Here is a 143,103-nt window from a genome sequence, read left to right on the forward strand (position 1 = left end):
CAGGCAGGCACATTTGTAACAGAACAATTATAGCTTTGTTCTTTGTTCTTTTGTGTATAAAAAAGTACATATCAGTGATTGTACTTTTTTTCTTTAGAGAGGTTACTCATGTCAATAAATAGTGTACATTCTGAATATGTTTAAGTTATTGCCATAACTGAGCAATTGATATTGTATATCCCGATGAATTCGATGTCCAAGATTTCTTTACAATGAAATAAATCGGACAAATCTAAAGTTGTTTCTTTTTTGTGGTTAGTGAGTAGGGAGGACAATTGACTAAGCCTGGAATCTATTTCACGACATATGACCTACTGCTTGTATTACTCAAGTTTCCTCTTTTCTGTCATCATACACTGCAGAAATTGAGAAACTTCCCTTTTTAGGTGTTTTAAAGAATTTCCAAATTGCTGGAGTCACTGTGATGCAATGTTTGTTTGTGTTATTGAATCATTCATATTTTGCCATTTTTGGTCACAACATATACAATGTTCCTGTTTCGAGAGCACGTTTAATGACAACATACTTTCCACACAACGAAATCGATTAATTGTTCTGTTGTCTTAATTTAAATTACCAGTGGTGTGAAACAATAGCTGAAAACCACCAATCATTCACACAGGTCCCATCAATGAGCCACGGTTGTCTTTTTTATGTCTCATTGTCCACAGTTGTCACCAAACATTACTTGGACTTGGATTTAGTGAAAGGTTCCTAGGTTCCTAGGTTCCTAGGTTCTTAGATTCCTAGATTCCTATGTCTATTGAGTATTGGTATTGAGCTTGATTTTACGTCAATCACTTAATAAATGGGGTTAGGGATAGGAGCAACAAACTGTACAACCAGTGCTCTTATCCATGTTGCAATGGTTTCACCCTCACGCGCTATAAAGAGAGAACTAGCCCATATAGCATAAACAAAAGTACAAAGTAGCAAGGCAGAGATTGGAAAGGTCGTCCTATGTTACTGAACCAGAACCACCCAGACCAAAGCTTATCTGCGAGTCACAGCAAACTTGTAAGACAATATTCTGTGCAAAACATTTAAGGACAAACCACATATTTGGATTAAAGTAATTCATATTTTAATATACTCTTTTAAAGAATCAGCATTACTCTAAAATGGATCACTATTAGATGGGATTAGGTTTTCATTTTACATTGTGTAATTTTCAACGAGTTCATTTGAAATGGAGATCTGTTGAGCTTTGGGTTGCTGTGTCTCATACACAAAAACACTCCCAACATCACTTCCATGTTACTAGAACGTAATCTCTGATTGGTTGCTGTGCCGTGTTTGCCCCAAAAAATCGCCGCAGGACGCTCGCGCCGGGTTTGAGGGATGGTTCATTTTCCCCCGATATCAAAACAGATGGCGGGCCATTTTGATTCATCATGCTGGGACGGCGGGGGGACCATCCCTGAATGTAGGTAGCGAGACCCTTGAACATCTTCATAAACCCAAAAAAATATATTAGAGTTCTATGTTATTAAAATACTGCCTGTATTTCTAACTAACGTCTAATCATTGGAAATGTGAACAGAGCCTTAGCTACAAACATCTGAACATTTCTTTGCAGAACCTGCAAACATCCCAGATTCCCACACAGGTTTATTCAGCATGGTTCGAGGCTGTGTTGTCCTCAGAACTCATTCGTAGACCTCTAAAATAAGCTGCTGGTTCTAAAAGCACAGATTGGAGAACTGAGCATGGCCTCTAAACACAGCCACAGACTGAGCAGCTGTGGGAAAAGCACCACTGAGCCTCTCCAATTTGCATGCAGGAAGAACAGGGAGGTTGATGATACTCTTGTTGATACACCAGGACGCATCTAGGAGAGTCTTTGTTGACTTCTCCAGTGCCTTTAACACCTCAGTAGCCAGAAGCCGCAAATGTTGAATGTAAATCCCCATTTCATTCTGTGGTTGCTCTCTTTCTAAGCAGGAGGTGAGAGTTAATGGTTACCTTCAGTCAGAACCATTGCAACAGAAAGTCCTCAAGGTTGAGTAGTCTCTCCAAACCTCCTGACCTGTCCAAAAAATGTTCACAGTGGGCTGCATTTTGAAACTTATAAGGAGAAGAGGGTCACAGACATCCCGACAAGGTCCAATTTGTCAAATGACAAAGTGAACTATGCAAAATTAGGATTTGACATTGTTTGGATGCACCTCCACACCTTTAATAAGACTTGGAACATCAATATTAGGTTATATAACAAATTTTACTTTTTGTTGTTGTTTGGACCAACTTAGCAGGAAGCCAGAGGGCCAACAAAAATTGGTCTGAGGCCCACATTTGGCCCCCGGGCCCGTAGTTTGGACATGCCTTGTATACACAAATGATTATTACTTACATTATTTGAAATTAGCTGATTCAGGTAGTACCATTCCTTTATTTCATGGTAATAAATCCAAACCTGCATGAAGCATCATTTGAGACCTTCATTGTGTCTGGATTTCCTTTGCATTTATTGGGCTTTTTCTTTTCGTTTTCTTTTTTTGCAATAAGTAAATAACCTCTAAGACTAATCATTGATGCTAACTTAGTACTAAAGTGTTTAAAGGCGGTATGGACGATTTTTCGGCGATTTGAGAACGCAGGCGGAAGTGCGCATGCGCACTCCCCCGTATGATACAACAAACACGTGTGTTTGTTTATTAGCGCAACAGAGCGCATCACATCGCTCGTCTCCCGTAGATTTCTGTCCACTTCTGCGTCAGCTCGAACTGTCTTTCTCCGTCTTCATTTTGCCCCGTACACTGAGGGAACTATATTATGATAGATCCATGCGCTTAGGCACGCGGAAACGTGGGGACGAGCCTGACGCGGCTGTAGGTGAGCGATAGGTGCGTTTTATGATTGATACGTGGCAGGACTAATGATTTATCCACGCCACGAGGAAATATGTAAAATTTGCTGAAAAAAATCGTCCATACCACCTTTAATACTGCTTATTATTCATCCATTGCAGCTCAAGATGTTTTACTGGGATTGTTCTGCTTCAAAGTTATTGTATCAGTGGAATACAGTGGAAAACAGTTTCAATATTATCGTTTATTGTGATATTTGTCTGTAGCACTATATCACGCTTGTCTACTACAGTGACAGGCCAACCATGAAGAATAATCAGCTGTACTGCATTTCTTCAAAATGATTGTGCCGATACAGGTTTGTTTATTCCCGCATGAACTGAACTTGTGTTGTTGACTGAGGTTCCTGTAAAGCACACCTCTAACACTGCCTTTAATCTCAACCTGTAAATCTTCCCGGGATTTCCAGCCGTCTGCTCCCGTCAGCTTCTGTCTGCAGCACTTATTTGTGGTAAGTTTAGTTCGCCCTGTGGAAGAGGCGTCTGGGGAGTGGGAGGGTGGCACACACAAGTAAAAGGACAGTCAAAGGGCTCCTGGATATGAATAAAGCTATAGAAAATGGCATAATGCAGTCAAAATCAGAATTGGAGATGTGAAAGTATCACCTGCCAAAATAAGATGTAGAGTTCATCCCACAAATCCATTCTTTCATTGTGACCTTTCTATTGTACTTTTAAACTTTTAAAAATATATCATCAATCAAATAAGGGTTTATGACTAAAGGCTACTAGATAAAGAATATTTACAAATAAACTGAACAGTGGAATAATGTATCTACATATAACATTATAATGATTTATATTTTGATTAATTATTCAATATATAATCCACAAGACTTGACACAGAAAGTGCAAAGAGTTTATTATCATTATCATTATCGACGACGACAACGACGACGTCATTTTATTATTATTTTGTATTATTATCATTATTATTATTATCATCATTATTATTATTATCATTATTATATTATTATTAAAAGTGCACAACGCAGAGGAAAGTGCACAAATGCTCTGCCACTTGAGGACAGGCGCATTGGGGACAGATAGAGGGATTCTGAGGCCTGACTCTGGTGCATCAGTCTAAGTCATATCCATGCATTTGAGGTGGTTTGTCATATTACCCATAACAGCGTTTCACTGTAAACTCCAAAAAGTCTAAATGTAGCAATTTTTGTCTTTCTTTGGTGCTTTTATTTTTTATTCACAGGCGGAAGCAGGATTTCTCACCTTATTTCCTTTAACCAGAAGAGAATTCATGAAAATGAAAAGGAGCCCATTTTTCGTCCCCGTCTATCTGTAATTTACGACGGCGTATAAGGGTCAACTAAGGGGAAAAAAATGCGGGGCACTACGAGAATAAAGTCATTAATTAATGAGAAAAAAGACGTTAATTAATGAGAAAAAAGTCATTAATTAATGACTTTATTCTCGTAGTGCCCCGCATTTTTGTTGTTGTTGTTGTTGTTGTTGTTTTATGGCGGTTGGCATCCGAGTGTTGCATTACCGCCAGACTTTATTCCTCAGACGTTTCGTAGTCCTCAGACTCTGTCGTAGTCCGTAAAAGTACTCCTCCCATCGCTTTGGTTGGCCCTTATACTCCGTCGTATTACGTGGTTTTGAATGTTTTAGGTGTGGAAAGCGTGAAACAACCGTGCTATAATACAGTCCATTCAAGTGCAAGACACAACATATTTAAAATCTAAAAGTACAATTTGTCAAAAGTTAAACATTTACTCAATTACAGTCAATTACTCTATTTTATTGCCCTGCGGTCAATAAAATAGTACCTGAGTGTGGCGCACTGATACATATGTTAACCGTCAAAGGTGTCGTCACATCCGTCTTTACAGACAGATATTTGTCTCCCCGGCATTTTATAATTATGCTGCTGTGACTGTTTAGTTTTATTCGTGTAATTTACTGCCTGGTTTGACTTTATTTCAAACGCTTGGACCCAATTTTAGCTGCGCCATGCCGGGATTTTCAGACCGAGACCGCGGCAGAGAAAGAGGGTAAGCTGAGGCCTCTTCACTGCGGGAGATGCACCTTGTGCTGCCGCGCTGTCAAACCACTGACATGTTGTTATTGTCTCTAAAAAACAAGACGAAATGCAGCTGCAATGGCCTATACAGCATATTTGCAATATATTCTGTTTATCATTCCTTGTAAACAAAAGCCAGATGGTTGTCAGCTTTTTTTCTGTGTGTGAAGCCGTTGATTTATTCAGCACCTTTCCTCCTGTGACGCAGCAGCAGTGCTTTCATTTGTGCCGATAATATTTATGATATTTTATCATAAATGTGCGTCCACTAAATCTGTATTCAACACCCGAAACTCTTAGATCCATTGAATATCTGTTGTAATTTTACATTGAGCATGTGATTGTGTACCACAACAATGAACTTTTTAGTTTCATGTCACAAGTGAAGAGTATTGTTGTTGTTGTTGTTGTTTAGGTATGGTGGAGGCCCTCCTCGTTTTGGTGGTGGTGCAGGTGGAAACAGGGGGGGGGGCCCAATGGGAAAATTTGGCAACCCCGGAGAGAGGCTGCGAAAGAAACACTGGAACATGGATGAGCTTCCAAAGTTTCAGAAGAACTTTTACCAGGAGCATCCAGATGTCACATGCAGACCTTTAGTAAGGATCTAACTTGTATTAAGCTTTAATGTGGAATGGAAGCACTAAAGTTCTGCCTGATTACAGCTTGATATTGAGCAGTATAGAAGAAGCAAAGAAGTTACAGTTAAAGGCAGAGATTGCCCCAAACCAATAATGAAATTCAATGAAGCGACATATCCAAGTGAGTAAAAATATTGCATATTTATTGACTTGCCTGGCCAACCTTTGCCTGGCCAACCTTTACTCTTCTATAGACATTTTTCTAGAGCACAGGGTTTGGTTTACAGTGAATCGGATTTTAAAAGAAAACGTTGGAGGGGCATGCAGACTAACGGAAACTATCAAATTGTTGAGAAATTCAAACCTTTTATTTGAGCTGGCTGGTTTGGCAACATCATCATCATCAGTATTAAAAATGACCCAAAAGTGACTTTTTTTTCACAGGTTATGTCATGGACATAATTGTCAAACAAAACTGGATTGAACCAACTCCAATTCAGTCTCAAGGTTGGCCCGTTGCCCTTAGTGGCAAAGACATGGTTGGGATTGCTCAAACTGGTTCTGGAAAAACACTTGCAGTGAGTATTTTTTATAGCTCCACTTGTCAGCATATTTCATAACCATTATTATTTAAATATGACGGTGATTATTACTTGTTATCCCCCAGTATCTTCTTCCAGCCATTGTGCACATCCAACATCAACCATTTCTGGAGCATGGTGATGGGCCAATAGTAAGTTGTTGATACAATAGCCTCCACACAGGTTTTTCCCCTATTATATACTTAATTAAATAGTTCAACACCTAACGTTTCATTCCTGTCTTTAGTGTTTAGTGCTGGCCCCCACTCGTGAACTGGCTCAGCAGGTGCAGCAGGTGGCAGCAGAGTATGGCCAAGCATCCCGTCTGAGGAGTACCTGCATCTATGGAGGAGCGCCCAAAGGTCCACAAATTAGAGACCTTGAAAGAGGTAGGTGTTTTCAAAAATGAAGAACCAAAGTTGTAAATACCTGTAAATATTTTTGTTTCCAGGTGTAGAGATTTGTATTGCTACGCCGGGTCGGCTTATAGATTTTCTGGAGTGTAGCAAAACCAATCTTCGCCGTTGCACATATCTGGTGCTTGATGAAGCTGACCGCATGCTGGATATGGGATTTGAGCCTCAAATTCGCAAGATAGTGGAGCAGATCCGAGTCAGTTTATTGCTCTCTTGATTATTAGGTGGCAGCGTAGATATATGCTGGTGTAATTATGTTTTTTGTTAACTTTCCTCTATACCCTTTTATTATCTGATGTAGCCAGACCGCCAGACTCTGATGTGGAGTGCCACCTGGCCTAAAGAAGTCAGACAGCTTGCTGAAGATTTCCTTAAAGACCATGTTCAGATCAACATAGGAGCTCTCCAGCTCAGTGCAAATCACAACATCCTACAAATAGTAGATGTATGCAATGACATGGAAAAGGAGGACAAGTGAGTTTTACATTTTAAATATTAGATTAAATTAAGACACAAAAATGTATGTCTTTATTTTTGTTGTATTAGACTGCTTCGTTTACTTGAAGAGATCATGAGTGAAAAGGAGAACAAGACTATTATTTTTGTGGAGACCAAACGGCGATGCGATGAGCTTACCAGGCGGATGAGAAGAGATGGGTGAGAATATTTACTCTAGGACATCTGTTAGTAGGACACTACTTTTTATCTGTTTTTTGTTTTTTTACTAAGTTGGCCAGCAATGGGAATTCATGGAGATAAAAGTCAGCAGGAACGGGACTGGGTCCTCAATGGTAATATTTAATTTATTCATTTCTTCAGCTCGTGGTCCCTAAGACGAGGAAAAGGCTAGTCTTTCTTCTCTGATATACATACCGTAAATATATTTATTTTCAAAAGCCTTTTACAGTTTTCTGTCTTCGTGCAGCACCTTCAAAACTCCTTGTTCATAAAATGTGCTATATAAATGTGTATTTGGATTTATAACTTTTTTCAAATGGGTATGCATTTACAAAATGACAATTAATTAACTGGATATTCATGGTTTACTTTGCACATGCCTTATGCCTTTTGACTGAATACAGATGTTCTGCTCCCTTTTCAGAGTTCAGATTTGGCAAAGCTCCAATCCTCATTGCTACCGATGTAGCTTCCCGAGGCTTAGGTCAGTAAAGATTACTAGTTGCAACAAACACTTATCTGTGTTACTCTATATTTAAAGAAAGTGTTTTACTTTCTTTAACTTATCTATGCATTTTCTGAGTTTTTCTCACCTTAAGGTGGAGTCTTTGTGGCAGGCGCTAGGCATGACAGTCCCAGGCCTCGAGAGGGAAAAGGATGACATATTGGAAGTGCTCAACTGGCTTGCCACCCAGTGGGCCTAGAGAGGTGAAAACTCTGTGTGCCAGTGATCATCAAAGGCTGTGTGGCTAAGCCTTTGTCTCCGATATGTTGACAAAATAAACTCACATCTGTTCTGTCCATGGATTTCACCCTACAAATGCCATCCAGCTGTTCCCAACTCAAACCTAAAAGACAGATGCTTGATGCCGTTACTTTTGCCTTGCATGCTCTTAGAGAGTGTCAGAGGTAGAGTTTGAGATTTGGAACATTCCCATTGGAGTTCATATTACTGCATGAGAGCTGGTGAGCTTGCTCAACTCTTCAGTTGTTTTTTGTTGACAAAGTGCTGGATTTGTAAAAATGGAGAGCAGTCTGGAAATTTAGGAGACCTGGCACATACATGTTAGGGGATGGTGGGAAACAGAGACAGAGGAGAAAGAGTAAGACGGCAAAAACTAAAGTTCCTCCCTCGCCTGTGTTTTTTAGTCATGTCGAGACCTGCCAATGAGAGACATTTTCTCAAGTGAATACTAGCTTCTTGGAAAATCTTGCCTTGATAAGACTGATGGCAGGATAGTGTTTTTGCTCACTCAGAAGTTTCTCAAAGCTTGGTGCATGGGCATTTTTAAACAGCTCCTGTCTAAATATAGTTCTTGGTCTATTTTGTCTTGGCAAGACATGCAGTGTGGCCCTTTTATAGTTACGCTCTCTACGGAAGTGTACTGGGAAAATCGGACCTGGAAAAAAAAAGGTGCGACACAAAGATCCCATATTGGCACTAGAGGCCCCAGTGCATATTGTGGCCCAACTGCATAGAAGCTCCTGGATGTCACTTGACAATTTGTGAGGGATTTCGCTGCATTGGGAATGGATTAGTGAATGCATACTCCGTAATGGTAAGATTTTAATTTATATTTTCTCTCTTTGTAACAAGAGGGAGTGGATGTCTTTTAGCATTTTTATGATGGTAAGAAATTGGAGTGTGCATTGTTTCTCTCTTCCCACAGTAGTATTCCCATGGAGTAAATATGCTGTCTTGTTTTAATGCTTTTCTTTTTCAGCTCGGTGATCATTTCCATCTCTGGATCTGACCGTTGCTAACCTTTTCCTTTGATCTGGCTGTTGTGGTGTGCAAAATTTTGTGTGGCGACATTATGTTTTGCCACACTGCAACACTTTCACAGATGTGGAGGATGTGAAATTTGTCATCAATTATGACTATCCCAACTCCTCTGAGGATTATATTCATCGCATTGGACGCACAGCCCGCAGTCAAAGAACGGGTACTGCGTACACATTCTTCACCCCCAACAACATGAAACAAGCTAGTGACCTCGTCTCTGTGCTCCGTGAAGCTAACCAGGCCATCAACCCCAAACTGATTCAGATGGCAGAAGACAGAGGAGGTACAAGCTAAATTATTGAATGTTGATTGGTTAAAACGTGTTTGGTGAATTTTAAATGACTCTTCTTGTGCCATTTTTTTGCAGGTAGAGGAAGAGGGGGTAGAGGTGGCTACAAGGATGACCGACGGGATAGGTATTCTGTGGGCGGGAGAAACAGTTATGGGAGGAGTACCTTTAGAGATAGCGATAGAGGGTTTGATAATGGGCCCAAGAGTGCCTTTGGTGGGAACAAGGCTCAAAATGGTGGCAACTTTGGGGGAAACGGTGGTAACTCTGGTAGTTTTGGAAACAGCAATTACAGTAATGGACACAGTAATTTTGGGGCACCACCAAACCAAGCTGGCTCCTTTGGTAACCAAAACTTTCAGGGGCCTCCGCAGTTCGGAGCCATGCAGAGGCCTTCTCAGAACGGCATGAATCACCCGCCGTTCCCTTTTCCCGCTCAAGCCCCACAGCCACCACCACCAATGGCGCCCTATCCCATGCAACCACCCTTTCCACAGTAAAATAAGGAATCAATGTTTTTCCTTTGTCTTGATTTTTAACTTTTTTTTTTTTTTTTTTTTTTTTACAGTGTATTATCTTTTGTGACCTTTAACTATTGTTTGCTTACAGCAGGTTTGGTATTCAGTAAAACCAGCTCATTTAACGGGTTAGGGGTGTAATAGTGCTTCGGACTATAATGCATCGCGATTCCGTTAAGTCATATGCATTGTGTCTCAATGCAAAATTGACAGATGCGCACTGAAAAACAATACAGCATTGCAGCCACGTCCTGACAGTCCGCTGAGCACGTCTTGTATCTGCGCAGCTTCCACCCTGCATTTCCGCACTAATGCCGCCTGGACACATACAAGCATGAAATACCGATCTCCTCTCAAGCATACTTGTGTCCACGCAACGTGCACCATGCCGAGTCAGAAGCTATTCTCCATGCTTCAAACTTCCTCGATGTTTGTGAGAGAGGCCACTGCAAGCTGTGACAAGGGGCACCGAGCAACAGACACAGACAGAGGGACAACATTCACTGACATACTATTTTAAACATGTAAATCTGGCATAACATTTCACCAATCGGCTCTAAAGACGCAGAAACAAGAAGTTTAGCTCATGTTGCCTAAATGCAACTAAAATATAAAGCCCTATATGAAATACACACAAATGGCATAAACTAGATTACAGTTGTCCAATTTAAATGTATTATTATTATCATACCAATAATTAGAAAAAGATAACATTATTGATTTTATCTTCTCACCAATAATGACCAGAAAATTTTAATTATTGTAAGAATCGTGATGAATCAAATCATAAGTCTTAATTTGAGAATCGAACTGAAGTGTGAGATTCCTGAATAGTTACACCCCTGCCCCTTGTGCATCTATACTGCTGCACTTCGTGGACAGTTTTGTGTTCCATTCCTCAGTTATTTATTTTTACTTGGTAATGCAATGCTATCAGTTTGTGGTATGTTTTAATCCTGTTAACACTATAAAAGGTGCACGTTGCCCTTTAAAAAATAAATAATAAACCCATCTCTGTGTTTTGTGTTATTTTCAGAATCTGTTTGCAATAGTTCATGAATAATTCACAAACTAAAAACTTGCTGTAGCACCAAGGTGCCACATAAAACATAGTAAAAAAGTACAGACCGCTAAATATACAGAACAGTATTTACATTCATTAGTGTGACAGGTGTTAAGGTGCTATGAAGTGTTCATGAGTCAAATGGCAGAAAGAAACTTCTTATGGCGGAAGGTTCTGGTCCGGATGGACCGTAGCCTGAGGGGAGTTGTTCAATAGTCCGTGTCCAGGGTGAGAAGTGTCGGCTGTGATCCAACCTGCACGTCCCAGAACCCTGGAGACGTACAGGTCCTGCAGATATGGAAGTCTGCAGCCGATGACCTCAGCAGAGCGCACAATGCGTTGTAGTCTCTGTTTGTCCCTGGCTGTGGCTCCAGCGTACCACACGGTGATGGAGGAGGCGAGGATGGACTCAATGATGGCTGTGTAGAACTGCACCATCATCTGCACTGGCAGCTTGGCTTTCCTCAGCTGCTGCAGGAAGTACATCCTCTGCTGGGCCTTCTTGATGAGGGAGCTGATGGTGGAAGTCTTGGTTGATGGTGGTGCCGGGGTCAGAAATGTTGAGCTCCAAGTTGTTACCACTGCACAAAGACCAGTCGGTCCACCTCCCTCCTGTAGGTCAACTCATCCCCGTCCGAGATGAGCCCGATGAGGGTGGTGTCATCCGCAAACGTGATCAGTTTTACAGAGTCGTGGCTGAAGGTGCAGCAGTTTGTGTACAGGGACAAGAGCAGAGGACAAAGTACACAGCCCTGTGGAGCTCCTGTGCTGATAGTCCAAGTGTCTGAGACATTCTTCCCCAGCCGCACTCACTGTCTCCGATCCATCAGGAAGTCAGTGATCCACCTGCAGGTGGAGTCAGGCACGTTGAGCTGGGAGAGCTTGTTCTGGTGCAGAGCAGGGAAAATGGTGTTGGGTTGGCGGAAGTATCCATGGTTGGGGAGCCCTCTCCGCACAGAGCTTCTGCTGCTCCAGACGTGTATTGTACTGTGATCTAGCTCTCGTCCTCTCGTCTGCCACCAACCCTGTGCGTTGCCTCCTTCTGCCGTCTCAGCGGCCTCAGTTTTGATGTGAAACAGGGCTTGACTGTTATATCTCTCCCTGGTGCGTATATTGTTGTTGTGTTACTTTTAATGGTGGTTGGCAGCCAAATGAAAAGGTCTCCACCTATTGTCGTTGAACGTCTTCAAAGCATGTGTTTTATGCTATACTGTTAAAAAACAAGAGTGAGAAAGAGGCCCAAAGTCACTTGGATAGGCTCCAGTCACCTGCAACCCCTAACAGGAACAAGCGGTAGAAAATGAATGAAAGAATGAATGAATGAATGAGAGTATTCTAGGTATAATGCTGGTATAATGCTATCTTCACCAAATCTAGTGTCCAACTCACTCTTTTGGCCAAAAAAGAGCTTCAACTGCAGCTGATACTCCAAAAAAACAAGGACTATATCTGTAGGAGTGGTTGATAGACATTCAATATGCATCATAATGTAGTTGGTCTGCACAATATGCATTACAAGCAATGTAATACAGTCGTGTTTATTGTGTAACAAATGTAGTTGGTAATTTTTATTTTATTAATTACGGAGCTATTATAATATAATAGATCCCTGAGCTCACCAAGAAACGTTATATATATATATATTTTATAACGTAAGCAGTGTAACCCGGAAGTGTGGGTGAGTGGATTTCCGGTTCACAAACTTGGCACACTTTTTGGACATGCTTTTTGACAGCTGCAGTCATGTTGACATACACAATCAGGAGTGCACTGTCCAGACGCCTCAACCTTTTCAAAGCCTCACACGTGCGTTCTGCCGTGTTCCCGCAACTGGACCGCGGACGGTGCGACACGTCCGTGGAGCACACAGAGCAGGTCGAGGCGGTGCTGCAGCTGCTCGCGCTCAGGGGCTACGTTTGTCAGCCCGACCTGGAGCTGTGGAGACGCGGCGTGAGCTGCAGACACGGGCCCCTGGGCGCGGAGCTGAAGAGGAACCTGCTGGAGACATGGTGGGACTCCGTGGTGAGCTCCAGGGCGCTCGTGTTCGGCATAAACAGTCTGAGTTGCTCCCTGGACAGAGACACGAGGACTGGACTTGACCACGTTAAAGAGGTCGATGCGAAGAAGATGACGCACATCTTGGCGCAGAAAGAGCTGAGCAGAGAACAGACAATAGATCAACTGAATTCTCTTCTGCACATGTCGCCATCACTAAGAACAAACTTTTTCCAAGGTGTGGTCTGAAAATATTTGCAATAAATGTACTGGTCCTGAGTCAAAGGTGCACTGTGTAACGTTTCTGGTGTGGTCCGTTACTGCATAGGATGTTCCACAGTATGGCATTAAACGAATTGTCTTGTATTCATTCAATTACAGGTTTTATTGCCCAAAAAAAAACAACTAATACAAATGCTTTCCTACTATGAACCGTTTGGCTCCTTGTAGCATCACCTGCTTGTCTGTCTCCATGGAGAAGTGGCAACTCCATGGAGATGAGCAGGTGTCCAACCCTCCACCAGAAAAGTTACGTAATGGACCTTTTAAATATGATTGGGTGAAGTTTTAACTTGTCTGCTGAGACGTCACATTTTACCGTCAGGTGCTTTGGAGCAGTTTGTGCCTTCTCTAGAGCTGGTCAGTAGAAAGCTGCCCTTTGGCCTGGCTGAAACTGGGATGTGTTTCAGAGTACATTCATGTGGTCGGTGAGTTTAAAAAAATATATTAAAAATGTATATCGTCAGTAAGATTATACACATTTTTGCCTCTGTTTAATTGAAAACTAAACCTTTAAACAATAGTAGTTATTCATTAAAGGATCTTGATTACAGTGGCATTCTATGTTCATGAAATAACGCACGTTTGTTCTTTTCCCAGGCCTGGTGCCGTCACCCAGACTTCTCTAGTATGGTTCTGTTCTCCTCGTACTTCGTCACAGTGGTTGGATTTCTGGGCACGACAAAGGCTCCAGTGGTGGAAAAAAGTTGGTTTTGTTGCTAATTTAGCATGTTTTATGAAGTTTAATGGGGTAGAGGGTAAGGTTCTTGTTTGACAAACCCGTCTATCTTTTGCAGTTTGCGCTTTGTCCGTCAGATTTCAGCATAAGTGATGTTCCAGAGCAAGATTTGGATCCACCTGCATCACGTGGGGTCCATATATTTTATAATTTCCCATGGGGTCCAGAGCCACTGGAAACATTGTGGAGCAGAGGAGACAATGAACTACTGCAAGCACACAATGGGGTCCGCTCTAAACTTCAGGTAATTAGACAAGATTATTTTTGTTTCAGAAAGTGATTACGTTACATTCTGAGTGAGTGTACATCAAGGACATTTATAATCAAAATGGTACCGTCTCTTTTCATATTATTTATGTGCATTTTATAAAGTAATAAACATTGCAGTAAAAATGACAGAGCATTACTTTTAGTTTTGACCAAAATTACTGTCATTCAATAGAAAAAAAGTGAATCAGTACAATGAACTGAAGAGGGCTTTTCTTCGGGGGCACTGCTGTTGCAAACTGCACTGTAAAATGTGTTTTTAATATATATATTTTTTTTCCTTTGTTCAGTGTCGAGAGGGGCGCAAGTCAGTACCTCATGTTGTCACGGCAACTGCAAACATGGACCAAGGTGTCATGGCTCTTCTGTTCAACTCACTACAACACCAGAAGAGCGAAGACAGCAAGAGGAAGTTACGTCAAAGGAAGGTGATGCATGTATTAAGTTAAAAACCTCAACACATAATATTTTCAAATATTTTTTAAATTGTAGTTTACTGATCATTTAGGTGCTTAAGTTGCATCCCGTCTTGGCTCCATTCAAACTGGCTTTGGACATAGGCAAGGGGTCCACAATGGAGCTGCGGCAGGTACGTTCTTCATTCAATAAAGTAGTTATAAAATACAATACAATACAGTATCTGCTTACTGAATGCTAAATGCTATTAAATTATTAGATTTATCATTAAGAGTTGAGTGGCGTTTTTCAGGTTTGTGAAGGCCTACTCCAAGAATTGCTTGACTCGAAGATCTCAGCATGGCCTGGGTATCTTGAAACTATGCCAAAATCACTTGAGCAGCTCAATGCCAGGTAATGTATTGCTAATGTTTAATATGCAAACTTTGTATATTGTTTAGATTTTTTTTGTAACTTGGCTTGTGTCATTTATTTTACCAGGTATGATGAGATGGGGGTGTTATTCACCACTGTGATCAATGAAAACACTCTAGAAAATGGTCTTCTTCAAGTCCGCAATAGAGATACGACTGTCAGAGAGACCATGCATATTTCAGAGATCAAGAGTTTCTTATCCAGCTTTGTTTCTGCCGCTCAACACATCTGAATTTTTTTTTTTTTTTTTTAAATGTCTTTAAAAATGTTGAATATTTATCAGCAATAATAAAGCAACTCTCACCAATATTACCACTGGAAATGTAATACATACAATTCCAATACTCAATACAAGGATTTCATACAATGCAATAATTATGGTCACAAGATTTAAGATTACAGGATGACATTTGTCTCCCTTACTGTAAGAGTTTGCCCTCTGGTATGTAATAAGTATTTTGAAATATTTGAATATTTAAGATGTATTAATCTATAATCATAATCACTTTCATCAATAACGGAGTGATTGTGTTATCGCGAGAGCGGCAGCTCTGCGCTGCTCGGTCATTGGTCGGTTCTTTCGGGATTGCTCCGAGCATGTGATCTGTGCAAAGTGTGTGGAGCTTAGCATAGCATTCAGAGATGGCCGCAGAAAAGACAAACGAAGCCAAAGTTTCATCATCGGATGAAAACAAAGAAAATCTGTCAGAAGCCGGCCTGGGTTTGGAAAGTATCCTTTGCAAAAAGAAATGCCGTGTTGTAATTTTTCTTCTGTTTGAGTAGTGCCTGAGCAGGAAGCTACAGTTAGCTACAAGCTAATGCTAGTCCATGGTTAAGGGGCGCTGTAAGGCGACGTGTCACACTGAAGCTTTGCTTTATCTGGTACAAAAGACCATCAAAAGAAAGACCAGTGTAAAATGTTTGAATTACCAATGCTTGACAAACGCAATATGTGAACTTTGCTAATCATTGCCAATATGTTATATTCACAGAAACTATTGTTTCTATCTGTATTTATAGTTGTGTCCATCTATTGTGTACTCGTGTATGCTCGGCGTTTGAACACAACATATCACAAGAATGTACACCTTTTTGCCTTTAACTGATTAACACAGTCCTGCAAATTATTAAGGAGTCTCAACAGCAGCATGGCCTCAGACATGGAGACTACCAGAGATACAGGTGAGATGTGGCCCAGCAAGCCATTCACAATCATGACGAATGAAGGTTAAGTGGCACCGTCTATTGAGAGGACATAATAGATATAGACTTTGACCACATGTGGGTGCATCTCTAGATACATGGGGCCCTAGGCAATAATAGTGAGTCTAGGGTCTCTTCCTATATCTCATATTAAAAAAAACATATCAAACCAGGTAATTTGTGCGTTATTTTTTCATCTATGAAACATGCCTTATCATGACAGCTGTTACATCAAGCCTGTTTGTTATATTTTATGGGGCCCCAGACATTTGCCTGCTTTGCCTATTTCTTTCCGACGGCTCTTCATCGATGCAAAATAAATGAAAGGCATAGGAAAGTAATTATTTTTTTTTTTTTTTTTAGAGGATACTGTTCTCGAAGGCTCCGTAGATTACGCAAAACACTGGGATTCAAGAGTGGAAATCGCCATAAGTTTGTGGGAAAGAAAATTACAGTTGAAATGGTCTCTGACAACAGGTGAGTTTTGTATTTTATTAATAACCAAGTACTGTTCATGGTATACTATGACACAAGTCCTCTACAGATGAAGGTTTATGGTAATTATTAATAATTATAATTATGGTATTTTTTTTCCAGGTACCTTTTGATAGTTCTGATGGAAGCTGAGCGGGCATGGAGTTACGCCATGCAGTTGAAACAAGAGGCTAATACAGAGCCAAGAAAGCGTTTCCATCTGCTGGCAAGGTTACGCAAAGCTGCCAAGCACAGTGAGAGACTGGAGAAGCTGTGTGAAAGCCCACGTGTTGATGCAAAGACTAAACTTGAGGCACAAGTAGGTTTATACATGCCTTATAATTTAACACTCTAATATGTAATTCGCCTAATTGCTATAAATACACTATTTATCTATTACCTCAGGCCTACACGGCATACCTCTCAGGAATGGTTGAATTTGAGTTGCAAGAGTGGAAGAGTGCCATGGAGGCTTTCAATAAATGCAAGTATGTTAATATTGTTACGTACTTAAATTGGTTTATTCTATTTTCTGCCTCACTTATGCTGCTTGTTTCATGTATATTGAATTTACATACCCTGTTTTTTGTCAGGACAATCTATGAGAAGCTTGCCAGTGCTTTCACAGAGGAGCTGGCTGTGTTGTATCGTCAGCGTGTGGATGAAATCTCTCCCAACATTCGATACTGTGCTTATAACATTGGTAAGCGGCATAATAGTTGTGTGTGAACAGAGTTTATGTGTTAGTTTTCCCATCTGTCACATCTTTGATTGCAGGGGACCAGAACGCAATCAATGACTTGATGCAGATGAGACTGACAGGAGGTGGTGGAGGCATGATGGCTGAGAAACTAGAGGTGTCCTTATTTTAAATGTAGAGGTGTCTGTTTAAAATTAAATCTGTATCTTACACACAGGTTCTCTTTTATAGGCTCTCATTACTCAGGCAAGGACTAAGCAAGCAGCCACCATGAGTGAAGTAGAGTGGCGAGGACGAACGGTCCCGGTTAAGATTGACAAGGCCCGTATCTTTCTGCTGGGTCTAGCAGACAACGAGGCAGCCATTGCTCAGGTCAGTGTTAAGTTTTGTTAGTGATGTCACTTTGTGACGCGTTTCTGTTTTTGAAAAGACTAATTAGGATTCAGTTGATGTTATCTAGTCACAACTCAATGTACTTTTTGCTGTTTCCAAGTTCTATGATTGTATAGTATAATATAGTATTCAATTAAACCTATTTTGTTACACCCAAAATCCCAACAGAAGTTGCCTCTTAAGTGCGACTGTGAGAACAGATTAAACAATGTCCCAAGGTCCCCTTTTCTTAGACCCTCCTCCTCGGCCAGGAAAACTACCAAACCTCTTTAGAAAAAAGTAGAAACGTCAAGGAGTTCTACAGTGAAGGAGGGGTCCGACGCCTTCAGACGGACAGACGGACAGACGGACACGCTTCAATTTTCAGATAGACAGTGGAGCTGGAACCACTCAGGAGGAGAACCAGTTCAAGGGAGATGAAGAACCGTTCATATGAAGTAGAGACTGTTTCTCCAGGCAGATGAGGAGCATCTGGATCCACAGGTCATCGATGTGCCTGTTCCACTCCCGGCGGGCAAGTGAAAGAAGAAGATGTGAACACCAATGAACAGATTACAAGTGAAATTAAATATGAAATTGTTGATAGGAAAAGTAGTCAGAAGCAGAGGATAGTGCTCAAGCTGCCATACTTCCCCAGCATTGTTGCTTTTAGGACAGCGTAGCTGAAACTGTAGGTTTATATTTCTGTTCCTAACTCGCCTGACCATAAACTATTTCAAAGGAGTGTTTAAGCCTGGTTTTAAATTAATAGACTGTCGGCCTCTTTAAAGCCATAGCACCTGCCAGCCCGCGCAAGGGCTAAAACCGGATTTTAGACGTACTATTTTATCATCGCTCTTATTTTCATTGTCAATACCAGCAAGCCATACATAATTTTAAAGATTATTTTCTCAACAAAAAAATGTCAATGATTTGCATCACAAAATATGCCCCACTAACCAGTAGCTCAACTTGTCATTACACATTTCTAACCTTTATTCCAGTTCTGACTGACTCGACACGGTTCAATACATCTGTAGCTGTACTCATTCTGTCTGTAATAATCCACAGAAAAACGATATGCACTTGGGTTAGGGTTTAAGTATTGAAGTATCCATTTGGAGAAATAGTCCAGTAAACAAAACAGCGTTTTCTTCTGTGAAAAAGTCACAATTAAAGCGTGTCTTCTACTCTCCTTCCATCACAAACGCGCGGCAATATTTTGACTGTTTTGTTTTTCCTCACACTTGTTGAAGGGTATGTTTGTTTTTCCTCACACTTTCAGCTACAGAATGAGACCATCTACAAGTTTTTCTGTCCACGGGTTCGTCTGGCACTGCCCTTTAGTTAAACCAACCATCCCCTTGGTGATGCATGTGCGCTAATAGTCCATTTAGGAGCAAAAATTGTAGTAAAACAGTTTGGCACATATTTGGATAACTTGTTCCAAATATACTTTTTGATACAAAATGCCTATTCCTAGAGCTCTGAAACTACGTCATGATTTCAGCAGCCCGACTCACTCCTGTTTAACATGGAGAATTATTTTTTTATTCTACTTTGAAAATGTGTGTACCAATTTGCTCAATTCTAACTAGGATTGAAACTAGATGCTCCTTTAAGCAAGTATCAACCAAAAAAAAAAATTAAATTAACAAGACAATATTTTACCTTTCCTGAAAGAAAATAAAACATTCTTGAACAAAACAATCAAAAAATCTCATAATAATAAAGAAGGTTCTGATATTTTCACATGTCTGAATATTTAAATAACATTTAAAGGAATATGTTCTAAACAGCACAGCTTTGTAACTTAAAAACAATTTTTATTTTGAATAGAAAACACTTGGATTAGCAACTGTTGGTTATTTGTGAACATTATTCCCATGAATAGATGCTACTCTGTTGTTAACAAGATAAACTGCAAGTACAGTACATAGCATAAGCACACAATGAAGTATGTTTTGCTTAGGACAAATTGACTATATTCAGGCTAGACCAAAATATATATATTTGATGTTTGGCTTTCTGTATAAGTCGGTGTGACTACAACTGAAGCTTTTTCTACTATGCTTTCTGTATAAGTTTTGAAGCCCTGACACTGTTCATATGCAGAAACTAGAAGGCCTTAGCTTTATAATAAGATAAGATAATCCTTTATTGTCCCACAATAATGTATCACTCTTAGCATGTGGGCTGTAAGATCTTCTTTTAATAAACAATGTCATGGGCAAAATGGGCGACTGGTATGCTAATGTGGACAAGAGCTGATTCCATAACACAGGAGCTTGGTAGCTAAACGCTCTACCTCCTACTGTGCTTTTAGACTCTTGGGACCACCAGAAGGCCAGCATTTTGAGAGCAAAGAGCTTTGTTTGGTAAATTGTAAATTTGATTCTAAACTCGACAGGAGCCAGTGAAGGGACTTGAGCACCGGCTCTTTAGTTCCTGTTAGTAATCCTGCTGCTGCGTTTTGAACCAATTGAAAGACTTATGGATCTTTTAGGACACGCTGCGAGCAGGGAGTTACAGTAGTCTAATTTAGATATGTTTGTTTTTAGCAGAACTAATTCATCCCATATTGTTGAACATATTGTTGAATTCAGTCTTCTAAATACTCACTAGGTGGCATGCTTGAGTTTCTTTCACATAAAAGGAAGTACACTCTGCAGAGCTTACACTAGCACACCCAAATGCTACTCAGATCTGTGGCATGTCGCCAGCTTCATGGCACGACTGCATTCTAAGCATTTCACCCAACACAAATAAAAGCCTACACACCCTGCTGGGCTCCTGGGCTATCTATTACTCACTCCAATTTGATTAAAATAATTAAAAAAATATATATGTACTCTGAATTTAAAATTGTTTATCAATTGGTGTTGTGAAAATATTTGTATGGATTTCCTTTTTACTAGCACTTTTGTTTCAAACTATTTTATTCTCACAAAAACATTTCCTCCACAATTGCTAATATTTTTTATATAATGGCAATATAAATAGTGAATTCAAGTTTCTTAGACACAATGGTCATTAATATGAGGTACTAGATTATACTAAGTGATGGAAAGAATACTTAAATACTTAACTGAAAATGTAATTATGGAATATTGAATACCTACATTAAAATGTATTTTGTACTGTATTCTGAATACTTTGGATCCTTTCACATTGAGTTACATTATATTATAGTGTAACATATCTTATAACATTGGATTAAACATGGCTATTTGAAGCCCAACTTGTGATCAAAACCCTGATATATTCTTTACGGAGTTCTGAATACCACCAAATGAAAGGGGAACTGCATCAGAATACAGTTACTCTGAACTATGGTTCTGAATATGTATTTTCAGTATATCTATTTTCCGGTAGTTACTTCCCAAAACTGGTCATACTCCCTTTCCTCAGTTAATGCGTGGCCCTTGCTCCTTAACTACAGAACATGCTTAACCGGTCCAGCTGGTTGTTCTAGGTGTTACCATGGAGCTGGCAATAGAGTACAGCACAAAATAACATCAGCCCTCTGGGCGGATGTTGGCAGCGCTGTGACCCATCTCTCAGCTATTACTATGAGGAATTTTACCGTAGCATTCCTTCCGCCTGAAAAGGACCAGATACAGAGTTCTGAGCCACAACCACACACCCCTCCACCCCCACACCCCCCTGCTGGACCACATTCCAGAGTTAGAGTTAATTAGTCTTCCCTTTTCGCTACAGTCGCATTCCTGTACAAAAGCTTGTATTTCTGTATCTGACTTCTAAAACGCACTTGGAGATGTTTTAAAAACATTTTAAATCATTGAGTGAAACTTCTGGGCTCATGACATATTTACAAGGACAGTGAAGAAATAATTATATAATTTGAACTTTATTTTTTATTGTGACTCATTGTATTTTTAGGCTTCTAATGAGGATACCAAAGAGCATCTCTATGAAACCTTGTTGGCTGAGTGCAGAGACACCATCCAGGCTGTAAGAGAAGAATTGAAGGCCGATGCGGTATGTCATCTCGGGTACATTTTATGAAGGGTTTATAACCTACTCGATGTAATAATCTTTTATGTCTACACAGAAGCAGCGAGAAAGAGGTTCTGAGGTTGAAAGTGGAAAGGTGTCCAACATGCAATTTTTGCATAGGTAATTGTATTTTTATATTATATACGAATATGATGAATATATGAAACTTTGCCTTTGCAAACCATCACTCCGTCTTACCCTCCATGTACTCAGTTATCTGACCTATATCAAGCTGTGCACTTTGGTAAAGAGGAATGAAAGCATGGCCCATACACTGCAGGCCAAACTAAAGGAGCCTCAGACGGACGAGAAGAGAGGCCCTCGTCCACAGGACCTTATTCGCCTCTATGACATCATCCTGCAGGTACAGATTTTTTCTCAAACCTTGGTGCGGGTATCATTGGTGGTACATGAGCTCCGTCTGGTGATCTAAGGTTTGTTCAAAGGAGTCAATTGTATTCCTTTATGATATTTTTGACAAAATTTAGACATCGTATAGTGCATCATAGTCGCTGTGAAAAGAGATGATATGAAAGTACAAAGGTTGGTGTTGTTTTTGGGCTGTCAACAGTAAAGGAGTGTACCTCAGCTTGACAGTCTCTCTTAGTTTAGTCTTAAAGTGTTACAATTAGAATCCCCTTTCTCTTGCAGAGTTTGGCAGAGCTTTCAACACTGCAGGGTTTGGAGGATGACCACACTTTTCAAAAGGAGGTGTCTCTGAAAACGCTGGTTTACAAGGCTTACAGGTCTGTCATGTCTAGAAGTAAATATATTGTATTTCTGTGCAAACCTTATTAACCATTACTCTTTATTTATGCTCCGATAGGTGTTTTTTTATTGCCCAGTCTTATGTGCTGGTGAAAAAGTGGAGCGAGGCACTGGTTCTGTATGAGAGGGTGCTAAAATATGCCAAGGAGGTCCAGTCAAAGGCTAAAGGCTTTAACAACAGTCTTAAGGTTAGTTTTCATGCAAACATTTGACTTTAACACAACTTCAGAAATTGCGTAAACTCTGAATCACCAATTTAATTATTTCATTAAATTTTGTGCAGGATTTACCTGATGTCCAGGAACTTATTGCTGAGGTCAATGCTGAAAAATACTCTCTCCAAGCTGCTGCCATTTTAGGTGTGTTTTACCGTTTGCCGTTATTTTCCCTGTGGTTAATGTAAAGGCAAAGCACGTTTATTTGTACAATTTGTATACAAGGCAATTCAAAGTGCTTCACACAACAGGAAAAAACTAAATCAAAAAACGCATTAAGATGTAATGTAAATATTGAGGTGGCAGTGGCTCAGTGGTTAGAGCTCTCATCCACCAACCTGAAGGTCAGAGGCTCCTTACTCAGAGTTCTGTCATTGTGTCCTTAGACTAGACACTTCACCTCGCCCAGTATGAATGTGGTGTGTGAGTGATAGTGGTGGACTGAGGGCTGATAGCCTCGGTTCTGTCAGTCTGCCCCAGGGCAGCTGTGGGTACAGAAGTAGCTTACTACCACTGAGTGAATGAATAATGCCTTCAGTGTAGAGCTTTGAGTAGAGCTGGGTTTCGATTCAAATTTCAAGAATCGATTCGATTCCGATTTTTACGTTTCAAAATCGTTTTTTTCCGATTTCTCAGATCCCATCCGATTCTTTCCGATTCGATCCGGGGGTTAATGTTATTAAAAATGAAAAATGTATTTGAACCGTTTCCTTCACTTCATGACTGTGTAGAGAAGCAACATATTAAAACTAGTATTATATCAATATTAAACAGCGAATCTTACGTATCTTAAGTATTGGTAGTTACTGATGGCTGGAAGACTGATGAAAAGGTTAAGGGTCAATCTACCTTCAAGAAAGATAATCCAGGAGTCCTGAATTATCTTTCTTGAAGGTAGATTGAAGTTTACTGAGGGAAATGTAGAAAATAATTTTAATTAAAAATAAATATATATATATATATATATCGATCTTTGGACGTACGAATCGATAATCGGTCCAAAAAGTCTGTAAAGCATGTTACAAGTGTTAACGGCCATTTCCATTTTCTCTTTTAGATACAGATGAAAATGTAGATGTTCCAACTCAGCCACAGGTTAAGGACATTACGGTAAGACATTGGTATTTTCAACAAAATCATAAAGACATGTCTTTAACTGGCATATGCTCTAGGTGAGTACTTAAGTGATTTTATTTTGCAGCCCCTGTGTGATCGCCTGGACTCATTCCGCCTGGACACTTCTCTAGTTGGAAAACAGCCCAATCTGGTGCATTTCCCGCCTGGCTTCCAGCCAATCCCATGCAAGCCTCTGTTTTTCGATCTCGCCCTCAATCATGTGGCCTTCCCGCCGCTGGACGACAAAGTAGAGCAGAAGGGCAAGGGCGGCCTGACGGGATACTTCAAGAATATCTTTGGCTTTGGCAGCTAAATCCAACTTAATACTTAATACACATCATGGGCTTAAGATGAGCTTGCTTGGTACAGCTATGTCAATTTTTAATCATTTATTTTATTGCCTCAATATTTGGGTGCTAATGCCAATTAGAATAAAGTCAAATGAGTTTAATTTTATGTATAGATAAAGAATAGTTTTAGTATTTCAGAATGTCTTGCCTTTTGCCACATGCGGCAAAACTTTCATCATAAGACAGAGTTCCTGTCTTAAATGCCCTACAGCCCAAATGTCTGACATTTGTCAGTATAAGCTCCTCCGAAAATATGTGCTGCCTCAAAAAGTACATACAAATATTTTGGCTCATATACTGCCCTTAATATTTATGTTTCCATGTCTTTTTATAAATTGGTATAGCTTTACAAACGCTCCAACTTAAATTCAGCCTAATGCAATTGCAGAAAAAACATTTTGCAGCATGCTTTTCTCTTGATACAGTAGAGTTTAATTTTATGAGGATTTGTAATTAACAGAATATGCTTCCTAATATGCGGAGAAAATTAAAAAAAATCAAACAATTTTTTAAAGGGTCCAACTAAAGTTTAGTGACCACACCTTTGATATCTGGGATGGTTTGTTGAATGGAATACATTTATTGTGGCTTATACTGTTAATTTATTTGTTGAATTGATTTATAAGCAGTAAGCACCCATACAAGGATTTCTTTAGAGGTGAAACCAATGAAATTATACTGTTTTCGTTGTAGCCCTTATTAAAATAGTTTACCAAGCAACAATTTTCCGTATTCATTTCCTAAAAAGTGGCACAAGTGAAGCGGCTGCACCTTTTGTTGTGGGGTGTGGATAATAAATGCCTTAAAAGGGTGTGCGTGTGTTTAGATCTACTGTGTATCAAAAGTATGAATGGTTAGAGTATGTGTTTCACTGGTGTCAATACCAATTGTTCTTACACGGTACGCATGACTCACCTCAAATCTTACTTGCATTGATACCCCAGTTCATTGTATATTTTCAGTTATAAATGTTACACTCATAACTTCTCATATCTGATGGTTGGTGCCCCCTGTGACTTAAGGATTTTGTACTTGAAAATCAAATATATGAAATATAGATTATTTACATAAACCAGGTATTGTCAATTAAAACTGGTTTACTGAGTATACACAAAGTGTGGAAAGCTATGCAGATAACCAAGGGTTGAATGAAGCGATAAATTCCCTTGTTCCTCTGGTCACTCAGCTGCACTCAGCTTGAAGCCTGGCAACATTCCTGCCTTAGTAGTTCCTGTCACTGATAAGCTCCAGAAAGAGTCTCTGAATGACTTAAATTGCACAAATCATCAAAGAAGTCTCTTTAAGGTGCCTTTTTGGCACTATCATGGGCCCACCAGGAGCAAGGTCCTGGCCATTGTTGACTATACATTGTATGTCTGTATTTGTAACAGTGATAATCTGAGGGCCTGTGTACTGTGAAGTCACCACAAAACAGAATTACATTATTGTAATAGTTTTTAATAAAATATGATCCAATAGAAATCATTATAAAAATGTTTTGCAGACTACAGCAGCAATTCTATAATGACATAAAATAGCTTAAAAAAAAAAAAATAAAAAAATATATATATATATATATATATATATATATACACAAACCAATCTCCAGATAAATGTAATGTGTTTTCTTTAAAGTGCACCAGCTTATCTTTTTATTTATTGACCAGACCATGTTTCTCCTCATGTCTGGGTGGATTTGCTCCAGGCACTTTGGTTTACCCCATCACCCCAAAACATGCACATTAGGTAAAATCTTCCAGCTACGGAAATCCTGACCAAGCCTAGCACAAAGATATGAAAACTTTGCTCGCTTCTTGTCTCCTAGAGCTCAGATTGCCTCACCTCTTAAAGCTCTTGACACATATAGTTCAGAGTTTTGGTACCGGAGCACTCATTTCTATTTCCAAGTTTAGGAAGACAAGGCCACACAGGTTTATTTGTAGAGCACACTGTACACAAAGTAGTTCAAAGTGCTTTACACATAATCGGAAAATATGCTTTAAAATCACAATACACACACACACACAGCACTTTGGAAATGTTTTAAACGTCTGTTTATAAAATGTGCTATAGAAATAAAGTGGAGTGGATTGGACAATACAAACAGATAAAATCATACATAATCATTATAAATATGCATTGTTAAATTGGAGACAAATGCATGGATGAGTCTTTCCAAACTTGGATTTTGGCATTGCTTCTTTTGTTTTTGTTTTGATGTTACAATGTTAAAGCTCAAGTCTGAGTCCATTATTATCCTCAGATCTCAAACTTGATTTGTAGGTTTTAGAGTGAGAGAATGGAGGGGACAGTGTGGAATGTTACGTACATAGTACTTTTGTACACAAGCTTTACTGTATAAATAAGACTCCTGACCTGTTGGCCTGGCCACATGAACATAGAAAAGTTAAATGCAATATGTGAAACATTATATGCAATGCAATAAAATCTCAATGGAGACAAGACAAGAAGGTTGTATCAATTTTATACATTTTTCAGATGGTGAGATACAATGAAATAGAGATTAAACAATCTCCACAGGCATAACTTCCAACATCCTGTTCCAACTGTTCCGACATACCTCTTTCTCAGCTAAGAACAACAACAAAAAATGCTGTGGGAAAAGTAGAAACCTCTGGGAGAACCACAGTGAAGGAGAGATCCTACTCGCACAGACAGACTGCAGATGTTCATTTGCTCCTCCTCCAGGCAGACGAGGAGCATCCTGGTCAACAGGTCAGAGTTGTGAGACGTGGCATCTAAGGTCCAATCGTCATTGGAGCAGCATCAGCAGTGTCTGAAACAGACAAAACAAAAGAAGGAGAAACACAAGTGAACAGCAATGAACAGACACAGGTGAACTAAAATATAAAATGTTGTTCAAGTGCTCAAGCTGCCACACTTACCCCAGCATAGTTGCTCCCAGCGTAGCTATGATACTGTAGGTTTTTATTTTTGTTCCTAACTAGCTTGACCATAAACTATTTTAAAGAGGAGTGTTTTCTAAGCCTGGTCTTAAATGAAGAGACTGCCGGCCTCTTTAACATGGACAGGAGCTGATTCCATAACACAGGAGCTTGGTAGCTTAACGCTCGACCTCCTACTGTGCTTTTAGAGACTTTGGACCATCAGAAAGCCGGCATTTTGAGAGCAAAGAGCTCTGTTTGGATGATATGGTTCTATAGCATCTTTGAGGTAGAATGGGGCCATATCATTTATGCCTTTATTAGTCAAGAGGAGAATTCTTAATTTGATCCTAACAGCGTCCTTTTTATGTTCCTGTTAAAATATTAATATTGCTTTGGGACGTATGCTTTACACTGCATTATTCATTCAGTCAATGACTGGTGATAGTTGTCTGCTTCTGTATCCATGGCTGACCAGGGAAAGACTGACAGAAGCAAAGATGTCATTCAGGCACACACATACAGGGTTTGTGTGTGGTGTGTGTGTGTTACAATGACAGTTTGCACTGGTCTGAGTTGGGATCAAACCACCAATCTGTGTCACTCAGTCGATCACAAATGACCAAAGAGGTGCTCTGTAAAGCAGCCTATAGAAATAGTTTGAATGAAAGATTTTTTATTTTTTTTCTTTCAATGTATCAATAGTGATTGTTATTTCACAGCACTTTATATCATTTATTTTCTGTTAACGCAAATATTATACTGTATGAGTAACATCAACATAAACCGCACAAAATATCAGAATCTTGCCAGCTCCCATCTCAAACGAACACTATATAGCCTATGTGCCGTTAACGTTGATAAATGTTGCTGTACTTCGCATGCCTTCATATGTCCACAGTGGTTCCGGGGCCGGTCCTCGGCTGGAGTCCCTTGGAACAGGTGAGAGTGGAGGGAACAGGTTGGGCCGGTCCTGTGGATGTCTAGGCGGTGTCACCCTGTTAACCTGTCTGGGAGGAGCTGCCAGCGTCAAACTCTGTCCCTGCATTAAACCCTGTCCCACAGAAGGTGTTAGAGACTGGGACAGCACAGCCACCGCGCCAACAGCAGAGCACAGAAGTACAAGAGATTTGAGTGGGATCTTTGTGGCCCACCGCAACCACCAAGATGCTCAAGAAAAATAAAGAAAACACCCTCAAGATGTCGGGGAAGAGGTGAGTTTATTCTGTTCTTTTGTGCGTCTGTGGTGACACTGAATCTCGGTCATGTCCCCTCTTTGCTTGTTCTTCCTCTGCTGACTACTGTGTCATGTTTCTGCTTCTCAATGAATGTCCTCTTTCTCTCCTTGTGCCTGGAGGATCCTTAGTTTGTCTAAGCTGTGTTCAAATTATTTTACAAATGACCAAGCATAGAAATACTTTTAAATCCTTCGTGGTGGCTGAATTGTGTGTGTATAGACCAGCCATTTCAAAGTATTTAAGCTCAGATTTAGATTCCTTTCAGATCTTTGTGTCCTACAGGTTTGCTCACAGACTACGGGTAGGCCTACTTAACATGTGAGACTCAAAAGAGACAATATAATAAAGTTTTGAGGAACTAATATAATGTGTCAAATCGGCTATATAGTATTTCACATTAAGATAGTATTGTGTTGTATTTGTGTGAACCTTATATGTTCATTCATTTGGTGAAAGTTACAAGGATTTGAAATGTTGCAGAAGTTTTATGAAAGAGCATTCCTCTCATTCCTCTTTCTTAAACTGCTGGGATGTCCCTGCGCCTGTCACTAGTGAATGTCACATAGTTGTCATAGTAACAGTGCCTCTCCCGTCGGGTGACCTCGCCCCGGCCCTGCCCCGGCCCAACAACTCGGCTAGTTTCTTTCCAACATGCGGGCGTGGGTTTTGATCCATTAAACGTCAGTTATGACGTCTTAACGTTTAAAGATCGGTGATCGTGCTTTGATGTTATCGTGCCACTGCAATGTACATTTACAACAGATGTGTGTTGTGTTTCTGAGCACTTTATGTGAACACCATTAAGTTGAATTAAATGTTTTACAGATTACATATTTTACCTGAATTCTTCAAGGTAGACAAAAGTATTTAACACACCCAGTTGAATGTAGCCATGATTCATGCTTGGCTCAATAATGCGATTCTTCACCACTGTCAAGCCAGTGACTAAGCAGAGTTAGTTGTACTTCCAATTAACATACAAATACATAGTCATGATTACAGTTTATTACTAGCTAGGGCTGTCTCTCTAAAGACGGCCCAACCAGATGAAGGTCTGTGATTACAAAAATCCTATAGTGACTTTTAGGACGATAACTAATTGTGATAGTCGAGCATAAAAAAAGTTGTTGTAAGTTGAATTGAAGGTAAGGTTTATTTGTGCTGATGTAATCAAACCAGCGCAATACAAGAGAATGAATCTGTGGTATCTGGTGTTTTCTGTCTAGAGCTTTTATATTCAACTATTGCATATCAACAAATACATTATTTAAAACCAAAATCCCTCAATATTTTCTCATGATTTTCAATCCTATTCAAGTGGAATAGCCTACAGCTACTTGCTATACATTGTAGAGGTACTCAGAAAGGTTTAAAAAAAACTGAATTCAAGTGAGTTGTTATAAGACATTAGTTAACCTTTGCACCACTGATGTGAAATGGATAAACTTGGGATCATCGGGCTGGTCTGTGTCAGGTCAGTGTGATGATGGATGATTTTAACCACATGAGACACACCTAAATCGTGCCTAAAATGCTCTTCATTCCTCAGTGACTGCGACTGTCACTCCCTCTTTCACTCTGTGTTCAATGGCTTACTGTGTGGGGCAGAGAAAAGACATAGCAGTGATGAGGGAGAGAGGGAGGAGAAACTGCATCTGCTGGCACTGACAAACCAGCTACACCCTCAATAAGTGATCATAATGTTGGAGTTATGTATGACTAATGAAAGGTTTATCTAGCATTATAATAAACAAAAAATGTCTGGTTTAAGTCTGGTGTAAATTCTGTTAACTAAAAACATGTCTACTTATAGACCACCTACATTATGATGTATTATTATTTCTTCTTGTCTTTGTCATGGTAAAGGTTTGTAAAAAGGGGGAATAACCAATTTCTCTTGTGCATTCACATAGCAGCTTGAATTAATGTTTTCTGTAGTGCCATTTGATACCAGGGTCCCTCACCCAAATAAATCATATTTTATTTGTTTGTACCCCAGAAGTAGAATCTAGACCTTGGTTCTTGGTCACACTTTAGTAAAACTGTTACTGTGTGGTTTCTGGGTTTTCATATCAATAAGAACTCTAGTGAGGATGACACCTCAGGTAATGTATGATATAGTTTACAGAACTAAAAATGAACAGAAGTAGTTTGTAAATCTTAAGAGATAGAAATATTTTCACGCTGTATCCGAGCTAATTTTCTACAAGTACATTTATTGTTTCAAACTGTGGAAAATCTCTAGCAAAGCAACACAATCTCTATGGAAACAAAAAGGTGGCAGAGCAGAGCCCCCCACAAGTCATATACAAGTCATAATAACTCCATTCTGTAGTGTAGACTCAGTATCTTCTGTGGTTCTCAATACAGTTGTCCTTGTCTCTGTGCAGTGGTCAGGCCAGTGCCTTGACATTGCTGATCGCCCAAATGCAGAAGGACGCCGACCAAGTAGAGAAGGACATCCTCCGTGCTGAAGACCTGCTGGCAGTGGTATGAGTTTAAAAAAGACTAAAATATTAGGCAATGCTTGCTAATAACAGAGATATAGGCATTAACCCTGTAGTAAAATCATTAAAACACTTAACACTTAATAACTGCTTTTATTGCACAAAAATAGACCAAAGGACCATGGTCTGTGTAGCTTTTAATCACATTAGCTTTTTGAAATATTACAGTTCATAGCATAATAGAAGTTTTGATATTACTGTTAACTAAAGCAATAATCTTTCTTCAGGATGACAAAAATGAGAAGCAAGAGCTTCCCCTCCAACATCAGAATGAAATCTCAGATAAGCTCGGAGAGGCCGAGGGTCTGATCAAGGACCTTTTCCTGGACGTCGACAGAGCCAAGAAGCTCAAACATCCGCAGGCCAAAGACATAGAGAGCGAGTGAGTTCTAGTGTCTGCAAACATCATAATATAATGAGCTCTATTTATAATAGTGATGTGTTCACAATAATATTCAAACAATTTCAAATAAACTTGATTTTGTGTCTGGCAGTGTCATCCTTCTTCACGAGCGCTGGCTGAAGGACTGTGTCTTCTACAGAGACATTTATGAGCAGATCGACGATGTGTCTCTCATGCCAAGAATTGACTGGGCACCTGTTTTTGCCAACAAGCAAGTATGTTCTAATATCTGTACATTAACACATTTACTTTTTATGTCAAAACACACATAAAACTACCATTGAGGTTTACTTTACCTCAAAATGACCCTGAAAAAATAGATTATTATCTGGCCCCTGGTATGTTACTCTGTTTGTCATGATACAAGAATGTCAAACTTGATTTCAATACTGATGGAAAGGCCTGATACGTGACGCCAAGTGAATACACAAAATAATGTCAGTGTCATGGAGACAAGCAGATGACGCCACCAGGCCAGGTTACAGGTCAGATCTGTACAGAGGCAAGCAAAAAACGCTGGTAATTCCGAGATAAGTTTAATGTCATACTCCCAGGGAAAGCAAAATCATCTCCACGGAAACAGGCAGGCGGCAGACACCCTACCAGAGAAAAGTTACACACTGCATCTTCACATTTTCTTCATTTCCAAATAATCATTTAAATGTGTGTTTGTCTGTGTCCTTCAGAAACAGCTGGCAGAGGCCGATCAGTACGGTCCTACGATGGCCGACCTGGAGAAGCAGATCGCGTCACACAACATTTTACACAAGGAAGTGGAGGCCTACAGCCCACAGCTCTGTGTCAGCTCCGCCGGCAACAAGGTGAGCCTTTTACTGTGGACACATAAATATACTTTAACAACATTATGTCCAGGAATAACTGACAAATATGAATGTGTTTTTTTTAGGAATCATACACCGTCTTCAAGAAACAATATAACAATATACTGGTGAGTCAGAGTATATATTTGAGATGAACAAAACTGTAAGTAAACAAAATAGTAATTCATAAAAATATATGATATACAATGCATTCCCAAAGTAAATATGGAAATTGAAATCATTGAACTAAATATCTACTTTATTTACATAGTATCTTGTCTTTTCTTGTCCTCCCAGGACAACTCTAAGTGGCGCCGGCACTACCTGAACAGCCTGTATGAGTACATGCAAGGGTGCAACAAGGAACTGACTTTTCTTCAAGAAGAGCAGGATAAGATCAAGAAGCAGGACTGGAGCGACCGCATGGTGGACCCGCCTGACGTACGCCGGCAGTATGAGGTCAGCCACAGACAAAAGGATGCAATTATGGCATTGAACTGCTTAGGTATCCATAGATCCACAGCCTCAACAACATCTTGACATTCATTGTTAGAATAAAGTCCAGCGTGGATTTCTTTCTTCTCCGGCTCTCACAATTTGCCTAATGTCCCTTCCCACTCATGCCCGTCTCATTTCCAGGAACATGTTTTGTCAATCAAGGACAAGAGATAAAAAAATATTGTTAAACATCATCGTCTAGTTAATATGCCTACTACGCTGGTGTTAGTGCAGATCTGCTATAAACAGTTCACTCTGGATTCTTCTCCATCAGAACTTCAAAAACAACAGTTTGCTGTCACATGAGGCTGAGGTGAACAAGCTTCAAGATGAAGGGGACAGACTTGTGGAGCTAAAGCACCCGGCCAGCGCCACCATCACGGTACAGTCACTCTAAACACACAGAACATTAAACAAGAGACATTTAAAATAGATTTGTATCAAAGTATTATATTATCTTTTTTGTATTACTTGTATTAAGTATTGTATTATTATTTTCTTTAGGCTCAGAGAGATGCTTTACGTAACGAGTGGCAACAGTTCCTCAACCTTTGTATCTGCCAGGAAACACATCTGGACAATGTGGAGGAATACAAAAAGGTGAAATTCATCAACTGAATTGTATCTTTTGAGTTAGTGGTTCAAATTAAATTTGCACAGTCAGTAAATGTGCCCTCTATCAATTGGGTGGCCAATTCATATCATACTCAAAATAAATATTGTCCTTGGGTAAAACACATGATCTAGTTCAAGATTATTAATAATAAATCATAATAAATATCTGATCCTCTTAAACCGACAACCAACAAAATGTTACAAAATGACATTAAATCAGGAACTAGACCAAGACCAAACAACTACTACAATGATTAAATGGGATTATCCAGTTTTACTAAAGCAAAGTCGTGGTCCACAGAGTGTTCCCTACCACACCGGCACTGAAACAGGAGAACAAGCGCCTCTAGAATTCTCTATAATTGGAACTGCAGAGATCACAGAGGCAGACAGAAACTGAATTATAATAGAAGTATTTTTTGTCTAACTCTGCGAATGCCTTGTGTGCTTCCAGTACCATATGGACTGTGACCAGCTCTCGGAGAACCTGTCCAAACTCAACACCACCTTGGATCCAAAGGCTATTGCCAAAAAGAGCAACTATGAGACGGTGCTGCAGCTTGAGGTATGAAGATCACACCTGGAATACTGCTTTGTCTGTTATCTGTTAGTTTGTCACTTTAACTGTTTTGGACTTGCTGCTTTGTCTTTGTTATAAATAGTTCAAAGTAGTATACAATACACAGTAAAATGTAGATGTTAGAATATAGATACATATTTTGTTACACATAGCTTATGGTTAAGTGTATTTCCAGTTTGTATTGGCAATATTAATGGATAGGACACAGGCAAAGAGAGTGATCACTTTAATTATTATGAATGGACATTTGATCAGACATCTTTAGAAACAACATGTATTAAACTACAGTAAAACAACTAAGAACTTAGTTGATTTAGCAGAAAATGTCTTGTAATATGTTAAAAATGAAACAAACATGACTTTTGTTGTTGTGAAGGCGGAACAGAAGGATGTGCTGAACAGTGAGCAGCTCTTGGCCGACCTGAGGAGACGCAGCACCAGTATCGCTCCCCTGAAGCTGCGTCGCGGCACCTCCTCTCGCCCCGTCACTGCGGAGTGTCTGTGTGACTGGGACTCAGACAACGTAAGACACCAAGCAACAGTCGCTAAGTTTTTGTTTTAGAAAAAAAGTCACAAAAGTAAAAGAGTTACTGCATTAGACACACACAAAACATTAGACAAAACAAATGTTGCTGAAACAAACCTACTGTTACTTCACTTTCAGAATAGGGTATTTAGATAATATACCGTTGTACTTTGTTTTTAGGTTTCCCTTGCCAGAGAGGAAAAGTTCACTCTGCAATCCATCGCTGATGAGAACTGGAAGGTCGTCTCTACTGGGGGAAAAACACAGACCGTCCCAGGAGTGTGCTTCCAGATCCCACCTCCGGACACTGAGGCCATCGACAAAGTGGACCAGTAAGTATAGCAGATATTCACGTATAAAACAAAAACATGGGCTGAGTTTAAGATGTTTCTATAGACTGGGGGCTGAACTAGCTGACGTTAAGAAAAAAAGAGCTGCAGTGGAAGCATCAGTCAAGAACCACAAACAAGATGTCAACAGAGTTCAACAAGCAGGTCTGTGATTCTATATTCATTTTGTATTCATTTGTTGAATTCATCATTCATCTTATTGAACATGTTTTTTTCTGCTTCACCAGCTCCTGTGTCGTCTGCCCCTGTGGACCCCAAAGCCCTTGCCTTGGCTGAGGAGCTGAATAAACTGGACGGTGGCTTAGCTAAAGCTGAACAAGACTTGTTGAACAGCCTGCGAACCCCAGTGAACCGCTCTGACCCAACTGGGGATCTGGCCAAAAAGCTGAGAGCTCAGGAGGTAAAAACACTTCTGTCTGTCCTGGTTTGAACATTTAATTTTTTTGTTAAATTGTAGTCATCTGGACAATGTTTTTGACATTTAATAAATTAATTAAAACAAATATGTAATATTTAAAATAAATTTACTACAACAACTACAACAACACATTTATAATACTTTCTATTTTAGTACTTTTAATAGAGTTATGAATATTGTCTGCAGCACATGGATAATCATACCTCTGTATTTCCTGAGCTCATTTTGGTTCTGTGTTTAGGAAGCAGCTAAAGCTTTGAAGGCGCTGGAGCAGCAGAAACTGGCCGCTCAAGCGAATCTGCAGCCACTGCTGTCGAGTGGAGCGTCCTCCTCACTGCCTCAGCAACTGTCCTCCTTAAATAACAAACAGGAAAACCTTGCAGGGCTTGCTGACCTCTATGCTAAAAAGTAGGGATTTGTTTCCTTATAACTAACGTTTACGTTTTTGTTTACATCTTTTAAGTAAGGACATGTAGAGTACATATCAAATGGATTTTGAATTATGTTTTTTCTTTATTAGAGCAAACGCATCCCTAAACCTGGAGAGGCAGATCAATAAAGTGGATGGCATTGTATCTGACTTGGAGAAGGACTTAAGTGCAGATGGTCCCATTAGCGATGAGCCAAATGCTATCCAAAGCCATACTGAGAATATTCAGGTGAGGATATGCTTCTCTCTCAAACATACTATAATATATTGGGTACTTTTGTTTATTAATTAGTACATGCTTTGTTTACAATGATATGGATGATGTGTTTAGAGTCAGAAAAAGGCTCTGGTTGCTGCCGATGGCGACATGAAGAAGCTGAGCACGGACCTGGAGCTCACGGAGCAGCTGTGCAGCTCTCTGCAGCAAAGCTACCAGGAGTACTGCCCCGACATCCAACGCCAACGCACCGACGTTAAAAGACTGCAGACGCACTACACAAATGTGGGCAACCAGCTCAACGAGAGGCGAGTATCCATAAGTTCATCTTTCTTGCTCCAGTTATTCATCAGAAGACTCCAAAATGTTAAACATCAACTTTGTGCATTTTAGAGAGAACATTTTGCAAGAAGCTGGCCCCAAGAACCAAGAATTCCAAAGCACCTGCAAATCACTCAACTCTTTCCTCGATAACCTTCCGATTAACCAGATAAGCCCCTATGATGACTTGTCCCAAATCAGCGCAAAGAAGAACTCTCAGGAGGTAAGTGTCATGACTCTTGATGTTGTGTAAAAGGTGGTGGACAGTTAAAACTTATTTCATCATTTTCTTGCAGATAATTATGGATGATCTGGCGAGAAAAGGGGACGACCTTGACAGAGCGTCTGACTTGTCAAATGACCTACAAAATCTGCTCAGTGTAAGTTTTTACTCTTCATTATAAAACATATTATGCGGTATCACAAATACGCAAAATTGTCAAATAATTTTAGAACTAAATGGTTAATCCCAATTAAAATGAATGAATCAATCAATCAATCAATCAATCATCTTTTTCGGCAGGAATATGACACCAATGTTGATAAATACAACTGGACTCTGGACGACACAACAGTTGACAAGAAACCATATGTTCCAACTCTCGCTAGTGCCATCCAAAATCAGGTACCACTGATTTTTCTACAGTTGAAAGAAGGCTGTATTTCTACTAAAAACTAAAATGCTCCATATTTTTTACAGGAAAAAAATCTTGTCAATCGTTATTCTGAAGCGTCTGCTGAGAACATGCAGCGGCAAAAACAAATGGATCTAGCCAGGAATTTAGTGGTGCAGGTAAGAGTTGGGGGCAGTTTGTATATGTTGCAATTAAAACATGTGCATACTTAAAGCTGTGTTGTTGTTTTTTTTCCTATAGAATGAAGAAAAAGTTCAAATGGTGGCCCAGCAACAAGTTCAGCAAGAAAGTCAGCAAAGAAGTGCCTTTGAACTTAGTAGTGTGTCTAAAGAGCTGGATGATGAGAAAGAGAGAACCAGCCACACTGAGAACAACCTAAGAACCTTCAAAGACAGAATGTTCTCCCTACAAAACCGCAGAGGTGTAGAGCGTTTTGAGGAAACGGAAGTGCTGCAGTATTACCGTGATCCAAAACTGGAAGGTGATCTGATAGATCTCCAAAAGATCCTTCACGAAGAGACCCTGAAACGCACCACAACCCACAGTGAGATTGAGCTGACTAACGGTAGAATTACTAAAGTTGAGGACAACATAAAAAATGCCCCACGCAAATTGGTGACCAAAGAGGTGACAGAGTTTGAGAGGGATCCCCAGCTTGATATAGAGGCTGCCAAAATGAGGAGTGAAATTTCAAAGATGAGAGATGAAATTCGGGTGAGAGATGGGGAACATGTTAATGTCAGAACTGAGATAACGATTTTACAGCAAAAGAAGCCCCTCATTAAAGAAAAAGTGGTCAAGAAGGAAGTGGTGAAAGTGGAACAGGATCCAGTGATGGTGAAGTCTCTGAGGACTTTCCAGACCGAGATCTCAGATGAAGAAAACAGGATTACACTGCTCAATGACGACATCTTTCAAACAAGGAGTATGATCAACTCCCTTGAGAGGCTCATCCCCAATATTCAGCCCAAGATCATCACAAAGGAAGTGAAGAAGATTGAGAAGGACCCAGAACTTATAACTGAATCCGAAAAGATCCGGATTAACCTGGAAAGTGAGAGAGGAGAATACAGCAGTTTGTCCAGAGAGATAACAGAGCTGCACAGTCGCTACAGAGAAGTTCAGGACTTTAAACCGAGAGTTGAGGTGAAGGAGATTGTGAATGAGATCTACCACATCGATCCAAGTACAGAGATGGAGATAACGCGTCTTAGGAAGGACATACAGGATTTGTCCAGGCAGCGCAGCAACTTTGATAGTGAAATCAACCAAATCACTTCAGAGATAAATCACCTCCGGTCCCAGAAGCCCAAAATAGAGCAAAAGGAAGTTCTCCAAGAAGTGGTCAAGGAGGAGCGCAGTCCTGAGAACGAGAGAGAAATCCAGAGGCTTAAAAGTCAAGTCAACAGCTTGTACAACACATACAGTTCCATCCAAGATCAGGTGCTGCTGCTTAGGAACGACAGGGACGAATTGAAAATTGAAAAGTCTAAGATTGAAACTCAAATGGTGACAAGAGAAGTTATTAGATATGAGAATGACCCATTGTTGGAAAAAGAAGCTGATCGCTTGAGGAAGAATGTGCGAGAGGAAGCGCAAATGCGGCGTAACATTGAAGAGATGGTTTATGACTTGAAAAACAAATATATATTGCTTGAGCGGCAGAAACCAGAAGAGAAGATTGTTGTGCAAGAAGTTCTGCGTTTACAGAAAGACCCACGTCAGGCTCAAGACCATGACCGCCTCAGTAGGTCCCTGGATGAGGAAATTCAGACACGCCGTCAGATAGATCTCGAACTACAGCAGCTGAGATCGAGGCTGGCAGAGAAAGAGAGGACCCTCATAGAGAGCGACGAACGCCAGAAAAGAATTCAAGCTGAGTCTGAGGTGCGAGAAATCAGGCTGCGCATCACACAGCTGGAAAATGCTCCTCCTCCTGTTGAAGAAAGCATTGTGGTGGAGGAAGTGCTGAAGGTAGAGCGGGACCCGAAACTGGAGCGGATGACAAATGGCATACGGGTTGACATGGACAAGGAAACCAACGACATCCTACGTCTCCAAAGAGAGATCCGTAACCTTACAGTGAAGTTAGAGATTTTACAGAAGGAGAAATCAGGTGAGAAGACAGTGTACAAAGAGGTGGTACGTGTTGAAAAAGACCAGGCAGTTCAAGCAGAGCGAGACCGCCTCCGGGAACAGGTGACACAGCAAAGATTTGCCAGAGAGGATGTGGAAGATGAACTGAGGCGGCTGAGTGATAGGATCAACCTCCTGAGGAGCAGCAAGACCAGCACCTCCCGAGAGGAGACGACATTCAATATGAACAAAGATGCCCTGCAGAGAGAGAGAGATGACCTCATCCGTGAGCTGCGGACACTTGAAACAAAGTGCCATGACGTTAGCCTGTCCTTCCAGCAGCAAACCAAACTCGTGAGTGAGAGAACACAGATGTCGCGGCAGAGGGGCGTCAAAATGGAGTCTGATGTCCAGCGACTGGAGAATGAAATCCTCAATGAGAAAGACAGGATCCATTCAAAGGACAGTATCATTCGAGAACTTCTATCCAGCTTGCAGAAGGAGGACCAGGCAGAGACACGAACCAGAGAGACAAATGTTTCCACAAAGATCACCATTTTAGATCCTGAAACGGGCCGGGACATGTCTCCTTATGATGCATACTTGCAGGGTCTCATAGATCGTCAACAGTACACTCATCTGCAGCAGCTGGAGTGTGACTGGGAAGAAGTCACTTCCATGGGGCCTGATGGTGAAACAACTATGCTACAAGACCGCAAAAGTGGCAAGCAGTACTCCATAAAAGAAGCCTTGAAGGCAGGCCGGATGACAGAACATGACCTACAACAGTACAAACAAGGGAAGCTGCCCATCGCAGAATTTGCCTTGCTTGTTGCAGGTGACAATAAACAACCACAAGTTAACCCATTAGTTACTCAAAATACACATACAACAGTCAGGTCAGCTCCACCTTCAGTCAAAGGAATATCCCCTATTGCTGGAGTAATGGATACAAAAACTGACACCTGCTACACAATACGTAATGCCACCCAGCGTAAAATGATAGATCTCATAACTGCCCAGAGGCTATTGGAGGCTCAAGCAGCCACTGGGGGCATAATTGACATAACCACTAATGACAAATACACAGTTCACAAGGCATTGTCCAGGGGTCTCATTGATGAGAGTCAAACACAGAGACTGCTCAATGCACAAAAGGCCTTTTCAGGAGTGGACGATCCTATGACCAGAGAAATGTTGTCCATTGGAGAAGCCATCCAGAAAGGCTGGATGCCAAAGGATACAGCCATACGTTATATGGAGGCACAGCATCTGACAGGAGGGCTGGTCGATCCAAGAAACAACAGCAGAGTGAGCATAATGGATGCCATTGGTGCCAAAATGATTGACAGCACTCTGCTAAGAGAACTGCAGTCAGAATCTTCTTACTCTAAAGATATTACTGACCCACTCACAAAGGAGAAGATCAACTACAAACAAGCTCTGGAACGCTGCGAGAAAGACCCACAGTCAGGTTTACCCATGCTGCCTGCATCATCCAAAGAACAGAGCTACTCTTCTACGTACACATCTAAATATGGACGCTACTAGATATGTTTACAAAACTGATGCTTTTGATTTATTGCTACTAATAATGTTTTCATGTTATATTAGGCTAATTAAATTGTATATTGTAACTCAGGAAACTACTGCTGGGCTCTGTTGTTTACTGAAAATGTTGGGCAGTTGTTTGTTTTAATTTAAATACAAAAAATTAAATGCATGTTAAATTTTGTATTTTCTTTCATGAAGGGATACTGGGACATGGTGCAATGGTATTTACACAAAACATGTTTGTATTACTCATGGGTTACATCTTTGACACTTAACTGATACCCAATGAAGGAATGAATACCAATAAATATAATTTATAGTGACAATGTGTGCTTTTTGCAAATGTATCCTGGACAGTTTATATTATCCATGGGTTTCAGAAAGACTTACCATAGCATTAATGATACACGAAAACTGAATAAATAAAATGTCACTCATAACAGGAAATAGCTTCAGTGGGCTTATTAATTAGGCCTACCAACAGTTTGGTTGACCTTACTGCACAGGGCATGGATTCTTGGCTTTGGCAGTGCATGATTCATAAAGTGACCTACAAAATCAGGAGCTTCAAACACACTCCAGGTCAAACTGAAACAGTAGATTAGCCAGACAAACATCATCATTAGACTTTAGTTTTGGTAAATTAAAGTGCAAAGTTGTGGGTTGAGAAGCAATTGAACAATACATACACAACACAACAATAAGCCTTAAAGCCAAACATTAATCTATGGATGCTTTATTGTATCTAATAAGACATTTTTTTCACACACTTGTCATGTCGTGTATGGAGGACCAAAATGACATAATTGGAAACATGGCTGGGTCAGAAATGTTCTTGGCCAATTGCATAGTGTTGTTATAGTATGAGGTCTCAAACAGTCCTACTAGAAGTAGTAGTAGTAGTAGTAGTAGTAGTAGTAGTAGTAGTAGTAGTAGTAGTAGTAGTAGTAGTAGTAGTAGTGGTAGTAGTAGTCATAGTATTAGTAGTGGTAGCAGTATTTAAAGTTGTAGTAGTGGTAATATTCATAGTAATAGTAGTAGTGGGTAGCGCTTTCTTTTCACAGCAAGAAGATCCAGGTATCGATTCACAGCAGCGTGGGGCCTTTCTCTGTAGATTTAGCATGTTCTTCATAATTCTGCGTAGGTACCACTAAAACATATATAATCTTTAGTAGTAAAGTATCCCAAACAGAGGCACGTTCGGAATAAGCACTGAGTAGATCTGTCATCATGAGTTCAAAGCTCATGAAATCCAAACGGGATCATCCAATTGGAACAGCCTTTCCAACTCCTGTGAAGTATTATGCATTATAAAGCTTATTTATTTACTAGGCAATGGTTTGATCATGTGTGTGTAAAAAAGAAACATGGATATACATGTGGAAATAAATGTATTAAAAAATAAATATATTTAAAAATAAAAAAAAATATTTTAAAAAAATACTTGTTTTTGCTTTCCAATGTCCAGTATGTTTGCATTACTGTATAAATGCAAGGATTTATTTACACATTTTTATTCACCTTTCTTTCTTTTATTATTTCCTTTTTTTATGATGGAACAAAGTCAGTTTTATTATTATTATTATTATTATTATTATTATTATGTACAATTAATGTTATTACTCTTATAACATAGAAAACAAAAACAGAGCAGAACAACAACAACACACAATATAAACCAAATAAAAGAGTGGCATAAAAAAGTAATTGTCCCATTTTGTCAATTTTTTGTCTGAGTTTTGTCTGTTCTTATAAATTCTTCTAATTTCTGTGTGTTTTTATGTTTAGTTTGTATGCAGACATTGGGCCAACATCACCTTATGTATGGAAATCTCTGGCTTGGTCAAAAACAATAGAACATTGTCTGCCTAGCATGCGATTTTATGTTCCTTCCCATAAATTGTAACACCATGGATTGTTTCTGATTGTTTAATATATTAAACCAATGGTTCCAAGTACAAAGGGAACAAGAGAGGGGACCAGCCTCGCCCTTCCTTCTGAGTCTGCGGATCTGTCAAGTGACCTTTGATTTTAATTCTTGATGTTGGACTATCGTATCAAGAGCATGTTACAGATGGATAATCACGGCCAACGTGTTAAGACTTTTACGTACTGTGATGGTAAAATGACATGTCATTCTATCTATGCTGTTATTGTGTGCTGATAATAACAGAATATGGGTTCCTGATAAATATGGTCCGGCTCCTTCTCTATCGTATCAGTCACCTCTGATGAGATAGCATGAATCTTTGCATCTGTGTTCTGTCTCTTTTGGAGCTGATTTGATTCTAATGATGTGCGTACGTGTCAGTTTATGTCACTTAAAGGATGTGTATTGTCCTTGTTCTGGGGGAGGAGGGACAGATGCCTTTGTTAGCGAAAGTGATTATTTACTGTGCACGAGTAAATAAGATCCACCTTTTGAGAAAGACAAACTGTTCAATTTAATTATTTCTTGGTAATTGTTTGCAGAAATTCCATAACAGTACAATGTGAATATATAATAAAGATTAACATACTTTAACTTGAATATAAAATAGACAAACTTGATAAAAGTACATGTAATACAAAATTCAGTTTGTGGTATTATTTTAACATTACAGATTAAATTTAGGAGCGGAATCGAAAGGCAAAGCAAGTTACGTCTTCAATCTACGCTCCTACCCTCACCTTATGGTCTGGAGCTTTGGGTAGTGACCGAAAGGACAAGATCGCAGATCCAAGAGGTTGAAATGAGTTTCCTATGCCTGGTGGCTGGGCGCTACCTTAGAGGATTGCTGAGGAGCTCAGTCACACGGGCGGAGCTCGGAGTAGAGCTGCTGCTCCTCCAGCTGAGGTGGCTCGGGCATCTGTTCCAGATGCCTCCTGGGCACCTCCCTGGGGAGGTGTTTCGGGCATGTCCCACAGGGAAGAGGCCCCGGGAAGACCCAGGACACTCTGGAGGGACTATGTCTCCCCCCGGAGGAGCTGTTGTGTTAATCATTGATTTATTTTAGTGAGACTCTGCTAATTCCCCATTAGGAATGAATGGAGCAAGAAGTCTCATTATAATAGATCCATGCAAGAAGTGGAGCTCTGCATTTTTACGGACACCAGAATTGCTCTTATGTCATCTTTGCTGTGCAAGTCATGTGACTCTTAAGCCCCGCCTCGTGCCTTCAGAGCAGAGTCTATGGTCCTGCTGCTGCTACAACACTCTGTGTGAGGTTGTTTATTGGTGATCGAAGTAAACAAATTAATCAAAAACTGCAAATTACAACTATCGCAGGGTTTACAAGGGATAAAACGATGAATCCGGATATTCTTAAAGAGCGACAGAATGCCTCTTTTGACGTCGAGAATCTCACTTATATTTTGGATGGTGGGCCCGAAAAGACCAAAAGAAAACGAGAAATTGGTAAGATGTCAGATCAAGTTATGCTCTTTTGCTTAACGTTATGCAGTGTTTAGCCTGTAAATATAATATTTTATGAGCACAACCCTTGCTAAGAGTTGCTTAGAGTTGTCATCATGAAATGGCTAACCTAGCGTAGCATTATGTTCTGCAGTTATGCCATAACATTTGCATTTTGACAGTTCTCTTTTAAAAGCTGAAGGTAAATTCACAAAAAAATTGTTTTAGGGACTTGTAATAAAGCAAAAATGTCCAGGTGGAATCCATATAAAAGTCCTATTAATTTTTCATTTCATTTTAGGGTATTTTCTTACATAAGTGTTTTAACCCTAACAGTGTGCAAAAAACCTTTCCTGTATCTGTACTTTTACTTAAGTAACAAAATGTATTACTGTATTACTGCCCAAATGTTGGTGATGTGCCCTTATTCTTTCCCCCCTTTTATGTTATTTCTTTTGATCCTATTCTCCTTTTAGAGTCACTGGTTTTAAATGATTCAGATTTCGATGAAGAGGACCCAAACTTCCTGTCTCGCAGTGAGCGCTATGATCAAGCTGTAAGAAAGAGTGCGCAAATGATTTTGAAGCTTAGAGAATATGGCATTGCAGATCCGGAGGAGATTTACGCCTACAAGAGGTAATAAACCAACCAAACCATTGCCCTCTATAAATGTTTGTTGATATTGTTGATGCTGCACATCTCAATAATGGCGTTGCTCTTTAAGTATCCCAACGGTGAGAAACCAATAGTTTAACTATTTATTTGTAAGTTTGACAAAATGTCTCCACCACAAGTTCATCTAATGCCAATAGAGTCAATAAAGTCTATGTCCAAATAGTCGGCTCAAAGTCCGTCAATGCTGGGTCATTGGGATGGTGCGCTATCTCACCTACTGTAGTTGTTTATCAGTTAAAAGAGCTAGAGATACTGTTCCTGTAAATCAAACTGCGTACACCCATTTTGTATTGTTCAGCATTTTCTCTCACAATTGGTAATGCACTCCCAATTGAGCCTGAAAAATTGTCCACGAACTGTAATTGCTGAATGCCAGGGCTGTAATCCTTAAAGTCGATTAATCGGTCAATAGTGTTTTAGTCGACAAACATTTTTATTTGTCGACTATATATATATATATATATATATATATATATATATATATATATATATATATATATATATATATATATATATATATATATATATATATATATATATATATATATATATATATATATATATATATATATATATATATATATATATATATATATATATATATATATATATGATATAATATAATACTTCACAGTTTTGATTTTGCTTTTTCTTCAGTCGACCAGTAATTTGGACGACTACAGCCCTTCTGAATGCTATGAAATCTGTCCACAACCTAAACAATGTATCCTTCCCTTTACACAGTTTGGTAACAGGCAACCAGCATGATGCCCTGGGATTGCATTTTGTCATGTTCCTCCCCACCCTGTACAGCCTGTGTGACCAAGAGCAGTCCAAGAAGTGGTTACCCCTGGCCACGTCCTTCAGGGTTCTGGGCACCTATGCCCAGACTGAGCTGGGCCATGGTTAGTCCTAGATTTAGCCCATTTGATTTCATATTTGTAAAATATAGCTTTCGGACACACAAAACCAATCAATGTGCACATCAGTTGACGATTGATCTGCACTACTATCAGATAACTTCTATTTTAAGTGTCAAATTTAGTAGACTATTGAAAGAAGAGTGAGGATTATATAAGTACGTAGTAAGATAGTGCTTCCTTAAATATGTTAATTGAGTTTTTCCCCTAATAAGCAACTTTATAGTTGTGAAATGAATTTGACAGTATTTGTAGCTGCTTTTCTTTTGCTTCTCTTAGTGGCGTGTAGTGAACATGGCTGAATCATGCATATTTCCTTCATTCAACATTTAGAACTGAAGCTTAGTAGGACACTGATCCTTACCTGACAAAGTTCAAATTGTGTTTGACAGATCTTAATCAAATATGTGTATAGTTCTCTGTTCTAACAATTAGATTCATCAAACATAAACTGCACTTGACCTAACCTCTAACACCAATATTCTGTTCTTGTCAAAGCTTTTCAATCATGTCCAAAACGACTTTAAATTACCCTTAGTGTCCTGTGCAAAGCTTCTTTTTAATGAAAAGCTGTCAATCAATAATATTTTACAGCTCTTATTTATTATTATATGTATTTCAAGGGGTGCTAGGGATACAAAATAATTCAAACTGTACTAGATGCCAAAACAAGGATGTCACCCTGGATTTTTTTCACTTGCATCAGAGGAACTTTGCTGCGAATTGTGTGCTTCAGTACAATTTGTTTAGTAAAAGCCCTGCTCTTATGAATCACTCTGACATAAAGTCCATATGACACATTAGACCACACCTTTTGGTGAAACAAAGGGAATACAATTATGTTTTACCAAACATTTTGCCTGTTTTTCTTTTGGTGACATTTATAATTGTACTACTTTCTTTACTTAGCAACCATACTGAAAACAAGAGCTACAATCAGTTTAAATCATGCAATTGTTCTGATTTGACAAATAATTAGACCTGACCCTAACACTAACATGTTTATTTTGTTAAATATATTTTTGTTAAATATATTTTTTTGTTATAAAAAGGTGTAAGTTGCATGAAACATTTCTCACTTTTTGATGGAATTGCACTTTTTGATGACACAGGTGGAGGTATTTTGTTGTAGAACACAGCACTACTTCTGTAATTTTCAACTATCCATCCATCCAAAACGATGACAATTATTTACCACAGGAACTAACTCGCCAAACAATGTCATAAGGAAAAAGAACTGAGAACCAGGTCATATGGGCTTTAATCCTCACCTCGATCCATCAATACCTGTGGCTTGTTGATAGTGTGCCATGTCCGTCTGTAATCTTTGTTTAAAATTAATGTGTCATTTTCTGTTTCAGGATTAATTGTTAAAAATTTGCATGAGGTTATGATTTGCCAATTTTTCCCATGTTGAACCCAGTGTTCCATATCTGTTTTCTATTCTTTTTTCTTTTGGGGAAATTGGAACCAATTTTTACTGGTGGTTGTTGACTTTTCTCCATCTACTTTTGCCTTTCCACGTTTCCGTCTGCATTGCGTCTTTACTCTTGCCTTCTGTGGCCCAGCTCTGTGCACCCCGGGAGGCCAGAGCCCTTGGATCTTCATTTGGGGATGTTCCTGCCCACATTGCTCAACCAAGCCACCCCAGAGCAAATGGATCGATTCTTCATGCCCGCTTGGAATCTAGAGATCATCGGCACCTACGCTCAGACTGAGATGGGCCACGGTAAAATAGTAGTAGTTGTAGTACTTGTGGTACTACTTTAGTACCTTTGGAATAATATGTGATAGTCTATTCCATGCTTCTATTGCCATTTTAAAGATTTTTGAAAAAGATTTTTGGAAACAAGGTCTGTCAAACACAGTTTTCCTGCTTTGTGCGTGAACAGGGAGTTTTAGGTTCAGGGACAGCGCAGTACTTTTTCTGTTATTTGATGTTTGAGAAATGTGTATTGTTAAGACTAATAAATAATAATGGTTCTATCTTTTGTCCTTCCAAAGGTACTCACCTCAGGGGCCTTGAAACCACTGCCACTTATGATCCAGCAACACAGGAGTTTGTTTTAAACAGTCCCACAATTACCTCCATCAAATGGTGGCCCGGAGCTCGTAAGTGCATCTACATCCTCTGCATATATATGTAACATTTTACTCAACTTCTGTTTTCTCGTGTTCTTATCTTTCTGTAGTTGGAAAGACGTCAAACCATGCTGTGGTTTTAGCTCAGCTTTATACCCAAGGAAACTGCCATGGTCTGCATGCTTTTATTGTACAGATCCGACACATGGACACACATGAACCTCTTCCAGGTGACACAATAAACCAGATACAGCTTCTCACAGTTATAAATGAGACTAATGTAATAGTTTTGTGTGGATATAGGTATTCTGGTTGGAGATATCGGTCCTAAGTTTGGCTTTAGTGAAGTTGACAATGGATTCTTGAAACTGGATAATTTTCGGATTCCACGAGACAACATGCTGATGAAATATGCAAAGGTATTGCACTTGATCATTCTATTATGGTAACAAAGAAAACATGGTAGTATGTCATTTATTTTATTATAATTATTGCCAATGTAGAATCAGAATCAGAAAAGGTTTATTTCATTGTCAATGAACAGAATTCACAAACATAGGATCTTGCTTTGGCGATTCGGTGCAACATAAAAAATAAAAGAAAGGATCGCTGTGCTCAATATATCCCACATTTTTTATTACGGTAGTCTGATTGCCCTTTTTTGCAATACGAACAGTGGTTCTCAATAGCTTTTTAAAGTATTGTCCCAGACCAGTGCACAATAACTTAAATACGGTAAAACTAGGGAACAAAACAGAAGCTGTAGCGCTTTCTTGTCTAAGTAATGTCCTGCTTTAGCCAGTGCAGAAAGATTTCTAGATATTTTTTATAGAAATGTGTTTAATGTGAGGTCCCCAGCAGATTTGATCATCTATAATGACCTCAACGAATTTGCAAATATTAGCATTAACAAAAAATAAGCTTGATGTTTAATAAGCTCTGTGTTGAAGCGTTATGTTTTCTCCAGTTCCAATTAGGATGAACTAAGTATTTTGGGAGTTTTGCATGTATCATTTGAGTAAATATTGAATAACTTTGGACTGAGCACTGAACCTTGTGGCAGGCCTCACACAATGTCCAAACACTGAGACTGGTGTGTTCCCATCTTCACAAACAGCTATTGCATAAATAATGTTTTCCCCACTGCATTGCCCACATTGTTCCAGTTTACTGTACAAAATAGAATGTTTTTTGTATCAAATGCTTTTGTTAGATCAGCCAACACCTCCAAGGCTTTTAAGGGATTGGTTATTTCTTCTGTAAGATCTATCAAAGCATGTGAAGTTCCGTATATTCCAAAGGTATCCGTTAATTGTATTTATGTTGAGTGAGGTCAGTGGTCCTTGAAGCCAGAGTATTTTGTCATTTTGTCACATTAGCTCCATGTGTTTAGCCTTTGTGTCTGTTTCATAATCGCGGTCCTCTGTGCTGTTTCTATAGATGTATTGGCCGTTTGAAAGCACAACAGAGGAGAGAGCAGAGTATTTTAAACTTGCACAGAGGGCCGCGAGTATGAAACAGAAAGTCCGCGACAATGGGGCGAAGACACGGAGGCTAATGTGAACGGCACACGGAGCTAATCCGTTGTAATTGTAGCTCAAAACACTGTGCTCTTTCACACAATAAAACTCTGCTTCCCAGTCACATTCGTGAGTTTCAAATGCGCCGCTCTCCCTGAAGAGGTGCGTGCGGCTGGGGAAGAATGTCTCAGACACTCAGACTACCAGCACAGGCTCTCCACAGGACTGTGTACTTTCTCCTTTGCTCTACTTGCCGTTTTTTTTTTTCTCTACTGAATTTGGTCCTACACTCACAAAAAATGAATTGAATTGAATTTTCTATTAAATATTAAAGGTAGTTAACAACATTGTCTGAACATTTAATCATGTTCTTTAATATATCCTTTAATATTACTCTTGTTGCTTTTTAATTATTTGGTTTAATAATCCCTTTCACAGTTGGTCAGTTTATTTTTATACTTTTTATATTTATATTCCATTTCGTTGTTTCTATGCTCACTCTTTTATTTTTTTAACTCTTAAATGTTCTTTTGACACTTTTGTTAGTACTGTATAAAGTTTAAAATGATTTATCTCCAAGGTGGCGCCAGATGGCAGCTATGTGAAGCCCCCCAGTGCCAAGCTGACTTATGGCACAATGGTTTTCATTCGGTCCTTGATTGTTGGTCAGTCTGCCTTGTCTCTAGCAAAGTCCTGTACAATTGCCATTCGCTACAGTTCTGTTCGGCATCAGTCTGAAATTCGCTCTGGGTAAGTCAAAACTATAATGACAATTACAAATGACTGATTTACAATATTCACATTTTTGCAGAGAGCCTGAGCCCCAGATCCTCGACTACCAAACACAACAGTACAAGCTGTTTCCTTTGCTGGCTACGGCCTATGCATTCACTTTTGTTGGTCAGTACATGAACCAAACCTATCACCGCATCACCGGAGACATCAACCAGGGAGACTTCAGTGAATTGCCAGAGGTATGCAGCAAAGATTCAAGGTCAAAATTAAACTCTGGGGTTATGCCGATACAGAACACCGGGGTCTCAAGATTTTTTTTCTCATTGTGATCGATCTCAATTTTAATATTTTTTTATTTGGTTCCTAAAAACAACTTGCTTTTAGGCTTGATTTCATGAACATAAGCTTTTTTTAAATTATTTTTTTTTTTTACCCATATGCTTTATTGGGCAGCTGAGTGTGAAATGCTGAGTGTGAAATGCTGAGTGTGAGTGTGAAATGCTGAGTGTGAGTGTGAAATGCTGAGTGTGAGTGTGAAATGCTGAGTGTGAAATGCTGAGTGTGAGTGTGAAATGCTGAGTGTGAGTGTGAAATGCTGAGTGTGAGTGTGAAATGCTGAGTGTGAGTGTGAAATGCTGAGTGTGAGTGTGAAATGCTGAGTGTGAGTGTGAAATGCTGAGTGAGAAGGGAGGACATGCAACAAACTCGGAGCTGGGATTCAATCTCGCGACACTGCGGCCGGCTGCACATGAAGCCTGGCATGTGTGCTGTCACTTTAACCACTCAACCACCAGGCAGCACTTTTCGACGAAAAAGTGAGCACATCAGTGGGTCAGAAAAGGTGATCCACAGATACTCTTCAAGGATGAGGCCAGTAATATAGATGAACAGAAATGAATGAATGTGACCTATAACATGTATGATTCATTTAAAAAGATAAAACATAAATCCTTTAGGAAGGGGGGAGTAAAAATAAAAACAATAAAATAATGAGGTTGCATAAGTGTGCACACCCTCTTATAACTTGTGTTCAGAATCAACCAATCGCATTCAAAGTCATGTTAAATAGGACTAAATACACACCTGCCACACCATCATTCAAATTGCCTCTGATTAACCCCCAATAAAATGTAGCTGTTCTAGTGGGCTTTTCCTGACATTTTCCCAGTCGCATCTTACGGCTAAAGCCATGGTCCGTTGACAGCTTCCAAAGCATTAGAGGGCTTTGGTATTTTTGGTGCAAAAACAACACTGCACATCACCATCAGAACACAATTTTTCTTCAGCTGGAACTGTGGCCTTATTCAAGGTGGAGGGAATTTGAAACGGTTCCAAATACCAGTCAATGTTGGCACAAAACCTTCTGCTAGAAAGATGTAAACAAAGAGGAATTTCATCTTTCAGCATGACAATGACCCAAAGCATAGATCAAAATCAACAAAAGAATGGTTTCACGGTAGAAGATGAATGTTTTCTAATAGCCCAGCCAGAGCCCAAACTTGAATCCAATTTAAATCTGTGGAGTGATCTGAAGAGGGCTGTGCAGGAGATGCCCTCCCTCTGACAGATTTGGAGCATTTCTGAAAAGAAGAGGGCATATATTGCCAAGTCAAGACGTGCCATGCTGATAGACTCCTATGCAAAAAGACTGTACTGACCTGTACTAAGTGCTGTAATAAAATTAAAAGGTGTTTCAAAAAGTATTAGTTTAAAGATGTGCACACTTTTGCAACTACATTATTTTTGTTTTTTATTTTACCCCCCTCCCCAGAGGATTAAAAACGTTTTCTACTGAATCATACTGGTTATAGGTCACATCAAATGGTGGAAATAGTTCTGAAATGATTTATGTTGGTCTCATTTGTTTACATCACAAAACCTGGCATTTTAACTGAAGTGTTTAGACTTTTTTTAATCCACTGTTTGTGTACGGACAAGCAAAACTAATGCGATAAAATAAACAGTTACCCAATGTTGGCCCTTGTTAATACCATCACAGGCGAGGAGTTGTCTCGGAGGAAGGGCCAGCAGTAGACTAGGAGGAGTGGACATGGAGGTAGCACACAACTCCACTGCTCCGTCCACTCTGTGTTAGTCACGTAAACTCCCTTGATGTAATCATGCCCCCGACACCTTTGATAAGCGCTCCTATGAATTACTGATTGAAAGGATTTTTATATTTTCACAGCAAGCACACTGAAACGATTACAGATTTGACTCTGATCCTCAGCTCCATGCCCTCTCTGCTGGGCTGAAGGCCTTCACCACTTGGACCACTAACGCTGGCATTGAAGTGTGCCGCATGGCTTGTGGTGGACATGGTTATTCCCGCAGCAGTGCCTTGCCTGACATTTATGTGAATTTCACTCCCACTTGCACATACGAAGGGGAGAATACAGTTATGATGCTGCAGACTGCAAGGTACAGGACCAGGAATACAATTATCCTGTCTGTATTTTTTGTTTTACTCACTTTTTTAACATTTATTGACCAGATATCTGGTCAAAAGCTACAAGCAGGCCAAAGCTGGTCAGCGGCTGGGAGGCATTGTGTCATACCTAAATGACATTGATCAGCACAGAGTCCAGGCCCACCCGGCCTCTGCCAGGCCGACAGTAGTGGACGTCAACAATCTGACTGACCTTGTGGAGAGCTATAAACTACGAGCTGCAACGTAAAAACTACAAATAATAAATATGAATAAATCATTGATTATTCGTACTAAATGTGTTTGTTCCTAGACTTGTTGAGCTGGCAGCCAGAAGTATCCAGCAGGAGTCACAGAAGGGAAAATGCCAAGAAGACGCTTGGAACAACAGTGCTATAGACTTGGTCAGAGCCTCAGATGTAAGTTGAGCTCTATCTGAATGTACTTTTGTTACATCTGATGTAATGGTTAAAAATACAGAGTTCTGTACCTTTCCCAGGCCCATTGTCACTATGTGGTAGTGAAGCTCTTCACAGAGAAGCTGAGTGGGATCAGGGACACAGCCATACACTCGGTGCTGTCGACCCTGGCTCTGCTCTACGCTCTGCAAGGCATCGCCCAAAACTCTGGAGACTTCTTACAGGTCATTTGTGTTTTACTCATAGTGAGGGTGGGGGTCCCAGATGATCATGTAGTTGTTAAAATTAAACCGTTTTACCTGTTTCGACAAAACTAACAAAAGATACCCTTGTAGGCTGGACTGCTGACTGTGCCTCAGATGCTGCAGGTCTCTGTGCGTATTAAAGAGCTGCTGTGTCTGCTCAGACCCAACGCTGTTGCACTGGTGGATGCCTTCGATTTCCCTGACAAAAAGCTGAAGTCCGTCCTGGGGCGATATGACGGAAATGTGTATGAGAACATGTTAGATTGGGCTCGGAGGTCACCGCTCAATGCCACAGAGGTGATAACCATTTTATACATTCTAACACCGCTTCAGTCCACTATGTGTCGATGCGCGGGACATCAGTATGTATACTAACAACATACTTTCTTACTCAGGTCCACGAGTCCTTTCACAAGTACCTGAAGCCTCTGCGGTCCAAGCTCTGAGTTTCATGCTGTTCGGGTTAGTGTGAACTGATACAGCCGCACTGAAGAGTATTAACCTCACAATAGATCAGTTTGGGTTAGCGTTGATGAACACTACAATAATGATCAATAATGATAACAATAATTATAAATAATGTTATGAAAATTGTAATGTTCCAGAAATTACATTGTAGCATGTTTGAAGGTGGAAATGAAAAGTTAAGAAAAATAATTTTCTATTGAAACATATTTTTATACGTGCACCAAAGCGCGTCATGAACGAGGTTCTCGGAGTGCGGCCCGAGCCTCAACACCCCAAGCCACACCATCAAAATGACTTGTTTCATCATCAAAACGGTCGTATGATGTTTGCAGCTCTGACACTGCATTCATTATTCAAAATAATGCACTTAGGATGATGATTTCCCAAATTTGTGAAAAATACCAATTGTTATAGTTGATCGATACCAAATATTGATAAAGCGATACTGACAGTGGTATTGAAAAGTATAGACACTCATGCTAAGATATAAATACTTAAAATTTCTCCCCCAAAAAATATTTTTAATACATTTTGTTAATATGCTTGGAATACATCGTTCATATTCTAGGTTTTCTGAACATATATTTACTGTTCATATTAATGTAAGCAGAGGCTGAAAGAGAATGACGGCCAATGTAAAATTGTTCCTAGTCGAAAGAGTTTCGATGCATTTTAGTGCAAAACACATTTCTGATCGATATTATGACTTTGTATCCGCTCGCTCATCACTTTTGTGTTGGTTTTAGTTTATCATTGTCGAACTTAATGTGGCAATTTTAATTTAGGATGACTTAAGATGCCTCATTCTTTCATAACATTCAGAATTATTATATAATTGAATCTTTATCAAGAACATGCACAAAAAGTGTACTTCTCCAGTCCTGCTGCAAGTTGCCAAGTGCCTCTTTTGTTGTAAATGAAGATGTTGAAATTTTGTTGAAATAAAATAAACGTGTTTAATAGTTTTAAATTAACAATTTCATGTGTTGCCAATTTCCTCTTTATAAAAGCAGTTCATGTGATAACTACATCTTAACTACAACTACATAACTACATCTCTTTTTGACATTGACAATTTGTAATAATATTTTTCATTTTGATGTTAGAAATCTGAGAAAGGGGACTTTGTCTCCATGTTTTGTTTTTTTCTGTTACTGTAAAGTCAATTTTATTTAATAATCTAAAAGCAAAAGGTAAGTAAGCCGCTGGGTAAGTTATACTTAAGTCTCAAGTGCAACTGCCAATCTACATTTATATAAATGCAAAGTGAGTGTCTTGCTCAAGTACACAACAATTGTATCGTCGAATGGATTGGACCAGTTTAAATTAAGTTTTCACACACTTAATTTACTGCAGGTTATTTTATCCATCACACTTAATACTTAACCTTTTTAGCATGTGTTTCAAAAATAAATCTGAGTGGGTCTTGACCAGTGCAGCTAATTAAATGTAGACTTTTTGTACTTTTTATTTATGTTTATTAAATGGTGTTTACTAAATCAATTTTGCACACCATTCCATCCTCAAATGTCCACGCTGGCTGAGTCTCAGACCACGTGGACATAACACAAATCTGGCTCCGTCTGGCATCGTCACTTTCTAGAATCTAGAAAATAGAATTGTATTTCGGGGTTTCTCTTGAGACATGCAGAGGTATTCAAGAGGAAAGTGTCGTCTCAGTTTCTGTTGTCAGCAGATTCAGTGTGTTCACGTGTTGTTTTCCTCTCGTCCAAAAACCTCCTGTGATCGCAGATCGCTCTCTGGAGCAGAGCCAGATTTGCTCCATCAACACAGTTCAGAACACGAGCTCGGACCACCGGCCCCGCGCCTGTGTGGGACCAGCACATGTGGACATTAGGGGACTGAATGTTCAAGAGTCTACATTTGAAACACTTACCATCCACATCTTCCAACTCTCCAAGAACCACGTACTGAGCACCGATGATGGCCTGAAATGGTTCAACAAACACGGTCTGGACTGTGACACAATGTTCCTTTGAAGAGTGGTGCACTGACAGCGTGGCCCTGGACTCCTCTGGGTCATACCGGACAAGTCTGAAATGAGAAGCGACATAAGAGAATCTGTGTTCCAAACTATATCCTGTAATCTAAACATACTCACTTGCCAAATGTTCTCAAAGAGTCCCCGTCATGAAGTGCTCCAGAGGTTAGTTCCCAAGGAAAACGATACACCGCAGCTGAAGGGAGCATACTCGAACAATGTACACACTACTGCACTGTATTTGTGTTGGATACTAACATGCATGCTTATTGCAGAGTCCTGCGTTAGTATTTCCTACTCTTCCACTTCTGTCACGTGACGCGACACCCCCTTGTATTTTCAATCTAATGGCGTCCTCTGGTGTTTGAGCCAGAGCTGTCCAACACTTTTTTCGTCATTGCAAAATACAAAGGAAATATCAGGATATTCACTCTACGTAGAGGGCCAGAGACAATTGTAGTAATAATGATTTTTTGATAATAGCCTACGATGCTACAGTAGTTAGCATGTCTAGATGTGTGCACATGCAGAGCTCTTATGATTGATTAGTTACGTGCAGGACATACAGAATACTCATCCCTGTGTGCCAGGCCTGGATCAATACTATGATCTTATTATAAGACCATTTAACATCGTCCAGACCGTCCAGAACCAGAGCCCGGACGTAGCCCCGCCCTGGTCCTGCGTCGGGGACGTAGCCCCGCCCTGGTCCTGCGTCGGGGACGTAGCCCCGCCCTGGTCCTGCGTCGGGGACGTAGCCCCGCCCTGGTCCTGCCGCTCCACGAGCCCACCGGGGATGGCTGGGGGAAAGGGAAGTGTCACCGGTCGAGCTGCAGAATGGCAACAATGTGGACTAATTTGATCAGCTAAAGATCCAAAAATCGTTTTGTTCTTCTTTCGGGTAAGTGAATTATGGCGCCAGGGAGCTTAGATCTGGCTGTTTGCCGCACTAAGTGGTTTAGATGTCCGCTTACTTCTCGTTTAATGTACAGTTCAAATAAAAGTTTCCCCCGCGAGGATAAAGTGTCTCTTTGTCTTTGAACGTTGTCAAAAACGACGCGGTTTAGTTAGATTTGAAGACGAACCAACTTCACCTTTTGCTTTCCCAACGAGCGGCTCCAGCGCGTGTCTGAACAAGCCCTTTGTTGGTGCCCTGCCCGCTTAGAACATCCAGCTCCAATTCCCCTGATGTACCGCATCTTCTAACGACTCTGGCCTGTCCCTCTGTGTTGTAGAGATGTCACGGTATCAATTATAGTGTTACGACTATTGTAAAGAAAAAAACCCATCACGATTTAACGATTATTCACGATTATGTGACCAAACAAACGTGAAATCTTTACTTTGTTTCAGTTCCCGTGGTCTGACATGTTGCGTTACTGCTCCCCAAGTTTGTTTGCCAAAAACAGTCGGATCAAATAAACCTCTTTACATTTAGCTGTATTTTCTGTATCTTCTGACTTATATTGAACAAAAAATACTTACTGTTAAAATGGTCACGATTATTATTTGTTGGTTCTTACGATAATCACGATTATCGATTAACCTAATAATCGTGACATCCTTATAGGCTTGTGTGCGTTTAAGTTTGGTTTCTTCTTCATCGCTCACCATAGGTATGACAAAATATGCTACTTGTAATGCATTTGTGAAGTGGGTCGGTTTTCAAAATGAGAACATCCCTTAAACGTGTGTGTCCATGTCCAAACCAGGCTGTATGTCCAGGGGGTCAAATGCGGGTTGTTGACCTGTTGTTGACCCTCAAGCTTCCTGGTGAGTACCACTAGCAGATCCCTTTACTGCAACTTTATTATTTAACTACCATCTGCTCATAATCTCAATAAAAAAAGCATGTTTGGTGTGTTTAATGGAACTCTTAAGTATAAGTGTGGTGGCCAGGTCAATCCTCTGCTTAATGATAAGTCACTGCATTGACCCCAGGTGGTTCGGCCCTCTTCTGTCACTGTCCCTCCATTACCCATGTTTAGTGTAAATTTCTACTAGAAATTGACTAAACAATGGGGCAGCGACATTGAGTGACATTCCCACTTTTCTAATAATTGGTTGCTGTATGAGTTTTGAAGACAAATGAGTGCAAATGCCAGGTTTTCTTTTGATTGTGATCGTATAGGCCTACAGCTGTGAGTATGTGACTGTAGTCTAACTAAAGAGGAAGTTTAGCCAATCTTTTTGCTGTTCAAGGCATTCACGCGGCAGTGGATGATAAAACGAAGTTGTGGTTATAAATAATGGTCCTAAATTCCTCACATATTTTCCCTCCGGACCAGCTCAACTCAGATATTTTTTCAGCCATGCTTGAACTTGCCCGACAAACTGTTTCTTTAGTCAAGCCGCCTCCTGCATAATAACGGGATTGATTCAGAGTGCGTTATACATTAGCTGAAATTATTTCCGCATTCGGACAGTTTAAAAAAGTGATTTTAATGTACTAATGAGCCAAATGAGACGGCTGGTTGTTAACTCTCTGCTTCCACCTCGTTTGTGTGTAAAAGAGCGCTTGGTGATGGGGCTGATAATGGCACAAATCCACGAGTAAATTAATAATGCACTCAATTGTAACTTGACTTTGATCAATGCTTCAAGCAATTTGTCATTGTAACGGTATCCAAAACAATATATGTTGTAGTCCCAGATGTATCTGATATTTTACATCTTAGCAATGTCAAAGTTTTTGTTATTGTTATTTCTCTCATTTTAGTGTTTTTTTTTGTCGATGACATCTTAGTCTTCCAGAATCTTAATTAGTCGACTCATTTTATGACTGCAATTTTGATGGATTTGTACAAGAACTGGAGACACGAGAAAGCACTGAGAGAGTTAGATGAAGATTAGGGAGTGAGTGAGAGCACTTTTCTAATCTCCGAGCACTTTGGGTCAAATAGTTTCGCATCAGAGAGAGTTTTGAGAACTTTTGCTTATTCCTCGTCCCCTTTTTGTTGACTAATCGAAGCACAGGATAAGTCTTCAGTCAACCAAGGATTGAATAGTTGCCATACGCATGTTTTATGAAGGTCACGTCTTTTGACCTGTACATTTTGAGACATTTCTAGATATGTACTCATCATAGAACGTGCTGAAAGGTAGACCCTAAAGAGTAAACAACTTTGTAGAGAGGGTTAAATTGAGTTGCATTGAGCGGAAAATTAAGTCAGTTCTGGTTGTAGTCTTGGAGCACAAACTCGTACAGACAACACTGAAAACTCCTCACCCTCCTACGCTGCCTCTACGAGTCTTTTTGCGCTTCTGCCCAGGCTCCCACGGCTTCGACAATGCTCTGCCAGATTGTGCACACTTACACATGGAACTGACAGACCAAACCACACATATTACAGAATCAAATCACTTTTATGTACAATATTAGGTGCCTTTGTCAATTTGATTTGCACTCTGTTATGCCTAAAAATAAATTTACTATGGATAAGACAATATCTTGTGGGATCTTCAACATTGTGTAGAAGAATCTTGTGATATTTCTTGTACTGATGTGATGTGTTTACATTTGGCACAGGCAAAAAGGGTTAATCCCTATAACCTAGGTCTATTTAAGAAGCCACAGTTTAAAGAAAAAAACTGTTACAAAGATGGCAAAAAATAATTAAAGTACAAATACATTGAGAAGCTATCAACGTGAACTGAACAGAGTCATTTAACTGTATTTAACTGTCATAATATTGTTGTGTTCTCGAATTGTGTCTGGTTCCATCCCCATTAATTGCAACTATACTTGCCTTTTTATTGATTCAAGGTAGTTTTAATTTTAGACTTGTCAGACCAGAGCATTTTATTGAATTATATAACAAAATATGACATCATTTGCCGTAAAAACAGAGAAGGAAATGAAAATATTATATTTTTGGATGAAGTACTTCTTGCACTCCAGCTGGCCCAGGTTCAGAATGGCTCCAATACTCTCATCTATTTACAACTCTAAACAGACAAATCAACTAAAGTAACAGTCATTGTTTTGGGAAGTAAAGGCATGTTTAAAAAAGAGCACAAACAATATGGCCAAATTGTGATAATCAATATCCAACAATATGTCATTATCTTTTAAACCAGGGGTGACCAATGCGGTGCCCGCAGGCACCTGGGCGCCCTTTGGGCCTCTCTCAGACGCCCGCTTGGACTTGATCTAAATTTAGAAAAGCTCAGTCAAAGCTTTCTCGTTTTGCAATAAACGCTGCTAGGCCTGTTTAGAGGAAAGCTGAACATGTAGAGACGGCAACAGACGAGATAACCAGCTCTGTCACTTTTTATTTTTTCAAAATACACCCAGTAATCATGTAGTTATCAGCCGCTAAAGATGCCAAGTAACACATGTGCGGCGTACGGGAAAGAGATGTGTTTAGACTGTGTCAGCAATGTTTTAATTTAAAGACAATCAAAAAGGAGACAAATAATGCTCAATACCTTTGAGAATGTCAGGAGGAGGCTGTTACAGAGCGCGCAGGACCGGACCACTATTAGACCAGGACCACCCCAAAACCAAACCAGAACTAAACCAGGTCTAACTCATGCAGGGCTCACCCAGGACAAAATCCAATTTGCTACTTTTAAAATGTGAATTAAGATTGGGGTTTCAAATTTAAAAATACATGAGGAATACACATAAATGCCCCACATACACTTATATCAAATAGTTACAAATGTAATTATAGGCCCATTTAGGTTAATTGAACAGGTAACGCTCAACCAAGTCCGTGCTCATAAAGTAGCCCTCGACCCTTAAAAGGTTAGCTTTAATACATTTGCATTATCCAACAATTACATAAAAAGTTTTCTGTACAAAACAAAATATGAATGCTTTTTTTTTTTGCTCTAGCTCTCAAAACAATTTAGTGTCTCTATGATCTGCCCACACATCCACACTTACAAGATAAGATGACATCCCAGGTTTGAGAACACAATCCCAGTGATTGTGTTCTCAAACCTTCCTCTGGGAATCAAAGCTAATTGAGCACTCAACATTTAAACTGGTTGCGTTTGCCAGACAGATGAACTAGATTTAATTTGGTCAAAAAGAACCCGTGCAAAACAAGACCATTTCCTCATTTTTGTTTTAAGAGATTTAGAAATAACTGCACGGTTGCAAAGGCGGTTAGTGCTCTTGCCTCCGAAGAAGGTTTGATTCCCGGACCAGACCAACATCACATGATCTCTCTGGGTGGAGTCTGCATGTTCTCCCCGTGTTACCGTGGGTTCTCTCCGGGTTCTCCGGCTCCTCCCACTGTCCAAAGACATGCATGTGTTAGGTAAAATTGGTGACTCTAAATTAGCCCTAGTGAATGAACGTGAGAGTGAATGTTTGTCTGTTATGTCTATGTCTCTGTGTTGGCCCTGCAACGAGTTGGCCACTGTCCAGGGTGCACCCCGCCTAAGGCCCAAAGTCACTGGGATAGGCTCCAGTCATCCGCAACCCTGAAAAGGGAACAAGCGGTAGAAAATGGATGGATGGATATAAATTGCAGCACACGGATGCAGTTTGAGTCATTATACAGTTGGGACCACTTAGACCTATCGCTTCTTTTCAGTTGTATTGTTGTCTAGTTGTCATGAGCTCAGTGGAGCCGACCGCTTCGACACACTGTCTGTAGTAACACAACAGTGGTCTTTGTAAAATGGAACTGATATTCCTCATACTCAGTTATTGTGAGAGAAAAAAAACTGTCAAGCAGGCTGCGTTTGCTTCTTATGAAACATGCAAAAGAACCCATTTGCATTTCTGCTACGGTCTGAACTGCAACGGTTGTAGCTGCTCTTTTACATCATAAAACGGAATATTTTGTTCGAAGAGGAATTCATGTTGCTTAAATAATTGCTGTCTTTGCTGTTTTTTAATCATGACCATTCAAATTGCGGTTTTTGATTCAAAAGCACTTCTCAATAACTGCACTTCTCTTCTCTATGTTCACTGACACATATAAATCCCCCAATTCTTTTTTTATAAATGTGTCTTTCCCGTTGAGGGCAAAAGAGGAAACACCGTAGTTTCCCACGACTGTCCGAGAAGTTTACAGTTACTAGGTCGGCCCTCTGATTGTGAACCGTTAATGGGACAATAACCACCACGGACACAGGACAGAACCATGGAGACACTCTCACGGGGGACTTTTGTTTTCCCCCCTCAGCAGCTCGGGAACAGGGGCCGACACACGGGGCCGACACACAAGGCAAAGATGGCAGTTGTAGCGAGAGGCTCAAGTGAAGGTTGTAGGTGAATGATGTGGTTTTTTCCATGTCATGTGATCACATCAGTTGTGGGTGATGTCATGTTTTCTGAGTCGTGCCAAGAGGTAATGAGCTCTGTACACACTGTAATTGTTTAGGATTATGGCAGATCTTAGATCTGGGCAACATAGCAAAAACATTCATCATATTTATCACAATTTTGTGTTTAAATAAACAAAAAAACAAATAAAATGGGTTTCAATCTGGCGACATTTAATCAGTTCTCTTCAACACAAAAACACTTTATTCATCAAAGGTTGAACTCTCTAAACCACATGTTTTTATGGACAAAGGATTGGACCTGTCAATTAAAAAGAGCCACCAATGACAATATGAAACAATTAGATCTTGATTCAAGAGAGAAAAAGTGATTCTACATCTGTTATTATTGGCACACAAGGTAAAGTCTTCTCATGTAATCTTATGATGTCATATTGACAGATTGACATTTTAGTTTTAGTTTCGTACTCTCCTCTTACATAAAAAACAATTCAATATATCCAGAGCAAAAATATACCATGTTGACATAATGGCCCTTGGCAAACAAAAAGTGCACCCTGTTAGTAACTGAAAGGAAAAGAGTTTGATTAACTGAATATCTGAAAGCGCACAGTTCTTAAAACCACTTTACTGATCATTCTCAAAACACAGTGCTCTCTCACTCAACACTCGGGCCATTACTCAAATTCTTTCATTATCTAAGTGGGTGGGTTCCTCTCTCTCTCGCTGCACTGACTCTTTACTGAACCACAAGTCTAATACAGAGCATTACAAGCTTCATTTTGTGGCTTCAGATATTTATTTTGGCCAATTGAAAATACTGTCTGCCATTATAAAGGAGTGTGACTGTTTTGGGGGAAGGGCAAAGTCCTCCCAGCTATTGACTGCACTGGTGTCCTGTTTCACTGCTGCTGTTCCTGTTGCAGACACCAAGGATTTTGCATTGAATTTCTTGTTAAACCACAACTCTCTGACAACTTTGGCTCTTTCTTACATAACTGGGGTGTTGGCCTGGGCCTGGGACAGTTATTTGTCCAATGTCGGTGTAATTCTATTCTACGCTAAAGCTCCAGGAATATATGGGGTTGTGACGTTGCTGGTAATGGCCAGGACACAAGTAAATTCATCTCTACTGTCATTTATGGACAAAAGCATGCAATGAATTTAGATTATGGAACTGAATGGCTGTCTGTGCAGAATGTATTTCACGTTCATTGTGTTTTAGAAGTATTGTTTGAACTGGCTAACATGGCTTAAATAATGTATTTATGGATGCTTAAGGTTGAGGTGAAAACTGTAAAATTGAGCACAATATTGGTCAAAGTCTAGTGTAATAGGGACAAGACCTCACAAGATAACAATTTTCACACATTGTGCACAAACTTTGCATTTGAAATGAATAAATACAAATTAAGCTCTTTCTGTTTTTTAAACCGGTTACCCCTAACCCTAACATCTATTGAAAGACAGTGTAACAGTAGCAATGCCCATCCTGAACAAAACAAAATTGTTAGACTTGTTGTCACTTTGTTGCTCACAACAAATCAAAGGCAGAGGGCCAAGCCTCGTCTCACTGCAGATCTCTGGAAGTTTGCCAGCACCTGCCATATTTATTTAAAGGCTGTTTGCTTGAGTAGATTAATACTTCCATTTTATATATTTTCAAACAAACTATTGCAAACCTACAGTAATTGAACCATCATTAGTGACAAATGCATCCAGAGCTCACAGTATAAGTTACATTTAATACATTTTCTTTGCAGGTCTCACTTGAATGGCGTCACAGGAAGGGGAGGAGCCTCCTTTGAATGGTGGCCAATCAAATAGCCGCCTCAAAAGCAAAAAGCCTCCGAGTCTTGTAATAGCCATTCCCACAACAGCATTAAACATGGATCCTGATCCTGCCAAACAGGTAAACTGTTACTGAATGACATTGTTCTTGTAGATCAGAGAAGCGGCTGCTCTGCTGCCTGTGCATTGTACTTGCACTTCTGTCAACATTGTCTAACTTATTTATAATCTGTTGTGTAACCAAACTATACTGCTTCATTGTTCTTTTGCCCGGAGTTAGTTTTATAAGTGTAATGAATAAATACAAAGATGCTTGTTATCTGCGTAGACGTGTTTGCAGAAGCCTGCTCTGCATGTGTATGAGTTGCTGAGTTATGTAGGCATTTTGGACAGCTGTCCTCTCAGCCCTCTGACACAGGGCCATGCTTTCCCCCACCGGAACACATGCCCAAAACATAGCCTCGGGCTGCAGTAAAGTTCAGCAGAGCATGCTCTTGCAACACTTACTTTTACTACTTTAACCCTTCTTTTAAGCATAGTACCAACCTGGACATTATATGCACCTCTGGAACAAGGAAAGCCCAAAATAAACATGTTTCCTGTGGCACTTTATCTCTAGAGTGATGCAGGCACCACATTAGAAACTACAACACATATTTGACTAGTGTTTGAGTAACTTGCATTCACAATTTAGATATATTCTGGCTTAGTTTTGTCCAGCTTATTCCTACGGTTTATTGTGCAGTCACCTTTTCTTTGTCTCAACAGCCTCTCCGATCGGCACTGAAGAAAAGTGCGAGCGGTCAAGCGCCCAGCTCAGTGTCTGAGAGTTTCGGTGGCGCCGAAGATGGAAACTACTTGACCAGAGACAGGCGATCAAAGTTCAACAGACAAACCTCACTCTCACAAAGTATCAGGAAGTACGTACATCCCACAAACCACATGTAATGGACTAATGAAGTTGTAAAAGTCCTGTATGATGATTAAAAACACTTAAAAAGATGATTAAAAACACATACATTTTTTAGTTAGTAATTATATTACTATTTTATCCTTTTACATTCACTGCATAATCCAACTCAAATGGGACAATCGCTCCAAAAGAACATATAATGTATACTTTGTTTCAACTTCGACTAACTAAAGCAAAGGTGTCCAAAGCGTATTTCATGAAGCCTGAATAAAGAGTATGATTGTTAAAAATGCTTTGTGTGCTTCTGTGTGCTTGTTGTAGAAACACTGCTCAATGGTTTGGAGTGGGTGAAAACTGTGAGAGCAAACAGCAGGTCTGGCACAGGAAGAGCATGCGCCACTGCAGCCAGCGCTATGGCAAACTCAAGGCCGAATATCGAGAGCCGGAGGTGACCACGAGCATCGAGCCGGGCCCAGAGTCTCCCACCACATATAAGATGAAGAAGGTACACACTGACCTATACTTTATGCAGCATACCTTTTTTTACAATCTTATTTTTTGTCCTTCTTTGAACAAAGTTGGACAGGCAGAGTAGGGCTAGCACGTACACACAGTGTGAAGAAAGTGAAAAAGTGTGATGGACATAGAGCATCTGTGCCATTCTGCAAATGAGACACTCCGCTACTCCATTTACATTGAGTTAAAACCCAAATAATGTATTTTACAATAAAAACACACTTGACAGTGGCCTGGCATCTTGCATACAATGACACATTGTATTTGAAGTGGTGACATTGTGGTTTATTTCCAGATCGTGGATCCACTTGCCCGAGGACGAGCCTTTCGCGGGGCAGATGATGTTGACAGCCGATCTCCTAAAACGCCCCACACTCCAGGGGTCACCTCCCTCTCCTCCTTCACTAGCCAGCGCTCCGGGTACAGCCGCCTCCCCAAACGCAAGAGAGAGTCTGTGGCCCGCATGAGCATCCGCGCAGCATCCAACCTGATCAGGGTAAGTGGAGCCAAGACCGTTTAATGCAGTTATTACAGGCAATAAAAGTCTGGGTGCCGTTGTGGTTTATAACATTAGGGAAGAAACCATGAAATAACAGGATGTATATAGCACCCCCTTGTGGTGTTACAAAATATTTCTTTATAACAATTTGAGGTTGAATTTGAAATACCTTCTTATTGATAGTAATTTGTATGCAGAATGCACAGCTCGGGTTACAGGTGTAATTGTGGTTCTCCTCCAGGGCCATGGTGGATTGGTGGGCTCACAGACCGGCCCCAGTTTTCCCAAAAGGAGCTTCATGCGGCCCAGCTGGATGGACGACGACACCGTGGACTCTGCTGACACCTCTCGATCCCTCTTCTTTGGCAAGGTCAGTCAGCCAATTATGCCAGCTATTATTGACTTCTGACACTTCAGTTATATAATCAATTACCGTGTGGTTGCCTGAAAACAATAATATACTAATCTACTTGATGATATACTTCTTGTTCACAAGGGAGATGCTCGAGATGACTTTTATTCCATGGCTGACGATGTTTTTGAGTCGCCTCCCATATCTGCCTCTTTTGGTCTTGGAGACACACCAGACTACAGCCAGTGAGTGAATATGCTGCTACTGTAGATGAGGAATGAATCTGTATTGGTTATTCTGCTCAAACCTTTACTTGTTTTCTTCCCAACAACTGAAGCACAGAGATGTATCGAACTCCTAAAATGTCAGGAGCCAGACCGGAGCAGGGCATCCATCGTCGCGGCCAGCGCATTGCATCACAAGTGAAGCATTTTGCCTTTGACAAGCAGAAGCGGCAGTACGGCATGGGCGTCGTGGGGAAGTGGCTGAACCGAAATTACAGACGCAGCCTCAGCAGTAATGTCCAGAAACAACTGGACGATTTCCATAGCCACAGGTCTGCAACGGTTTCAGTCTGTATTCCTTTTGTTAGCAGGAAACGCAAAAATAGAGAAGAATGTTATGGCCGAGGTGCAAAACGGCTCACTAGGAAAGGTTTTTGTGTTTCTGTTTGTGGAGGTCTATCTTCTGTAATGATCTCAAACAATGTCCAAATATGAAACCGTTTAAACTAAAGTATAAAGTAATTATTATAGTGGTGTTATAGTGGTGGCATGTTATTCTGCACCAACACAAAAAAACTTCTGGAATGCAGCAATTTATTTATATTGAAGCTTTTGAAGTAAATAGAGTAAGCAGCAATTAATTTTGTATAATAAAGAGCAAAAGGGATTCATCAGTAAATTAGAATCAAGTTTGGCAGAAGCATAAATATGGTTGTTATACTTTTGTAAACTTGGTACTTTTTTCTTCAAATCAAATTTAAACAAAAAATGCCTGTATAAGTATCTATTTGTTATTTTTTTTTCTAAGCGTAGAAAGAAGTTTTCTAAAGTAATTATAAAAAAAATCTGAATTAATACAGTGCTGCCTTTGTCTAGGATAAATAAAAAGTATATCGTTGTGTTCACAGGCCTTACTTCACCTACTGGATAACATTTGTCCATGTTGTGATCACATTGTTGGCCTGTTGTACATATGGTTTTGCCCCTGTGGGGTTTGCGCAGCACTCACAAACTGAACTGGTGAGTAATACATACAGTATATAATCCACACTCCACTGATGTTTTAGCTCACAGTTTGTGCCATTGTCTTGTACCCTTTAGGTGCTGAAGAACAAAGGCATTTATGAGAGCGTCAAATACGTTCAACAGGAGAACTTCTGGATTGGGCCCAGTTCTGTAAGTCTTTTTATATCATCCACTTAGTTTAAAAATGTACAGTATATTGGTCTTTGGTGACACTCACACTCTCACACAATAACAGCTCATTCGCTCTTTTTCTTCTCCTTAGGAAGACCTGATCCATCTTGGGGCCAAATTCTCTCCTTGCATTCGACAAGACAAGCAGATTTTCCGCCTTATTGAGAAAGCCAAAGACCTGGAGAGGGACTCGGGATGCTGTGTCCAGAATGACAACTCCGGGTGTGTGCAGACCAGCCGCTCGGACTGCTCTGTACGTGAAGCGACACCCTCCTTACAGTTTCATCACAAACACGTCTCTGTGTGCGGGGAGATCTGACCACAGGGAAAATAAACCGTCTAGCACGAGAATATTCGCTAAAGCGTGTTTGAACTCTGCTGAGAATACTGAGCAGGAACCGGTTGTTTGTGGCTTCCTTGCACACACTCTGCTTAATGACATGTTTTGATATACAATATACATACTCTCGTTCATGTAGGAGATGCTGGCCACGTTTATCAAATGGGAAATAAATAATAGCGTGGACAACAGGACATCCGGGGCCGTCTGCCATCTGGACCCGAGGTGAGTTTATTTTAAGTGACATTTTTGTGCCACGTTCTCATCTGATGCTTAACTTAATTGTTGTGATTAGACTGTGTTTAGAGCCTGGATCTACTGGGGCTCACGTTTGGAAGGACGATATCACACTTTGGCCTGTGAGTTGGCGCTCAAACTGGTCAAGTTCACAAAAGCTGTATTTATTCAAATGTCCCCTTTCTGTTTACAGATGTGCACACGCCCCACTGCATGGAATCACACAGGCTACAAAAACATGGACTGTAAAATAAAGGGACGACCGTGCTGTATAGGAACTAAGGGCAGGTAAAAGCAAGTTATGGTCCTTTTTCTTCTTTTGTTTTTATTGGTTAACAAATCGACAGTGCGTGCATTTGTTACTCACTTATTCGTGTTACTGATGTCGTATGTGTGCCCTTTCAGTTTAAGATGAGGTCGTTGTTGTTTTTGTCACGTCACAATCCTCATCCAGTCGTGTTGTGTGTCTTTGCAATTGCCTTCTTAGTCGCAGCTAGAATATTTGTTACGCTTTAAAATAACTACAATTCTCATTAGTGAGCAGATAGTCTATTAAGAATGATTAGTCAGGCTTAGTACCTATTTAACTAATACTATTACCCTAATTCCTAACCTGAACCTTAATTGTTAATGTTTAACTGTTTATCAAGCATAACTAAGTATTTGTTCACGCTTTGTTCAGGTGTTATAAGATAAGATAATCCTTTATTGTCCACACATGGGGAAATTTCATTGTTGCAATGCAGGTAGATACAGAGGAAAAGAACAGATCACTTATAGGAAGTTTAAAAAAAGACTCTCAATAGAAGATCTCTTATAAACAAAAACTCCTATAGACAAAACCTCCCATTTCCCAACAAGGGATGGAGGGGAAAATAAATAAAGATAAATAGATTATGAAGTGGTAGCCCTTATTTTTATACAACTCCGAAAGCGTTAGTGTGATCAGAATCCTTTTCTTCACACAACCTCCCGCCCTCCTGAAGTCGGTCTATACTTTGTTTTAGGTGCACACATCCAAAACCATTCTTCATCTGGTATATTTATTCTCATGTCTTTTTTTTAAGTTGAGATTTGGTTCAGATAGAAACTAATTAAATTGTCACTAAATATTAAAGTTAGACCAATAGGGATTTGTTTTATGTTGATGCTGCTAATAAACGAGGTGGAAATGACTGTAATATGTCACAAACACATTAATAACAAAGTTTTAGCATTTCGCAATTTTTGATATTTCCAAGATGCAAAAAAAAGTCTAATCGTATAATGGAGATGGCTGAGTCTCAAGTTGCGTTGTCATAAAATCTTTCTATTTGTTCTGACTGTGAAATAAGGTTGTACATTAAATCCAAATCGAGAGGGATTCATTTTCCTAATTATTATTCTTATTTGCCGAGTGCACAATGCCAACAATATTAACAAATTAGCCTTAAAACAATTAGACAAAACGTACAGTTGTCAACACACTGCTGACATGAAGGAGCTCGAGTCTTTTTAATTCACGGGGCGCACAGCCAATCCTCTGGGATGGACCAGAGATCAGACTCGGAAGGAACATTAGTGATTCATAAAAGTATATTTAGTTTATGGTTGAGGGTCTGTTGGGAACGTCTAGTGGAGCCCTCTGTCAGTAGGGTATTCAACTCGCACCTCCGGGAGAGCTTCTCCCATGTCCCGGGGGAGGCTGGGGACATTGAGTCCGAGTGGACCATGTTCTCCGCCTCCATTGTTGATGCGGCTGCTCGGAGCTGTGGTCGCAAGGTCTCCGGTGCCTGTCGTGGCGGCAACCCCCGAACCCGGTGGTGGACACCGGAAGTAAGGGATGCCGTCAGACTAAAGAAGGAGGCCTATCAGGCCACTCTGGCTTGTAGGTCTCCGGAGGTCATCGACGGGTATCGGCAGGCCAAGCGAGCCGCGGCTCGTGCTGTCGCAGAGGCAAAAACCCGGGCCTGGGAGGAGTTCGGGGAGGCCATGGAGGAGGACTATCGGTCGGCACCAAAGAAATTCTGGCAAACCGTCCGGCGCCTCAGGAAGAGGAAGCAGTGTCTCACAAACACCGTTTACGGTGCGGGTGGAGGCCTGCTGACCTCGACTGGGGATGTCGTCGGACGGTGGAAGGAATACTTTGAGGATCTCCTTAATCCCTCAGTCACGTCTTCTGAAGAGGAAGTAGAGACCGGGGACTCGGAGGCTGGCTCATCCATCACCCAAGCTGAAGTCACTGAGGTTGTCCGCAAACTCCTCGGTGGCAGGGCTCCGGGGGTGGATGAGATCCGCCCTGAGTACCTAAAGTATCTGGATGTTGTAGGACTGTCTTGGTTGACACGTCTCTGCAACATCGCGTGGCGTTCGGGGACCGTGCCTCTGGACTGGCAGACCGGGGTGGTGGTCCCTCTGTTCAAGAAGGGGGACCGGAGGGTGTGTTCCAACTACAGAGGGATCACACTCCTCAGCCTCCCGGGTAAGGTCTATTCCAAGGTACTGGAGAGGAGAATCCGACCGATAGTCGAACCTCGGATTCAGGAGGAGCAGAGTGGTTTTCGTCCCGGTCGTGGAACACTGGACCAGCTCTATACCCTCCATCGGGTGCTCGAGGGTTCATGGGAGTTTGCCCAACCAGTCCACATGTGCTTTGTGGATCTGGAGAAGGCTTTTGACCGTGTCCCTCGGGGTGTCCTTTGGGGGGTGCTCCGGGAGTACGGGGTCCGGGGCCCTTTGCTCAGGGCTGTCCGGTCCCTGTATGACCGGAGCAGGAGCTGTGTTCGCATTGCCGGCAGTAAGTCAGACCTGTTCCCAGTGCATGTTGGACTCCGCCAGGGCTGCCCTGTGTCACCGGTTCTGTTCATAATTTTTATGGACAGAATTTCTAGGCGCAGTCAGGGGTCGGAGGGGGTCCGGTTTGGGGACCACAGGATCTCATCTCTGCTGTTTGCAGACGATGTTGTCCTGATGGCTCCATCAAACCCGGACCTGCAACATGCACTGGGACGGTTTGCAGCCGAGTGTGAAGCGGCTGGGATGAGAATCAGCACCTCCAAATCCGAGGCCATGGTTCTCGACCGGAAAAAGGTGGCTTGCCCTCTCCAGGTGGGTGGGGTGTCCTTGCCCCAAGTGGAGGAGTTCAAGTATCTCGGGGTCTTGTTCACGAGTGAGGGAAGGATGGAGCGTGAGATCGACAGGCGGATCGGTGCAGCGGCTGCAGTGATGCAGTCGCTGCATCGGACCGTTGTGGTAAAGAGGGAGCTGAGCCGAAAGGCAAAGCTCTCTATTTACCGGTCGGTCTACGTTCCTACCCTCACCTATGGTCATGAGCTTTGGGTAGTGACCGAAAGAACAAGATCGCGGATACAAGCGGTCGAAATGAGTTTCCTCCGCCGGGTGGCTGGGCGCTCCCTTAGAGATAAGGTGAGGAGCTCGGCCACACGGGGGGAGCTCGGAGTAGAGCCGCTGCTCCTCCACGTCGAGAGGAGCCAGCTGAGGTGGCTCGGGCATCTGTTCCGGATGCCTCCTGGGCGCCTCCCTCGGGAGGTGTTTCAGGCATGTCCCACCGGGAAGAGGCCCCGGGGAAGACCCAGGACACGCTGGAGAGACTATGTCTCTCGGCTGGCCTGGGAACGCCTCGGGATCCCCCCGGAGGAGTTAGAGGAAGTGTCTGGGGAGAAGGAAGTCTGGGAGTCCCTGCTCAGACTGCTGCCCCCGCGACCCGGCCCCGGATAAAGCGGCAGAAGATGGATGGATGGATAGTTTATGGTTCAGGGAATTATAAAATATAAAGCCACTTTTTATTTGTTTTTAAGGTAATATGAAATCAAACCAAAATGGTGATTGATTGATATGAGAGGAAAAATATCAAATGTCATTAGATCGTTCAGCCCGAAAAGAACGAATATCCCTAAGCACATAAACTATACCCCTTGTAGTAACTGTAAATTTGTGCACATAGTAAGCCTGTTTTGATTCTTATTTTTATCTTGTAGCCTATTTTTATTTTTCATCCTGTAGCAAATTTCAATAGTTTTCTTTTTGACTTTATATAGGTTCTTTTATCATGGGTCATTGTTTTGTGTTGCATCGAATCAAGTTCCTATGTTTGTGAATCCTGTTAATTGACAACGGCAATAAACCTTTTCTGATTATGATACTGACACTTTCTTATTTCCTGCAGATGTGAGATTGCGACCAGAGAGTATTGCTCCTTCATGCACGGCTACTTTCACGAGGACGCCACGCTCTGCTCCCAGGTACAATCTCTGATACTTTAGCTGTTTTACACTATGCATGCATCAAAGTTACAATCGAATCTTCATGTATGTTGCCTTGCTCTTTTCTCTTATGATTTCGTTCACGCACACGTTCCCTTTTCAGGTGCAGTGTTTAGACGACGTGTGCGGTCTGCTGCCTTTCCTCAACCCCGATGTCCCCGATCAGTTTTACAGGCTCTGGCTCTCCTTGTTCCTCCATGCAGGGTTTGTAGGCCAGTGCTGCCTTTTAAACACTCACGCAATCATGCATTATTTTATTTAAACCTCTATGAAATTCGACAGTTATTGCCCTTGTTTCCCTTGTTTTTTCTCATTTAAAATCCGTTTCTGATACTTTATAAGCTTAAACTGAACAGAATTGCATCATGGACATTAGTTTTTAGCTGCTTAGCCCACATTGTGCTTTGAAACGTGGATACCTGAGCGGTTTTGCTCTGTGCTGGCAGGCTGCTGCACTGCGTGGTGTCTGTGATTTTCCAGATGACTATACTTAGAGATCTGGAGAAGCTGGCGGGTTGGGCTCGCATCGCCATTATCTACGTCTTCAGCGGCATCACGGGAAACCTAGCCTCTGCCCTTTTTTTGCCTTACAGAGCGGAGGTAAGTGCACATTTACGGTATTTACACACGCGCTGTAATTTATCTTTTATTTAACTTGTATCACCTGTAGTGATATCACCCGAGTGTGACCTGAACGCATAAACACAGCAGTATGACACATTTGTTCAGCTCCAGGTGGTTGGTAGAAAGCAGTGACCAGTTATTTCCCTCGTCTGTGTCATTGCAGAGCTGACTGAAACAATGTGTTATTTAGATAATGATACTAAAGTTAATTCACTCTATAATGACTTACCGTAATGTTTAAGTTGCTTGTGGAAAGTTGACCCAATCCCATTGGCTCATGAGATTAGCAGTGCGTGTAAGAGAAGAAAGGGGTGTGTCGCTGTTTAAACTGTGCACAGTAACCGTGTGCTGTCAAGCGTATATATATTTTTATGTAGAATTTTCTTTTTTTCCAATTGAAAAAAAAGACAAGAATAAACATAGAAGACAGAACAATGCAGAACACAACATGACCAGAGAGTGGAAATCAAAGTAGCTATCGACTAAATATTAAATAAAAAATCCTGCACACTGTCTTACAACGTTTTGGCAATGTTGTCTCTCCACCTGTAAATAAAATTTCACATTGCAAGTAAGACAGTGTGCGGGATTTTTTTCAGTACATTAAGCGGTACGTACGCCTTTTTCTACACACCTGCTATAGAATTTTATGTGCGTAGCGCCGTGGTCATATCAGAGTCCGTCAGAGTTGTAAATCTGAAAGTTTTTTTTTTCCATTTGTCTTATGTCTGTTTGTTCCTGTTCATTTTCAAAGTCAAAGTGTGTCAGAGTTGATGATGTGCAGATGAGTTATATTACATACTTTTGTATATTCCAAAATGTGCACGATTTGAACAGCATGTGCTTGACTTGCTTCTGGCACCACACACTTTCCCTATCCAAAGCCCAGTTTTTGCTGTGAAGGATTAGTTTAATACCATTGTGAGTAAAGAAAGAAACCAGACTCTGCGGATTACATCTTTTACACAAAGACAATCGTTGCTTGGCCACCGACATGCCTATAACGCAGTGAGCTAGAAAGAACAAATCCTTGATAATACAGAATTAGTATATCCCTAAATATTGTGGAAAAACAAGTACCAAACCGTGAGCTTAAACTGAACATTCAACCACTTATTTAGTCTTTTTGATGCAGCGTCGTCCTCAGCATCAGAACTCCCATCCGCCCGGAATAAGCAGAGGAAGCAAATGCAAGGCACAACACGGGGCACTGAGGGCGGTCAAGCCAATTAAAGGTGCTAAGTGGATTAACGTTTAACTTGTCAGAGACCTTGTGGCTACAGCATAAATGACTCAGACATCAGCTGTGAATGGAAACTTCCTTCGAGTAAAGCCGCTAAACAAGTAGAGTTTGGGTCCTGGAAAGCGGCTCTGAAATTAATTACGGAAGGCGACTATTTCTGTGTTGACCTCCCAAGTCTTTGACATTACGCTGCCTTTTGCTTTTGTATCTGGGTATATATAGAAACACAATTATTGACTGGTCGAATTTAAATGTTGTCAATTTGTAACTCGCGTACAGTTTCCCCATAAAAAATATTATGCCAGCGTTATTATCTTCCCTTAATCGGTTTGTTTTCGTCCGTGTGTGACCTGGATAAGGCTGTGACGACACTGAATCACCCGTTCTGCCTCATTTAAAGCTGATGGTCCAACACACACAAGTAGTTTTTGGAAAAACATATTATTACCCATCTCACACCAGGTTCTTAAAGACAAAATGCCCGTATGCGTCTTTTTGATATTCACAAACCAAAACATGCACAATAGGTAAAATCCTGACCAACACTGCCTGACATTAATGGGTCAAATGCAGAGAACAAATTCCCCAACACAAACAATAAAGTGCACCTTGTCATTCAGGCCATTAAGACGTCAGTGTTTCCCACAGATTTCTGATTTCTTAGAATATTGAGACATATCCTGGGACTTTTTTGGGTAGAAATGTCACTTTAGTTTTCTGCAATGTGAAGAAAAAAAGAAAAAAAAATTCTATGATTTCATTTTTTTGACACAAAGAGGGAGAAATCTAGTCTATGGGGGGTGACCGAGTTTCCTCCAATAATCCTGCTGTAAACATTGTACTAATGAATGAACTCTGGGTGCGTGAGTAACTGGTGTCCGTCTGTCACAGGTGGGACCGGCGGGGTCACAGTTTGGCCTTCTCGCGTGCCTGTTTGTGGAGCTGTTTCAAGGCTGGCAGGTGCTCGAGCGCCCGTGGAAGGCGTGTCTCAAACTCGTGTGCATCGTCCTCTTCCTCTTCCTGTGCGGTCTTCTGCCGTGGATAGACAACATCGCCCATATCTTTGGATTTCTCAGCGGCATGTTGCTCGCCTTTGCCTTCCTGCCCTACATCACGTTTGGGACGTTTGACACATATCGAAAACGGATCCTAATTGCGGTCTCTTTGTTGGCCTATGTTGGGCTATTTGCGTCGCTTATTGTCTGGTTTTATATTCATCCTATTAACTGGCATTGGCTGGAGCACCTCACCTGCCTCCCACTCACAAAGTCGTTTTGTGAGAAATATGACATTGACCATGACATTAACCATGTGGTGCACTAGTCCACGGCTGGATCGACTGATCAGAGGGAAGAGAAATTGTGCCACTTAAAAAAAGAACTATGGTAATCACCTTTTTATTATCAACTAATGGAGAATATTGAAGAGAAAGATGATTTTTTACTTGCTGCAGTAGCCTCAATATTAATAATAGTAATAATAATTATATAATATTGTTATAAAGACTGGATTCTCGGGTAATAAAACACTGACCGAATCTTCATATTTTGCCCGGAAAGACGGTACCAATGCAAGGACACACGTATTGCCTTCAAAATACTTCAGGATATGTTTTTGTTGTTTTGAACTGTGCACTTAAATTAGCGTTAAATACCTGAACAGGGATTAAGAAAATCAGAGAGCAGTTGTCAATCAGAACGTTTAGTTTTTTTATGCTACCAAAGCCACTCGTGCATGCACATGTTTGTACACGAATATCACTTTTGTTACTGGTAAGTATCTGAACACTTGTGCCTCATACATGGTTTTATTGTTATGGTTGTCCCTAACAATGTGACATATGATTTATCTGTAAACAATACAAAACCTTTTAAAATCATAACCACACCGTTTTCACAGTGGCTTTAGCTGAGGGCACTGGCACTGTCTTTGTTTTGCCCCAGTGTGTGCTGAAGTGGTGGGAAAGCTGCTGTAACGACTGTTATGATTGAGTTACTAAGTGAGTGATGGGATTATGTGAGTCATGGACAGTCACGGTGTTGTGTTTGATATATTCAGGCTGTTTTGTGCCAGTTGGTACTTGCTACTTAAGCGATGTGTAAACTTCCTCTTGATATTTTTAGAAGGCCTTTTTAGAGACGGTTATGGGGTTACACAAATGGGACCAAAAGAACTGGAAATAATAATGGTAATTGTTTAACTGTTTTGTATTACTAGCTGGTCAATAAACTGATGTTTCAACAATTTGTATTTTCCCTTCTGCGTTTATGCCTTTGATGCTATAGAGCTCGGGATAGAATATCAATGAGAATCATCAGGCAAAATAATATAAAAAGTAAACACAAGAATCCAATAAGATGCTTGGGTCAGCTCATCATGCTATGGTTCAGAATACTATTAAATGAATGCTAAATTTAGTATTTAACAACCTAAAATCTCCATTGGTTTGATATCAGGCAAACTGGACATTGTATGAGCTCTATATTCTCAATTCTTCTTGAATGATGCACATAATAACTACTGTACAAATAGATTGTTTATTTAAAAAGCAAAACAACATAAAACACTTAGACTTATAATTTATCATAATTAATCCCACTGCATTTTTTTTTAAAATATGCCTTTGGACTCAAAGTGCTCATTAACTATAAGAGAATAAACGCTTTAAAATCATCTGCCACATTTTGGGTTATTCATGCTTGATGAGGAAGGGTATGTTACTGATCTACAAACTACTGTTTACCACCATCATTCCCACGCTCAGGTGCTGGTCTTTATAGAGAGGATTTTTCATTTTTAACCAACTAAATTTCACCTTTTAATTGGCAACTCAAACTAGAGCCATGTGTGAAGCTGATTCTGCTTTCTTATGGTTTAATCAGCCTCTTCATCAAAATGTAAACACAAATAACTTGGCCATCAATAATGTTTTGTAATGAAGAATACATCAACATTACAATCGTTCTCAGCTACATTTCAGTTACGTTTCATTTGAACATGTTTTTTCTCAAATCTTTCTGGGGACACACACGGGTCAAGTTCATGAAAGTTGAAATATGAATTCTACATACACTACCATTTAAACATATGCATTTTTACATTCGTCACTTTCTGAATATTGTCCATTCAGATGTTAGCAGCAGATTATTTCGACACTCTGAAGTGGAAGTTCATGCAAAGTACTTTAGTAAGATGATGCTGCTCAGAAGAATTGTGCTTTGGGCCCATGTCCACTTCAGCATCCACTGTTTCTGCGCATATAGGCATGGCCCTGGACAGGGTAAAACATCTCTGTGAAAGTGAGTGGTCCCACTTTGATCTCACTAGGTCCCTGAGCCCTAAATCCAGATTTCTGGTAGAAGGGAACCAGAAAGTCCTCGCACATGAGCACGGCGCGATGAACGTGGGGCAAGCAGCGGAGGTACTGCAGGTATCTCCACATCAGGATGGGGCCTTTGCCCTGTTGACGAAACGTCCGATGTACAGCCAGCACGTGGATGTGGACAGTGGTCCCATGAGGCTTGTGGAGGGTCAAGGCATCCTGCAAAGTAGAAATAATAACACTGCCATTATATGCTTGAGTACAGTTAAAGTTGCTCTGTGTAACTTTTCTGATGGGTGTCGGACGGCAGATGAAAAATATTTGTAACGTAGTTTTTTACTGTGATGTTCATGTGTTGTTCAAAATGAATAAATGTGATCTTGATGAGAAAGGGTTTGAGACCTTTGTACAACATGTAACTATAATGCTTTTAATCGATTATCGAGGTGTTTTTTTTTTATCGAGGTGTTTTTATTGCACAACACAGATCTGACCAGTAACGTGGCCTGGTGTTCCCATGGAGATTGAAGTTTAATGCTATACTGTGGAACATTCGAGGCAAAGTAATTACATCTCCATGGAGACGAGCAGGTGGCAGACCTCTACTACAACGAATTATTGTAAACACATTTGAGTGGGTCAGATTGTGCTGCAGGACGGTACCTCGTTAAGCCGCTCTTGGTCCCACAGTGAACCGATGACGAAAGCCACCAGACGTCCTTCTTCAAACCAGCCAAGAGACAACTCAGGACAAAGTGTGAGGAAGTGACGCACCTCGTCCAGGTGAAGAGGACACTCTCCAGACACCGAGATGAAAGCTGAGAGTAAGAATAAATGTCAGTGCATCGCACAATTTAACACGGTTAAAGAATAGATCAAGTAAAATAAAATAAATATTAAAAATACTATCAATGTTCAATTATGAGCCCAGAGGCAGTGGTCTGGCCCAATAATTATATATCATCTTGTTTCCTATTTGTTTGAAGTTTGAGCCAAAAGGCAAACACGAATAGACAGGTCTTTATCTCACCTTCTCTCTCGATCTCAAACACGCTGATCGCGTCTTCAGGGCTGAGGGACCGAAACTCACTGGCGGGAAGCGTGTGTCTGCGGCCCTGAGGAGAGCGCATGAACAGCGGCTTCATGAACGGGACGGCCTGCAGCGCCGACATTGTCACCGTAGAAGTTTCCGACGGATAAGACTCTCTTTGCTCTGGTGTTGCGGCAGGACAGACACTGACTCTGTGCGTAACGAGACTGTGGCGCAGACTGAGCCAGAGTGGCGCACCTTGGCTTTATATCCTGCGCTCGGCTCTGGCGGGCACACTTATGTCCTTTGGGGAGTTGAATTATGCACGTAGCCGGGATCAGGAGGGATATCCCGGTGTGAGGGATGATCCCCGCCAGACCGCCACAGACCCTCAGACCCCCAGACCCCCGGACCCCCGGACCCCCAGACCCCCGGACCCCCGGACCCTCAGACCCCCAGACCCCCGGACCCCCAGACCCCCGGACCCTCAGACCCTCAGACCCTCAGACCCCCGGACCCCCAGACCCCCGGACCCTCAGACCCTCAGACCCCCGGACCCTCAGACCCTCAGACCCTCAGACCCCCGGACCCTCAGACCCTCAGACCCCCAGACCCCCGGACCCTCGGACCCCCAGACCCCCGGACCCCCAGCACGCACGGGCCACATGAGGATTACTCAGTTGTTTTTTGCTTGATATCTTAGTTCTGAAGCCGTTTTATGTTTTTCCTGTGTACACACAAAGCTTACATAGTATAGTTACCTATAGCCTACATTGATTAAACGTTTTCACTTTTGATCATATCGTTGTTGTTGTTGTTGTTGTTGTTGTTGTTGTTGTTGTTGTTTTATGGCGGTTGGCATCCAAGTGTTGCATTACCGCCAGACTTGTTTTGAGGTATGTTAAGCCTTAAGTAACATGTGATTTGACTCTAAATCGTGCCAATCCCAAGTCTTGACGACGATTTATTCTTCCCCACATCTTTAAGAGGATTATTGTGTAGGAGGTTGTTTGTCACCTCTTGGTATTAAATAAATCACGTCTCTAGAACTTAAAGGCTTAAAATACATTTACTGGAAATTTCCCCAAAGAAAACAACATGGACCAGGCTATGAAGGCCAGGTGCCCCATATCAAAACAATGAACCATGACTTTTGTTAATTTGATAAAGGTACACTAGCTTAATTTTAATTAAAGAATAAGATATAATTGCAAAAATTGAGAAAAGACTTTATAACAAACACTGTTAGTCCTGAACACTCGCAATACTGACCTAACCTAATACTGATGTGCAATTCTGTCATATGTGCAATTACTGTTGTGATTCATGTGCAATTATTGTGAAATTCATGTGCAATCCATGTGCTGTCGTGACACATATTTATGTGCAATTACTGTCGTGATCACATGCAATGGTATTTATGTATTTATTTATTTGTTTTTGTTTATAGGAGATTTTCTACTGAAAGTGTTTTTCAGACTTCCTATAAGTGATCTGTTCTTCTGTATCTACCTCTGTATCTTCCTGCGTTGCACCAATGAAATTTCCCCATGTGGGACAATAAAGGAATATCTTATCTTATCTTGCTTTATGGCGGTTGGCATCCGAGTGTTGCATTATCGCCAGACTTTATTCCTTAGACTTTGTCGTAGTCCTAAAAGTTCTTCTTCCAGTGCCTTGACTTCCAGTGCTTTGACAAAGCCCAAGAGGTCATGAGATGCCTTTGTTCTTGTATCCTATAGAAGTTCTTCCTCCCCTCAGACTTTGTCGTAGTCCTTAAAAATTCTTATTCCATTGCTTTGGAAGTTGTTGTTGTTGTGGTTTTATGGCGGTTGGCATCCGAGTGTTGCATTACCGCCAGACTTTATTCCTTAGACTGTTGTTGTTGCTGTTGTTATTGTTTTATGGCAGTCGACAGCCGAGTGTTGCATTACCGCCAGACTTTATTCCCCATACTTTGTCGTAGTCCTTAAAGTTGTTCTTCCAGTGCTTTGACCTCCAGTGCTTTGACAAAGCCCAAGAGGTCATGAGATGCCTTTGTTATTGTGAGATGCCTTTGGAAGTACAAACGTTCATGTATAATATATATATATATATATATATATATATATATATATATATGTGCTTGGATACCAACTGTCATAAAGAAAGAAGAAGAAAGCACATGACTCAAGCATCACTGAATGCATGACATGTGCTTTGAACTCGTGGGCTTTGAACTGAAGAATGAAGTCTAAGTCTTTTTAAGAATAAAATCTAAAGGATAAAGTCTGACGGTATTGTAACACTTGGATACCAGCCGCCATACAACAACAACAACAGCAACAAGTTTGGCATGGAAGAAGGCCAGCTGGAATGAAGTCTAAGGAATAAAGTCTGGCGTGAATAAAACACCAAAGAAGAAGAAGAAGAAGAAGAAGAAGAAATGTACAACTTCAATAGGAATCTAAGAGCCTTCATAGAAAACTCGATGCGGCTGTGGAGAGCCACCCCTGAGACCAATGGTAAACATGCCAAATGTGGCATATGCTTTCTCTTTCTCTCTCTCTTTTTTCTTTACGGTATGGCGTAAAACATACACTTTGAAGACGTAAAACACACACTTTGGCGTAAAACACACACTTTGAAGACGTACAACTACAGTAGGTGGTGGAGAATGCATCATTTCAGTCGACTGCCAACCACCATTAAAAGTGACACAACATCAACGAATCAGCACCGCGCAGAAAGCAGTCTGTGTGTGAAGGTCGTGGACCTGCAGTGATAAAAGTGAAGAGAAGCAAGATTTACTAAAGTGGTAAATATATGTATATGTGTTGCAACCTTGCCCCCAGGCCCAATGATGGTGGTCCATACAAGTCAATAGTAGCTGCTCAGTGGCGCATGTTTCCAGTTAGCCTTTAGCTCTTCGAGGACCGTGGCCCGGAAGTTAGTAGGCTTACGTACCATGTAATCGTGCTGACCAATGTTGTTGTTGCTTTTAAAGGCGGCCGGCAGCGGAGGGGGTTAGGGTTGGTGGTCTAAAGAACGGGTTAGGGTTGGTGGTCTAAAGAACAAAGTCTGAATATGAAGTCTTCTTCTTTTTCTTTGGTGTTGGTATCCAAGTGTTACATTACTGCCACCCACTGTAGTTGTACGTCTTAGACTTTAGACTTTATTCTTTCCCTGTCGGCTGCTCTAAGGACTGGCCACTGCGGCTAGCCATACCCTATCCAGATAATATATTAGATCCACGAGCCATACCCTATCCAGATAATATATTAGACCCATGAGCCATACCTTATGCAGATAATATATTAGATCCATGAGCCATACCCTATCCAGATAATATATTAGATCCACGAGCCATACCCTATCCAGATAATATATTAGATCCACGAGCCATACCCTATCCAGATAATATATTAGACCCATGAGCCATACCTTATGCAGATAATATATTAGATCCATGAGCCATACCCTATCCAGATAATATATTAGATCCACGAGCCATACCCTATCCAGATAATATATTAGACCCATGAGCCATACCTTATGCAGATAATATATTAGATCCACGAGCCATACCCTATCCAGATAATATATTAGATCCATGAGCTATACCCTATCCAGATAATATATTAGATCCATGAGCTATACCCTATCCAGATAATATATTAGATCCACGAGCTATACCCTATCCAGATAATATATTAGATCCACGAGCTATACCCTATCCAGATAATATATTAGATCCATGAGCCATACCCTATCCAGATAATATATTAGATCCACGAGCTATACCCTATCCAGATAATATATTAGACCCATGAGCCATACCTTATGCAGATAATATATTAGATCCATGAGCCATACCCTATCCAGATAATACATTAGACCCATGAGCCATACCTTATGCAGATAATATATTAGATCCATGAGCCATACCCTATCCAGATAATATATTAGATCCATGAGCTATACCCTATCCAGATAATATATTAGATCCATGAGCTATACCCTATCCAGATAATATATTAGATCCATGAGCTATACCCTATCCAGATAATATATTAGATCCATGAGCCATACCCTATCCAGATAATATATTAGATCCATGAGCTATACCCTATCCAGATAATATATTAGATCCATGAGCCATACCCTATCCAGATAATATATTAGATCCATGAGCTATACCCTATCCAGATAATATATTAGATCCATGAGCCATACCCTATCCAGATAATATATTAGATCCATGAGCTATACCCTATCCAGATAATATATTAGATCCATGAGCCATAATCTGTTATTCGTCCTTTTCCACTGTATCTACCTGCGTTGTATCAATGAAATTTCCCCATTTGTGGACAATAAAGGATTATCTTATCTTATCTTATGCCCTATACCCTATCCAGATAATATATTAGATCCATGGTTGCAACACCGAAATTTCCCCATTGTGGGACAAATAAAGGTTCTCTTATGTCCTCTTTTATTAACTGCACACACTGCCCCTCTGTGGCCGTTCACAGCACTGCGCGGTGACGCTCCATCACTGCGCTAGTTACGTAGCGACGTAAAGCACGTGCCCTGTCCGCTGCTTCCAGGTTACCGTCATGTATCTGTTTTTTCATTCCTCCGTCATCCTCAGCTCTAGCATCACTCCCTGAAACAGCAGCATCAATGGCGGAGCCCACATCAGCTCCTCCGGGCCTTTCTCCCGCCGCCAGCCCGGGCTCGGAGCCTGCGTCCATGGCCCTGTCCCCCGGGGCGGACGGCTCACAGCGGCTGCTCTTCTCTCACGACCTGGTGTCCGGGCGGTACCGCGGTTCGGTCCGTTTCGGCCTCGTACGGATGATACACGGAGAAGAGGATTTTAACTCCGATTCAGACTTCGACGACGACGACGACGGCGGTGGGAGAGGCGGAGGTGGCGGAGGACGTGTCCCGGGCGGATCGGACACCGAGAGCGCGGTGGACAGTGGCCGGGCACTGGGAAGGGGATTTGTCCGGGTGCAGTGGTACCCTGAAGGAGGCAAGCAGGACATCCGAGAGACAAAGGTACCACACACCTGCTAATGTTTACATGACACTCCCGATCAAAGGCACTCGTTTTATTGTGAGCTTGAGTCGCAGTGAAATATCACACAGACATTTTGTCCAAATAACGTGTCATGAATGATCTTCTAACGCAGCTCGTTAGCTCACTTAGCATCCACCAAGCGCACATGCTAGTTAGCTTTAGCTTGTAGCCTCATGTCACTCCGCTGTCAGGCTAACCTGGCATCTATCCACAGACTGCACCAGGTACAAAACACACCACAATCTTCCACTTACAAACGTTCCTGTGCTGCAGGGAAAGTCTTGACAGTCGCATGTCTTTGTCAGGGACATTAAAGTCATCGATGAGCAGCACACCCTTGTCGATGTTGTTGAACTGACATTAGGGTGTGACTTGGCCTGAGCTATTGTCGAACAGGATTCTTTGATTCAAGATCAGTATTTAATGTTTTCTTCAGGTTTATTCGCACCACGTCCTTATGTACTGTACTCACTGGTATAGACACTGCTGTAATTACATATTAACTGTGCTTGGATGCAAAATCAAGTCTAAATCTGTACCTAATAAATCACATGCAAACAATTTACAGTCACCCTCATATATTCGTATTGTATACTATATTAAAATGACTGAAATGTGTTATTACAGGACCTTCCTTTTACAAGTTAGTTCAGGACATTCACCACATTTTCCACCGAGTTCTTGTGTTGTTGAAAGGTGAGGGGTCTGGAAAGCCCACTATTGGCTGTTTGAGTTTTGGAGATGAGACCAGAAGAAGCCTGTGGGCTGTGCTTTGTTGTTTATCTAAATGAGCAAAGTTCTGGCCCCAGAGTCACACAGGACTGAAACAATGACACATGTTTACAGGCCACATGGACTAAAGTGCAGTGTCATTAACACATGTACTTCCTCATAGGGCTTTTCAACCTTCATACCAACTGCACAACACACATTTAAATTAGCAGATTTTAGGTTATTATAACTTTCATTATAATATACTGGAATAAGTCCTGTCTTGTCAGGATAAGTAGTATAGACCGGGTCTATTCATGCATTTGTTCTTTGTATTTGACCTATCCTCTTGACCTGTCCAGAACATTGAACCACAGCCCTCCCTGGGTCCTTGTCAGAATACTTAACCGGTTCCCATGGACTTTTCATGGAGGAACCTGAGACGCAGGGACTACAAATTACACAACGTTTCCACACTGTTTTGGGAAACCAGGTGGAACCTCTCTATTGAAAGAGTTAATTTAAATGCACATTTAGAAACATCTTGAAAGCACAACTACATTAAACCCAATATAGAATATAGTGTATATCATTGTTGCTTTTGTCTAGTTTTAAACAATAATGGGTTCATACCCAAATACCAGATGTCCCATTGATTCGTTTTAAGAGGTCAGGGAAACTGGCCCTACAATGTTATTGATCTAGTGAGATAATAGTTTCCTCACGGACAATAAGTGCACTTAAAGTGCATATGACAAGTTTTTTTCATGGTTTTGTAATTAATTCATGTTTTATCTTTGATAAACATTAATCATGGTCACACTGGATAAATCGCAGTTAAGAAATTAAGAAAAGAAAAAATATTACTGGCACAGAGTTGTAAAACATTTGATATATGTACATACTACGTATATACACCATAGAGAACAGCCAGTCACATCCATAATATTATGTAAAAAATCCGCACAAGAAAATAATATGACTGCACCTTATTTTTTGTAAAATCAATGTTTTATTAACCCAGCGACGAGCTGGCCCTGTCCAGGGTGTGCCCCGCCTCCAGTCACCCACGACTCCAAACAGGAACAAGCGCTAGAGAACGAATTAAATAATATATATTTGCTTGTCAATTGAGGTAAATTAGATGAGCTTTGGCCTTTGTGGACAGTATGGTCGTAGCTTGGTGACTATCGTTGTAATCTCACTAGGAGCGGGAATTCCATTGGTTTGAAAAGAGGGGAAAGTCTTGCTGCTAAAACATGCTCTAAAGTAAATTGATTAGTGCAAAATTATTAAATTTATCCTTCAATCCATATGACATACCTTGTGATCTGTAAATCACATTTGATACAAACTTGTTTGTCACTCACTTTTTGTACCAGCAAAGACTTAAGTATTGGTGGTGATCCAACCACATTAGCTCAGAGCTTCAGGCTACTTCTTCACCACAAGTCTAGAAACAAATCTATACATTTCCCTTGGTTTACACTCTTTCGTCCAGCACTCAAAGGCGCAATGGCCAATTTTTCGGCAATTTGAGAACGCAGGCAGAACTCAGCACTCCCCCGTGCGGACTGATACAACACACACGTGCGTTTGTTTATTAGCGCAACGGAGCGCATCACATCTCTCGTCTCCCGTAGATTTCTGTCCACTTCTGCGTCAGCTCGAACTGTCTTTCTCCGTCTTCATTTTGCCCCGTACACTGAGGGAACTATATTATGATAGATCCATGCGCTTAGGCACGCAGAAACGTGGGGACGAGCCTGACGCGGCTGCAGGTGAGCGGTAGGTGCGTTTTATGATTGATACGTGGCAGGACAAATGATTTATCCACGCCAAGAGGAAATATGATTAAAAATTTGCTGAAAAAAATCGTCCATTCCACCTTTAACATTGGGTTATTTTTTTCTTGAAGAAATTGTCTGATATAAAGAGGATATTACAAAAAAAGAGGTGAAACGAGGGTCATGTTTCAGGACCTTCTAGTGTAAACTGGGCGGAGCTGTGCACTCGTCCTGCTGCTGTGCTTTGTGCCCATCTTTGCCATCATCAAACCTGCTGTTTTTGATTTACCTCCACTACATGCACCAGTAGGAGAAACCATGAAACTTAAAAATACATGTGCTCTATCATGACATCATCTTGGCCCACTCCACTCCCATGGCTTGCTCCTGCCCTGAGATAATGGATCTCATGCCATGCTCTCAGCAGCCCCTCTCCTCTTCGGCCACTTGCACATGAGCCACTCTCTCTCCATCATACATCTACTCTACATCTACTCTACATCTACTCTACATCTACTCTACATCTACTCTACATCTACACTACATCTACTCTACATCTACTCTACATCTACTCTACATCTACTCTACATCTACACTACATCTACACTACATCTACTCTACTCTACACTACATCTACACTACATCTACACTACATCTACACTACATCTACTCTACATCTACTCTACATCTACTCTACATCTACTCTACATCTACTCTACATCTACTCTACATCTACACTACATCTACTCTACATCTACTCTACATCTACTCTACATCTACACTACATCTACACTACATCTACTCTACATCTACTCTACTCTACACTACATCTACACTACATCTACACTACATCTACTCTACATCTACTCTACATCTACTCTACATCTACTCTACATCTACTCTACATCTACTCTACATCTACACTACATCTACACTACATCTACACTACATCTACTCTACATCTTCTCTACATCTACTCTACATCTACACTACATCTACTCTACATCTACACTACATCTACATCTACACTACATCTACACTACATCTACACTACATCTACTCTACATCTACACTACATCTACACTACATCTACACTACATCTACTCTACATCTACTCTACATCTTCTCTACATCTACTCTACATCAACACTACATCTATTCTACTCTACATCTACACTACATCTACACTACATCTACACTACATCTACATCTACTCTACATCTACACTACATCTACACTACATCTACATCTACTCTACATCTACACTACATCTACATCTACACTACATCTACTCTACATCTACACTACATCTACACTACATCTACTCTACATCTACACTACATCTACACTACATCTACACTACATCTACACTACATCTACATCACATCTACACTACATCTACACTACATCTACATCTACACTACATCTACACTACATCTACATCTACACTACATCTACACTACATCTACTCTACATCTACTCTACATCTACACTACATCTACACTACATCTACTCTACATCTACTCTACATCTACTCTACATCTACTCTACATCTACACTACATCTACACTACATCTACTCTACTCTACACTACATCTACACTACATCTACACTACATCTACACTACATCTACACTACATCTACACTACATCTACATCTACACTACATCTACACTACATCTACTCTACATCTACTCTACATCTACTCTACATCTACTCTACATCTACACTACATCTACTCTACTCTACACTACATCTACACTACATCTACTCTACATCTACTCTACATCTACACTACATCTACACTACATCTACACTACATCTACACTACATCTACATCTACTCTACATCTACTCTACATCTACACTACATCTACATCTACACTACATCTACACTACATCTACACTACATCTACTCTACATCTACTCTACATCTACTCTACATCTTCTCTACATCTTCTCTACATCTTCTCTACATCTTCTCTACATCTACACTACATCTACACTACATCTACTCTACATCTACTCTACATCTACTCTACTCTACACTACATCTACACTACATCTACACTACATCTACACTACATCTACTCTACATCTACACTACATCTACTCTACATCTACACTACATCTACACCTACTCTACATCTACTCTACACCTACTCTACATCTACTCTACATCTACTCTACATCTACACTACATCTACACTACATCTACTCTACATCTACTCTACATCTTCTCTACATCTACACTACATCTACACTACATCTACTCTACATCTACTCTACATCTACATCTACTCTACATCTACACTACATCTACACTACATCTACACTACATCTACATCTACACTACATCTACACTACATCTACATCTACTCTACATCTACACTACATCTACATTACATCTACATTACATCTACACTACATCTACACTACATCTACTCTACATCTACTCTACATCTACACTACATCTACACTACATCTACACTACATCTACTCTACATCTACTCTACATCTACACTACATCTACACTACATCTACACTACATCTACTCTACATCTACTCTACTCTACACTACATCTACACTACATCTACACTACATCTACACTACATCTACACTACATCTACACTACATCTACACCTACTCTACATCTACTCTACATCTACTCTACATCTACTCTACATCTACTCTACTCTACATCTACACTACATCTACACTACATCTACTCTACATCTACTCTACATCTACTCTACATCTACTCTACATCTACTCTACATCTACACTACATCTACTCTACATCTACACTACATCTACTCTACATCTACACTACATCTACATCTACATCTACACTACATCTACACTACATCTACTCTACATCTACTCTACATCTACACTACATCTACACTACATCTACTCTACATCTACTCTACATCTACTCTACATCTACACTACATCTACACTACATCTACTCTACTCTACACTACATCTACACTACATCTACATCTACACTACATCTACTCTACATCTACTCTACATCTACTCTACATCTACTCTACATCTACTCTACATCTACTCTACATCTACTCTACATCTACTCTACATCTACACTACATCTACACTACATCTACTCTACTCTACACTACATCTACACTACATCTACACTACATCTACTCTACATCTACACTACATCTACACTACATCTACATCTACTCTACATCTACATCTACACTACATCTACACTACATCTACACTACATCTACTCTACATCTACTCTACATCTACTCTACATCTTCTCTACATCTTCTCTACATCTTCTCTACATCTACACTACATCTACACTACATCTACACTACATCTACTCTACATCTACTCTACATCTACACTACATCTACACTACATCTACACTACATCTACACTACATCTACATCTACACTACATCTACACTACATCTACACTACATCTACACTACATCTACACTACATCTACTCTACATCTACTCTACATCTACTCTACATCTACACTACATCTACACTACATCTACACTACATCTACACTACATCTACACTACATCTACTCTACTCTACATCTACTCTACATCTACTCTACATCTACTCTACATCTACTCTACATCTACTCTACATCTACTCTACATCAACACTACATCTACACTACATCTACTCTACATCTACTCTACATCAACACTACATCAACACTACATCTACTCTACATCTACTCTACATCTACTCTACATCTATTCTACATCTACACTACATCTACACTACATCTACACTACATCTACACTACATCTACTCTACATCTACACTACATCTACACTACATCTACACTACATCTACACTACATCTACACTACATCTACTCTACATCTACTCTACATCTACACTACATCTACTCTACATCTACACTACATCTACACTACATCTACTCTACATCAACGCTACATCTACGCTACATCAACGCTACATCAACACTACATCAACACTACATCTACTCTACATCTACTCTACATCTACACTACATCTACTCTACATCTACTCTACATCAACGCTACATCTACGCTACATCAACGCTACATCAACACTACATCAACACTACATCTACTCTACATCTACTCTACATCTACACTACATCTACACTACACTACATCTACACTACATCTACTCTACATCTACACTACATCAACACTACATCAACACTACATCAACACTACATCTACATCTACTCTACATCTACTCTACATCTACACTACATCAACACTACATCAACACTACATCAACACTACATCTACATCTACTCTACATCTACTCTACATCTACACTACATCAACACTACATCAACACTACATCTACTCTACATCTACTCTACATCTACATCTACACTACATCTACTCTACATCTACACTACATCTACACTACATCAACACTACATCAACACTACATCAACACTACATCTACATCTACTCTACATCTACTCTACATCTACACTACATCTACACTACATCTACACTACATCTACACTACATCAACACTACATCTACTCTACATCTACATCTACACTACATCTACTCTACATCTACACTACATCTACACTACATCTACACTACATCTACACTACATCAACACTACATCTACTCTACATCTACATCTACACTGAACCACCATTTTTGGATCTTGCATTTCTCCTTCTCTGGGCCACGCTCTCCTGGGTCTCTTCCTTCTGGTTACTCCACATGCTGGGCCTCATCCTCATTTATCTGCCTTTCAGCCTGATACTCATATTCCTTTAGTTTAATGGATATTTCATTTCTTATGATAAGGGCCTAGTTGGATTATTTGACAATTTCGAGATGGAGAATGAGCCGTTTGCGTTTTTATATTTATATTTATTCTAAGGTTTTTGAGAGGCATGTCAGACTTGTTTTCCATATACTTACATTCCTAATGGATTTAGCAAGTGAAGGCACCTGTTAGTCAAAGCAGCCTCAGTGTCAGTGTAATTGACGCCTTCTTCCTCTCCCGCAGCTCAGTAGTCTTGTTAGCATCGCGATGAGAGAGTGCCCAAGATTCATCTGTCAGAGCAAAACAGGCGTGGCCCGGGGCTGCAGTGTTCTGCAGTGTCTTTTTCTGCTGCTCGCACATCACCTGAATCACTGTGTTGTAGGGCAAGAGTCAAAGCAAATAGTGTCTTGTATTGATTTTTGTAATCAATCTGGACCTCCTGCCTCGTCAGCCTGGGAGGGGAGAGGGCAGCAATGTTTCAATCAAGAGCAACATGAAAAGCAACAATACTAAAAATAGTCAGCCAATAACCTGGATTTGGTTTGTCAAACTGACTACGGTCTTTCTGGCTCTTCCTCACCACACAAGCCTTAGCAACAGATGCTGTTCTCCCCTCCTCATTTTGCCCTCCAATTATTTTACTGGCATTGTTCTACCCTGCGCCATTCAACATTTACTCTACAAAGCTGTTTATCGCTGGCCTTAACTGGTGCACAAGTTAAAATAGATTAATATTTTTTTTTATTGATTTTACTTTATTTCATATAAACGTCCATTGACTATGATCCCAGACATAATGAGGGGAGTGCAAAGTTTTCAGGAGTTAATTTGACGCAGTACTTTGAACTGGAGACGTGATGTTACTACTAGCGCACTGCAGCTGAATGTGCTGAATAATATTAACAAGGACCTGTTTATCTGTCTAAATAAAGTGCCTCAGAGTACAGGGCCTACGCAGAGTGCATCCTCCAGCGGGTGGAACATCGGGAAACATTAGGAGACGGCTGAAGTAACGGACTACAAGGAAACATGGCGGCTCATCGATTACATCTCGTGCACTCTCATCTACTTTCTCCTACTTCAGAGCACTAGGGTTACAGTCCCATACTGCTTTTTCCAAGGATAATATGGGGGAAAATACATCATTAGTTAATTTAATGTTTCAATGTTTTAGTAATTTAGGAAATGGTACATTTTAGAGGGTTATTTGAGGAGCAGCCTCTGCACGATTGTGGATTGAAGCTCTTATTCTTTTGAATAGTGTGTTAACTGGGTCATAAAAAACTGATGGAACCTTCTCTAACTGAGCTGATCAGAATGTTGTGCGAAATGCTGCTTCTTTTTATTGTTGATTCTACTTTCCCTCTTTATTTACTAGATTCTTAGTCACAGGGTCGACCACCACAGAAAACGATGGCATTAGCTGGCACTTTCAATTAGAGATAGAAAAGGTATTGTTAGTCTGGTCTGTATCATAGCTTTTATTTGCATTAGTTAGTACTTAAAGTAAATGATAGTTTCTGATAATCTGTGTACCGGTGTTATAGCCAGCTGTGTTTCCACTGGTTCACTTTGGAGCGGATCGGTACAGTCTGTCTTGTGTGAACCGTACCAGCCTGTTTAAGGCTTTGGTTAGGGAAGGGCGTCAGAGCAGAGCGAGATGATTGGAGGAAAATCCTGACAGTAAAAAAGAGAACAATTACTCACCAAACGCTGACTTATGATAAACTGCCACATTTCCAGTGATGGGTACTTGGGCCTGTTGGGCCTGACAAACTTGGCAAAACCCAGCTAGCGCATGTTGGCAAAAGCAGTTTTCAGTTTATTGCAGCACAGCTCTTGCGTCAAGACTGAAAATATTACACTGCCTGGCCCAAGAAAAGCTGCCACCAAAAAAAGGTCACACGTCCAATATTACGCAAACGTTCGCAGTGGCATTTGTTTCAAGCTTCTGCAATTTCCATCCAGTGTTGTATTTATGTTTGTATTTATGATGGGAGAGAGTGACCACTGCACAAAGCCTTCTCCAGCTCGTCCCGAACACAGGCTCACATTCACAAAGTGAGCCTGATTAATGCTGGCATTAATCCTGTTCAGGGGCCTGTTGATAGAAGTCAGTTTAGTTTGAGTTTGGGATAAGTTCAGTTTGAGTAAGCTCAGAGTTTTCAACATTATATCCAGCTCCAAACGACACGAGAAGCTAAAGTGACTCACTTTGCATTGGTTTGGTTTTGTCAACTCAGAAGTTACACCACAACTCGTCAGCTGATCTCATTCTTTGGGCACATTCTGAACCTATACCTGACAAACTGCTGCAACTTTTGCATTGTTTTGGTAGAAATGCTCTTACTTAACAGGCCCTAAGTTGATTTTGTCAAACATTTAAGTGATTGCCGGTTTTGGACAATTCTTAAGCCAATTTGAGTAGTTTCTGCTTCTCATTAGATGTTTTCTCTGCCTGATTCCATTGATTTGACCCTTTTCAAATATCTTTACCACGACCATGGGCTTTGTCTTTCCACATGGTTGTTTCAGAAATGAGAAGCCACAAAGTGCATCAGCTGAAAGACACTCGCCCATGCAGCAATTATGCAATCGAAGGCTCAGACCTATTGACCTATTGGCTCAGACCTGGTGACAGCTACAATGTCATATGCCTTACATTATCCAAACTCAATGCATTACATGAATCACAGCGCCACAATCTTAGAATTACTACACATCTTTGTGCAAATGGCTGGCTCTAGGCAAAGCGGTCTGGGAGACTAGGGCCAGTTTAAACGTGGCTTAAGCCTTGATTGCTTTGCCCTGATACAGTGTGACTCTCAACATATTTCACCGTTTAGATCTTGGAGCGGTTCCTCTGCTCCCTGAGGACTCCGCTCTGCTGACTCTGCATCTTTCCTCTGCGTTAGGACGAGGCCGAAATGCAAGACTTTGGCTATACATTTCTAATTGTAATGCTTTTGTTTTTTTTTCTTACAGTTAAGACTTGAAGACCGATCCATTGTCATTAGAGACATCGTGAGAAGTAACAACTCAAATGTAGGTATTCTGCAAGAGCGATTCATTTGATTTAGTGACAAACGTGACTTACATTACTCTCAACCTTACATCAGAACAACCTAATTACATACTCATACAGAAAAATGCAACAATAAAGTATTTAAACTGTATATGATATGTAAAGATGCTAAGTTAAGTATGTGTTTCCGTTCAGGACAACCAGTGCGGCATGGTAACCAACATTGACATCGAGTGTGCAGTAAAACTAGTCGGGACGAACTGTGTGTTGTATCCAGTTAACAGCAAAGACCTGCAGCACATTTGGGTAAGGACTCGTGTGTTTTTGATTTAAGAAATAAGAGGATTTGACTGAACATTGTTAACCTTCCAGTCTTTTATGTACGGAGACTATATTGCCTACGACTTCTGGCTGGGAAAAGTTTACGATTTGACGAATCACATCATCCTCAAGCTCTCAAATGGATCCAGGTGGAGTCTTTAATGCATGTGGGCTGTGCACGTCCATACATTCACGCGTGTTCTTTACATTGCCTGACTGTGATTATGAACCCGTCTGTGTGTTTGTCTTTCTGCAGGTGCTCGATGAGCGTGGAGGATGGGGCAAAGCTTTACGATGTCTGTCCACATGTCAGCGACTCGGTATGTTCTTGTCTGTTCACCACATATTGTCATTAGTCATCTCCTTGCAGCATTCTATGGGTTTTATCTGCTTGTTTTTGAACGTTTGTCTCTCACAGGGACTGTTTTTTGATGAGGCCTATGGATTCTACCCGGGCCAAGTTTTGATCGGTCCGGCCAAAGTCTTCTCTAATGTGCAGTGGCTCTCGGGGGTCAAGCCTGTCCTCAGCCGAAAGTGCAAGTTCAGGGTAGTAGTGGAAGAGGTAAGAGAGATTTTAGATGGTAGTTGTTAGATTTGAGACAAAATGAATAACGGGGCTGTTTACCCAGGTAAAAGTGGTGGAGTTGAAGGTAACGTGGATCACAAAGAGCTTTTCTCCCAAAGGCTCTGACAGCGTCTACCCGCCTCAGTCCACCATCCCCCAGGAAAACCTCTGCAGGTCAGCCACACGAAGCTTGTCTGAACATGTCACTTCTGCTTATCACAGCGATATCTTTTTCAAAACGGACCAGTGTGGCGTCAAAGTATGGGAAAACACAGCACTGGTCTGTATAAAAGAATATCCATCCGACAAACATATTCACTGCCTTTACATGCTCGACGGGAAAACTGGAGCCTAGTCCAATTCAAACTGATTTTCAAAATGCATGTAAACCCTGGAAGCTCGTTTGTAGAGTCTTCATTCAAATCCATGAAAGTCTAGAGTCTAGTTGTGTTGGCGCTATATGTAGCACTCACTACGTTTACATGGACATAGTTTTTTAGCGCGGCCCGATTTCTGACTCAATTCGTCTTTCACACTAAGTTCCAATTTGATTTGGACTTGGCAGTTTTCCTGGTGTGTACAGTGCAGTCCGGTCACACTAGGAGCAGGCATGGAGAGGCATTCAACTGCTCCAGGTAAGAAACAGCCAGGAAAATATCAGACTAGATGACAAACTGTGGTCCCTCTACCGCGAGTTGAGCTGCGTCAAAAAGAAAGTAAAAACTAGCAAAGCTTCAAAGTGTTTTTATTTAGCGCTGCGGAGAGGAAACGTAGGTCTTAAAATCAAATACGCCGCGTAAATGAGATGTCTCTTACGGGTATCTATGTTTACCAAAAGTGTGGTTATAGTTATAACTGCAGTTTTCATTAGAAGTATAGCTGCGATGTGTTGGTGCTAAGTTATTAGACGTTCCTGAATGTCCCTCAGCTCGCACCGACGCGCTTCTTTTAGCTGCTGTAGACTGGGACAAGAGGGGTCTGACAAAGGTGAATGGAGTGAATGGGGGTTATTTAGTGCACCCAGTTCTCTGTGCATATAAATGTAGTGAGCATGTACAGTTTTAAGGCTCTTCGTCTTAATGCTCTGTAATTCTTTGGTTAGGGTGAGGCGCCTGGGCTATTATGACCACACTCAGAGGCAGCTGGGGGAGAGGGCGCTCTATGTGTTTCCAGCGAAGGGCGAAGCCACACGAATCACCTGTGAAGGACCCGAGGGTGGCCCTGTCCTGCCTGACGACCTCATGTTTAGAAATGTGAGTGCTAAAGAGAATTTTCTCCTAATAGTCTTATGCTATATTTTGTTAAAATATGCTAAAATGCTGATATTTTCAGTTGAAACGGATATTGAAGAAAGATACAAAGAAGACTGAAAATGCTGACACACAAGGTAGCGTTTTACATTTAATTTTTATATGTCTTTCTGTGTCACCACGGGTACTTTTAATATTTTTTTTTATGAGTGTGGGAAATATTTATGTCTATATCTCATCAAAATGGTTGTTATTTAGGTTATGATAGTTAAACTGTTTGGACAAAAAAGTAATACTTTTGGCTATTTGGGCAAAATTAGCCGGAAGTCCGAGGGCCGCATTTGGCCCCTGGGCCATAGTTTGGACACTGCTGATCTAAACCATAGAAACGGCTGCCTGTTCTACCTATATTAACCTATGACTTTAAATTGCCCATAATTACGTGAGCGTTTTCTCCCTTCAGAGAATCACAAACCGGAGCAGACTGAATCGTCTCAGCCCAGCAACAACGGCCCAGTGACGCAGGAGCAGAATACAAACGACTCCACGATGGAGCACACGGAGCAGGACGCAGATGACGAGGCTGCAGACGACACCGACGATACCAGGTCAGTGCATTCTGCTTTAAGATGTTCTTCCACAACGTGCACAACACCAAGTGAACCACAGAACAAATGAATAAAACATTGCTCTTTTTACATGTTATTTCCAAGATGACTCTGCGTTTACTTTTAAAATGAATTCATTCTGTTTCACCTTTTTAATGAAACTGAATATTTAGCTTTAATGAGTAAATTAAAGCGTGTAATTGAGAAAGCGATGTGAGGCACAGTTCAGCTATAATTGGGTCCATTCATCCTTAATCCCAGCTGATGGATGTTTTATAATAATAATGCTTGTGTTGCTGTTGCGGTCCCAGTTCTCTGACGTCTTCAGCGAGCTCCACAGCCTCGTCTCAGAGCGGAGGACTGGCGACCAACCGTAAGAAGAGCATCCCGCTTTCCATCCGCAACCTCAAGAGAAAACACAAGAAGAAGAGGACCAAGTTCTCCCGCGAGTTCAAGCCTGGAGACCGGTCAGAACATGCCACTTTTTGACAATCTACACCAGCAATGTCATACTCTCGACCAATGGCTGTAATACGCAGCACTCAGATTAGGTTGAAGGTCTAACTTTTGTGAGCATGTCTAGGTTTTTATCAGGGAAACGGAGGAAAGAATAATGTATCTCTATGGACTTTGGCACACAGCGCACATGATAGATTCCACGGTGTAAGACCATCCTGAGCTTTAATAGATCATCATTCCTCTAGTAACGGACCAGCTTTATAAAATCAAACATTCTGAAGTAAAGTTAATATGACCAATTTTAGAAGCTTCTACAATTACATTGTTTTCACAATTATATTGTGATAAAATAGTCATCATGTAATAGATTCATCTTGACTTCGGTTGTAAGACACAAAGTAAGAAATGACTGTTTGTTTTCCAGAGTGGCAGTGGAGGTGGTCTCCACAAAGACCACTGCAGATGTGATGTGGAAGGACGGACGGGTGGAGAAAGGGATCAGATCCAATGACCTCATTCCCATCCAGCATCTGGATGGACACGAGTTCTGTCCTGGGGACTTTGTGGTCGATAAACGAGGTAATTACTTGTATTTATTGGATAATGTAGAAATCTGTGTGTTGACAGGGATGTAGGACAACTACCTGAATACTTTATAAAATTAGGTAATAATGTACTCTTCTCTATTCTGTATTCCTGCCTTAGCTCAAGCTTCTCAGGACCCAGGAGTGTATGGAGTGATCCAGTCTGGAGATCACAAAGGCAGGACTTGTGTGGTCAAGTGGATCAAGCTCAATTCAGGTGGAGACAATGTAGAGGTCAGTCCACAGATCAGGGTCACAAAGAAGGTCCCAGTGTCTCTGCCATAAAATGTCAATCCTCAGCCATTTTTAACCTGTGCCTGTATGAAACCAGGTGATCGGGATGGAGGAGGACGTCAGTGTGTATGACATCGCTGATCACCCAGATTTCCACTTCCGTACCACCGACATTGTCATCAGAATATGGAACTCGGAGAATGGGCAGAACGACTGTGAAAATGAGGTGAACATTGAAATTAAATGTATTTTGACAGTATTGGCAAAGAATTACATTAATTTTTAGGGAAATGTATGTTTCAGAGTAGTTTAATGTCGACTACTCTTTTACAACATAACATTTTTAAACTTTTGTCACTAATTGTAGACGTCTGTTGGCCAAGTGTCTCGAGTGGATGTGAGCAGCAAAGTGGAGGTTGTATGGGCAGATAACTCTAAGACTATTGTTCTTCCACAGGTAGGATCATTGTGTTTATGTAGCAAAAGTTTCTGAATTTGAAGTTTAATTTTGCTGACGTAATCCCTGATGATATCAATTACAGCATCTTTACAATGTTGAGTCTGAGATTGAGGAGACTGACTATGACTCTGTGGAGGAGACGAGCAGTGTGCTGTCAACAGAGGAGTGGGAGGACGAGAGCGACAGCTGGGAGACGGACAATGGAGTGACCACAGAAGAAGACAACCACATAAACACTGCAGACGCATCAGACACAGCCACGCCCACACCCACCGGCTCTTCCACTTTCATCATCCCTCCAAAGGAGGGCAGCAAAGCCGCGGTCACCAGCCCCACTAAAGCCACGCCATCAGAGGAGACTGAGGCTGTCGCTGCTGCCACTCCTGTCTCGGGAGGAGGTGAGGTTCTCTTAAAAAGAAAAATGTATAACTCTATTTGGAAAGAACTGTAACCATTGTTTAATATTGTGTGTAATTTCAGTTGAATCTTCTTCAGGAAACACTCAGGGAGCTGCAGTGAATGGAGCGGAGAAGCCAAACAAGGACGGTGATTCTCGGGGATTGAGAGAGCTGAAAGAGGCACTAAAGATTTTGGAGAGTCTGAAGAACATGACGGTTGAGCAGCTGTTGACAGGCGGGGGCCCCACCTCCCCAACCTCAGCTGAACCCAGCTCCACCACAAATGTTTCAAGTTCAGTGACACCTGCCGCTCCCGAAAAACCCACAAAGGAGAAGCGCTTCCTGGACGACATAAAGAAGCTACAGGAAAACCTGAGAAAGACTCTTGACAATGTAGCTGTTGTGGAAGAGGAGAAGATGGAGGCAGTGGTGGAAGCAGGTGGAAGCACAGTTTCAGAGGTACGTAATCCACATTTAAAGGCGGTATGGACGATTTTTCGGCGATTTGAGAACGCAGGCGGAAGTGCGCATGTGCACTCCCCCGTGCGGACTGATACAACACACACGTGTGTTTGTTTATTAGCGCAACGGAGCGCATCGCATCGCTCGTCCTCTGTAGATTTCTGTCCACTTCTGCGTCAGCTCGAACTGTCTTTCTCAGTCTTCATTTTGCCCTGTACACTGAGGGAACTATATTATGATAGATCCATGTGCTTAGGCACGCAGAAACGTGGGCATGAACCGCACGCGGCTGCAGGTGAGCGATAGGTGCGTTTTATGATTGATACGTGGCAGGACTAATGATTTATCCACGCCACGAGGAAATATGATAAAAAAAATTGCTGAAAAAAATCGTCCATACCACCTTTAAGGATAGTTTCTATTGCGGCTGATCTTCTGTGTTGAACCTTTTAGGCAGAGAAATCTGGTGATGAGAAGTCTCAACCAGAGCCTCAGACTCCTGTGGGTGGTCCTGTGTGGTCCAGTGATTGGTCCAGTGACATCCTCAGCGACACTCCGGTGCTGTGCCAACAGAGCGGCGGCAAACCCGGCGTCACTTTCACCAGTGCCAAAGGAGAGGTGTTCTCCGTGCTCGAGTGGGCCCCAGGTAAAAACAAGTGCTGCTCTAAGTCACATGTCAAAACAAACTAAACCATTCCTTGTGTTTGCAGACACGCATTCTTTTAAGAAAATGGAGTTTCAGCCTGCCGAGGCAAAGAAGTTCTTTAGCACAGTGAGAAAAGAAATGGCTCTGTTAGCGACATCACTGCCCGATGGGATCATGATTAAAACGTTTGAGGACCGTATGGTACGTGTTCATATACTTAGTCTTTGTGGTAATGGGTATTTATGTAACTTCTTTGTTTATTGTCTTTAGGACCTGTTCTCAGCTTTGATCAAAGGCCCCACAAGGACTCCCTATGAAGACGGGCTATTTCTGTTTGACATCCAGCTCCCGAACATCTACCCTGCTGTGCCCCCTCTTTTCCGGTACCTGTCCCAGTGCAGCGGCCGCCTCAACCCCAACCTCTACGACAACGGCAAAGTGTGCGTGAGCCTCCTGGGCACGTGGATTGGCAAGGTTAATGATTTTCCACTCTTCAGATGGAGTTGCAGTTCAAGTTGTTGTAAAATGAGAGTCGATATAGGCCTGTATTTTATTTGCATCATTTCTATGTTTGTCGTCTCTTTTCAAACACATTTGAGCTGCTTTGTGAGTTGGTTGCTCTTTTTGATATTGTGTTCTTGTGGCTGTGACTGACAGGGAACAGAGCGGTGGACGAGTAAGTCGAGTCTGCTGCAAGTGCTCATCTCGATACAAGGTGGGTGTGGCCAGACAAGCGCTCATGTGCCCTCCACTGCAGCACTCAAATCTTTTATTCATGAATTCATTTGCTCAGAGGGATTGGACTGAGGGATGCATTTGTGTAAACAAATATGTCTGCTCCAATGCAGCCTCTATCCATTAGATTTTGTATCTTTTACAACACTTCAATTAAAGCTAGAAACTAAATGCATCTTTGTACTTGTTTAAAAAAACATCATGAGTAGGGAAGCTGGGACTATCGGCTAATTCTGTATTCTAAATTTAAGTTTTCTTTATATTCTCAGTAGCACACACATTTTATATTTTACAGTTCCTAGTCTAAAGTGTTGTTTCATGTCTCAGGATTGATCCTGGTCAATGAGCCGTACTACAATGAGGCCGGCTTCGACAGCGACCGCGGGCTTCAGGAGGGCTACGAGAACAGCCGCTGCTACAACGAGATGGCCCTCATTAAGATGGTCCAGTCCATGACGCTGCTCCTCCAACACCCTGTGGAGGTGTTCACGCAGGAGATCCAACAGCACTTTGCGTGCAACGGCTGGCGGCTTGTGCACCGCCTGGAGGTGTGGCTCGAGCTACACGAGTCTGCTGAGAGGAGCCACCGCTCATATCTGTGCAAGGGCTCCTCTGTGGAGCCCCTGGATGAACAGCTGCCTTTGGGGGCGGGGCCTCTAGCTGTGGCTCACAGCAGTCCCGCAAAACCTGGGGAGGAAGGCGCTGAGGTGGGCTGCATCATGGAGGAGGAGCTGGAGGATTCAGGCCTTAGTCCGTCCACTACTGCAGCTTCACACCAGGAACTGAGCCAGAACTCTGACTGTGACAGCACTCAGAGCAGCGCTGTGGCCGCTGAGAACAAGAGCACGTCGTCTGTCCCTGGGACTTTAGTACGCAGCGGGACTTCTGAGTCCGGGTCTGGAGGGATTGGCTCTACAGCCCAGCCCGCTGTGCGACCAAAGAAACGACGAAAGAGCTATCGCAGTTTCCTTCCAGAGGGTGGCGGGTACCCGGACATTGGTTTCCCCCTGTTCCCACTCTCTAAAGGCTTTGTGAAGAGTGTTCGAGGGGTCTTATTACAGTACAGAGCTGCACTCATCGCTGCAGGCATCACCGATCACACAGAGGACAAATAAGTGCCTGCTCTGCTCCTGCTCTCTGTGCTCCTCATCCTTCAGCCTCGACATTTTCCTCCGCCCTTTCAAGTCATCCATCATTTGGACGTCCAGAGCAGGAACTCGGTACTGCCCAAAAATCCTTACCTCCATGTTTGTCACTGCTCTTGTGCCCAGACTCCTCCGCTGCAGGGGTACAGCTGCATTTGTCTCAAGACTGAATTCTTATGGATGAGATTTGGTTCTCTGTGTGGCTGAAAGAGTACTGGACCTATGGGTACTTAAGGGCAACCTGCTGTTGCACAGAAAGTCTGACCATTACTGGTCACGCTAGAAAAGCTTTTATCAGACTTTGTAGGATTTCACTTTGGGGGACCAGAAAAATTTAGCTTAAATAGACACCGTGCCATGAAGACCACTAGATAAACTCAAATCAATGAGTAGACTCCTGCTGGAAACCACTTTACGTTGTGATCAGCCTCAAAGATGACCGTATCACTAAAGGAACTGCAAGGCCCAGCCTCTGAACTGTGGCTGTCTGTAGCACTACTGACGTTAATGCTGTACCATCCTGCACTACAACTTATGAAGGACAATCTGGTCTAGAGGAGGCACCCACACACATATTTTGACCAGAAGACCCTTTTTAATTAGAACTAAAGTGTTTTATGCTTTCTGCCAAATGTCTCTTTTCCACCGCCACGCTACGCACTTCATTCACACAAATACTGAATGTCGTTAACTGCCAGCCACTTCATTGTCACCGTTCACACAAAGTGACAGTTTACATCTCATGCCTCATGCAAACCAAAAGGATTTGGTACATTTCACTCCGCAAATGTCCTCTTTATGGCTAACATGATTGCAGTTCAACCATTCCATCCTTTCACGTGGACATGTTGCCTTACTTGAATTATTTGTTTTGATCTCAGACATTGCGTACACGTCTAAGACCATAAAGCCAGTATTTCCCTCCCTAATTTTGCTGCCCATGTTTTCCCCTCTAACATTGACTGTTGACTAAAGTTGATTTGAAGCAGATAAAAAGATCAACATTGGTCATTGCAGACGAAAAGAGAATTCTATGCCTGACAGAAAGCTTCATGGCAGTTATCTTTTGCCACACCTAAAACGATTAAATTAAAATGAATTTATTTCAATGTGAAGAACTACTTCCATGTTCCCACAAAATCCCGGGTTTAAGTTTGCGTCCAGGGTTGAACTGGAGCAGTCTTTGCCGTTTACGTTGCATTTATTTTTTTACGAACATCCTGCATCTGTGTCCTTTTTGAATCCTTAAACCCTTATTGTATTCACGCTTAAGATACCGGGCGGGCGAACCCCTTGTGCTTTCATTTTGTGAGAATGCCTGCTGTTTTACTTGAACTAAGATGCTGAAGAGTGTTTCTAAGTGAGAGAGAGGGCGCACCTTGTAAAGTATGAGTGATGCAGAGGAAAATGCTTTTTAAAGAAACTTAAGAGTTTAATTAATACATTTGGGAATGTCATGTTGATTTGTCTTCCATATTTCTTGTGATTTTTCATCCTGCAGTTCTCTCAAATGTGGCAATCAAGCATTAATGACACGAAGTCCTTGTGTATATTATCTCCAGATCTCTGCCTCGTAAACCGCACACAAGGACGTAGGGTCTAGCCTTGGTTGCTTTTGTCTCCACATGCTGCTTTTAGACCTCCCTCTCTCCGTTACCACTTATGTTCAGAATGGTTTGAATAGATAAAGGTTATAGACTGTGGTCACAATAAAAGGACCGCGCAGACTTGCAGAGAACATTTAGGGTACATTTACTCTCATCCTTGCTTTTGTTTTAACTGCAAACGAGAAACCAAATATAAAATGTGAAACCGGATTCCAAGCACATGTTTTGTATTGGTATTCATCACTATGATCCTAAACATTGTTTTTTTCTGCAAAGTTTTGTTTTCCAGCCAAAGCATGTAACATGTTGCTTTAAGCCCTTTGAGCGGGTTTACACTCAAGACTTGACTGTACGATGTCTACATCTCCACAGTGGCCTGTTATTGATATATGAAAAGAACTAATAAAGTTATTATTTGTAGCCTGATTCTCTCTGTGCAGACATTTTAACTGTATTAAATGTGTGACCGTTCTGGTTATATTTATTACAAAAGCTGCACGTGGTGTGAATGTGTAGAGCGCCGCTTTTTGGTTTTGTTTGCACAAAATTGATTGTAATATTAAATTGTGCAGTAAAAACTTTATCCATTTTCAACTTTTGAGCATATGTATGTGTGAGACAAGGAATAAAAACTTTATTTACCGTAATATGTATTTATTAATCAAAAACACTAGAAAATACAGACATTTGTCCAATGGAAAAATATAGCACTTTTAAATATACAATGATTTAAACTTCAGTTTCAGAATAAACAATCTTCCAGGACAGTAAAAAGCAGCAGGTCAATGACAATCAACCAAACATGTGCCTTCGCTTATACTTGCTACTGTTTATTTATTTTAACTACATTTGATGCCTTTTTTCAATAGTCCAAATAGTATATAAATGTGTGATTAAAACGTTAAGACATTCTTGGGTATTTTAACAATTTAAATACAATTTTGTATTATTTTGAATAAATGAGGTCCTGACACATGTCACTGAGCTAACAGCTGATTGGCCTATGTTGGTTTGTCTCTTCATGTGACTTTACACCAAACAACTACATCTTTTTACAGTGACAGAAAAGCTCAAAGTAAACCCCAACCTGCTCTGAACTCAAACTAAACCAGCTTTTAGCAACGGGCCTCAGGAGTCTGCACCAAAGCATTAACAGTTTCATATTAAAATGTAAAAAAAATTAAACATAACTGACATACATTTTAAAAATAAACATAACTTAGGAACACCCAATGCAACAACACGTCCCACCACCAGGGGGCAGCGCTATCGAGGCACATCAAACGGAAAAAAGACACTGCAACTGACACACTTTGCATAGAAACAAAATTATGTAAAATATTGATGTTGCCCATCATTAACAGTCAAGTTTCCTTTAAAGCTTCAGGCCCCAACGGTTTCTAAAACAGCTGCAAAAGAAGCATCAATTAATTCAAGTACAACCTGTGCTTTACTTGGCTCATTTGTGTAAACACCTTTGAAAATAGTATTTCAAACTCTACGATGAACATCAGATCAACATGTGCGTGTAGAAAATAGTATTTTTATGGTTAATTAAATAAATAAATATATATAATCCTGTCTGTGCTTCACACTTATAACAGTAACAGGGCAGAGTGAACAGAAGAGGACAGTCTTTCCCTGTTCCTCCACATGTGCAGCTTAACCAACCCCAGGATTACAAGTCTCTTCCCCATTGCACATCCAGCCAACATCAAATGCTCTCAAATTAAACTACAATAGACGGATTAACTCGCACTGGAGTTTTTGTTTTGTGGCTCATAACTCTGAGGTAATGGAAGAGATGATGCTAATGAAGTCCTGAGGGAAGATGAAACCGGGGAGGACCGTATATATAAATAAAACAAAATGGGATGTGGCCGTGGAAAGCAGCAACCACAAGATGTACAGCAACTCAAACACACTGTATTAAAGAAGCACTATGTCACTTTTCTGGTGGTGGGTCGGACACCTTTTTTAGGTTTTATTGAATGTATACCTCTTGCATTTATTCATTTACGGGCGTTCATATTGTTCAGAAATGCCTGTGATACTGGAAATATGTCAATAACATCTCCATGGAGACAAGCAGGTGACAGACCATCAGAAATGTTACATAGTGCATCTTTACGTTTATTTCTGTGTGTTTTTAGGGTGACAGACCATCAGAAATGTTACATAGTGCATCTTTACGTTTATTTCTGTGTGTTTTTAGGGTGACAGACCATCAGAAATGTTACATAGTGCATCTTTAAGTTTATCTCTGTGTGTTTTTAGTTGTTTCCTAATGTATCTGTTTATTTCGGAGCATTTTGTCTTGATAGTCCATGCAAACCACAAGGAAATTCAAAGACAAAAAAAAAAAAAAGCTTGACTCTTTTCATCCGTTCATATTATGTTTTGCCATCATTGTCAATTGTGCCATTCCCAAGCCAACACAAATCAAACGCAGGGAAGAACCTCAGATGTAAAGCCTGAGCCAGGACGAGATGCTTCTCAGGACTGGAGGACGACCGAAAGTGCCGTAGTGGAGCATCACCAGACACTCAGATCGCTTATTGCACGACTCGCCATTGTAATTCTAGAACTGGAATGTATAATTATTGTAAATCCCAGAACCGTGAGCGTCCCACAGTTGCATAAGACGCCGTAACGCTTGACCACGCGTGCTTTATCAAACCGCCAGACCACTTCAGTAGTGCGAGTGCATAAAAGAATAGTCACTTTGTCATTTTCTGATTTTCTCTGCATGAATAAATGAACTTGTTATGAATAATGCATGTTTTTTTTCAACCCGCAGAACATGTTCTTTCAAATGTGATGGCACTTTCCCAATTAAAATCCAGGTTTTCTTTCGGGTTCGTGCAGCGGCCGATCATGTCACTGCCATGTTTTGTTTTTGAGACAAAGGCTGAGGTCGTCGACAGGTGAAGTTACTCGAGTAACATCACAGGCTCACACAGAGACCAGGCCTGAATGGAGAACCTTTCACATGTGGCACTTCAGTGTGATCTATAACAAGGCAGAATATAATGTCTGATGTTTGCATATTTTAGTCGATCATTTCTAAAGTCATTCACAGATCACTTGAAACATTTAAACATTTACTTTAACATGTTCAATGCAGAAACTAAAGTGCTTTCTCCTGGACTTTTGGTTTGTTGTGCAGCCCTTTAGAGAGCAATTATGATTATTGCTCATTTCATTACTCATGATGGTAATTCTTTAATCATTTTGTTTCACGTAGTTTTATTTTCCAAGTTTTCTCAAATTGAACATATAAATCACCCCAGCGTCTTGTTTGTCCATTGCAAGACACAGTACGTCTCTAAAAAGGCCCAAAGTTGGCTTAGGCCTCAGTATCAACATCACAAAGTTAAATTATTTTGTTAACATAATTCATCTGAAATCATTTTCGGCGTTTGCATCTAGATTTTGATATTGGGATTTGTTGTTTTTGTTTAATATTTGTACCAACGAACAGAAACTGGACTGAAATTATTATTCCAAATGAAAATAAATAAATAAAAAGACATTCAAACTGGACAAATTCGAAAGACTTTGGACTGGATGGGACAGATACGCCGGACTAAACGTGTGGGACTATTTGGATGCATTTGTGTGAATTGCACTCATGCTCTTTGTATCGTTCCGTTTAAAAGAACCTTACAAAATATTGAAATCAAACAGAGAAAATGCCCAGTCTTCCATAGCTGCTACATCAGGTGAGAGTTCAGTGTCTGCGGGTTTCCTCTCAGCCAGTTATGAGCCTGGCCAGCCCCCGGTGCACCTCCGCCTGCACCGGCCCGTACTCCACCACCTCCCCGTCCACAGTAATGATGCCTTTGGGCGACTGCGGCTCCAGTCTCAGAGCCCGGGCTTTGGTGTGCACCAGATGTGGGCAGTTAGTGGTCAAGTGTGTGCCCTTTTCCATCATGAGGAAAAGTCTGAGTAAAGCGGCTCGGGATATTCCAGCTTTAACGTACAAAAGATGAATCAGGCCGTCTTCGAGAGCGGAGTCTGGTGCCGCGTACAGATCCTCGGCCAAGTGGGACTGGTACATCGCCAGCACGAGGACAAACTCCTCCTCCGGGACGACCACCCAGTCACCCGGGACAGGCCGGTCTAAGGGGGGCAGCAGCGAGGCGGGAGGGCCGGCGCGTCGGTGGAGGCCGTTCTCTCTCCTGGTTATTTTGACGGAGTTGTTGGAGTGGCACGAGTTCTGCTCAGGGATTGGACAGCGGTTGTCACGAGAAAAGCTGTCGAGATTTGAAGCAGGCCACAGAGAAGTCTTCTGGACGTTGTTCTGGTCGTTGTGGTTGTCCGGTGACGCGGGCAGGTAGGCCAATCTCCCTCGATACACCCGCAGCGAGGCGAGTTTCACCAGTGTCCCGACGGTGAAGCGAGCTGTTCTCACGTGGCGGTACTTCTCGCTCTCGATGTCCACGTCTGCCACGAAGCCCCAGGCCAGCGACAGGAAGGAGAAGACCCGCGGGCCGGACGACAAGTGGATGGAGACCAGATCCATGCGAGACACAAGACCTTTACAGAGCAGGAAGCCACAGCTGAGCAGCAACTCCACACTGGACAACGGTGTGGCCCTGAAAACATACACATCATTAAGGATGGCAGCTTCTCCAAAGGAAAAATCCACATTAATGAGCTTACAACCATGTGACAATAATTACACCTCGTCATGCAGTTACTCAGATTGATTGATTTGTGCATGTTTGAGAAGTCTTGTACTGTCTTGATTCAAAGCTCGTAAATATTTAGTTTAAACCATATCAATGCCCGCAGCCTAAACATGAGATTATCTGTACATTTTAGCCCCAGAGTCATACACTAAGGGTTAGACAACTATGTCAACACTTAAACTACAGTAACGTGTGATATTTTTCGGTCTGAATGTGTAGAAGTGCATTTCAAATTGTGAGCTTTGACAGTGCTCAGACAGGAGACCTTCTGTGTTACTTGGGACAGAGACGGCTCAAGGGGACAACAAAGGACACGCCCATCTGGGGGAGCGCGTGCAGGGTCAAAGGGCATGATAACGGGCCATCTCCACAAATAAGCACCGGTTTCCACCCACAGCCAATTACAAAGATGGCTGCCTGAGGTCCCCCGAGTGAGAGCGTCCCAGCGCACGCATCCATATTCATCAAGCACAATTTATTCACATCTAGAGGAGATATTCAGCAGCACAGGCTTTCTACGTTTGAGTTCAACCAAAATAACATGACATGAAGAAATACTACACTTCATATACTACACTTTCTATACACATAAACGTACAGCTTTTGTTATAACAATACCAGATTTTGAAAGTAATTATAATTTTTTTGTTTAATTTTTCAGTCTATTTGATCTAAACTGCTAAACTACATTGAATAACCTGTGTGGACAAAAGTGTAAATACATGGCCATTAAAGACATTCAACAAAAAGTATATTTACTTAAATTGTGGGAATAAATTGAAACAATTATTTGTGATTATTTACACCGTGTATTCTTAACACATTCCCGCTCCTCCATATGTGACCTGCTTCATGAAATCAAACTTTCTGAATGATTAATTTGACATGAACTGCAAGATACATTTTTTTTTTCTTTTTTTGATAAAAGCTGAGCAGAAAAAAACTTAATTTTGCTTCTAAACCATCACATTTCTCTTACTTGAATTTTACTTTAAAAGAAAATTCACTTTTCTATAAATTGAATAAAGATAATAATTAAACTAAACACTAAAAATGACACGGTTATCATTCTCTTGTCTTTATATTGTGACATAAATAAAAATCCCTCTTGTAGGAATATCTTCTGTTACACTTCTCCTGCAGTGTCTTCAGCTCACCAACGGAGGGAGACTGTGATCGGAGCAGAGGCATCAGTCCTGCTTTGTGTTGCATAATCAAAGATAAGTTCTGGCTGCTGCTTGTTGGTTGCAGACTGTCGTTACTAGCCTCGCTGAACCTCTCATTGAGCCGCGGATAAAGAGCGCGTTTCTGCCCGGGATGAGTTCTGGATGTGCCCAGTGCCACAGAACAAAGCAGCGTCTGGTCTCTTCCCGTCATTGTCTCTGGACTCTGCACACAGCCCATTGTTTGCCCCACGGCAGAATCGGACGCAGGGAAGAACAAACTACACCAAAAGTGCCCCTAAAATGCATCAGGGTGAAACAAACAGGTTAAAACCCCCATTTAAAAACTAGTCACTGGCATAAAAACTGGGGGGGAAATGGGCATCAGGGTTATGAAAAGCAGGTGAAAGAAGCGTTTACACTTGTCCTGGTTTGGTCCTGGTTTGGTCCTGGTTTGAGTCTGGGTTTGAGTCTGGGTTTGGTCCTGGTTTAGTCCTGGTTTAGTCCTGGTTTGGTCCTGGTTTGGTCCTGGTTTGGTCCTGAGTCCGGGTTTGAGTCCGGGTTTGGTCCTGATGTGCACTTGGTTAGTCCAGGTTTAGTCCAAGTCAAGTCCAGGTTTAGTTAATAAATTGTATGCGCTTTGTGTGAACCTTTTGTTTGTTAGTTTTATCTTATGTGTGACGATATAAATGTGAATGGAACGCAAACATTCTGTACTTTGTTAATGGAAAATAAGAATAATCTACATCAATCATCATTTCAGAGCCTTCATTTGACATAATTTATCATTTCATACAGACAATTCTCCAGCTAAACAAGTTAAAGTAAGTTTGTAATTAATAATTTAGTCGCTCAATGATGTGTTATTATCATTATTATTAGAATGATTATATGAAGCAGAGAAGAGAAAGTATGGAGTGAGTTAGCTGGACGTTTGACAGTTTAATCAGCCTTTTCACTTATGGAGATGCTTTTTACTTGTACTTCTCTGCATCCACAGTAGTTCCTTTACACGACCTCGTTACCGCTCGCTCCACTCGCCGTCCTTGGTGTCCTTCGGCGGCTTTTTGCTCAGTGTTTTGGTTGAACGCACTGCAGCTGATCAGTCTAATGAGCAAATCATTAATAATGGAAGAGGCCTTTTCCATCAGAGCCAGAGGCCTTCAGAGCGCAGCCGGATCTGAAGGACTCGAGACTACACAGACTTGGAGGCAGACCGATGCCCTCTGTGGCCATAGTTACGCCCGGGGTTTATGGCTTTGGATGACGACATTATGTTTGTATAAAAGATGTGTTAAGTTCATATAAGAAGCACGTATTACTTGTGCCACATTTGGCTTTGACCTTGCATAACATGAAATTTAAATAAAAGTGCCATTTATGTGTCCATTTGACAAATCTAACACACAATTTAAAAACAAATCCTGCAATAGAAAACAACAGTGCTGCCATTATACATGTAACAGAGGTATAAGAGTGATGTACTTGACTGACCCAGAGTAGTGGTGCACTGAGGCTGCCAGGGCATTGCCGGAGCCTCCGGGGAGAATAGCCAGAGGTGTCCGAATGGCCTCTTCCCAGTCGGGACGCTCCAGGAGGCCATTAATCACCTGAAAGACACGCAGAGGATGCACCGCTTTTAACAGGACACACCATTACAGGATTTCTATAAAGAAGACGGATGAAAGTCAAAAGGATGAAGCTTTGGTATTGATCAAATTATGTGTGTGTTTTTTTTTTTAAATATATATTCAAGAACATGCTGCAAAAATACTGTTACTTTTCTGTGTACAGTGGGATCCAGGTTATTTAAAATGACAACAACTAAGGAGTCATGATCAATATAGCGTTAGAAAGTAAGAGAAAAATAACTTGTGCTTTAGCACAAGAATAGTTCATAATAATAGTTTTGTGGCATTTTCTACACCAAATAAAAGAGCTCTACGAACAATCTATGAATCGCACCTCAAACAGGAGTCCATCCCCCGACATAATGACCAGAGCGTCCCACTGCGACAGGTCGGCGTCCCTCACCAGCTCGCGGGCGTGGTTCTGCCGCTCTGCAAAGGAAACAAGCCCATTTTTAACAGGTGCATCCTCGTACACGTGTTTACGACACGGCCGTCGGCTGCCGATAACACAAGGGGCCAAAGGTCGCGGCGGCCCTGACAAACCGTTCACGGTAGACTGCGCAAGTAATTTATTCGAGTGTCCCGGGTGCAATCTGGAGGTGGATCTAGACGCGGGCCTGATGCTCCCGGGGCTGTTCCCTTCAGAGCGCTGAACTGGAGTCTCAGTGTGGGAGGGAAAGCTGATCTATGCTCTTAATGGAAGCGTCTGGGGATCTGCCAACGAGAAGGAGCCGGGTTAAGTTATCCTGGGGCACTCTGTTGAATTAACGTCAGGACGCAACTTCAGTGACCGGCCGGCTGCAGCTAATAATATACTTATATAAAAGGAATTTATTAGACAAACTGTACGATGTCATTTGGTTAATAATCAAGCTTTATACAGTATTATTCCAATCAGTTGGATGGAAAAACGTTCTTGGAAACATGACTGTGACGTATGTAATGCAACCGGGACAGGGGGAACTTTTTTGTGCCGATCAAGTGAATTTGTCATCGAAATTTAAAAAAAAGTAAGCTAAACATTAACCACAATGACAACATTGGGAATTTGAGCCCCTCCCCATTAACGCTCATCATCAATTCTTCTGTGTTAAAAGATAGAAAGATTTATGCCAGATGCCCTCCATGACACCCTCTGAATTTTGCACTATATCCGAGCTAAATCTTGTCTCACACGGCCAAGTACTACTACGACTACTACTACAACAACAACTACTACTACGACTACTACTATTCAAAGTTGATTTCCAGTCACCTGACCAAAATGGTGCATTCTTAATATGACAGTGGAATTATTTAAACCAGTTTGCTTGGGTTTTCGGGTTATTTTCTTCCCTTGTCGAGTTCTCCTGCCTTTGCGGGGCAGTAACGTTATCCCCGGTGAGACCTGCCCCGCGTCCACAGAGACGGATTCAATTTCCCAGGCCTTTGTTGTAGATCTAGCTTCCCTAAACTAACTGGAAGGGCTTTGGGAGACGAAGGACGCAGAGGAGGAGCAGTGCAGCTGTGAGTTTGACGCAGCGGACTTTGGGCCACTGGGAGAAGCGCTGAGTTGTGACTAAACAGGAGGAGTCATGGAGATCGCTTGTGCATTGCGGCTTTGAGTCTCTGAGCGTGTGACTGTATTATCCGAACGCACAAACAACACACGCGCATGTTCTGCACCGTGTACATCGTATTCAATTGTGTGAGGCAGCAATCGTTGACTATTTATATTCATACACAGAGAGTATTAAGACTTTGGATACGGATATGTGCATGCATTAATTTGTGAATGGGTTTGTTGTCGTTTTTAAACTTGAAGATGTCTGTATTACTGTGAAATAAGACGTTTATGGCTCAATAAAGACAGCACGAAGCACATAGCAAGACTCACTGACCCATTACTCAAACTCAAATTAAGATTTTGTACTGGAAAAATGTGTACAAATCCCAAACCCAAGTGAGTCCAGTCTAAACGTGGTCAGTCTTTTGTGGCGCGCCGGTGGAAAGGAACCCAAACTCAGGGAAAAAACATTTATGTCAAGGTGCAATTACACTGAGTGGTATCAACCACTTTAAACAAGCATGTTTCAAAATAAAACAAATTATACATTATTTACTGAACAGGGATTTTGACAAGGCTGTTCAAGATTCGGGGGTTTTCAAATGATCAGCGCAGAAAAGTCTAAAATTATCCACATTTTTATAGGAGGATTGTGTAATATTTTCCATTCACTTTGACTCCATATGTGCCATCGTACCAAACCAGCTCATGGGGATTTTGACTGTTTATCATGACTATCCATATGTGCATGACATAACAGACACATGTGGGTCAGAGGCAGCTGATTGGCATAACACGGCTGAAAATACGCAGGAGGATTTAATAAAGGAGGCGGGGCTTACAGGGCTGCTGTAAGACCATTTCTTCTCATTGGAGCAGAGCCCGCGAGAGGAAGATAATATTTACAGTGATTTCACATCGATGTTGTGTCTTCAAAGCATGTGTTATATAATGACACTGCAGGTGTAAGAGAGTAATACAAAGTTAAAAAACAAAAAGTTGGCTGAAAATAAGATCAAACACATTTTAGCTGTAATTTGCATGTTTATCATTTAGTATTCTTTATAGTGGATTTCCTGATGCACTCCCAGTCAAGGTTGGGATAATAACAAAGGGTTTACTAGGAATATAAGCCACAGGAAAATAGAAGTGTAAAAAAAAAGCTGCATTTTCAAATAATCAGATATGGAGGCAGTTACTTGACCAGGGAATACATCTAATGTTGTTAACTTACAATACTAAACACTAACACTTCCAGATCCATTTTGATTGTAAGGATACAGCTGAATATGCCATACCTACTTTAATGTCTTGACAAACACAAAAGTGCCAGGGCTGGGGCGATATGTCAAATATATCAGATCACAATTTTCTACAACCTTATATCACAATTCATGTGGCGTCTTTAATTATGGCACTGAGAGGCTACTAAAGCCACGTGACCGATTCAATCCACCTGTCACGCTCTAAAAACATGATAAATAAGACAAGCGGGTGGGGAAAGTGTTTAAAACTGTTTTTCATTAACATATTGCCCAAACAAGCTCCTTTACCATCTCCATATAGAATGTCATTTTCAACACAGAATAATGATGCTTTCTTAAATTTCACCGTGTGGCCACGCTACTCCTGGAAACGATTAAGGGCATCTATGATTGATGTAACGATAACCAAAATATCGTGATATCGTATCGTAAAAGGTCTCACATTAATGGTCGAATTACAAGCTCCTTTGGTTGCCTTCATTGTGTGTTGCCGCAGCAGCTTAAGAAAACAGAGGGAACCACACGGACCATAATCCTTTGCCACATTTCAGCGCAGACAAAATTAACAAAATAAAACACTTTTTTTTTGCACGTTTATATCTTAATTCTTCGGAATGATTTACACAAACGAGACATTTACGGAAAAGGTTCTACAGTTTGTTTACCCTCTCCACAATTTTTAACCAAATAACGTATCATGAAATGGATGTGATAATAATGAGATCGTCACACGCCTAGTTTCTTTAATTGGTCAGATCGATGTCTAACGTGTGGCTTTAGTATCACTGTATCAGGGAGAACATTTTGTTTGGTTGGTGTGTGGACAGTCCGGACTCACCTGTGATGACCAGAGAGTGAGGGAGCCTCGCCTCCTGGAGCATTCTCTGGACGTGGGTGTTGTACAGAGACAGAGCCTGGCCCCGCCCACTCTGAGGGTTCACCAGGAGCATGATTCGACGGCGCGACGGCTCACTCATCACCACCAGCCCTGCAGACGCACACAGACGCACGCAGACGCACGCAGACCCACGCAGACGCACGCAGACGCACACAAAGACGCACGCAGACAAACGCAGACGCACACACAGACGCACGCAGACGCACACACAGACGCACGCAGACAAACGCAGACGCACGCAGACGCACACACAGATGCACGCAGACAAACGCAGACGCACACACAGACGCACGCAGACAAACGCAGACGCACGCAGACAAACGCAGACGCACACACAGACGCACACACAGACGCACGCAGACGCACACACAGACGCACGCAGACAAACGCAGACGCACACACAGACGCACGCAGACGCACGCAGAGGGACACACAGACACACACAGACGCACACAGACAAACGCAGACGCACACACAGACGCACGCAGACGCACGCAGAGGGACACACAGACAAACGCAGACGCACACACAGACGCACGCAGACGCACGCAGACGCACACACAGACGCACGCAGACGCACACACAGACGCACGCAGACGCACACACAGACACACACAGACGCACACAGACAAACGCAGACGCACACACAGACGCACGCAGACGCACGCAGAGGGACACACAGACGCACGCAGACGCACACAGAGACGCACACACAGACGTACGCAGACGGACACACAGACGTACGCAGACGCACACACAGACGCACGCAGACGCACACAGAGACGCACACACAGACGTACGCAGACGGACACACAGACGTACGCAGACGCACGCAGACGCACACACAGACGCACACAGACGCACACAGAGACGGACACACAGACGCACACAGATGCACACACAAACGCACACAGACGGACACAGACGCACACACAGACGCACGCAGACGCACACACAGACGCACGCAGACGCACACACAGACGCACACAGACACACACAGACACACACAGGACACACAGACGCACGCAGACGCACACACAGACGCACACAGACACACACACAGACGCACACAGACGCACGCAGATGCACGCAGACGCACACACAGACGCACACAGACGCACACAGACGCACACACAAGACACACAGACACACAGACACACAGACGAACGCAGACGGACACAGACGCATCAGATGATACTTATTGATAGTGATATAATAAAGAAAACATGCTGATCACATAATTCGTTTGCGTTTTGATATGCAATTTTGTATAAACATGTACCGGTGTTACTTAAAGGCGCAATGGACGATTTTTCGGCGATTTGAGAACGCAGGCGGAAGTGCGCATGCGCACTCCCCCGTGCGGACTGATACAACACACACGTGCGTTTGTTTATTTGCGCGACGGATCGCATCGCATCTCTCGTCTCCCGTAGATTTCTGTCCACTTTTGCGTCAGCTCGAACTGTCTTTCTCCGTCTTCATTTTGCCCCGTACACTGAGGGAACTATATTATGATAGATCCATGCGCTTAGGCACGCGGAAACGTGGGGACGAGCCTGACGCGGCTGCAGGTGAGCGATAGGTGCGTTTTATGATTGATACGTGGCAGGACTAATGATTTATCCACGCCACGAGGAAATATGATAAAAAATTGCTGAAAAAAATCGTCCCTTCCACCTTTAAAAAATTTGAAGGAGAAGATTCTGTGTTAGACTTCAAGATTGCGAGTAGGGATGTTATTTGGTTAGTTGTTTATTGTGATTATTCCGGTCACAATATAAACGGAAGAAGCAAAAAATATTAATCGTGACCATTTTAAAAGCAAAATTGAGTATTTTTTGTTCAATATAGAGCCCAAAAGTACACCTAAATTTAAAGATTTTTTTTATCTGGTTGTTTTTGTCTTCGTTTGTCTTTTAGAAAGTTCAATTTTGTAAAGCTGGTCCCAAACTTGAGGAACAGTGACATATCAGACCACGGGACTGAAAGAAAATGAAAGATTTCACTGCTTTTCCGCTTTTCTAAGAACCATAATGTGAAGAAAACATGAGTTGCAATACAAAATGGCAGAATAAAACGCTTATTTGGCTCTCTACGGCTCAAATCTAACAGTGTGCACGATAAATACTGAGCCGCCCAAAATATAAGCTCCAGCTTTCACGTACTGGACGATTAGTCGATAATATCGACTAATCGATATTATCGACTAATCTACTATATGATCATTGTGACTCTCGAAGTAATGCAGGTGCTTGTAGCAGATGTACCGGTAGTAGACTTTGCATAAAAAAGTGACTAAATTATGTATACATTTTTACTGAAACTAAATTCTTAAATAGCCTACAAAAAGAGTCGTCAACCACAGCCTAACACTGACAGAACGATGCAGTGTGGGCTCCTCGCTTCATGTTTTTATTCAACGCAGAGATCTGAGAGGATTTCTGAGTATCACTTGGAGTTACAGGAATCCAACAAGGGCAGATCCTAAATCTTTTTAAAACTCACCCAAGATTATGATCTCTGCTGGCACAGTATGAGGCTCAGAGGTTTTTGAATACAAGAGCCCATTTTAACCGAGCGGAGACACTGTGCTGGAGGAGTCATTACTGCGTTTCGTTTCTCAGGCACGATCACTGTAACGATTTCTTCACACATAAACACTGAATAATGTTTTTACAGAACGGGCCATGTGGAGGAGGACGAGTCATCTGAGCAGGTTTGACATATAAATTAATGTTGTGCCTCAGACATGAGATGATACTAATTGTCAGGTTTAGTTTTGAGCTTCGTAAATAAACAATTGCTGTGAAGGAATGCAGCAAAACAGGTCAGAAAACGGCTCACAAACCCTCTGCAAAGGTCCTCTCCAAGAAAGAACAGGTTTATTTCAAGTGCCTGTGACAGGTTGGAGTGCTCACTGAACTAAAACACAGTTAAGACAAATATATTTAAAATGTGGCTAAAAAGGTTTCCCAGAATAGCACATTTTTTAGGTTTATCATTGTACTTCCTGGTTGTAAATGATGACATCACACTAGGATAATACAGATCAAGCACTGGGCCAAAACATACATATTTTGACACATAAACAATCAGACGAACAGCTTGATTTTGTTTAATTCATGTTAAATGTAATTCAAATTATAGTTTATTTTGATAAAAGTAGACCAGGAAATGTAAACCGTAATCTGGCCACACCTTTAAATTCAGCTAAATGAGACAAAGCAGACATTCCTGATGGTGCAGTAATACCAGCAGAGGATTAAAGTAAACTAGATTGCACTGTATGTCAAATCTATGCTGAGATCAGATCAGAATCATATGTTAAACTGAATAACATTAAATAAACAGAGACTCTCAAAGCCGTTCCCAGCTTAAATCATTATTGAGACATGTTTCCATTCATTCATAAGGATAACACGTCCTAATGTCATTGAGTGTAAGAGAACGAGGCTGAAAACGGGGACCTTCCCATGCTCCTTTATCATGCGCGTCCCGAGGGAAAAGTGGGTGGTGAGACAGGAACACGTTGGACATATTTTAGTGTGTACTTCCAGCCCACTGAAGTCTCGCCCGTATCAGCAGACCTCTGCAATCCGCCCATCTATTTGAATTACTTATTAACTGGTTTTGGTCCCGTCTCTAAGCGAATAAAACCGGCTGAATCTCGAGGGTAAGTATGAGGCGACGGTTCATAAATCTTGTTGTTTAAGTTAAAACCCTATGCCACTTCCGCCTCGGGTAACCAAATATTCCTCCATTTATCTCCTTCAAATGCCCCCCCTCTCTCTGCTTCCTGCGCCGTCATTAGCCCGAGCACAGTGCCAACCGCTGACAGAGCAAGCGCAAAGATAATGTTTTTGAAAAAAGGGATTTATTGCAAAGAACTGTTTGAAAATCAGAACGCACAACTGACCAACACGGAAGCATTAATCATCTTACGGTAAATACTGGGAAGTAGAATCAGACGCATCTTGTGCATGATATGTCTCCTAGTTTCTTGTTGTGTGAATAATGAATCATCATCTTAATTTCAATAATGACACTAGAACGCACATATTTATATTTTTTCCATAACCAAGCAGCCCTAATGTGTTTGATACATATATTCAGTTTCATAGAAGAATAAATGAGTTAAAACCCAAGGCATTGTACATTTGTGGTGTTCAATTTGCTCTCGCTCAACACGATCTGAAGATCGCCCTTTCCCATTTGTTAAGTAGAGAATATGTTAAAAAAAAAAAAAATAAAAAAAAAAAAAAACTTAATTGTACTGATGATGGTGCAGGATCAAAACAAATCCACTGAAAAATACTTCCAGTAACAAAATGGTTTCTCTCCTTGATTAAAGTGCCCAGTGCATCTTCAGGCCCAGTGCATCATGGGAACTGTCTCAGTTCTGGGTGTGGTAATCACAAGTGAGGCATCCACCAAAGGAAATGACGGCTCAGATGAGAGGGAAAGCCACGCAGCCGGAATAAACACATTTTCAACAGGATCCTGTAATATTTGGGTGCAGAAAGACATCAACCCCGTGTTCAGCTGTGTGTCTGCTCACCAACCGCTAATTACAAGCTACATTGCATTTTTGTTTTGTGCAGCACAAAAAGCAATACACTATTTATAGACAGTACATTAAGTGTACTTGCATTACATGATCACGCAATTTCAGGTTCAAATTGTACGGCCTTAGTGAGCTCTTGTGGCGAGTGTGTTTGTTATTCTTATGATAAAATAATTGCACAACAAACAGAGACATATGAAGCCGTTTTTAAACCTGTCTCATTTGTTTTTACACTGTAATACAGTATGTGAAACAGATATTCTGTATCCAATCACTACATACGATTGAATCACAATGTATGTTCCAGTTAAACAGATCAAAGGAAACCAGTGGATGATTTGTTTCCTATAGACAAAGACAAGACACTTCTGACACGTTGATACTCGGCAGTCATGCGGATGCTACATAATGTTCACTGTTATTGAAGCAAATATTTTGGTAAATTAAATTAATTTAGGTCTACATTTTAGGAAACTGTTGACACAGATTTGTATTTATTACATAATCTGTGTTGCACTACACAACTAGGCCTTGACAGACACCACTGGGACTCAGGAGGATTAGGGGTTTAACGTCATGTTGATGTTTGCTTTAATGGGCCAAATAAGTTTATTATTACTTCTTAGGCTTTAAAATCCTTCAGTTATTATATCAAAAGACACAAATGAATTCAGACTTGAAGATAGCACGAGGATAATAGAGGCACAGCCTTATATTTGTATTACACAGTTAAGAATATTAATGTGTTTTCCAAATGTCTGGACAGATTATATGTCATTTGACTAGACTAGATAACTACATGCTAGCGCTAGGCTAATGATATGCGTTTAAATCTGCACAATGTGTGGCTTTGGTCTTTTTTATGTGATCTTCAATACCATCAATCATGCTGAGACTTCACAGCTTTCCCTCAGCACATTTAGCCCTTCTCTGCTAAAAGAGCATCAGTGGCACTCACACGGGTGATGAAACTCCCCCGCGTTGCAGTGCCAGTAAATGAAAGAGCCGAGCAGCTCTTCACTCCGTCTGACCACAAAGGGCGTGGAGGGAGGAGCCTGAGGTGCTGGTGGTTTGGGCCTATATTAAGAGAGGCAGAGACTTCCCCCACGCCGAGGTTTATGTTGAAATCATCTCGCATTTTGAGTCATTCATGTCTCTGCATCGTGAACAAGAAATGTGGACCTGATACTCTGAGCCGCAGTCAAAGAGGATCATCAGCAAGTGGAATTATTGTTGCATTTGCTCAAAATCTGAAAGAAACAATCTGCAATCCTCCATTTTGCACCAGAATCTCTTTATTTCCATACACATTACCCATAGTGCCAGGTGCCCTCCCGCTCCCTGACACCTTTGAATGAATTATGTAAATGTTATGAATGTCGTTTTGTTTTTACCTATGGTTAGTTTTAAAAAAATGCTGATTTAGAATTAAATCAGTTCCAAATAAAAAAGGTATGATGTGATATTTCTGCACTTTTTGTTGTGGATAATTTCACATTTGTCTGATATTTAAACCTCATCCAACAGATTTAAAGACACGTTTCCATTCATTTTCTATTCATTCTACATAATATTGTCTGAATTCTCTTAAACTAAGATCTATTCATGTCACTTTTTGTTTGCCACTCTTAATACCACGCCATTCTGCATCAGGGGTCTCAGCTCTAGATGACAAGACGACCACCTGAGCTGAGCATGACGTCATTTGTGCTTATATTAAAAACTGCCGGTTTTATAAAAAAGTGCAGCGTGTGGAAGAATGAGGAGGAAACCACATGTTCTTTAGCAGCAGCCGCACTCTCTGAGGTCAGACTGCTGCTCTGAAGCAAAGCGCTCATTTGTGGTCATTTTTGTCTACGAATCACAGAATAACACAAGAGAATCGTGGAACTACTTCCCATGGTATTTTACAGCATTCATACCTTTCAAGTAACTGTTAATGTCCTCCACATTAGCTGTTATACCTGGAGGCACTGCTCTGTTAATCTAGTTAGACTTTAATCTGAGCTCAGTTTGAACATTATCTGACCATAAAGAGATGACTTATTTGATCCCTTTCAAATAACAGTAAAGCTGGAGTAAATGTGGTGCACAGTGTATTGTAAAAGCAGGACTTTGTTACAAAAATAAAGTCGCTGCACGCTGTCAGCATGTACTGTAATAATGTTGTGTGTTTCTCGTCCCCTGACATGCGGCCCCCAGACATTTTTATTTAGAGCAATACTCATGGTTACACTCCTAATTACGTTAGGTTTGTGATTTCACTTGGCCATTGTATTCAACCCCAAATTAAATCAATGTATTGACACACAGGAGTCAATACTGTTTACGACATACTGAAAATGTAACAGAAATGTCAATAGTTTTTGACGGGGGAAGGTTACCGCATTATTTGTGGCATCTTGAATTATGTTTTTTATTGATCATGTCCGTCATCTCAATTCTTTTGTTAAGGATGATGCTGTCAAATGTCAGCGGCAGCAGCTAATACATCAAATAATAAGCAGTTTATTACATTTTTCCAATAATGCTTTAGCGTCATACCAGTTTTATAGTAGAATATCATCATCAACTTTATCGCATTAATTTTATTTTTGTTGGGAAAAAACAGATTGTTTTGTCATTCTTGCGGTATATATTATATTTTACATACAACCCAAATAATCTGAAGCATTAAGAACAAGACACTAGGTCATAATGAGAGATTTTTTTAAAACAGTTTTGATGTTTTCAGATAAATTAATTTGTAAGGAAATTATTACAATAAAATATTTTCTAAAGATTATATTCGGCATACTTTGTCCAGCAGCCTTTGGTTTTGTGTTGGACATGTTGGTGTAGACATCATCATTGTTTCAGCTCAAAGTCTTGTATGTTTGGGAGCGGGTCAGAGAGGTGTGAGTACAATAGGTTCTGTTTCTACGTTTGGTGGTGGATTAAAACTTGTCGGGTCACTGTCTCATGTTCAGCAGCACAAACACCTAGATGACTTGAGTTACACCTGTGTTCTCTTCGTGCATAGTCGATACCAGCGCAGTAAAGGCTCATGGGAGATCTTATCTGCACAAGAAACAGGTTGTGCAATATGACAAATAGTGTTTTTTGAATATTGCTCTTGGTATAAGTGTGTGGATGGTATTATGCAGCACGCACACACAGCTCCATAAATATCTTTCTGATGTTTACTCAGCGCATGACCTTTTACAATGGGTTTTGAAATATTACTCTCCAGCAGCCGCAGAAGCTGCATTGTTTTATTCATGTGCAGTGTGGGTTGAAGGTTAAGAAAAGTGCAGCTGAGGACGCAGGGACTTCATCTTTTCACCTTCTGCTTTTCTATTGAAATTAATTGTTGTGGTTTTGTTAGCTTGGCCTTTAGATCTACATCAAGTTTATTTGAGGTTGTGGGAGAAAAACAACCTATGATTAACAGTGAGAGCATAAGAGCAAATGATCTATTGTGGACTATTTTCTAGGCTCAGGTTAGGCTATTTGTTCAGATATAACTCTACATGTTAAAAAGTGGTGAATTGTCAAACATTGTAAAGACCAGCAGTTATTCGTGGGTTACAGCCTCCAGTTTTTAAATATTTTTATTTTAATTGTTAATTGCTTTGGCAACGGGGCTAGATTTGACTCTGAACCCCATGGAAAGGCCTATTCCAATACACAAAAAGTTGTATATGACCGGCCACAATAGACTAGAACAAGACATAACTGGAACAAGACATAAAAAGAAAATGGGAAAGTGCGGAATTTTTTTTTTTTTCTTGGAGACCCAGAGTTGACCCCGGGAGATGCCGCGCTCTCTTACCGTCTCTCACGCTCTGTTGCCGGGCAGACCTCTCCATGACAGCCCGGGCCCACTTCTCCGCCTCCTCCAGGTTGTACCGCGGGTCTTGCAGGGCGGCGAGTCGAAAGCACTGCTCCACTCTTTGCCTGGACGTCCCGGAGCTCATCCAGCGCTTCCGGAGCGGGTAAAAGTACACCGTGAAGTACGCCGCCGGGTCCGCGTTGTCCTCCCCGCGGTGCGCCCGGGAGCCCACGCAGTCCTTCAGGCTCAGTGGCACCTTGTTCCGCTGGACAGGTGAGGACGACAGCCTCTGGACGACCAGCTCCTTCTCGGTCAAACTCACCGCGTACCGCACTTTTCTGTTGCAGACGGCCGTGAACTCCCCGTAAAGTGTCACCGGGCTGGAGTCGACGCCGCGGTCCGGTGGTGCTTTCCCCGGCTCCATCCTGACCGGAGCGAAGAAGCGCGCATCCCACCCTCCCGCTGCCGGGTCTGGGTTTGAACGCGTGAGTCTGACGGCGAGCTGCCCCATCGAGAGCAAGAGTGACGCAGACGCAAGCGCAAAGCCCGGGTTGACCTTTCAGAATACTTTATCTTAAATCAGATTTTATCAGATTACGTTACCTTTATACTTCAGGCTTTATACTTCAGACTTTATACTTCAGGCTTTATACTTTCTTCTCCAGACTTTATTACCCCCCTCACCCCCCACCCAACCCCACAGACTGCTTTCTGCGCAGAGCTGACTCGTACTTGTGTGTTTGTGTTTCAGTTTTCAAAGCCCATGATATCAAAGCGGAAAGAAATCGAATGTGGCGTCATTCAGCCAATGTCAGAGGTAGGTATGAACAAATAAATAATAATTACCATTTTGTCCATATAATCACTGTTACAAGCTAATTACATTAGCATAACTGTTTTCTATACATTTGTAAAATAAACATTTAATTGTTCAATAACAGGTTCATTCATATTACAAACCTCGTTCCCTGTCGACTGCTTGATCGATTAATAGCTTGATCTAAACGTCTTTTCTTTGACTTTCAAGTAGATTTTATTTTCACTGTTACTTCCGGTCACACAAGAAGTTACCAAAATAAAAGCGAAACCTTATAAATGTATCTTTACAGGAGGGAGACGAGCGCCTACGACGCGACAGAGGTAGGACAGAAGAGAGAAATAGGAGGGAGAGACATTGGAGGGACAGAGGCAAACATGTGTGAGGAGGCACAGGGGCAGGCTGACCGAGGCTGACCCACTCCTCCGCAAAGTTTGGACGCCCCTGCTACAAGGTATTATTTTTTAAAGTGACTATTGCCATCTAGTGGTGGATTTGGTTGAGGCCGGTTTTGGATTCAAACAGGTGCAGAATACATCCCAAGGCAGTTTACTTGAGGTTTACACCGTCTGTCTGAGATGAAATTCTGCTGAAACGGGGCTAATCTTGACAGACCCTGGGCCCGTTACAGCGACATACGTGTCTGCTGCTGGGATCCAGATCAATCAACGTATAGGCCAATAATATAAGGTGGAAAGTACTCAGATTTACATGACATTTACTTGAGTAACTTTTATTTAAATGTTTTCTTCCCCGGGTATTTTTTCTCTGAGTACTATTTTGTAACAGTAACAGTACTCTTACTTGAGTAAACATAGTGGTTCCTCTTCCCACTGTGAGCAAACCTATAAGTGACAAAATCGTTATGACAATTTTAAATTGTATGAATCTTTGTGTTTCTTGCTCTGTGCCCTATGATTTAGGATGCCTTTTTCATGTGTGTGCTCTATTTATGTGTGACTTATTATTTCATGTTTTGTCCTTCCTATCACATAAACGTAACATTTAAATCAGATGTTGCCTCCTGACAGATACTATTTTACCCTGTTTTACTTAAGTTAGTTCCCCCCAACACTTTTTCTTAAGTAAATTCTTGAACCACGATTTTTAAGTAACATCTTTGTGGAAACTCTACCTCTGTATTTAATAGTCTACCGATATAGGTCAGTAAATAATATATTGTTAAATGCCAGTTCTTCCGGCTCAGTCACTAATGGTCAGGTTTAATATCTGTGGATTCAAATCTACTTCAAAGATTCCTTTTAGGAGTAAGGCCTTTAAAGAAATAACATTGTTTTCTATATTAATACATTCTGATGACGTTTCAACTTTCTTTAGTGTAATTTATCATAATGCACTTCCTCCAATTACCCAACAGATGGCAGTGTAAGGCCTACAAAAAATACTCGCTAATTACCATGTTACGTTCCCACTTGTTCTGTCTTCTTTCTGGTCCAGTAATTGAACTAATGACCAGCTGACAACAACATGCATTAAACGTCTTATTACAGCACAGTGGGGCCATCCAGTGTCCCCCAGTCATTCCAGCCCCCTCACAGATTTATTTAGTTTAGCACAATTATCAGCAGGCTATGACAGTTCAGGGGTACATTTACAAAGGTAATTTGTTGCAACAAAACAAAGAAAAAAATACTTGAGCAGAAGAAGAAAAAAAAAAATCACTATAAATGGTTCTTGTGCCTTGTTCTTGTGCCTTCTCATGCTTTTAGAGATTACATAAATCTGGCTTTAGGGTCAAATAGCTCTGAGTAGTAAACATGGAAACCTGGTGCGCTGTTGAAAATGGACTTGGCCTCTAAACAGTGAGTTTATGTGCAGATAAAATAAACTGAAATGGTTTGTATCAAAACAAGTCAGAGTTAAGAATATTAAGAAAATGTGAAGCTAGCTTGTTTGTTGTCCTACCTGCAGATACAAGTCCTTTGCAAGGTGGGGTTGCAAAACATCACAAGGGGCTTTCCAGACAGTAACTTTTTCCACATTTTGTTCTGTTACTACCTTATTCCAAAATTGATTCAATTCATTATTTTCTTAGAAATCCTACAAACAATACCCCACAATGAAAAAGAAAATAGTTTGATTCCTTTTTCCTTCCTTTTTAAAAAAGAATGATTAAAGCCGCAAGCGGTATCCCACGGCCCTCATGGGCCGCCGGGCTTCATACTCCACATTTTTAGGCCCGAGCGCCACAAGCTGGCGAGAGGCCTATTAATCTCGTAAGGCCGTGCGAAGCGCTCGCCCACTTCCAAACACTCACTAACGCACCCCTTCACTCACGCACGCCCCGTGCATACTAATTAGTAGTAGGAAAATGGAACATTACCGTTGTAAACGGGCGAAGCCCGTGCAAAAGTGCGCACTAAACGAGCACTTTACATTGGGATGACGACTGCTTCACGGTCGTCATCCCCATATAAAGCACTCATTTGCCTAGCTCACCAATAAGTTCCCCATCTCTTGCATGTTCCGTGCATATAAGCATGTAATGCAAAAATTGAACATTATTACTGTATAGAGGGCCAAAAACACAAAGTGGGCGGAGCCCACTCAAAATTAACGAAAGTACCCGTCAGTGACTAGAGACCTACACCATGAGGTAGGAAAGCGCGAGCGCTTTCCGAAAATGTATAGTTTATGATATTTGAAAAATGGGAAACATTGTTTTCGCATCGGAATATTATTTAGGCCCGAGCCCCAGCAGGGCGGAGGGCCTATTGCTCCCGCAATTGCAACTGTCCCGCAATTGCAACTGTCCCGTACCCGGACGGTACCCCGTCGCCCCTGGCAAGTACAGTGAACTAGCCCATGCAGAAGGCATGGATCATGCATACTTACTCCTGCTATGACAGAAATAGTCAACAATGAGTGAATGGGCGTAGCCCATTCACTCATTGTTGACAACAGCAGCGCAAAGCGCTGCATTCCTCCAAAAACCCTCCTGGCATCGTCCCGTACGCGAGAATCCATGCCGCAGGCATGGGTCATGCTTGTATCTGCTCAAATCAATGGAAGTCTATGGGGAGTGGGCGGGGCATCCCGACGGAATAGGGAGTGACGAGCGAGTAAGCGCTCGTAATGATGATTCCACCCCATGGCGGCATGGGGAAGGCTTAGAGCTTTCAAACGATGTATAATTTGTTGTTATAGTGGAAACGGCTATATTGTTTTTGTAGTTAATTTGACAGCGCCACCGACAAAAGTCAAAATACATTGCGCCTATGGGAGACGCCCCGAGGTCAACTTTGTCGTAGAGCTACGAAATTCGGAACACGCATTCCTCTTGCGAGGACAAAAAAATATATTATTGTGGCCACGCCCCCAGACTTACCCTATGGCCGCCATCTTCCTTTGAAAATGAAAACACTCTAAGTTAGCCATTTTGTTCACGTCAAACTTTGACGAACTCCTCCAAGGGCGTTTTGCCCACTGACTTCAAAATCGGCGTACGTCCTCTGGACAAGTGGCATCTAAAGTTATCAAAATTTTTGGGATACCTTTTACGGTCAGTGTGCGGCGCAGCCACAAAGTTGGACAACTTATTTTGGGATATTGCTAATCTAAAAATTGCTCCCATTTGATCAAAACGAGTCCGATTTGGACCAAATTTGAATCAGTTGTTAAACTATCCAGTTTGGACCAGTTTAGGATGACAAAACTGAAATGGGCGCGATAGCGCCCCCTACAGAGTGACCTTTGAATTAACATTGAAGGTCAAAAATTTGTCTTACCAAAATGTTCTAAACTTTACCCAAAATTCTATTTGGCCATCCCGATCAAAAAAGCCAATCAGACAAATGCCTTAATTTTTACGGCGTAGTCGTAGCGATGACAGAAACCTCCCATGCTATCCCTATGGGAAAACCGCAAAATCTCTCAAATTACCACATTTTTATGTTTTACACTTTAACAAACTCCTCCTAGTGCGTTTTGCCCACCGACTTCTAAATCGGTGTACGTCCTCTAGACAAGTGGGGCATCTAAAGTTATCCAAATTTTAAGGATAACTTTTACGGTTTCTGTGCGACGGAGCCGCAAACGTTTCCCTGAATTCTGACTATTTGGCCTTCAGAGTGGCCTATAAACAATAGAGTTTTTCCAAATTACATGACATTTTGCACACAATTCTCATTTGCCATCCCCAAAATAAAAGTATGGGAGCCAAAGTCATATTTTGTACAGCGTAGCCGTAGCGATGACAGAAACATCCCATATTATCCCTATGGGGAAACCGCAAAATCTCTGAAATCACCACATTTTTACACTTCACACTTTAACGAACTCCTCCTAGGGCGAAAGCCCGATCAAGTTGATATTTGGGGAGAATCATCTACACAAGCGGGGCATCAAAAGTTATCCATATTTTGATTTTAAGTACTAGGGTCTCTGTGCGGTAGAGCCGCAAATATATGTCACAAATGGGAAAAACGCCAAATCCTTGAAATGTTCACATTTATGCTTCACACTTTAACAAACTCCTCTGTGGGCAATAGCTCGATCAAGCTCATATTTGGGGAAAATCATCTACACAAGCGGGGCATCAAAAGTTATCCATATTTTTATTCCAAGTGTCACGGTCTCTGTGCGCTGGAGCCGCACATTCAACCGATATTTGTGTTCATTTGCACTGGTTAAGCACAGCATTGTACATGTCCAATGTGTCACTGTCTTAGTTCTTAGACAATGAGGGCGCGTTAGCACCATCTCTGTAAAATGCAGAGAGCAGAGTCGGGGGCCGTTGGTGCCGCTTGCGGCTTTAATATTCTTTCTTCTTTCTTTCTTTCTTTCTTCTCGGGACCAACCCCCCTATTTTTCACCCTGTGAACATTGACAAAAAGTCACAAAAATTAGCACACCTCTAAAAATCGTGCCTCTCTACATACTGGCTATTTTTCTTTACTAAAATTAAAAAAATTGGCGCGTCAGCGCCCCCAAATGTACCAAAAATGCATTGAGAGATAGGAAATGACCCCAAAAAAATCTGATCGTAGAATCATGAAATTTGGCGCAGAGGTAGATGGTGACAAGAGAAGTAAAAAATATTATTACGGCAACGCCGTCCGCCCAACCACATGTCGGCCATATTGCTTCAAAAATGGCTAAGCATGACTCGGGAGTTTTTCCAAACGTCGTACTTTTACGAACTCCTCCCAGGGCGGTGGCCCTAAAAAGCTGAAATATGGTGAAAATGCTACTGAGGAGTGGGACATCAAAAGTTATTCAAATTACATTGATACCTGTCACGGTCTCTGTGCGGCGAAGCCGCAAACTGTAGCAAGAATTTCAGAAATCTCCCAAATTTAACATTTCTGCCGTTTGCGCAGATAAAGTCCGAATTGCGTCAAATTAGAAACAGTTGTTAAACTCTTTGCCCTAAACGTACTTGAAGTGAAATAAATTAATTTGGCACCACAGCGCCCCCTACAGATTTTATATGGAGGTTAAATGTTTAGTTTTGCGAAATTTTATGAAATTTGACACACAACTCAATTTTGGCATCCCCATCAAAAAAGTCAACGAGACCCATGTCATAATTGTTATGGCTTTGCCGTAGCGATGACCAAAACCTCCCATGTTATTCCAATGGGGAAATCGCCAGAACATGTTTACACTTTAGACTTTCACGAACTCCTCCCAGGGCATTAGCCCTATTAACCTGAAATTTGGTGAGACTCATCTTCAGGATCAAAAGTTATCCACATTTTTATTCAAAGAGTCACGGTGTCTGTGCGGCAAAGCCGCACATTTTGCCAAGAATTCAAAATAAAATTGCTTTTTGATGGTAAAACAAAGGGGAGAAGATGTGACAGCGTCACAGATTCAGCAGTAGGTGTACTAAAAGGACAATTGGGGCGCGTCTTGCGGCGTGGCGGCGGCGGCGTGGCGAGGGCCGATCATTGCCGCTTGCGGCTATATTTTACTTAATTCTAAGTGCTGCCTTTGGCAATAGGCCCTTCTTACATCTTTCTATTGATCCTGACTAGTCTCCCATTTCCTGAAAACATCCCCACAGCATGGTGCTGCCACCACCATGCTTGACTGTAGGAATGGTACTAACCAGGTGATAAGTGGTGCCTAGTTTCCTCCAGACATGACACTTGCTATTCTAAACAAAGAGTTCAATCTTTGCTTCATCAGACCAGATAATTTTGTTTCTCATGGTCTGAGAGTCTTTCAGATGCCTTTTTGCAAACTCCAGGCTGTCATGTATCTTTTGCTAAGGAGTAGCTTCTGTCCGGCCACTCTACCATACAGGTGTGATTGGTGCAGAGATTGTTGTTCTTCTGAAGGTTCTCCTCTCTCCATGAGATCTGTCAAAGTGACCATCAGGTTCTTGGTCACCTCTCTGACTAAGGCCCTTCTCAGAATCAGAATAAGAATCAGAAAAGGTTTTATTGCCATGCGTCAATGAACAGAATTCACAAACATAGGAACCTGCTTTGGTGATATGGTGCAACATTAAAAAAATGTTCCGTAGCCTCTTGCCTGAGGGGAGTGGAACAAATAGTACGTGCCCAGGGTGAGAAGGATCAGCTGTGATCCGACCTGTTCATCTTTGAGTCCTGGAGACGTACAGGTCCTGCAGAGATAGAAGTTTGCAGCCGATCACCTTCTCAGCAGAGCGCACAATACGCTGTAGTCTCTGTTTGTCCCTGGCTGTGGCTCCAGCGTACCACACGGTGATGGAGAAGGTGATAATGGACTCAATGATGGCTGTGTAGAACTGCACAATCATCTGCACTGGCAGCTTGGCTTTCCTCAGCTGCTGCAGGAAGTACATCCTTTGCAGGGCCTTCTTGATGAGGGAGCTGATGGTGGGCTCCCACTTGAGGTCCTGAGTGATGGTGGTGCCCAGGAAGCGGAAGAAGTCTACGGTGGTGATGGGGGAGTCTGTGATAGTGAGGATAGGCTGGGGGGCTGTGACTTTCCTGACGTCCACGATCATCTCCACTGTCTTCTGAGCATTGTGCTCCAGGTTGTTACTGCTGCACCAGGACACCAGCCGGTCCACCTCCCTCCCGTAGACAGACTCATCCCCGTTTGAGATGAGCCCAATGAGGGTGGTGTCGTCCGCAAACTTGATCAGTTTTACGGAGTCGTGGCTGGAGGTGCAGCAGTTTGTGTACAGGGAGAAGAGCAGGGGAGAAAGTACTCAGCCCTGTGGATCTCCTGTGCTTATAGTCCGAGCCTGATAGTTCTTCCCCAGCCGCACGCACTGCCTCTGATCCATCAGGAAGTCAGTGATCCACCTGCAGGTGGAGTCAGGCACGTTGAGCTGGGAGAGCTTGTCCTGGAGCAGAGCAGAGAGGATGGTGTTGAATGCAGAGCTGAAGTCCACAAACAGGATGCTGGCATAGGTTCCCGGTGAGTCCAGATGCTTCAGGGTGAAGTGTAGTGCCAGGTTGATGGCGTCGTCCACAGACCTGATGGCTCTGTAGGTGAACTGCAGGGGGTCCAGCAGAGGGGAGTTGAAGGACTTGAGGTGGGGCAAGACCAGGCATTCAAACTACTTGACCACAGACGTCAGCGCCACAGGCCTGTAGTCATTAAGTCCAGTGATCCGGGGCTTCTTGGGGACAGGGAGGTGTTAAAAATGTCAGTGAAGACAGAGGCAAGCTCACCTGCACAGTGTCTTGGCTGGGCGGCCAGCTCTTGGAAGACTCTTGGTGGTTCCAAATATTTTCCACTTACGGATGATGGAGGCCACTGTGCTTCGACCTTCAATGCTGCAGACATTTTTTTGTACTTTCCCCAGATCTGTGCCTTGATACAATCCTATCTTGGAGGTCTGCAGACAATTGCTTGGACTTTATGGCTTGGTCTGTGCTCTGACATCACTGTTATCTGTGTGACCTAATATAGACAGATGTGCTTTTCCAAACTCAATTTTCATTTTTTATTTTTAGCCTATTTTTATTTTTTTATTCTATAGCAGATCTTAATTGTTCATTGTTCATTGTTTTATTTTGCACCAAATCACCAAAGCAAGTTCCTAAGTTTGTGAACTCTGTTGTGAACACAATGGAAATAAACTATTTCTGATTCTGAATTTAATCCTTTCTGGAATAAGGCTGTACATTCCGGATGCACTGTAGTGTCTGATGTTATTAGAGCAGTGTGCATAATGCAAAACCCATGTGTGCATATTTCAAATTCTGCAATAAAAATACTATTGTAAATAAATAAGGTGTAAATTAAAACTTGATACATTCAAATGCACATGGGCTTGCAATACGTTCTTAACTTTCAGTCCATTTTTTCAAGAATTCAGATCATCTCTAAAACCTTATTTATCTATGCATAATCTGCATGTCAATGCCCTTGAGAATGGAAAAATGTCATTAACTTAATCAGTGCACAGTGTTCCTCATGCATTTATATTGCTTTTGAGATAGTACCAACAAAGAAGTTAGCTTGGTCAAATCAAAGTCATCCTCTCACTCTTGTTGTTGTCACAATGCTGCAGGCTGATGAGGAGGGGGCTTTCTGTGCAGATGGGAATTACTGGTCCCAATAAACACCTGGGGCCTGGGGGAAATGTGATTATCTTAGTCACATTCAAGTCGTGTGCAAAATCACCCACTTGACACCATACAGCTTTCAGGTATCACCTCATACTTTAACTATTTACAAGGCAGTGGCATTCAAGCTCTCTTTTCTCCATATTATGTAATTTGCTGCACATTGCTATGCAAAACCACAAGCATGTTTTTGAGCACAAGATCATTACGCCATATGATGGGATCCGCAACAAAGGGGCCCTTTCAGTTCCGACTGCAGGCTCAATACTGATTTCCTAAAAGCTATTGATTGAAATGGCACAGCTGAGGAGAGGGGCATGAATAGAGACAGTGGCTGATACAGATGTTCGCTCTATTGCCTGGGAGGGAAGAGGGCCTCAACATTTCTCCCATATGTGCAGTGTATAGTGCAAGGAGGCTTAATTTCATGACAAGAGCTGCTATACCCTGCACATACATGCCCTAGTTCATGGTAATTGAACTAGGGCATGGTAATGGTTCATGGTAATTGCCATTACATTGCAAGCCATCTGCCTATCTTTTTTTTTTTTTTTTTTAAGGATTTTTTATTAGACAGGGCAGTGCAGCGTGAAATGGGGATAAGACTAGGGAAGAACACTGCAGCAAACTGTACTCATCTGTACAATGTTTTTGGAAAAACAAGAAGTTTTCATTTCTATCCAAAAGTCATTCTTAATCTGTGCATCTGGTCTGAGAACTTACTCTGGGCAACATAAACCTTGCCCGCGGAACCTCCTAATAAGAACCTGTCCTGTTTATCTATTTGTTTGCACTGTTTTAACTTTCACTTTAAACTAATCTTCTTTGCTATCCTAACAGTCCTCTAATTGGTCATAAACATCCCATTGTTAGCTGGCTGCTGCCTTAACTCCTCTTCCAAACCAGCTATTCTCCTGCTTGGAATCTTCACCTCTTTGTCTTCAAAATAGTTGTTTGTGGCTTGAGATGAAGATGCACAGCACTCTGCAATCCTTAATTTGCATGATGTTTGTGTTGATAAAGCCGCTTTTTACAACTTTCCTCACTGCATTGGAATGAATACACTACATTAGTCTGTTTTTGTGTCGGCATCTTGTCCTAAGTGTTTCCCAGTTCAAAACAAACGCGCTGTCTAAAAATCCTTTGTAGGTTTTCAGATAGTCCAGATAGATCCCTCCACCTCCACTGCACTTTTCAGTTTTTTTTAAATCTGGAAATCATGTACAATTTTCCCTCAACTTCAAAAATGGTGTGCCACTTTGTGTAGCTCTTTCACAAACAATGCCAATACAATTCATTTAAGTTTGTGGTCGTGATGTGGCCAAATAAAGAAAAAAAAAACATTTTTCAAGCCACTGCATATACAATTTAACAAACGTGGTCAAGTCAAACCTCTAAACGCTCTCTCTTTTTTCTCACACTTATTGTGCTTTATCTCCTATATTTTGTAAATATAGTTAGTATATTTTTTTCTATTTTACTGTACGATAGGGACACGCGCTGGAATAGTTTTTTAATTCAACTGTTTTTGACTTTTTTTCGGCTGGATTTGAGCGTTTTTCGTCGTGTTGTTGTGACGTGAGCTAGCTCCGAGCGAGCCCACCAGCCCCCCCCCCGCGCCCTCCGGCCGCGCTAAAGTACGGCGTGTCGTCGGTACACGTTTATATACACGTTTATATGAAAGAGGAACTTCACGAACGATCGGGACACGCACTAGAATCGCTTTAAATTAACTTGTTTTGACTTTATTCGGCTGGATTGAGTGTTTTCGTCGTGTCGTGGCGATGTGTCTTGGCTCTGAGTCCCCCGGCTCCGGCCCCGCCCCCCGGCTCCGGCCCCGCCCCCCGGCCGGTGCCGTACCGCGTTTCCACAAAGGAGGAACTCATGAAACTGCGGAGAACAGTCGTCTTACCCGGAGATCGTCACGTTATCCCGTCGCAATACTGACCTAACCTAATACTGATGTGCAATTCTGTCATATGTGCAATTGCTGTTGGAATTCATGTGCAATTCATGTGCTGTCGTGACACATATTCATGTGCAATTACTGTCGGGATCACATGCAATGGTATTTATTTATTTGTCTATGGTAGTTTTTATTTATTTATAGGAGATCTTCTACTGAAAGTGTTTTTCAGACTTCCTATAAGTGATCTGTTCTTGTGGATCTGCCTCTGTGTCTTCCTGCGTTGCACCAATGGAATTTCCCCATGTGGGACAATAAAGGAATATCTTATCTTATCTTATCTTAAGTCCTGTTACCACCCAGCAATGGATGTAAATATTTGGTGAATACTTACCACAGTGGCTTACAGTATGTCAGTGCCATAATGTAGTTGACAAACAGCTGTGCAGCCAGTATCTCCACACACCATAACGTGCCACAGATGTCAACTACACACATACCAATTGTGTCGATGATAGAACCCGATGATGGCATTACACAATTCACTGCACCATCACCAGACCAGAGGCTTGGTTACAGCGTGGGATGCAAAATGTCATATACCTTTAGTTAGCCATGGTATTTCATAAGACAGATCCTCCCCAACTGGGTCACTTGGCACCGAAAGGTTTAGCCATGTCTGCCTTGCCATCCTTCATCTGCCATTTCATTCTGCTCTGTTTCTTCAGATGCCCTACCCCCTATTCACCCCAGATACAGAGACATGTAACTCAGCTTATCCCTTGGCAACAAGAAACACGTTTTCAAATGTAATGTATGCAAATAAAGAAGAATGCATGGACATGTGTTGTCATCATGTTGCCGCTTGAAGGCAGCTGCATCAAGAGAGATCGTGAGTTGTATCAGGCAACCCCATTTTGTCAAGAAATGATTAGTGGAAGATGTTCTAATGTAATTCTTCTAATGTAAAAATGGTAGCATGAAAAAATATTGATCATGTGCATGGGAAAGGTGTAGGTTCAGGCTTTGTATCAAGTGATATTAAAGCTGCACTATGTAATTTATATTTCGGGTTTTCGCCGCCCAATTGCCTCAATGAAGATGGTTTTGATTTGCCTAGAATGACGTTAAACTTATCGATCTCCACGGAGACAGGATGCATACCATACCACCAAGAGTTAAGTTTAATGCTATAACGTGGAACATTAAAGGCCGCGCAATAACTCCATTGAGAGCTGGTAGGATGGGGCTTGTCTCGCAGCAAAGTTCAGGGTTCAGGGTTCAGGGTTCAGGGTTCTGAGTGGTGGATTCGACTCCCGGGGATGTGTGGAGTTTTCATGTTCTCGCCGTGTCTGTGTAGGTTTGGTCCCTGACATCTATAGTAGCCTCTCCTCTGGACAATCCCCTGAAAACGAGATTCTATCCAAACAGCTAGTTGCTGCTCCATTTAATAATCAACAAAATACTTTGCAAATTGTATTTATGAGTCTAATATCTCCTCAATTGTGTGCATTGTATAAAAGCCATGTATCTTAACCTGAATAAATTAAATAAAGAACAGACCCTTTAATACGTGGCTTTATGATATGTTCTTTAAGACTTTAAGACACAGCAAAGCCTAAGCCTTCTTATTTGAACTCTTCCCCAAATTGTTAGACCAGTCACCAGCCATTTCACTTCCAGGCAAAACAAAACAAGAATACAGGGCAAAAACAGCGGCTCAGAGATTCTTCTAAAACCAAACCAGGCATTTGAGACTTGCTGCCCAGCTTGCCCAGGGCACGCAGCAGGCTGACTCACTCCTCAACTGAGACGCACAGACGGGGGAAGCCTGACCTTGTGGTTGTGGAAGTGTCCGATCATGGCCTGTCTGTTGGAGCATGTGGTGGAGACTGCATTATTCTGATGTGCAGTGATACATAGCCCACAGAGGAATGCCTCATTCGATTAACCCGAGTCCATTTAACTCTGGAAATGGTGAGTTGTTTAGAAACATAGTCCATATCACGGCCAATGAGCATGGTTTATTTTAGACCTCAGGGTACGCTTGCATCATTTATTTTCAATAGATTAAGTTCCACTGAGAAAGAAATTGAGTTTGGTATTACAGAAAAATCTGTCATTTTAACACTGAGGCTAACCTTTTAAGTCGTCTATTAATTTCAAACAGAATTAACAAAACTTTCCAAGATGAAGACAAATTAATGCGGTGCAATAAATCTTGAACAGACAAAGTTTGGCAAAGAGATATTTTGTGAAGTGCAGGAGCATTACTGTGGTGATTTGTCTGTAACTCTACCTTTAAGGTGGCGGGAGGGAAAAGGAGATGAAGGTACCGAGGAGCCAAGAAGGCGCTGGTGCCCAGAGCGCTTCTCTTTGGAGCTGTTTGGCACAGTTAGGGTTGATGGTGGAGTGAAAATCCAGGGGTCTGATATGTGAGCAACAGGTCCTTTTCACGATACTACCCTGTTAAGGCCTTTACGTACAATGCATGCTTCACCGAGGAAAACCATTGTTCACCATTTATTAAAGTAGATGTTTTTGTCCCACACTACAGTAGTTAGCGTGACAGGAACCCCAAAGGAAAAACACTCTATATATAATGCTAAAAATAATAATAATACATGCCTAACCCACCTGTTTAGACTGTAAACGAGGCGTAAGTTGCCATCACTCGAAATGCAGCGGTTTGTCCCAAGCTTGTCAACACTTGGTGAAAAATGATTAGTTTTTATCTTCATTCACCTTCTTGTTTTCGCCCAGGTCTGCGTTCTTTATTTTGTCCAATAATCTCACTGCAATGCTCTTCTTTAGCCAAAGCATAAACCCAAAGGACAAGGAGGATTCTTTCGACAATGGAAACACTTTTCAGAACATACTGATCCACTCCATAGCGCCCAAAACAACCTCGATTCAAGATATGTATACTTCTCAGTGCTGCTATTTCAGTACCTGTAGCTTCATGGTTCAGAGTTTTATAGCTCCTATGAATTTTAGATGCCAGTCACTTCCTCTTATTTTGGATCTTTGCAGAGTCAAGTGCAAGGTCAGGTCTTGAGCTGTTTGCGTTTATAACCAGAACCGTTTCTGTAGATGTTGCTCATTTCCTGTAGAGTCTCCCTGATGGTGTAATGTAAACATAGAGCAAGTGCCGCTCACTTCTCCTTCTCTTCAATGTTCTCATATAAGATGATAACATATAAGATGCATCCTTTTAGTCATATTTCAGCTCATTTTGACAGGCAGTTTGCTGTTGGCGGTTGGGCTAATTGTCTTTGAGTGGCGTCTTTAGCAGAGTTGAGGGATCCACAGTTTGTATCAATCTGCTGCTGATGAGCTGCTCTTTCTCTCCTGAGAAATACATTCATGCATATGACACAATGATTACGTACTTTACATGGTGTAATTACTTCCTGCTTTTTTTTCCCTGTTGTTTGTGCCTGAAGTGCTATGGTCCACCAAGGAACACGCTGGTCTAAATGCAGTGATTTTTGTGGGACCGTTTGCAACTTAAGATTTGCATAAGCTATGATTAATTTATGGGTCTGTGCACATTTCCACCTACTTCCAAGTTGTTCCCCAAAGGATTTAGGAACTGTACATATGATACTGAATTATTCAAATTAGGTTTCTTATCTCCCTATAATTTAGATGCCTAACTGTGCGCACTAATAGATGCCTACAAAACATAAATCATTATCTATAATGGTTATTATAGAGGCCCAAGGCCTGCCATTGCCGCAAACCGGAGTATCTCTTTTTATGTTTTGCTTAAGTAGTTCTGAGAAAAAGGTTGCCAATCCCTGCCTGTTTTTATTTTACTTATAGACTGAATCAATCATAATTCATAAATTCAATAATAATAATAATAATAATAATAATAATAATAATAATAATAATAATGCAGGTTTCAAGACACTCAAAGTACAGTGTATTTTTCATTATTTTGATAAGAAATGAATAAGACTATCTTTTTGTAATTTTTGTTTTGCACCTCAAGCCTTTGCTTTCGCCGACCATGAAAACCACCTTGACTTTTTCCACATAACCTTAGTGGAGTTAATAATAGCAGCTTGTGTTCTTCTTCTTCTTCTTCTTCTTCTTCTTCTTCTTCTTCTTCTTCTTCTTCTTCTTCTTCTTCTTCTTCTTCTTCTTCTTCTTCTTCTTCTTCTTCTTCTTCTTCTTCTTCTTCTTCTTCTTCTTCTTCTTCTTCTTCTTCTTCTTCTTCTTCTTCTTCTTCTTCTTCTTCTTCTTCTTCTTCTTCTTCTTCTTCTTCTTCTTCTTCTTCTTCTTCCTCCTGTATCTGAAATCAAATATCTCAACCAAGGATGACTAATTTGACCTTACCATCTCCTGTGTACTGTATATGAGCACTGCATTAGTGACCCTGATGCTGCTCCTCTGTTTCTGTGTTTCCAGCAGGAATCACTTGCCCAGCTCCTGTCATTAGATTAACTGAGCAGGGACACTGTGCTCATTATCCCCAAGTCGCTCTGCTTTGCCCAGTGCTGTTTTCACCTTGTAATTTGAATGAGAAGAGGCGGCAGTAGAGCAGAGATGCTGGGGTCCTGCTGGTTGATTACACAGTTGAATTCAGAGTGTGCGGCTGGCAGAGGTGTGCTGTTCCCGGGGATATATTATTAGGTACATTAGCTCCTCAGCGGGCGCCACAAGTGCGCTCTGAAAGCCAGGACACAGTTCACACTGGAGACAAACAAACACATTTACCATGACAGACTTCTTACTGGGCATTATGAATTACAATACTGTATGTGGCTGTAGCGGATCGGGTTCTCGTCATGATTGATGAAAGTAACCGTAATTCATCGCTAGTTTACAAAAGAAAAACACATTTAACAAATACAACAATGTATACTAAATTAGATTCTCTGAATGAATTGTGAGTCCCTGAAGGTCCTTAACTGGCTCTGAAGCAATTTTGAAGTAACAAGACTTGTAAGTAGTGGTTAAAGTATTGGTTAGAGTGTCGGTGAGATCCTCCCGTCAGTATTTTTACCTGTTCACAATCAGATTTCACTTTCATACCCGGTCTCTTTCTCAGGAACACTTTACTGAGGACTGCTAAACACTCTGCCATTGCACATAATACTGTAATACTGTATTTCTGAAAATGTATTGATCCTCCAAAAATCCAATGCTTTTATTAATTAAAATAAAATTCACTTCTTTCATAATCCATAAATCACCCAGTTGTTAGTACTGTACTCTATAACTGAGAATGAACATTGATCTTACTGGGTTCTTTATGGCTACTTCAGTGTGGGAAGGATACAATATTATTCATATTTTATTTATTTACCTTTAATAGCACATTACAACAACAATATCATGTTTTGTCCTGAAAGTAAAATGAGATTATGAGACAAGACACTGTGCACAGTTTGTTAATAATAAAAGCGATGTTGTCAGTGATTGATGGTCCAGACAGCACCCGAAGGCATCGCATTGAGAATACAAATCAGACGGTCTATTTGATTTAATATTGACCATGCTGAGGGACAACAGCACTCGGCCCAGCAGTTTCACACTTGAAATGTGCACACGTTGGAAGAAGTGTTTCTTGGATATAGATGTGTGTGCATGTGGCTAATGAAGGTCAAGGGTCATGCTCACTCTCAGTTGGCTGTCTAGGGCTGTGGTGCACACGTCTCAGTTGGAGAGGGGTCACCGCACTAACAAGATCCTCCCACTCAAATGTCCAGAGCTGTTAGTGCAGCCAATGGTCAGGCTCCAAACACCAAATCCAACAACAGGATCAGATCAAGACATTTATTCAGTCTTTAACGGGATCATCACTAGAGATTTGCACCGTTCCAGCTTTTTCTTTTCTTTTTTTTTTTCAGTTTACATTGTTCAATGTGCAAGTACTGTTTAGTCCAAAGTTTGTTAAATAAATCAGTTTTTAAATCTGACTGGATCCAAATGCCTCAAATACATGGCATGGCCAGGGTTTCAAAAGTAATTATAGCAACTGATAGGCCAATTATTCTAAAGGGATTTTTTCTGGATTGGAGCAATTACCTAATACCAATATTGGTACATCATTAACACATCATCATTGGTGATGAACCCCCCCATCATTTTGCAAATAAGTGTAATTAGAAGGGGGGGAGCACTGTACCTCATCAGCCTATTACAGGTAAATCATTACAGTCTACAGAACTCAAACCCACAAAACCAGATCAAGCTGTGGCTACATGCTGCAGCAACTTGGCTTTATACTTTGGCAGAACAGACATTCCATTACTTACTATGTTGCACATCCAAAATGTTTTTTAAGGCCTGGTCCTAAAACCTGATCTGCCATGGCAAAAAGAAAACTGCTGTTTTCATAATGGTCATTATCTCAACGATTAAAATGTTGTTGTTGTTCTTTAAGTTATAAAAGCCAGACTGAGAAGTTTGAACATGAACATGTAACAGTGTGAATGTGTTATAATTTATTGTTTGAGTGACGCAAGAGAGTGCTGAGGATTTTTAGGCAGAAATGTGCAATTTATCAGACCTAAGAGGGACAAATATGTTACATTGTCAGTTTATATACTTCAATAAAAGAAGCTCACCAGAATCCACCTGTTCCCTCTCAGGCTCACAAAACAAACTGATTGGGTGTTCAGGCTTTTTGCTCACGCCTAATTGTACCCATGCACTCCACTAATTAGTAAATTTTAATTATTCTAACAAATAAAATGAGACAAAGTTACAAACAACCACTTTGTGGTATGTTGTCCTCAGGCGACCCTTAATACAAAAGGGCTGTGCTTGTCTCATGCGGCAGAGTCACCTGTCACATTCACTAAATGTGATCTATGGAGGCCATTAGTGACAGTGTCGTAATCACAGTGCACACGGGCCACGTCTTTTGGCGCGGGTGGGTGAATGTGGCGAGCGAAGGATTGGGGTTTATTGATATCACCAAAGAAAAATAGACAGTGGAATGTCAATTTATTTTCTCATTGTGTCTACAAGAATCTTATTGTTTCTCCACAACAAAGCCTCTGGCACTGGCACTGGAATGAAAAGTGTAACGGGTGAGAACCACTATCGTCGTGGACCAGCAGTGCTATACCCACTATACCCATATAGGATAAAGAGTGAAGGACAAATAATGCTTTTCATGGGGCTTCTAAATCAGTTAAAACATCAATTCTAATTGTAATGGTTGCAGTTGGCAAATCGTAATAACTGCAATGAATATGTCTTGTCTCTATGTGATGTTAAAGCTTGGACCTCCACAAACATGTTTATGGTTACATGAATTTCTAGTTTAGCAGTTCATGTTTTGATATTCTGATAAGTATAAGTTTAAAACGCCTTTGCAAAGACTTGTTCGAATGTTCCTCACGACAACAATGGAATTTTGAACAAAACATGGTACGGATTGGATTTCTGCACAATTGAACTTTTGGAGTCTGAAATGAGAGCAATCATTAGTTTCATTTTGCTGAATGTCAAAACAGAAGGTTGCTCAATCTGTTATTATCAATAATGATGGGTCTTGATTGGCCTTTGCTTGCAGACTACCTCCCCTTTTGAACATTTTGGATTATTTTTGTTTGACAGAAGAAAAAAAAAAAAGAAATACAACCATGATTCCTGATGGATTTGGGATTCATTCTACAATGCATCATTCTCAAAGGGCACATCAAACAGGACGTTAGTATCCCCTGCTGCTCTCAATAATAATGTTGGCATTTGCAATCAGTATTTAGCTGTATCGTGCTGCTCAGTATAGCACACATCTGTGGGAAAATCCCTTTTAAACATCAAACATAAGACTGATGCATTGAGCCAAAAACAGTTCAGTTGTGTTTCCAAGCGGTGTCATCTTGGATATATTCACACTACACTGAGTTGATCTCCTGCATGTTGAAGGCTAAATTAGCTAAAGATTCAAGGATGCCCCCCGCCTGCAGGTCAAGACGTCAGTGGACAAGAGCCCCTACTTTCAGCGTGGATCTCCAGCAGAGCGAGCAAGCTTTATTAATTCAAAGTACATGTGGTGGTGGCAAGAGGGACATGATTATTCTGAGGCTCGACCCTCAGAGAGAACACAAAAGCTACTATTCAAGTGACAGAGGGCTAAATTTAATAGTAACTTGCCAACTTTACAGATATTATTTATCAAATTAAACATATTTACTTTGACATTCAGTATAATTGTCTGTGTTTTCATTTTTGATGGATTCGGTTTTAAGATTTTAAAGACATGATTTTAATAGTAGAAACAATATTAGACTCAAATACTGCCCCGATTAAAATAACAAGCCATTATGGCATGAAGCTTTATATATTTTGGATTTATGAGGTAGAATTAAAGGGGGGGATTTCTTTCATGTAATAAAGTAAAATCAGGTTTGTCCCATAAACATCTTTCTGTTCCTCTCATGAGACTTTGATCATGACTTTAGACATAAACATAATATCAACTAAATGTATGTATTCCTAATGCTTATGCTACATTCTGAATCCCTTTCACCCTGGATTATTTTAGACCCTTTACTGAGACAGATATGGGCACACATTATGACAAGAACTTTAAACATTATATAACGCATTTCTCCCCTCCCACATAAGCACCTAGAAATGCCATCAAATCTCCAACACACAATAAACACAAACACAAACACAGATAGCCTTTCTGTCTCATTACCGTGACGCATCCCTCACGGACAGCACCGGGTGGATATTTTCAAGCCGCTGATGACATCCCCCGAAACTCCTGACTCCTGTCGCCTCTCTGTCAGGAAACCTCTGGAGCGTGGACAGCAGACAGATCAAAGAGGCTCTCTCGAATGTCAAGTCCTGGCCGATGTGGAGGTGCATCTCATCCAGTGCTTTGAGTCCAGCCACCAAAGCCTAATTGGAAAACTCTCCAGGCCAGAGCAGCTACAATTCTGAAAGGACTCAAATGTAAGTGCTACATGTTGACCTGAATGTGTTAGCAGGATTAGCTTAGTTAGTGCAGAAGAAGCAATGTACGATTTAGAGGGATTTACCCAATTTGCATGAGCTGAAGCAGAGAAATGCAGCTGCTTTTTATGGGAGACATATTATGCTTTTTTCAGGTACTCAGTATTGATCTATATTATAAGTATATCATCGTTTTACATTTTGTTTATTGATCTAAAACGGCTTAATAGAAACAGGCCCCTTAACTTCCTGTTAAAAACTGCAGAACTGATAAGCTCAGCCTCTTCGTAGCGACATTTCACTGTGACAAGCTACAGATTGTCATTTACATGTTATTGCTTTTGTGACTGCATTTATCACTCGTAGTAATAGCTTTCCAAATAATAGCAACTGTACAGTGATGTGGGCGGGGATAGGGGGCCGGTGTCTGAGCTACAAATCAAACCACAAACTACTATGAGCAAACTAATGATGAGCAAACACTATGTCTCCTTTAAATGTTTATTTTACACGCATAAATGGCTGCCAAA

The 143,103-nt window shown here is 41.2% G+C and overlaps 10 protein-coding genes across 14 annotated transcripts; 7 read left to right on the forward strand and 3 right to left on the reverse strand.

The window, feature by feature from the left end:
• Positions 1-4,690: 4,690 nt before the first annotated feature.
• Positions 4,691-10,772, forward strand: LOC140377913 (probable ATP-dependent RNA helicase DDX5). 2 transcript variants are annotated; one of them, XM_072463526.1, is made up of 13 exons: positions 4,691-4,884; positions 5,329-5,509; positions 5,576-5,672; positions 5,936-6,069; positions 6,159-6,224; positions 6,320-6,461; positions 6,524-6,684; positions 6,790-6,962; positions 7,035-7,145; positions 7,218-7,279; positions 7,591-7,650; positions 9,014-9,235; positions 9,320-10,772. In XM_072463526.1, the coding sequence occupies exons 1-13, from the start codon at positions 4,844-4,846 to the stop codon at positions 9,739-9,741; spliced, it is 1,872 nt and encodes a 623-aa protein (XP_072319627.1). In that variant the 5' UTR covers positions 4,691-4,843; the 3' UTR covers positions 9,742-10,772. The 2 variants fall into 2 exon arrangements, with proteins under 2 accessions (XP_072319627.1, XP_072319628.1); XM_072463527.1 differs by having other exon boundaries at positions 9,326-10,772.
• A 1,755-nt stretch (positions 10,773-12,527) lies between these two features.
• On the forward strand, positions 12,528-15,187 carry polg2 (polymerase (DNA directed), gamma 2, accessory subunit). Its single transcript, XM_072463792.1, has 8 exons — positions 12,528-13,055; positions 13,422-13,524; positions 13,697-13,802; positions 13,894-14,079; positions 14,393-14,530; positions 14,611-14,691; positions 14,812-14,912; positions 15,000-15,187. The coding sequence occupies exons 1-8, from the start codon at positions 12,566-12,568 to the stop codon at positions 15,163-15,165; spliced, it is 1,371 nt and encodes a 456-aa protein (XP_072319893.1). The 5' UTR covers positions 12,528-12,565; the 3' UTR covers positions 15,166-15,187.
• Positions 15,188-15,517: 330 nt separating this feature from the next.
• srp68 (signal recognition particle 68) lies at positions 15,518-24,874 on the forward strand. The gene is made up of 16 exons (XM_072462828.1): positions 15,518-15,663; positions 16,049-16,115; positions 16,500-16,613; positions 16,734-16,929; positions 17,016-17,098; positions 17,204-17,313; positions 17,388-17,467; positions 17,542-17,682; positions 21,586-21,684; positions 21,758-21,822; positions 21,916-22,066; positions 22,354-22,448; positions 22,529-22,658; positions 22,754-22,829; positions 23,743-23,795; positions 23,887-24,874. Exons 1-16 carry the CDS (start codon positions 15,576-15,578, stop codon positions 24,112-24,114), a joined length of 1,776 nt encoding a protein of 591 aa, XP_072318929.1. The 5' UTR covers positions 15,518-15,575; the 3' UTR covers positions 24,115-24,874.
• Positions 24,875-28,104: 3,230 nt separating this feature from the next.
• On the forward strand, positions 28,105-40,481 carry evpla (envoplakin a). The gene is made up of 22 exons (XM_072462264.1): positions 28,105-28,271; positions 30,686-30,785; positions 31,030-31,184; positions 31,297-31,420; positions 31,892-32,026; positions 32,113-32,154; positions 32,324-32,485; positions 32,799-32,906; positions 33,029-33,124; positions 33,594-33,704; positions 34,096-34,242; positions 34,426-34,577; positions 34,642-34,739; positions 34,823-34,995; positions 35,255-35,421; positions 35,534-35,672; positions 35,775-35,968; positions 36,054-36,204; positions 36,278-36,361; positions 36,505-36,606; positions 36,682-36,774; positions 36,857-40,481. The coding sequence occupies exons 1-22, from the start codon at positions 28,225-28,227 to the stop codon at positions 40,241-40,243; spliced, it is 5,967 nt and encodes a 1,988-aa protein (XP_072318365.1). The 5' UTR covers positions 28,105-28,224; the 3' UTR covers positions 40,244-40,481.
• Positions 40,482-43,443: 2,962 nt separating this feature from the next.
• On the forward strand, positions 43,444-53,398 carry acox1 (acyl-CoA oxidase 1, palmitoyl). Of its 4 annotated transcripts, none has more exons than XM_072462511.1 (14): positions 43,444-43,643; positions 44,117-44,276; positions 45,060-45,220; positions 47,240-47,347; positions 47,428-47,547; positions 47,621-47,736; positions 49,418-49,587; positions 49,649-49,811; positions 51,803-51,993; positions 52,067-52,246; positions 52,314-52,419; positions 52,500-52,643; positions 52,755-52,961; positions 53,060-53,398. In XM_072462511.1, the coding sequence occupies exons 1-14, from the start codon at positions 43,535-43,537 to the stop codon at positions 53,108-53,110; spliced, it is 1,986 nt and encodes a 661-aa protein (XP_072318612.1). In that variant the 5' UTR covers positions 43,444-43,534; the 3' UTR covers positions 53,111-53,398. The 4 variants fall into 4 exon arrangements, with proteins under 4 accessions (XP_072318612.1, XP_072318611.1, XP_072318614.1 ...); XM_072462510.1 differs by lacking the exon at positions 45,060-45,220 and adding an exon at positions 46,804-46,964; XM_072462513.1 differs by lacking the exon at positions 45,060-45,220 and having other exon boundaries at positions 43,445-43,643; positions 53,060-53,396.
• A 645-nt stretch (positions 53,399-54,043) lies between these two features.
• Positions 54,044-55,431, reverse strand: ten1 (TEN1 subunit of CST complex). The gene is made up of 3 exons (XM_072462515.1): positions 55,255-55,431; positions 55,030-55,187; positions 54,044-54,960 (listed from the first exon to the last, which is right to left on the reverse strand). The coding sequence occupies exons 1-3, from the start codon at positions 55,341-55,343 to the stop codon at positions 54,809-54,811; spliced, it is 399 nt and encodes a 132-aa protein (XP_072318616.1). The 5' UTR covers positions 55,344-55,431; the 3' UTR covers positions 54,044-54,808.
• A 7,724-nt stretch (positions 55,432-63,155) lies between these two features.
• Positions 63,156-75,797, forward strand: LOC140377547 (inactive rhomboid protein 2-like). Its single transcript, XM_072462991.1, has 17 exons — positions 63,156-63,295; positions 63,943-64,094; positions 64,409-64,592; positions 64,899-65,099; positions 65,344-65,472; positions 65,599-65,699; positions 65,792-66,010; positions 66,587-66,698; positions 66,780-66,854; positions 66,967-67,128; positions 67,355-67,440; positions 67,511-67,574; positions 67,646-67,740; positions 71,618-71,693; positions 71,818-71,918; positions 72,161-72,314; positions 74,473-75,797. The coding sequence occupies exons 1-17, from the start codon at positions 63,158-63,160 to the stop codon at positions 74,902-74,904; spliced, it is 2,481 nt and encodes an 826-aa protein (XP_072319092.1). The 5' UTR covers positions 63,156-63,157; the 3' UTR covers positions 74,905-75,797.
• Positions 75,798-76,478: 681 nt separating this feature from the next.
• On the reverse strand, positions 76,479-78,080 carry aanat1 (arylalkylamine N-acetyltransferase 1). Its single transcript, XM_072462910.1, has 3 exons — positions 77,934-78,080; positions 77,567-77,721; positions 76,479-77,122 (listed from the first exon to the last, which is right to left on the reverse strand). The coding sequence occupies exons 1-3, from the start codon at positions 78,073-78,075 to the stop codon at positions 76,817-76,819; spliced, it is 603 nt and encodes a 200-aa protein (XP_072319011.1). The 5' UTR covers positions 78,076-78,080; the 3' UTR covers positions 76,479-76,816.
• A 4,416-nt stretch (positions 78,081-82,496) lies between these two features.
• ube2o (ubiquitin-conjugating enzyme E2O) lies at positions 82,497-103,221 on the forward strand. The gene is made up of 22 exons (XM_072464042.1): positions 82,497-82,979; positions 93,282-93,341; positions 93,517-93,627; positions 93,694-93,791; positions 93,899-93,962; positions 94,061-94,204; positions 94,272-94,381; positions 95,310-95,460; positions 95,540-95,594; positions 95,921-96,065; positions 96,377-96,532; positions 96,949-97,103; positions 97,230-97,342; positions 97,440-97,568; positions 97,710-97,799; positions 97,885-98,200; positions 98,298-98,659; positions 99,116-99,308; positions 99,373-99,509; positions 99,579-99,782; positions 99,966-100,023; positions 100,371-103,221. Exons 1-22 carry the CDS (start codon positions 82,602-82,604, stop codon positions 101,156-101,158), a joined length of 4,017 nt encoding a protein of 1,338 aa, XP_072320143.1. The 5' UTR covers positions 82,497-82,601; the 3' UTR covers positions 101,159-103,221.
• Positions 103,222-106,493: 3,272 nt separating this feature from the next.
• Positions 106,494-122,833, reverse strand: LOC140377947 (sphingosine kinase 1-like). The gene is made up of 5 exons (XM_072463571.1): positions 122,377-122,833; positions 113,936-114,085; positions 110,621-110,715; positions 110,150-110,265; positions 106,494-107,396 (listed from the first exon to the last, which is right to left on the reverse strand). The coding sequence occupies exons 1-5, from the start codon at positions 122,798-122,800 to the stop codon at positions 106,550-106,552; spliced, it is 1,632 nt and encodes a 543-aa protein (XP_072319672.1). The 5' UTR covers positions 122,801-122,833; the 3' UTR covers positions 106,494-106,549.
• Between the last annotated feature and the right edge of the window lie 20,270 nt (positions 122,834-143,103).

Source organism: Eucyclogobius newberryi, unplaced genomic scaffold, assembly GCF_026437365.1.
Source record: "Eucyclogobius newberryi isolate DKJ021-1_F unplaced genomic scaffold, fEucNew1.0.hap1 SCAF_4, whole genome shotgun sequence".
Taxonomy (NCBI): Eukaryota; Metazoa; Chordata; class Actinopteri; order Gobiiformes; family Gobiidae; genus Eucyclogobius; species Eucyclogobius newberryi.

Coding starts and splice junctions, on each gene's coding strand:
- LOC140377547 (XM_072462991.1), top strand. CDS start 63,158: ATGGCGTCACAGGAAGGGGAGGAGCCTCCTTTGAATGGTGGCCAATCA. Junction 66,011..66,586: donor GACGATTTCCATAGCCACAG/GTCTGCAACGGT, acceptor TTGTGTTCACAG/GCCTTACTTCACCTACTGGA. Junction 67,741..71,617: donor TGTATAGGAACTAAGGGCAG/GTAAAAGCAAGT, acceptor TATTTCCTGCAG/ATGTGAGATTGCGACCAGAG.
- LOC140377947 (XM_072463571.1), bottom strand. CDS start 122,800: ATGGAGCCGGGGAAAGCACCACCGGACCGCGGCGTCGACTCCAGCCCG. Junction 114,086..122,376: donor GCAACAGAGCGTGAGAGACG/GTAAGAGAGCGC, acceptor GTGCGTCTGCAG/GGCTGGTGGTGATGAGTGAG. Junction 110,716..113,935: donor TCACTCTCTGGTCATCACAG/GTGAGTCCGGAC, acceptor TTTCCTTTGCAG/AGCGGCAGAACCACGCCCGC.
- evpla (XM_072462264.1), top strand. CDS start 28,225: ATGCTCAAGAAAAATAAAGAAAACACCCTCAAGATGTCGGGGAAGAG. Junction 36,362..36,504: donor ACCTACAAAATCTGCTCAGT/GTAAGTTTTTAC, acceptor CTTTTTCGGCAG/GAATATGACACCAATGTTGA. Junction 36,775..36,856: donor CCAGGAATTTAGTGGTGCAG/GTAAGAGTTGGG, acceptor TTTTTCCTATAG/AATGAAGAAAAAGTTCAAAT.
- ube2o (XM_072464042.1), top strand. CDS start 82,602: ATGGCGGAGCCCACATCAGCTCCTCCGGGCCTTTCTCCCGCCGCCAGC. Junction 98,201..98,297: donor CACTCCTGTCTCGGGAGGAG/GTGAGGTTCTCT, acceptor AATCTTCTTCAG/GAAACACTCAGGGAGCTGCA. Junction 99,783..99,965: donor TGGGCACGTGGATTGGCAAG/GTTAATGATTTT, acceptor TGTGACTGACAG/GGAACAGAGCGGTGGACGAG.
- acox1 (XM_072462511.1), top strand. CDS start 43,535: ATGAATCCGGATATTCTTAAAGAGCGACAGAATGCCTCTTTTGACGTC. Junction 43,644..44,116: donor CAAAAGAAAACGAGAAATTG/GTAAGATGTCAG, acceptor TTCTCCTTTTAG/AGTCACTGGTTTTAAATGAT. Junction 47,348..47,427: donor CAAATGGTGGCCCGGAGCTC/GTAAGTGCATCT, acceptor ATCTTTCTGTAG/TTGGAAAGACGTCAAACCAT.
- LOC140377913 (XM_072463526.1), top strand. CDS start 4,844: ATGCCGGGATTTTCAGACCGAGACCGCGGCAGAGAAAGAGG. Junction 4,885..5,328: donor GACCGCGGCAGAGAAAGAGG/GTAAGCTGAGGC, acceptor GTTGTTGTTTAG/GTATGGTGGAGGCCCTCCTC. Junction 6,225..6,319: donor AGCATGGTGATGGGCCAATA/GTAAGTTGTTGA, acceptor TCCTGTCTTTAG/TGTTTAGTGCTGGCCCCCAC.
- ten1 (XM_072462515.1), bottom strand. CDS start 55,343: ATGCTCCCTTCAGCTGCGGTGTATCGTTTTCCTTGGGAACTAACCTCT. Junction 55,188..55,254: donor TCTTTGAGAACATTTGGCAA/GTGAGTATGTTT, acceptor TTCTCATTTCAG/ACTTGTCCGGTATGACCCAG. Junction 54,961..55,029: donor AGAGTTGGAAGATGTGGATG/GTAAGTGTTTCA, acceptor GGTCCCACACAG/GCGCGGGGCCGGTGGTCCGA.
- aanat1 (XM_072462910.1), bottom strand. CDS start 78,075: ATGTCGGCGCTGCAGGCCGTCCCGTTCATGAAGCCGCTGTTCATGCGC. Junction 77,722..77,933: donor GTTTGAGATCGAGAGAGAAG/GTGAGATAAAGA, acceptor TCTTACTCTCAG/CTTTCATCTCGGTGTCTGGA. Junction 77,123..77,566: donor ACCAAGAGCGGCTTAACGAG/GTACCGTCCTGC, acceptor TCTACTTTGCAG/GATGCCTTGACCCTCCACAA.
- polg2 (XM_072463792.1), top strand. CDS start 12,566: ATGTTGACATACACAATCAGGAGTGCACTGTCCAGACGCCTCAACCTT. Junction 13,803..13,893: donor GGCTCCAGTGGTGGAAAAAA/GTTGGTTTTGTT, acceptor TATCTTTTGCAG/TTTGCGCTTTGTCCGTCAGA. Junction 14,913..14,999: donor CTTGAGCAGCTCAATGCCAG/GTAATGTATTGC, acceptor TTATTTTACCAG/GTATGATGAGATGGGGGTGT.
- srp68 (XM_072462828.1), top strand. CDS start 15,576: ATGGCCGCAGAAAAGACAAACGAAGCCAAAGTTTCATCATCGGATGAA. Junction 21,823..21,915: donor AACATGCAATTTTTGCATAG/GTAATTGTATTT, acceptor CCATGTACTCAG/TTATCTGACCTATATCAAGC. Junction 22,830..23,742: donor CCAAGCTGCTGCCATTTTAG/GTGTGTTTTACC, acceptor TTTCTCTTTTAG/ATACAGATGAAAATGTAGAT.